We start from the raw sequence: 139,940 nt of genomic DNA, 5'->3' as shown, positions 1-139,940 counted from the left end.
TTTTGGAATCTATACTAGAGGCATAATACTAAATACTTAAAAGAGCTTAGTCCATAAATACATTCACCATAAAATGATTGATAATAGTAAAAATGAAAGTCGATCTAAATATCTAACACTAGTACAACGGTCAGGAAAATGAAATCCCCATATGGTAGAAATTATGAGCCTCACATACACATACACACATATATGAAGAGTTTGTTATTGTTAAACAACTTGTGTTGTTTATATTGTTATACATGTGTAAAAGACAACATGCAAACTACATGAAGAATTCCGATCAGAGCCAGGGTGACCCTCCTGCTAACAAATACAGAGAGATACTGCATAACAGATAATAATATTAGAAATATGTAGTTGAGGAAGGAAATTAATAAAAAGCAATTTTATGATAAAATAATAGGAATTAATAAATAATAGGAAATTTTCAAGTCCCAGAAACAAATAGGGAAACCAAAGCCATCAGGTAAAGAAGGTGAAACTAGGGCCATCAGTGGAGTGTTGGACCTGGAGATAGACCTTTAGGGTCCAGGGTTGGGGCTTTAATATCCACATGGGGATGGAAATGAGGCTTCAGGTCCATGAAAATCAAGGACCTTATTTTGACCTAATTCCCTCTAAAACAGAGGCTAAAGCAAGGAGGAAAGAGTTCAAGCATTATTTGGTGTATTAGTCAAGGTTCTCCAGAGAAACAGAACTGATAGGATGCGGATTTACATAAAAAGTGATTTATTTTAAGGAATTGGCGATTGCAATGATGGGCTGACAAGTCCAAAATCTGCAGGGTGGGCCAGCAGGCTGGAAGCCCAGGGTAGGGTTGATGCTGCATTTCGCTCCAAAGGCTGTCTGCTGCAGAAACCTCTCCTGCTCAGGAGAGGTCAGCCTTTTGCTCTATACAGACCTTCAGTTGATTGGATGAGGCCCACCCACGTTATGGGGCAGAGTCTGCTTTCCTCAAATTCCACTGATTTACATGTTTATTTCATTCCCAAAATATCCTCACAAATATATAAATTTATCTCCTCACAGAATAATGTTTAATCACACGACTGGGCACCATGGCCCAGGCAGGTTGAAGCATAAAATTAACCATTACATTGGGGAAGTGCAAACAGAGGGCAGCAAGGCTGAGAAAAGGAGAAGTGAAGCAAGGAAATGTGAGGAGGTGTGAAATGGTGCGCTGTCCTTCTGGCTGACACTTTATGCTAAGCCTCAAAGATCACAGAAGGTTACTCAGCAAGCCTGTCTGGCTGGCATATGGTTCTTCTCCCAACAGGCTGCAAAGAGACATGATAGCCATGGGAGGGAGGAGGAAGGGGAATTTATCTGCCAATCTCCCTCTCATCTCTTGCTTTCCATTAGTGAAATTTCAGTCCACAGGAAGTTAACTCCCCAACGCCCCCTGGGGTTGTCAGGTGGCTCTTTCTGCAGTGAGAGTCAGTGTGACGTTCCATCTAAGTCTGGATGTGGTGGGAGGAGCCAGAAACTCTGGGTTCATGGATGTTCAACCTGGCTGTCTGGTGGCAGTCAAGGTGAAGGACTTACTGTTCCCAGAGAAAGTGATGGTCAGCCCCTGGTAGTGTCAGCAGAGGCCAGGAGGCTGTCGGTACCGAGGAAATCTGAGGGTGAACATAGATTTGAATAAAATATAACCCAGCCCTTTATTGTATTGACTCCCATAGTACATTGTAGGGACTCCATTTCTTGTGAGTACAAGATGCTCTCACTCCTTCCCCAAGCAGGAGGCATGGGGTCCAATCAGTAGTCACAGAGTCCCTTAAGGTGGTGGCCAGTTGCAATCCCCTAGAAGAATTCAGATACAAGAGTCAGAAACGAGAGTTTTTACTGTTGCAACTGTTCCCAGGTCATAAGTGATAATTATCATCTCTCTCCTCCACCACCCATTCTAAATATCCCTTATCTCCTGACTTCATTTAGGCTGGTCCAGATTGATTGCCAGGTAGTGTAACCCAGACCTTCAGGCTCCTTTTCTTCCTGCCCTTGGTGGGTTGTAGTTGCTGTGACGCCCATGATTATTCCCATGGTTATGTAGTTGCTGTAATTCCTGTGTTATTATAGGAGATAGGAGTACTAAGAGACACCCAAATCAACACCCTGAGTTCTGGAAATTCTCTTTGCTGCTCCCTTGCATAGAAGTAACCCTAGTTCCTCATGCCAATCAGGATTGATCGCCCAACCAGCACAATAAGTCCTTCCTTTGCTTCCTGGTCCACTGTGGCCAGGTAGAAAAGCGGCCAGATGATATCTACCACTCCTGATTTGGGGGGCCCATTCTCAGAAAGGTCACATTCCTGTTAGGTGACACTTTCTTTCCATACAGCTACCTCCTCTGGGTTCCAGTAGCTGCTCCCTGCCCTTGCCCCTTTATAATAGGCAGAATAATAGCACCCAAGGATGTCCATCTCCTAATTCCCAGAACCTGTGAGAATATTAGTTTATATGGCAAGGGGAGGATTAAGGTTGCAGATGGAACTAAGGTTGCTGATCATTTGGCTTTAAAATAAGGAGGTTATCCTGGATTATCCAGGTTGGCCCAGTGTCATCACAAGGATCCTTTAAAAGTGGAGGAGAGGGCTTCCCTGGTGGCGCAGCGGTTGAGACTCCGCCTGCCGATGCAGGGGACGCGGGTTCGTGCCCCGGTCCAGGAAGATCCCACATGCCGCGGAGTGGCTGGGCCCGTGAGCCATGGCCGCTGAGCCTGCGCGTCCGGAGCCTGTGCTCCGCAACGGAAAACATGAAAAAAAAAAAAAAGTGGAGGAGAGAAGCAGAGAGTCAGAAGTGGGGAAATGACATCGTTGGAAAGCCAGCCATTGCTGGCTTTGAAGATGGAAGGGGGCCGGGAGCCAAAGAACGTGCAAAAATCAAGGAAATCATTCTTCCTTAGAACTTCCCAGCCCTGTTAACACCTTGATTTTAGCCCAGTGAGATCCACTTCACAATTCTGACCCCTTAAAAATGTGAGATAATACATTCGTGTTGTTTTAAGGCACTAGACTTGTGTTAACATTTTATAACACCAACAAATATACCCCTTAGCATCACTGCAGGCCCAAGGGCACTGCACCATCCTAGTTGGTTTCCTAAACCCCTTAAACCTTTGAGGGGTGTTTAATAAAAAAAACTGTTTACAATTACCCAGTTTGAGTTATTACCCATTTCCTGCTGAGACTCTAAACTGATACTGAGCCCAAAGCATCATTGCCAGGATTCGAGTATCCTCAGCCACAGGAAGGGAGAACAAACTTGTCCAAAGAATTAAAGGGGCAGCTAATTAAAGTTCTTGCTGAGGTGTCCTAAAGGCACCCGTGAAAAGCCTAGCCCTCAGGTAGCCAGTGAACCTAATTTCACTCACCCCTCTCCTCCAAGTCTCCCACCTCTCTTCTTGCAATCTCGAGGAAAGAACCCTGGACTAGGAATCGGGAGTTCTGCTTTATAATCTGGCCTTTCCCATTGAGTGTCTTTGGGAAGAGCAGCTAATTTCTCTGCGCCATGACTATTTCATCTGTTAAAAGGTGAGCTTGGAGTCATAGTCCCTCAGCAAGCCATTCCAGCTCTGACACTATTAATCTGTATAATTTCATATTACCCTGAACATTCCACCCTCTCCCCTGTGGCCCACGGGACTTCAGGTTTCATTGCCGAGGTCCTCCTGGCAGCATTAGCCGTGCTGTGCCGCGATAACCAGCCTTCCGTGGTTTGGAGGACAGGGTGTTGATTTCTTTCACATGTGTCACTCCAGGGCGGCTCCAGGTCAGAAAGGCTGGGCTGAGAATGCGGGTGGGAGTTCTGTTCCATAAAGTCACTCGGGTACCCAGACTAATGGCAACTCTGCCATCTTCAACACGGAGGTTTCACCATTGTTGTGGTTGTTTCCATCTCAGTCAATCAGACAGGGGAAAGGGAGCAAGGAGGAGAACTTGTTGGAGTGTTTTACGGGCCAGGACTGGAAGTAGCAGACGTCACTTCTGCTCCCATTCCTTCATTTAGAACTCAGTCACATGGCCACACCCAACTGCGCGGCAGATATATTGCTGGGAGCCTAAGAAAGAAAGAATCAGTGGATTTGGTGAACAGCTGGGTGTCTCTGCCACAAAAGCTCACACGGAACTCTTTCATTTGTCAACTCAGGCCCCTCTGAAGAGCCCAGGAACCCTTACCCAGCTGGCTCCTACCTCCCTCTCTGATCTAATCTAATCTAATCTAATCTCCAGCCACCCACCCACACTCACTCCGCTCCTACCTCCCTCTCTGATCTAATCTAATCTAATCTAATCTCCAGCCACCCACCCACACTCACTCCGTCCTTGTCTCATGGGCCTTCCTTGGATTCCTGAATCCCACCTAGCGCTTGCATTATCCCTTCATTCCACCTGGAACACTACTCTCACCAGGAGGGCTCTTCCTAGCCATTTACAACTTGGCTCCCACATCCCCTCCACAGAGACCCTTCCGTGACCATGCAATGTTATCCCCATCTCCATAGACTTCTATGACATTGTCCTGTTGAGAAATATGGCTGAGACTCTCCAGAATTGAAGGACTACACCAAATATCAAGCAACATAATTAAAGATGAAGGCTCACCTCTGCTGGAGACATCAGAGTGCAATCACAGGGCATCAGAGAGAAAGAACAACTTGAAAGAACTTCAAAAGTATCACCTCAGCAAAAAGAAAATGAACCAGAAAGGAAGAATAGAACGCAAGAGGCAGTAGTGGGCCAAAAGCACAATAAAACACATTGGCAAATCTAATCTTTGACTGATGGTAAATCCTAACTATTGAGAGGTTAAAAGCATACAAGAATTTAAATACTAGACAACTATAAGGTAGAATTTAAGAGGAAAGATTGCAGAGGGAAATTAAGTCATGTTACATCTTTAGTGGAGGAGAAGGATCATCATTTTTATTAACTTTTGACTTTTATAGAAAAATATAGTTAGGTATGCACAGTTTTTAAAGTTTTACCTAGCTGCAAAAATGGATGTATAAATAGAAGTCACTACTTCTGATCAGTGAAAGAGACAAGAAAACTTCACTAATCCAACAAAAGGCAAGAATGGAGAAAAGAAAAAGAGAAACAGGGGAGAAAAGGCTGGTAAAGAAAAAACGTCTAAATACATCAGGTATGGCAAAAAAAAATGCAATCAAACTAAACTCACCTATTTAAAAATGGGGTGTCTCAGATCAGCTTTTTTTTTTTTTTTTTTTTTAAATCCAGCTCAATGCTGTTTAAAGAGACAAGCCTTAAATGAAGTGCCTCAGAAAGGTCGAAAACAGGAAGCTCATCTATCCTTTTGGCTTCAACCATGACCTCCATGGGAATGACCCGCGTGGAAACCACACCATCACCAGAACCTGCCGCAACAGGTTAACAGGGATAAGCCCACTGTTAGTGGAGGGTAGAGCAGGAAAGACCAATGACCCGAAAAGTGGGTGAGTCAGTTCAGACTGTGCTTTCTTTTCTGACCAGAGGGTGTAGCAACATGAAAAGCTTTGCTGAGGATGGACAATTGATAACGGTCTGTAAAGAAAATGACAAGCACTAGTAAAAATCCACCTCCAGCAGCATGGGAGACAATTTATCACAGCAGTTAGGATGTGAGCTTTGTCTCGTCTGGGTGTAACCCTCCTCCCGAGTTTTAGGAATAACTTAGCAAGTTGTTTATCCTCTCCAAGCCTGTTTCTTCACCCATGGAATAAAGACAGTGATGCCACCTCTCTGAGTTTGGGGGAAGGCTGAATTAGGTGACAGTGCCTGGACATGGTAAGCCTTCGGCAAAGAGCCTCTATTACCGCTATTGCCGATTACCAAGACAAAGACCGAATATAGGGCTTCCCTGGTGGCGCAGTGGTTGAGAGCCCGCCTGCCGATGCAGGGGACACGGGTTTGTGCCCTGGTCCGGGAGGATCCCACGTGCCGCGGAGCAGCTTGGGCCCGTGAGCCATGGCCGCTGAGCCTGCGCGTCCAGAGGCCACAGCAGTGAGAGGCACGCGTACCGCAAAAAAAAAAAACCGGATATAACATAGTAGTGCCACTCCCAGGGTTAAATATCTCAGGGGTCACCTCAGCCAGGACTTAGTTCTCAGCCCTGATGGTCCAGAATCTCATTTTTTTTCACCTCCAGCAAACCTAATTTACACAAGTGAAAATTACAAGAAACTATGTGCAAACCCAAACATTGTTTTAAGTAAGTATAAGTGCCAAGTAGACAGTGTCTCCCCAGATTCAAGAAGAAATTTCCCTTTCTCTCTCCCTTTCCTTCTCCTAGGGAATCAGGTCCATGGTGTGGCAGGACCACTAAATTCACAGATTGCTTAAAGGTCCTCTGTGGGGGGAAAGGTGTATCCTCTGTACCTTTGCTTTTGGTGTCTTTTCTTCCCCTCCATGGAAGCCGCCCTGTGTCAGGATTCACTCCCCCTGTGACAGGGAGATGGATGCCCTAAGCACCGACCTGAGCACAACTCCACTGCTACCTTGTCCCCGTTTATCACCTTGAACCCTGTAGATAGAGCTTCTTATTTGTGTGCTCGGGGTTGGTGGGGAACGGTTAGAAGTATCTGCCTGATCCTGATCCCTGCTAGGATTCAGTCATGTCTGGACATGCCAGGCCACCCAGGACCTTCTGTTTATAAGAGATTCGATGGTAAGGGCACGAAAGAGCACTGGACACTATGGGGGGAAATTAGGAACACAGAGCAGGGTCTGTCTGGAAGATTTATCCTCTGGCCCAGACTCACTGCAGAGAATGTCTGTGCTATTATCGCTGTGACCTCTGGGAGACACAAACTCCACTCAGTACTGGTACCCAGTGACCAAGTGACACACTCAAAACCTTAGAGGGATTCTCCTCCATAGAATACAACTCTGCACGCCGTGAGTCCACAAGACACAACTTACACTGACAGCTAAGACACATGCAGGATGACATCAATAGGTGTGGTGGGCAACCTCCAAGAGGGTCCCAATGACCTTGCCTCTTGGTATCACACCCTTGTCCCCTTCCACATGTGCCATGGTTGAACTCTGTGACCAATACCATATTGATAGGGACAGAGCAAAGGGACAAATAGTAGGTGATTAAATAGTTAATCCCACTAAGGGATTATAAGTAGAGGAAAAAGGCTGGGAGACCCCGGTAAGTTAACGATCACTCAAGAAAGCAGGTTTGCTTAACCATAAAACCAAGCAGGCTTGCTTATCAGCAAAACCATGCAACAGAAGCATGAAGACATGCCCCAAAACAATGAACGAATTGCGACTGAGAACCACATCCTGCCCAGTGAGGTCAGTAAGTTAGTGATTCCTAGGACATGCTCCTCTGCGCACAGTAAAACAAAAATATAACGAAAAGGTGACATTATACTGAAACCTGAGATGATTTACCATATTTTAATATATGTTACCACTTTTTTGCTCATTTCCATTGCACCATGACAGTCCCAGTTTGACCATGTAGGAGCAAGAAAACTCCCCCACCCGACGTGGAGGAGGAGCTGATGATAAAAGTGTGACGTCTACTCAAGAATGAGGAAGAAGGGGACTTCCCTGGTGGCACAGTGAGTAAGAATCTGCCTGCCAATGGAGGGGACACAGGTTCAATACCTAGTCTGGGAAAATCCCACATGCCACAGAGAAACAAAGCCCGTGTGCCACAACTACTGAGCCCATGCTCTAGAGACCATGCTCCACAACAAGAGAAGCCACTGCAATGAGAAGCCCGTGCACCACAGTGAAGAGTAGCTCCCACTCTCCACAGCTAGAGAAAGCCCATGCGCAGCAACGAAGACCCAATGCAGGCAAAAATATAAATAAATAAATAAATAAATAAAGCAATTGTACTCCAATAAAGATATTTTTTTAAAAATTTTTTAAAAGACTGAGGAAGAAGGTGGTCTTTTCCCCCTCCCCACTTTTCCTTTGATTATAAAAATGTAACCCACTAAATACTCAGAGCAGCACAATGCTCACCTGTCTGCTTGTAAGCCTCACAAGCGTCCTATTCCAATAAAGCACTTCTTATCTATCACTTTGCCTCTCTCTGAATTCTTTCTGTGCTGAGACATAAAGAACTGGAGCTCCTTGGAGCCCCCCGAGACACATTTCTGCAGTTTCAATATGGCAGGAGCCACGGCATGCCACTTCCAAGGCTTGGCTATAAAAGACCAAGATCATGGCTTCTCCCTTGCTCCCTCAGATCACTCACTCAAGGGAAAGGCAGTTGTCTGTCTTGAGTAGCCCTATGGAGAAGGCTGCTTGGCGGGAAACTGAGGCTCAGCCACGTAAGTGAGCCCTCTGGAGGTAGACGCACCAGTCCCAGTTGAGCCTTCAGATGGCTGCAGACCTGGCCAACGTCTCTACTGCAACCTCATGGGAGATCCTGAGCCACCAACTAAGCCAGCCTTAGATTCCTGACCCTCAGAAACTGTATGAGATAATAAATGTTGGCTGGTTTAAGCCACTATAACAATAGATAATAAAATAACATTCTTCTAACACAGTTATAAACAAATGGAATTTAATGTAGTAAATCCTACTATGTAAATATGGACAAAACTTCAAAAGTATGTAATGGAAAGAAAATGTTTAATAATGCTAAGATATATTCAACATCATGGTGGGGGGAAAGTGTATTGTCTAAGAGATATATTGGGAGGATTTAAGAGATTTCTTTGGAGAATGCTGATACTTTCTCATTCCCCAATCTCCAGGGAAAGGATAGAAAACTACCTCCCAACGTAAACCTATTGAGAGATGGCTTCCAGGGCCCACTGGAGAGCCTGGTGTGTGTTATCTGCAGTTGGGGGGGATCCGAGACTCCTGCCTAACTCAGGCCTAAGAAAGCTGAAGCTGCCTGTGGCCACAGGACAGGGGACCTGCATTGCCAGGGTTTGTTAGAGGGTTGAGGGTTTTCCATACAATAAATGTTTGCCACTCAGGAGAGGGGAAGCCAGGCTGGAGCCATTTTAAGATCTTCCCAAGAACACCACGTGGAGAGTGAAGAGGTTCCAATTGTTGGTGTATTGGTGACCACCGGATCCAGATGGGGTGGGGTGGGGGCAGCAGCCAGAGGAACAGAAGCCAGAGGAGGTGGGAGAGTAGGAGGAGGGGAAGATGGGAAGGGGGAGGAGAAGTCTTACCTAAGAATGCAGTGTGAAGTGTCGATTATTATCTTGGTTGGACATTTAAGTTTTTTTATTATGAGGGTGTTTCAGCATGTAAGAAGATCCATCACCTAGATTTAATGATTGTTAATGTTTGTATATTTGCTTCATCTTTTTTTCTAAGGTGTTTTGGGGTAGCTTGCAGACATCAGGGATTCCATATTTCTAGATACTTGAGACTGCTTCTGCAGAGAACAGGGGCGCTTTCTTGCAGCCGCAGCAATGCTGTCACACCTAGTGGGGTTAATGGTGATTCTCTGGAGCCTCCTGGTGTCTGACACATATATAGTTTCCTTAACTGTCTCCTCAGTGTCTTACATATATATATGTGTCTTACATATACATATATATGCACAGAAGGATAAACAGGAAACTTTTAACTTCTAAATTGAAGCTGTTATTTGTGACTTAAAGTGACACAAGACTTCCCAAAGAAGGAGCAGAATTCCATTCAGGAGTGGAAGAATTTTATCCCTGCTGAATAAATCTGAAAGATATGACAGAAAACAAAGGGGAAATGTGTATTTTCATAATTTCCTATATAAGAGAGAAGTTTGCATTTTGTGAAGGTACAGACACTGCCAGAAAGATGCTGTAATAACTTTATTCACATCTCTGTAACCCAGATGTTCAGACACTGCACAGGAGTCACATACATTGCTGATATGTGTGTAAATTGGTACAAAGGCTAGGCAGGGTGATGTGGCAGTATCTATCAAAAGCATACGCTCTTTGATCCAACAATCTCTTCTCTAGGATTTATTCTGTACATATCCATGCCGTGTGAAATGACCAAGTAAAAGGGTATGCCTTGCAGCATTGTTGGCAGAAGATTGGAAACAATTTTCAAGTCCATCAGTGAGGGATTATATATATATATATATATATATATATATACACACACACATATATGTATAATTTACATATACCTATATTTACATCTATATATATTTTGGCTTCACCATGCAGCTTGCGGGATCCTAGTTCCCCAACCAGGGATTGAACCTAGGCCCCAGCAGTGAAAACGCCAAGTCCTAACCACTGGACCACCAAGTACTTCCCATATACCATATATACTTATATTTACATGGTATATATTATTATATATTATATATGGTATATATAATTGCATATAGTATACATATATGGTATAGTGTTCCAGAGCAGGAATACTGTAGAATGCTCTAGGCAACCAGAAAGAATGAAGCTAGATGTACAGATAGACTCTTAAGTGCAGGTGGAGGGGCTGAGTGCACGTGCTGTTGTCATGCCACAGCTTGTCCTCCTTACCCATCCTCCCCTCCTGGCCTCACTCTTTTCCTGAGAGTACAGACTCTCTTGTTCTCCGGCTCAGGCTGGGTTCAGCCTTTGGGACGCAGGGAGGGAAGAGAGCATGGAATGGGTATTTAGCCCCTGCCTCTTCCCTGGGATACTCCAGCTGGCTGTGTTGCTCATACTGGGTCACTGCGCCATCTCACTCAACTGTTGCTGGCCCTGGCTGGTTACTGCATTCTCCCTGGGCTTCTCCTATGTCCTGCCCACACTTTCGTAAGCAGTCCATTCATTAAAGTCAACTCAAATGACTCGTTATTTGTGCCACCTGTTTTCTGTCAGGGCTCTGACTGATACAGTTTTTAGCACTTATGTAAAAAAAAAAAAATGCATGTTGGTGGGGGGCACGGGGGGACATGTGCTTATATATGCTTAGAACATCTCCAGAAACCTGCACAGAAACTGCTAACAGTGGTGCCTCTAGGAAGTGGTGGCTTGGGGAGCAGAAGAAAGGGATATTCACTTTTACTGTATACTTTTTGTTCCTTTTGAATTTTGTACTATATGCATGTATTACTTACAAAATAAGTTTTGTGAATATTTTAATTGAATGAATGTGACGTGTAACGTTGTTTGTTTTTTGTTTTGTTTTGTTTTTTGCGGTATGCGGGCCTCTCACTGTTGTGACCTCTCCCGTCGCGGAGCACAGGCTCCGGACGCGCAGGCTCAGCGGCCACGACTCACGGGCCCAGCCGCTCCGCGGCACGTGGGATCTTCCCGGACCGGGGCACGAACCCGCGTCCCCTGTATCGGCAGGCGGGCTCTCAACCACTGCGCCACCAGGGAAGCCCATGACATGTAACATTGTAAGTATAAGGTGTACGGTGCGTTACTTTCATACATTTATATATGGTAACATGATTGCCGATGCAGCACTATTTATCACATTATACATTATAGTACGATATTATTGTCTGTGTTCATCATGCTGCACATTAGCTCTCTACAGCTTATTTTCTACTTGTTTCAAGTTTGTACCCTTAAACGCCATCACTCTTGCCAGCACCCCCATCCCCTGGTCGCCATCACTTTACTCTCTGTTTTTTACAGGTTTCACTTTTCTAGATTTCACATATAAGTGATGCTACCAGTACTTGTCTCTGCCTGACTTATCTCACTTAGCATAATGTATTCAAGGCCCATCCATGCTGTCACATACGGGAGGATATCTTTCTTGTGGCTGAATATCAAAAATAAATTTTGGGGCTTCCCTGGTGGCGCAGTGGTTGAGAGTCCGCCTGCCGAGGCAGGGGACACGGGTTCGTGCCCCGGTCCGGAAGGATCCCACATGCCGCGGAGCGGCTGGGCCCGTGAGCCATGGCCGCTGAGCCTGCGCGTCCGGAGCCTGTGCTCCGCAACGGGAGAGGCCACAACAGTGAGAGGCCCGCGTACCGCAAAATAAATAAATTTTAATTTTTCTTTTACAAAATAATTAAAAAAATAAAGACTGCAGAGGGACCAGGTGACAGAAGGCATCACATGCAGCTGTCCCTGCAGTGCGCAGAGCCCTCCTTCTGTAGGAGCAGCTGCCTCTCTTGGCAGATACTCCAAGCTGCCAACTAAAGAAGGAAGGAAGGAAAGGGGGAAGGGAGGGAGGAGGGAGGGAGGAAGGGAGGGAGGAGGGAAGGAGGGAGGGGAGAAGGAGGGAAGAAGGGAGGGGGAAGGAGGGAGGGAGGGAGGGAGGGGGATGGAAGGAGGGAGGGGATGGAAGGAGGGAGGGAGGAAGGGAGGGAGGGAGAGGGGAAGGATGGAGGGAGGGAGAGGGGAAGGATGGAGGGAGGGAGGGGGGAAGGATGGAGGGAGGGAGGGAGGAGGGAAGGCAAGCATAATTAGCAGGCTTCTTACACTATACACTACAGACAAGGGGTACAATGTTTTGAAAAAATCTGGTACATTTACTCAGAGCATTTCCTGATTGATGCTCATTGGCAGGCGAGGGGTTCAAGCTAAGGGCAGGAATCTCACAGCCCCCATCAGCGTGCATGTTGGCCACACCTTGTCCATCCCCTGTGGAGCTCAGAGTCACAGTGACCAGGATAGAGTCTGCTCGGGATGCTCACTCAGGCCCACTCTTTAATCCCTCTATGACATCATTACCACCCCACCTACAGAGCCCTAACCAGCCTTGGCCCGTTAGAGTCATAGCGACAGAGCAGGGAGTCTGGCTGGGGGGCCCGGTCCACCTGCTCCAGGCTTGTCTCCTCCTCCCGCTTCTCCACCGCTGCGGCCCTTTACTCAGCAAGTCTCTATTTTTATCGCGCTCATTATACTGCAGGGCTCTTCATTTTCATCTCATTATTGTTGGCAGGGTCATCCAGAGGCTTCGTTACCCGGGAGACAGGGAGGGAGGCTGCACACGCAGCTCTTCCCCAGGCGTGGCTAAACCATCATCTGACAATCAGAGTGGACTCTCTCTTTTCGGAGTTTAGGGTGACCGCCAGAGCCCATCAGCTGTTGCAGCTCTTCCTCTTTCCAGAGCATCTGGTTCAATCACAGTTCCCTGCATTGATCCTTCCCTGCTTATCCAGAAAGGGAGAAACGTGTCTATATTTTATAGGCAGATATATAATTGATAGAGCAAACAGAACATCCATACAAGTCCTCGGTGTGAATATTTCAGAGAAGGAAAATGTCTAGAGGTAACAGACTGCAGTATTAGGAGCATGTGTAATAGAAACACGCCTGCCCTAAAGAGCACGTGTTGCTGCTACTTCCAAAGGCTGTGGCTAGACGAGAAGTCTCCAAAGCACATTTGCAGAAAGGCCCCCGGTGCTCTTGCCCCAGACTCCACTGCAGCAACTGGAAACAGACGATGATCTCTAGGAGGTGGCCACGAGGAAAAGGAGGGGCCAAGGCACTGCCGTTGAGAGGAACTGGTGCTTCACCTCTGTCCCCTGCACTGTTTCCATCTGAGGGTCCTGCCCCCACCCTCTCCCTCACACTCTGCTCTCCTATGGCAGGGACAGAGGGCCCCAAGCCCTCACACCTGTGCCTCTCCTCGTGTGCTGTCTCTGCTGGAGCTGCTCCTTCCCATCCTATAAAACTCCCATGGCAAATGTCGCTTCTTTAGTGAACCCTTCCTGGACCCCTATCGTATACCCCTCGGGCAGAGTCAAACATGCTTTCCTCTGAGATCCTTTGTTCCAGGATTGTTATGGTTGGTTGTCTGCTGCCTGATTGTCCCACTGCGGTACGTGGGCCTCTCACTGTTGCGGCCTCTCCCGTTGCGGAGCACAGGCTCCGGACGCGCAGGCTCAGCGGCCATGGCTCACGGGCCCAGCCGCTCCGCGGCACGTGGGATCTTCCCGGACCGGGGCACAAACCCATATCCCCTGCATCGGCAGGCGGACCCTCAACCACTGCGCCACCAGGGAAGCCCTGTCCCGCTGCTTTTATATCACCAGACTTTGCTGGGTGCTTGACGCACAGAGCACAGCTTAGTTGAGTAGTACTGCACCCAGAGTGGTAATTAGAGACAATTATGTAAAGCGCCTAACAACTAATGGTCTGCTTTGTGCCAGGCACTGTGCTGAGAACTTCGTAGGCTCTCTCCCCCTTAATGCTCACCACAATCCGAGAGGTGGGTGCTCTTACTCCCCATTCTACAGAGAAAGAGAGTAGATGAAGGTAAGTACCACACTCAAGGCCACGCAGGTAGAAATGGGTAGAAATTCAACTTCAGTCCAAGTCTGTCTGATTCCATAACATTTGCTCATCTCTTAAATTTTTAAATAAAGAAATAATACCCACATGTGGTGAGGAATAAGAAGAATCCAAACTCCATTAAAGGATAAAAAGTAAGCCATCCTCCTACCTAGATCAACAATCCCACTCCCAGAACCAACCACTCTTGTCAACTTCCTTTTTCCTTCTAAAAATAATCTCTGCATACACCCTTCTATAGATCTCCTCTCATTGCACACGCAGTAGCAGACTCTATACACTGTGCCACACCTTGCGTTTTTCCCTTTTAACTTTTATCTTGGAGTTTTTGTCTTGGAGTAGTTACAAACCTATGCCCATTTTTTTTTTTTTTTAATTTTAAAGATACGCTTCCCTGGAGGTCCAGTGGTTAAGACTTCACCTTCCGATGCAAGAGGTGCAGGTTTGATCCCTGGTCGGGGGAGCTAAGATCCCACATGCCTCACGGCCAAAACACCAAAACATAAAACGGAAGCAATATTGTAACAAATTCAATAAAGACGTAAAAAAAACAAGATACAGAGTAGTCCATAAATGGATGTATTATAACTTATTTAATCATCCCCTGTTAAACATGGCCTATTGTTGGGCATTTAGGTGGTTTCCTGCCTTTTACTATTATACATGGGGCTATAAGATGTGTTCTTGTCCATAAGCCGCAACACAAGTTATATTACTTTACATGTAAATCCTCGGTCCTTCTGGAAAATTTGGCATAACAAATGGGGTAGGGATCCAGTACAGATGTTGGCCACTATACTCTACTACGGCCAATGATCTTACCTGGGACATAGCAGGTGCTTGTAAATGGTTATCAGTGACAACGATGACGAAGATAATTACAGCAGCATCCACTGGAGCATATCATCAGGCTATGTTTATTGAACATATGAGCATGCAGTTAATCCACATTAAGCATTAAGGATGGCTACCCGGAAGCCGTCTAAACGTTGGAGTGACTGAGTTCTAAAAGTCACTTACCCATCAGAATGAATGAGTTTGCAAACTTCCTAAGAGCAGGTTTTGACATGGGGAGAGGAGAGTGACATGACATGGGGAGAGGAGAGTGACATCACATGGATGCAGTGATAGGGTGCACCAACGTGTGATGACCCAGGATGGAGGAGCTTCTGAAGACAAACTCTGTGATTTGTGTAAGACATTCCTTGCGGACTGGTTCAGAAGAACCACTGCTAGGGGTTAAAGGCTAATTGGACAGCTGAGGGCTGGAGGAAATGGAGGCATGTACTTGCACTAGGTGAGGTGTTGGGCAAAGAGGTAAGGCCACCAGCTGTCGCATCAGAGCACTGAACACAGAACTGATCCCTAGGTTACATGAGAACATAAAGGGCTTATGATGGGCAGTTGGAGGCTTGTGATCTGTGCTTGTTGGATAGAAGATGGAGGATGCGGGACTTCCCTGGTGGTGCAGTGGTTAAGAATCTGCCTGCCAGTGCAGGGGACACGGGTTTGAGCCCTGGTCCGGGAAGATCCCACATGCTGCACAGCAACTAAGCCCATGCGCCAGAACTACTGAGCCTGCACTCTAGAGCCCGTGTGCCACAACTACTGAAGCCCGCGTGCCTAGAGCCTGTGCTCCACAACAAGAGAAGCCACCGCAGTGAGAAGCCCACGCACCGCAAAGAAGAGTAGCCCCCGCTTGCCGCAACTAGAGAAAGCCTGCACGCAGCAACAAAGACCCAACGCAGCCAAATAAATAAAATAAAATATGTATTTTAAAAAAAAGGGCTTCCCTGGTGGCGCAGTGGTTGAGAGTCCGCCTGCCGATGCAGGGGATACGGGTTCGTGCCCTGGTCCGGGAAGATCCCACATGCCACGGAGCAGCTGGGCCCGTGAGCCATGGTCGCTGAGCCTGCGTGTCCAGAGCCTGTGCTCCTCAACGGAAGAGGCCACAACAGTGAGAGGCCCGCGTACCACAAAAAAAAAAAAAAAAGAAAAAAGATGGAGGATGCCACAAGAAAGAATTGTAATCCCTGCCACCTGTAAGGATTGTCTTCGTGAGATGCTCTCTTATCTAGGTGGGTTGAAGTGCAAACCACACCAGCAGGGGATCCCTGGGAGATGAAGATGAATAGCTCTGGGCTGGGATTACCAATCTCCACATAATCGGTGTACACGGTGGAAGAGCAGGGCAGAGGCTGCTCCCCAGGCCTGGAGTTGATGGAAATAAGCAAACCCCCTGCTGGGCAGGCATAGGAGCATCTGCAGAGAATAACTGAACAGTAAGTCGTGTTCCCAAGCTCTGTATGAGGACTTGGTAATAAAACATCATAATAACAGCTAAAACCTACCATAAACCAGGCCCAGCTGTTAATTCATTTAATTCTATTCTACACATGAGAAAACTGAGTCACACAGAGTTTGACCCTCCAGAACTGGAGTCATGTCTTGCATCTATTATAAAAATTTGGTTATGAGTTTAGTCCTGAGGGTTGCTCTTACAGACCACCTTCTGTCTCCTAAGATGTGGCCTTCACCAGGATAGCCACCAGCAGGATGAGCAGACCTTAGGTCGTGTCTGTGACTTTCCTAAGACACTCCAGGAACAGAGAGATCTCAGTACCACTCTGCTCCTCTCTAGCCCTTCAGGGTGAGGCCTGCAGTAGAGACACAGGCTGATTCTTTGAATAACCCAACCACGGAATAGTGAGGTAAGAGCACTGGCCTGGGAGTGAGGAAGCCCAGAGCCAGGGGATGGATAGACTAGAGACAGCGCCTGGGAGGAAGGAAGGAGGTGGGCAAGGCTCCTGACCCAGCTCTGCAAAGTAACCAGCTATGGGCTGAACACAGAGGTCACGGGACCCACCTGTGTCTGGCAGACTCCAGCAGGAGTTGGGCAAATGCTGGGGACAAGCAGAGAGCGTGCACAGGCTTCTGGCCTCATACCGCCAACACCTTGCCATCGGCAAAGCCAGGATACCCCAACATGGGAATTAGGAAGCTTCACTTCAAGTTGGCAGCAAGTTGTTTGTCTCCACACTCCTGGGAGGGGTGGGGTGATTTCTACAGAAGAGCACTTATTTAGTTGTGGGTCATTTCCTAGGAATGTGCTGCTTCCTCCTCTCCGCCCCCTCACCCCACCCGGGGCTGGACAGATCTGCCCTGCTCTGGCTTTGTCACGGCTCCAGGCACATATCAGCTGGCCTGGCCGGGGGTAAGCAAAATACAGAGTCAGAAAAAAGAATGAAGCTGAAAAGAATGGGGCTTCGGCAGCCCCAAACCTCAACGCCGCCAGCCCTAGACCCACCCGTCACACCCGTCCCTCGCTCACTGCTCACAGAGAGAAGGCAGCGAACAGTCAAGCTGTCCCCTTTCATCAGCCACACTCGTGATAATCATACTGTCCCCAGGCCTCCGTCCTTGCTGTGGTCTGTGAGGTGCTTTGGAGCTGTCCTTCCAACCCCCACAGGTTGTCATGGTGCCTGCTGTTCAGACTCTTCATTGGACAGAGCTGCAGACTGTCTCCATGGCAATAAAAAGAATCTGTGGAGAAAGGATGCTGGCCTTGGAAATTTACTCACAGGAACACTCCTGGGAAATAAGCTCCTCTAAGGGGGTCAGGAGACATTCCCCTCCTGAAGACGCAGTTCCTCAGCCATTCCACTGGCCTGGGGAGCCCGGCTCTCTAATGGCGGTACCATCATCCTTGTCTACTCGCCAGCCACAGAGGATTCCAACTCCAGATTCCCGGCTGCACCAGCAAAAACTGCAAGTCAGGAGAGCGTGGTTGAGAGACAGAACACCTGCCCTTCTCGTGCTCCACAGCTAGCGTCCCTGCCCACCCCACTCCTCCTGGGACCTCTCCCTGCCACCCTCTCTCCCCCTCTGACAGGACCCTCGGCCTCCCTACTAAGGTGTGAGCTGATACAGCTGAAAACAATGTCTCCCCTCCTCCCATATACCTGTGTGTTATTACAGAACCTTTGATAACGAAAGAGATCTCTACTGGTCCACTCCAGTCTTTGGGAAACATTTCAGTTCTTAACCCCCAACAAGTGAAGGCAAGAGGGGCACTGAGTCTCCCTGAAATGTTTGCCATGGAGTTAGCTGGTGCACTTTAGGAGTACGGGGAAGAAAGGAGTGAGAGGAGGATTCTGAGACGACTCAATCTGATATGGGCTGTTGGGGTCTGTTGTGAAGTTGGGTGATAGGGATGATGGTTTCTTTGGCTTGGCATCTCATACTCCTTCCTGGTGCCCGTTAAAAGGAACTCTCCCAATGTGAGCCAACTATGCTCTCAATAAGCTGTTTGGCCAAGGGGACCATTTGCTTTAGATGATAAGATCTAACCCAGGACACTCAAGACCCAAAATGCCCAGTGCTCTGGTTAAGATTACTGTTGAGATATCCAGTGGTTAAACCCCAAGGCTCCACAACTCAGTCCCACACCTGAGGTGTATCAGGTCACCAAGGCCCCAGTCTCACCGCCAGTGTCTTTTGTCAATTGTCCCCAGAAGCTGGGTCAAAATGGGACAAAAGGGTGCCCTGTTTTCCTCCCCTCCCAGGTCCTCACATTCTAAACTGTCCTGATTTTTACTCAGGGAAAAGCAAAGGGAGTTGTTAATATGTAAATTTCACCATATTAAGTGTTGCATTTAAATGATTCTTTTTTTTTATTTCTTTTTGCGGTACGCGGGCCTCTCACTGTTGTGGCCTCTCCCTGTTGTGGCCTCTCCCGTTGCGGAGCACAGGCTCCAGACGCGCAGGCTCAGCAGCCATGGCTCACGGGCCCAGCCGCTCCACGGCATGTGGGATCTTCCCGGAGCGGGGCACGAACCCGTGTCCCCTGCATCGGCAGGGGGACTCTCAACCACTGCGCCACCAGGGAAGCCCTAAATGATTCTATTTTTTGACAAGTAGAACATTCGCTTGTTGAAAGACCCCAGCCCAGCTCTATTAGTGTGTAATGAGTTTATTCTGAGTTTCCTCTCAGATCTTCCTTTCCTGCCTTCTCCTCATTTCAATCCTCTGCTTTCTTCTGGGAACCCCACGGGACAGCCACGTGGACTGCTCAAACTATTAACCATAGATCCGAGATCTGGCGGCTTGAAAGCCTCCAGTGAAAATTTCTGAAGGCTATCACTTGGGGGAAGTGGACTAATTGTTATTTGCGGAAGAGGAGAGATTGTGTTTCTTCCTGGGGCCTCACTGGAGCAATGGTTGAGTGTTTTGTCCTTGAAACATATCTGAGACCCTGGATGGTTACTTCCTGGAAACATGTGGTGGACACTTTAGGTGCCCTGACTCACCCCTCTCGCCTTCAGCCTGATTTCTGACGTGGACGGGTGGATTGTACCTGTGAGCCTTGCTACACTGCAGAAAGCATCTTTCTCTTTGACTGGAAGTATGAGGGTGTGATAAACCCAGGGGCCGCTCTCGATGGATGGGAGATGAAGCACTCTATTAAACGCTCTGCTACCAGCCTTAGGGTGGACACTTCCCATCTGAGAGGCATTCCATATTCTCCTTGGGCTGTTGGAAGTTGGGGAACAGAGTCTGTGGCAAGAAGTGCCCCCCTCCCTGCACACCCCTGTACAGACTTTTTTTTTTTTTTTTTTTGGTTGTGCCAGGTCTTAGCTGCAGCAGGTGGGCTCCTTAGTTGCAGCATGCATGGGGGATCTAGTTCCCTGACCAGGGATCGAACCCGGGCCCCCTGCATTGGGAGCATGGAGTCTTATCCACTGCGCCACCAGGGAAGTCTTTGTATGGGCTTTCCTTGCTTCCCTGATCACTCATCACTCCCTCCCTCACTCCTGCTTCCTCCCATCTCCTGTCCAAAAGCCCTTGTCTCTGCTTTCGAGAGAAACCAAACTAAGACAGACCTGCAGAGAGAACTGGGCTGACAGAGCCTGGCCATCACTTTGTCATGGAGGGTGATTGAGAGACAGATGGGGATTCAAATCTCAGCCTTGCCTTTTACAAGCTGCACGTATGTAGACAAAACCTCTCTGGAGCAGGTTGCAATCGGAAAACATCAAAGATTTATGATAAAATGATCAGCAAAGGGAGACATTTTACCCACTGGGATTCACAGGGACCCATCCTGCAGAGGGGACAGCATCTTTTGGCCTTCAATGGCTAAGGCAACGGAAACTCTAAACTTGAGTCCAGGCACCAAGGGCACACACAACAGCCCAGCCCAGCATGGCTCCTTCAGTCCCTCTACTGCCTCCGCATGGTGTCCCATCCCCACATGTCAGGAAGCCCCAGGGCACGCTGTGGCCTGTAGCCTCAGCTCTGAACCTTTCCCCTGATCACTTCTGTCCTCCATTCCCATCCTATTCTCAATCTTTCATTTATTCTGTTAATCAACTAATGTTTGCCCCACTGCTTACTTGGCCAAAAGGACCATTCGCTTTAGATGAAAGGATTATTCAACTTCTTGGTAAAACCTGGCCGAGGATCTTCACTGGTGAATTCAGCATTGGCCAAGCATAGCCTCAGGCATTCGTCTATTTTTGCCCTCACCTCACCCCACAGAACCCAGCCTCCATGGAAACTCATGTGTTTGACTCTTCAGCCCAGGGACACCGCCTCAGGCCAGCCAGGGACCGCCCCTTCTGCTCCAGTGCAGCACCAGGAGCCTCTGCCCGGACACTGCCCCTCCAGCTGCCCTCCTGCCCGTGAGCCCAGCCCCACAAGTGGGACCCGGGCAGAGGCAGCCAGGGATGTCAGCACAGGGGTGAGGGCTGCATTGTGGTGGGACAAGGGACCCACCACCACAGTGGTCTGGGATAAAAACAAGAGAAAAACAACCAGGGTCTTGCTCTTGTGTCACTTTTTATTCCCAGGCGGCCCAACATCCAAACAAGACTGGGTACCCTCAAGGGTCACAAGACAGAGGACCCTCAGGCTGGAATGCTGTCACCCCCGTTTATCATAATCCTCACCTGTGGCCATCCCAGGATGCCCTAGAATTCCCCCTTGCCCTAATAGCTCTTTCCAGAGCTTTCTTAAGAGATCAGAGATGAAGAGGTTAACTTGAAATGTATAAATACAGACAAAATGTTCCCAGGTAGAGTTGGATACGCCAAGCGCCCAGAGCCAGAGCCTGACCCATCCTGAGGAACCCCCTCCCATTCCTGTGGGAGCTACAAGTGAATTAGCCCCTGTGCCCCGCACCCCGGGGCCTTCCAGCACACAAATACCCGCAAAACAGCAGGAACTCTCTCATGTGCCAAACTCGGTGTTTTGTTTTTCACTTATTAGCCCAGGTGAAAGCATCCCAGTACCTCCCCAAGGTCTGTCAGGAACCAAAGAAATACTGAGGTTATTTATTCCAAGGAAGCACTTGTGTCTGATTATCCACAATCCACAGCCTCTGGCTGGAAACTTGGCCTGAGGAGGACTGTGGGGGAAAGGGATGGGGAGACCCAAAAAGTCCAGTCCATGTCCTCACCCAACCCGGGCAGCTGCCTTCCTTGGAGCCCCTGTCCTCTTGTGAGGCTGCAAGGTGAGGGCAGTGTGAGTGGTGGACACGAGGGCCTGCCCTTCTCTTTGCCCCACTCCTCATTCTCCCTATGCCCTCCTCCTCCCCTTTCCTCTCCCCCTCAGCCTCCCCGCTCCCCCCCAACCGCATTCAGGACACGCCCTCACCTGACAGGGCTCTGGACAACTTGAGCCCAGGGCGGGCTTTTCCAGACGCTTCTCAACAGAAGAAGGGGCAAGGGCCATAAATCGAGTGCAACCCCCCCCCCTCTGCACCCTTACCCTTTCTCCTGTACTCTCCCCCAGCCCTTCCCATCCCTGAGGTCTCCCCACCATAGACACACACACACAGGCACCGCACACACACAAATCCCCTCTCTGAGCGTTGCCTTATTGGAAGCAAAGTTCTCTTCTCTCCAGGCCTCAAATCCCTGCCTCCTGCTCAGGGTACAGAAATAGGGCTTTTTTTTTCTTGGTGACACCCCTCCCCGCTCCTACCCAGGAAGTCAGCACCTTCTGTCGCTCATTGCAGGAGGGTGAGGGGTCAGCAGCCCTGACCCTGCTATCAGCCTGCTGTTCCACGCCCCCTCTCTGCGGCCTCTCTCTCCTTGGGGTCCCTCTGCACCACCCTCAGTGTCTCCCTGCAGGCCTCTGGGGCACTGGCCTGGCCTGCCTTGCAACTTCCCTCACTGTCTTTGCACTCAGCCCCTGTGGAGTGTGGGAGAAGGTCTTGGGGCTGGAGCTGGAGATCCAATGGCAAGGTTCTGCCCATGGCCTTGGCTATTAAAAGGCTGTGGGACACCCCAGCAAGTCACCTCTCTGGGCCTGGCTTTCCCACTGAAGCAGTCTGTCCTGCCCTGCCTGTCTGCATCTCCTCGGCACACCTCACTGCCCACCCCCCATGGCCCCAACTCTTCCAGGCCCGTAAAACCTGCTCTGCACTGACTGAAACTTTCGGCCCCAGAGTCTTATGCTCTTGGTTCACTGGTAAATTCTGATTCCCCACTTCAGAGCCCTCAGTCAGGCTGCTTCAGGTGGCACCCTGCCCTGAACGTGTGGCCTGGACCAGTCCCAACCCCAGGGAAACCTCATTGAATTTCCTAGGTGATAGAAGTGGTAAACGTGTCTTGATATTCATAACAAATCCCTTTCAACTACACCTGAGTTTGTTAATAGTTAACTTTTGGAAAATACCTAAGGATGGGGGCTGGTTGCTAGGGGAACCAACTATGTGATTAGAGGGTTGGAAGTTTCAGCCCCATCCCACTGACCTCTGGGGAGGGGAGAGGGATTGAAAGTTGAATAAATAGACAATGGTAACTAACACAACATTGTAAAGCAACTATACACCAATAAAAATTAATTTTTAAAAATTACCAGTGGTCAGGGCTTTCCTGGTGGCGCAGTGGTTGAGAGTCAGCCTGCCGATGCAGGGGACACGGGTTCGTGCCCCGGTCCGGGAGGATCCCACATGCCGCGGAGCGGCTGGGCCCATGAGCCATGGCCGCTGAGCCTGCGCGTCTGGAGCCTGTGCTCCGCAACGGGAGAGGCCACAACAGTGAGAGGCCCGCGTACCGCAAAAAAAAAAAAAAAAAAAATTACCAGTGGTCAATGATTTAATCAATCATGCCTCTGTACTGAAGCCTTCATCAAAACCCAAAGGGCAGGGTTCAGAGAGCTTCTGGGCTGGTGAACACATGGAGATTGGGGGAGAGCAGTGCCTGGAGAAGGCATGGAAGCTCTGCGTCCTTTCTGCACACCTTGCCCTGTGCATCTCTGCGGAGCTCTGTGAGTCTGAGGAGGGTGCAGAGAGTCTGGAGAGTCCTTGGGGACGGGATGGAGGAGAGGTGGATGGGGTGATAGATTCAAAATTTCCCAGCCAGCTGGAGAGAATGGGGTCTGCCTGAAGGAAGTGCTCAAAATGGCCCATGGATAAGATGAGCGAGGAGAAATTCTCCTCATCGGGCACCGGCTGAAAATCGCATTTGGGTGAAAACAGAGAAACTCATTTTGTGAGCATTTCCCCTCTGAGGTGGTGGCAAATGTGATGGGGGGAAGATTTCTGTCCAGCTGTGCAGAAGCGCTTGTAGAATAGCAACAATTCTTCCTTGGAGAATAGGCAAGCAGCAGAGAAGGTAAGACGGGCTGTCATCTAGTGCGCCCAGCTTCAGGAGGGAAGATTTCAAACAGTTCCAAGAAGAGTCATGATCCCATGAACTGAGACGCTAAAAGGGAAAATGACTCAGGAGAGTTAGGAGACTGTCAGCAATGAAATCCCAGCTACAGATTCACAAATGAGGCTTAGGAGACATTAAGGAAGCTGAAGAGCCTGGGGAGGCCACAGGGAGCTAGGATTTCAGGCCATTTCTGAGGGTGGAGGGAAGGGCATCCGGCCAAGGGCAGATACACGGGAGGGACCAGTCCAAGAAGGATGTCAGCAGAACCCAGAGAGCTGGGGAGGCAGAAGGACAGCTTTGGGCTGTGCTTGGGGCAGCGGGGGATGCTAACAATGACAGGAAGAACACGACCCCATCACAGTCCATGTGGTCTGTCAGAGGGGCTAGGGGAGAAAACACAGGAGTGAACAGAACCGAAGTCGTAGGAGAATAACAAAACCAGAGATGAACCTCAAGGCATTTTACGAGGTCTGTCCCAGATCCTGGTGGACCAGGTGGCAGGATGGCTAAGTGGACTGCAGTGGGTTGGAACATCCAAGCCCATGGAAAGCTGGTGGGAGGGTCCAGGTTTGACAGGTGCAGCAGATTCATCTGAGGGACAGTGAGAAGCCCTCGTCTAGGAAAGGTGGAGAATCTCAGTGGCAGGTACGGTCACCAAAGAGGAGCATGACCACCAATGTACGTCCCCACCAAAGGATGTGAAAAACATAAACTGTTGGCAGAGAGCAGACACCTTACTATGCTTGACTCTTACCACAAGCAGAGACTTAATCACACAGCTCTACCCCCAGAGCTTGGAACAGGGCCTGGCACATAGCAGGTCCTCGATAAATATTTGCCGAATGAATACATGCGAAAGGGACGGGAAGAGAAAAGAGAGCAGAAAGAGTGTAGGAACCGGCTTTAGAAGCACACAGGCCAGAAAGGAGCATCACAGCACATTCCAGGGGGCACGTGGTCAGCGCCTGCTTTTACAGTAACGTCAGGAGGGGAGAGGAGGGTCTTGGTGAGGGAGCACTTCAGACCCCTCAGCCAACTCCCAGGGGCAGCCTCTCACCTTGTCCCCCACCTGCTCACTGGCGCCCAGGGTGCTCCCCACTGCGGGGGCTGAGCTGCACACCAGGGAGTCGACGTCCCCACAGTGCTCCAGGGCCTGGGGGGATGGGGGGACATGAAGGGCTGGGTGAGCCTGGAGATGGCCTGAGGAGGCCTCGTCCTCCCTGAGCAACCCTGTGCATGGGACATTGAGGCAAAGCTTGCTAATTAGGGGCTTCCCTGGTGGCTCAGTGGTTAAGAATCCATCTACCAATTCAGGGGACACAGGTTTGAGCCCTGGTGCAGGAAGATCCCACATGCCACAGAGCAACTAAGCCCATGCACCACAACTACTGAGCCTGCATCCTACTAGAGCCCACATGCCACAACTACTGAGCCCGTGCGCCACAACTACTGAAGCCCGCATGCCTAGAGCCCATGCTCTGCAACGAGAAGCCTGCACGGTGCAACAAAGAGTGGCCCCGCTCGCTGCAGCTAGAGCAAGCCCGCATGCAGCAATGAAGACCCAACACAACCAAAAACAAATAAATAAATAAATTTATTTAAAAAGCTTGCTAATTAGATACCGTCTCCAGCAGGAATGGTCACAAGCCTCCTGTGAGAACCAAACTCTCAGTGAAGGTTAGTGCCCTGGACAGGCCCAGGGGTAGGCTCTCCGGGGCTGAGTGCCTCAGGGGAGGAAACCCCTCTGGGGACTGGGGATGGAGAAATCCCTTTAGATCCCTCCTCAACCACAGATCTCCCAGGATGGGTAGGAGTGAGGTCCTCCCATGAATAGACCCCTTTCCAGAGAGCCGGCGTGAGCAGTGAGGTCCGCCCGGTTAGACTGCGAGCAGCTGTGGTCTCAGACCGCCTTCCAGGGCCTCCAAGCCCCCCTCCTGGCCCCTACCTCTCCCAGGGCACACTCTCCTCCCTGTGTCCTTCCACCCCCGGGGCCCCTTACTGTGTCCACCAGCTGCTCCTGGTCTCTGCCTTCCCCTGTGGCACATGGCGCCCACAGTGCTCAGCCCCTCCTCCTGCAGCGCTGCCACCGCCAGGCCCACGTTCTGCTGGGCCAGACGCTGAGCCATGGCGAAGCCAATCCTGCGGTGGAGATGAATGGAACAAATCCTCAGCTCCTCGCTACTATTCTCCTTCCCCCCCAGCCCTGGAAATCAACAAAGCTGTGTCCTGCTCTATAGCCCTGAGGTCCTTTTGAGCAAGTAAGTGTCCCTGTGAGGGGTCAAGACCCACAGGGCAATAGGATACTCACCCATCAGTGGACCCTGTGACCCCGGCTACCTGATTGGCCAGAATGCCATTTTGTTCTATCCCACTGCTGCTCAGCTGCACAGAGAGCCCGGCACAGGGACGGAAGAGGCCCCGGGGGACCCAGGCCCTGCATGGTGGCCGGTGACTGGTCTACTTCCCGCTGAACTCGGCCCTGGGGGAAAGAATCAACTTCATTTATCACTGATGCCATCAGCAAGAATAATGATGATCTACCCCCAGCTCCTCCGGACAGACAAGACCAGTGGCAGAGAGTGGGAAAGAGTCGGGCCAGTCAGGGTGAATTTCAAACAGGTGAGCCTCAGGTCAGGGAAACTTTCCTGAAAATTCTCTATTTATAAAAGGGGCAAATTAGAATGTGAGATCCAGAATTAAGTAGACATGATTATTTTCCCATTCATTCCATAAGCAAGCACCGAGCCCTGGGCAGTAGATGCCAGGACCCCTGGTGAACCGTGGCCCCCAACCTCCACCTATGGAGCTTCCCAGTAGAGTGAGAATGCCAGATACCAAACTAATAATTACACCAATTATCAATTTTAATGAGCTGCTTATAGTTGAAAAAGTAGAAATCAACGAAAGTCTCAGTCAAACCTGGAGGGAGTATAAGCACAACCACTTTGGAAAATGGTTTGGCACTGCCCGGGGAAGTTGAACAAACAGCCCTCTGACTCTGCACTTTCACAACCCAGGAGTGCTGTCACATGTGCACCATGAGCCTGCACACGAGCGTTCACAGCAACATGCTTTGAAATAGCCTCAAACTGGAACCAAGCCCAAATGTCCATTAATGGTAGAATAGATAGACAAATTGGGTTGCACTTATATAATGGAATACTATGCAGCAATGAAAATTAGTGAACTGAAGCTACACTGAACAACATAAATGAATCTAAAAAATGATATCATTGAGGGAAAAGAGCCAGGCACAAAATAATCCTTTATTATGTGATTCCACATACACAAGTTTCAAAAGCAGGCAAAACCCCTCTATGTTGTTTAAGAATGCAAACAGGTGTTAAAACTGCAGAGAAAAGCAAGGCAGTAATTATCACAAAAGTCAGGAGAGTGGATATTCCTAGGGTAAAAGAGGGGGGACGACTGGGGAGTGGCAAACCGAGGGGTTTCTGGGATGCTGTCTGTGTTCCATTGTATGACTACATGGTGTCCACTAAGATATGTGTGTCTTGGGGCAGGGATAAATTAGGAATTGGGGATTAACAGACATACACTACTATATATAACATAGATCAGCAACAAGGACCTACTGTATAGCATAGGGAGCTATATTCAATATATTGTAATAACCTATAATGGGGACTCCCCTGGTGGTCCAGTGGTTAAGACTCTGCACTTCCATTGCAGGGGGCGTGGGTTCGATCCCTGGTCGGGGAATCCCTCATGTGGATCCCGCATTGTTCCGCATGCCTCACAGCGTAGCCCAAAAAAAGAAAAACCTGTAATGGAAAAGAATCTGAAAAAGAATACATATACATCTATATGTGCATACACATATAGATATATATATAACTGAATCACTTTGCTGTACACCTGAAACATTGCAAATCTGCTACACTTCAATAAAAAAGGTTTTAATTGCAGGCTTCCCTGGTGGCACAGTGGTTGAGAGTCCGCCTGCCGATGCAGGGGACACGGATTCGTGCCCCGGTCCGGGAAGATCCCACATGCCACGGAGCGGCTAGGCCCGTGAGCCATGGCCGCTGAGCCTGCGCATCCGGAGCCTGTGCTCCACAACGGGAGAGGCCACAACAGTGAGAGGCCCACGAACTGCAAAAAAAAAAAAAAAAAAAAAGGTTTTAATTAAAAAATAAATTAAAATTTTCAAAAAGAATATACCTCCACAAGAAAAAAAAACATATGTGTGTCTTGCGTATGTATATGTATATACATACATATATACTTTTTATGTATTTGTTATATTTCACAATCAAAATGTTTAAAAAGTAAAGATTATCTGCTCATGGTAAATTTTTAAATTCAAGTGGTTCAAAACTAGTTCAAAACCTAAGTCTCCCAGTTCTCTTCTTGGAGGCAAATTTCCCAGTGTCTCAAACACTTTCTCAGAGATGTTCTGTGCAAAGGGCTCTGTTTGAAACAACAAGCTTTTGTGTATAAACGCTCAATCCACAAAGGTTTCCCTGGGAGCATGCTGCCAGATGGTGGAGGAAGCAGAGGCTCAGTGGACTCCTTGAGGGCAGTGCCACTTGCTCCCTCTCTGGGGCCCCAGAGCCTTGCCGGCCCTGAGTCCAGGGGTGCTCGTCAGTCCAATACATTACAGGGGTGCACAGCTCATTCTGCTCAGGCTGGGAGAATCATCACTAGGGAGGCTGCAGATAAACAGGACCTGGAAGGTGAAGGGAGGTCTGACGGGGGAAGCAGCAGGATAGGTGGTCTGTGCTCTGGGCCAGGGCACAGACCGAGAGGAGAAGCAGAGGGGTGTGAGTGTCCACTGTGTTTGGGAGAGAGCAGGGTCACCTCTGTGCCTGGGGAACAGAGAATGGAGGACTCCTGGTTGCAAAAGCTGACTGGTTCCAAATGCCTGCATGATGACGCCTCCAGGCTGTGCTGAAGTGAAGCTCTCTGAAGGGCAGCTGTGAGGAACCCAGGCAGCCAAAGCAGCCCCAAGCCAGGCTGCTGTGTGGAGACCCACGCACCCAGCTCACCCTTGGGAAGGGAAGAGGTGTGCCACCCTAGCTATGCGCAGGATGAAGACTGGTATGGGAGACTCGGAGAGGAAGACATTTCCCTGTGAACTGCAAATACATCAGGGATGCATGCCTAGGGGACCCTCTTTCCACCCAACCCCAAATTTCCCAGCTCCGGGTCAGTGTGAGCCCAGAGGCTCCTGCCTCCCCTGTGGTGAGATTCCCGTTTGCTTTCTGGAGAGCCCTGCCCCTTCTTGAATCTAGCAACCTGATTAGCTTCCTGCCAAGGGAAGTGGGGAAGGCATGGTTGGAGCAAAGGACTGTTGAGGATACTCAAGGACTTGGGGTGTACTTTTTGGGCAAGGCAGTGCCAGGGAGCTGAAGAGAGGCAGGCTCTGGCCACTCTGGGCCCAGGGGCCAACGGACATGCCCTTTCAGGAGGCTCTGGTGTGAGCTGACTCTGTCCACAGATCTTCATCAGTTCCAGACCTGCTCTGGCCGCTCCATCATAAAGGGACTCTGGTTACTAAGCAACCCCTGCCGTACCTACTGCATCTCCCCTCGTTCCTTAGCAACCTTTGCATAACTCAGTTCCCTGGAGTTAGGTGTTTGTATCTATACGTGATAAGAGAATGGGTGCTGCTCAGGAATTGTGGAGAAATTTCAGATGAAATATCAATCTGTATCAGTGTCATAGTGTCATAATGAAGGTGACCAAATGCTCTGCTTTGGGAGGGACAGCCTTTGTTTTCAGTTTATGTCTCTTCTGGTACCCTATTTCCAAAAACACCCTTTGCAGGTCCTACATCTCCTTGCTTTTTTATCCCAGCTGCTTTCACTCTGTTTGCTCTCTCTCTCCCATGCTCTCTCTCTTCTCTGCAAGGTCATATTTACAAGCTTTTATTCAGAGGGATGAGGGATTTCAACTCCTGATGGTTTTACCTTTCTTAAACAGGACACCAGATTCTAAACACTATTCTGACCCCCAGGGGACTCCTCTCCCCCTAGCTGTGAGCACAGATTAACCCCATCAAGTGTCGGGGGAATCAGTCTCCTTGGCTGGGAGGGCAGCAGGAAAAAGAGGACTTGCATTTTGTCGGGACAGGACATCCCCTGCTGGAAGGCTGGAGTTATAGCACCTCTGAGAAGCTGTTCCCATCTCTCAGCAAGCCGGCGTCCTACAACACTTCTTGCTGTAAGGTGGTTTGCTGGAAAGCTGCCCTACTTGTAAGGAAAAGCAGATCCAGGCTATTGCAGGTGAAGTGCGGAGAGACTGGTCAGGCGTCATCTATCTCTTTTTTTTTTTTTTTTGCGGTACGCGGGCCTCTCACTGTTGTGGCCTCTCCCGTTGCGGAGCACAGGCTCCAGACGCGCAGGCTCAGCGGCCATTGTTCACGGGCCCAGCCGCTTCGCGGCATGTGGGATCTTCCCGGACCGGGGCACAAACCCGTGTCCCCTGCATCGGCAGGCGGACTCTCAACCACTGCGCCACCCGGGAAGCCCTCATCTGTCTCTTTTGGTTCCCCTTCCTGTTCAAGTCCCCCTAGACCAGGGCCTGAGTGAGTGGCTTCCAAAGGCCCAGGCTCTGGCACCCTCTCCCCTCATTCATCTCTACTTTGAAGCAGTCAGCTGGGCCAGAGTTGAATGCAGGTCCTGGGAGCTTGGAGTGGCCTCTGAACCTGGCATTGCCCACTCTGATTCCCCTTTCCATGCTGGTCAGTTCAGATGCCCAAATGTGGAAGATGGGAAGTCAAATGGACACACCTCAACCTAGTCCCAATGTTGAGGTAGGTGGCCTTCTCTTATCTCTTGTGTCCAAAGAGATAAGAGAATGGTAAAGGAAAGAAAACAAAGACTAGGGAGAGACGTACAGTCATTAGAAACATCGAAAATCAGGAAAGAGAGGGAATTCCCTGGCGGTCCAGTGGTTAGGACTCCGTGCTTTCACTGCTGAGGATCTGGATTCAATCCCTGGTCAAGGAACTAAGATCCTGCAAGCCACATGGGAGATGTCAACAGAAGCTGCATGGTCTTGGGTGTCTGTTCCCCTCTCTGGCTCCATTGGCACCTTGGTAAGAAAAGTTGAGCTAGGTGATCCTAAGGGCTCTGATAGTCCCACGAGCTTTTTTATGACAATCAGAGAAGAAATCAAGACTGAGCTGCAGGGACTTCCCTGGTGGTCCAGTGGTTAAGACTCCAAGCTCCCAATGCAGGGGGCCAGTTTCGATCCCTGGTTGGGGAACTAGATCCCGCATGCATGCCGCAACTAAGAATCCATATGCTGCAACTAAGAAGCCCACATGTTGCAACTAAAGATCCTGCATGCTGCAACGAAGATCCCATGGGCCACAACTAAGACCCAGTGCAGCCTAAAAAAAAAAAGACTGAGCTGCAGACAGAGCCCAGGAGAAAGAAGCACCAGCACGAAAAGTAAACAGGAGTGAAGGTGGGCAGTTCCGGCATCACGAACACCAACCTGGGCACAGCATCCCTGCCCTTAGGCGGCGTCAGCTCAGCCTCACCTGGCTGTGCTCATGGCTGTCCTGAGCACTGGTCAGGGGCCCCTCCGCCGTGGAGCCTGCAGCTGAGTGCGAGAATGTGAGTAGGCAGCAGGCTGGGTTTCAGGCACTGCTGTTTCTATCTGAAAAACTCAAGGATTCATGGACTTTACAGTCCTAGAATTAAGAAAGTTGGAGGTGAGAAAAGGCCTCCCCCACACAGCTGGTGAGGAATCCTCAGGAGGGGGAAAGTGTAGGAAGTACTTGTCTGAGTGAAATTCTGCAGAATACTGCACAGAGCACTTACCAATGACCCAGTCCTGCCAGTCCAGCTGTTCCCAGACTCTCACACACAACAGAAGCGGACAGACCCGTGGGTCCAAGCAGGCTCCAGACCCCACACTGGGCGGGGGGTGGAGGGGAGTGAATGAAAGGACAGGCAGCCTATAGGCTCAGCTGGCTGGGGACGCAGAGCTGAGTACAAAGTCAGCACCAAAAAGAGACCATAGACCTCAGTCCTAAAGCCAGTGATCCCACCCTTCCCTGTTATATCGGGCCCCTGGCACCATACAGGACTAATTGCTGCAGAGCTGCAGGTGCCCACTACCCAAGCTGTCACCTGGGTCCAAATATTTGATGAGCACCTGCTTCACATTGGAACCTAATCCCCAATGTGATGGTATTTGGAGGTGGAACGTTTGGAGATGCTTAGGTCATGAGGGTGACCTTCACTGTGTTAAGTACCAAGAGTATCAAAACACTGAAGGCCTAATCCCTGCCCTCAATAAACTTACAGTCTATTAGAGGAATCAAATTAATGCAGTGCAGGGCACTACTTGTCAAATGGAAGGAGGTTTGAGACTCAACCTCAAACCCAAGGAGAGCAGAGGATAAGCCACGTAGAGATGCCTGTGGGATTTTTCAGAGGTACCCAGGCAATTGGATAAATCGTTCTGGCACTCCGGAGAGCAAGTTAGTAATCAGAAGAATGATTTGCAAACTATTGATCATAGGCAGAAGCAGCCTCATAAAACGGATGAGATATTCCAAGAAAGTGAATAATGTGGAAAGAGAGGACAGCCAAAACTGGAAATGTGGTTGCCAGCCTCTGAGATGGTCTCTGGGACCCCTGTGGGCTGGCGTTCACTACCTTGTATAGTTCCCTCCCACATCATGCCCCGCTTGGCAGAAGTCGTGGTACGTCACTTCTGAGATTAGGATATATAAAACTGAGCATTCCGTCTTGGGCCCTCGCTGTTTCTTTCTTTCCCTCTTGGATTAGTCCTGGCTGCCATGTTGTGAGCAGCCCTATATGGCAAGACCCACGTGGCAAGGAACTGAGGGCTGCCAAAAACCACATGGTTTGGAAGCAAACGTCTCAGCCCGAGTTTTGAGATGACCGCAGCCCCAGCTGGGAGCTTAACTACAGCCTCACCAGACACCTTGAGCCAGAACCCCCAGCTACACTTCTCTCATTCCTGACTCTCAGAACCTGTGAGATAAATTTTCGAGCTGCTAAATGTTAGGGTAATTTGTTATGCAGTAACAGATAACCAGTACAGGAACCTTGGAAAAATTTACCTCATTGAAGAGATAGAGCAGAAAATCCTAAAATATAATATTTTTAAAAATAATATAGTCACAGTTAAAACAGTGTTGTATTGATACTTGAACAAACAAATCAAAGGAACAGAAGGGAAGGTTCAGAAAGAGATACAAACACACTTGAGAATTTAACATGTGATAAAGGTGGCATTTTGAATCAGTGAGAAAAAAGATACATGTAGCAATAAATGATGTTGAGACAACTGGGTAGCTCTCTGGGGAAAAAAACTTAAATTAGACCTGTGCCTTTCACACCACACACCAAAATACATTTCAGATGTATCAAAGATTTAAATATAAAAAATGAGACCATAAATACAAAAAATTACAGGAATCTTTTTTGCTTCTGTATGGAAAAGAAAACTACCTAAGCCAAGCCAAAAGAAAAGTACAACTTAGGGCTTCCTTGGTGGCGCAGTGGTTAAGAATCCACCTGCCAATGCAGGGACACGGGTTCAAGCCCTGGTCCGGAAGATTTCACGTGCGGCAGAGCAACTAAGCCCGTGCGCCACAACTACTGAGCCCGCGTGCCTAGAGCCTGAGCTCTGCAACAAGAGTAGCCCCCGCTCACCGCAACTAGAGAAAGTCCGCGCACAGCAACGAAGACCCAACGCAGCCAAAGATTTTTTAAAAATTAAATAAATTAAAAAGAAAAGTACAATTTATATAAAGTTCTAGAATAGACAAAACTAATATATGGTGGTAGAGATCAGATCAATGGTTGTCTGAGTGTTGGGGCACAAGGGAACTTTCTAGGGTGATGGAAATGTTCTGTATCTCAATTGGGATGGTGGATACACAGATATAGACATTGGACAAAATCCTAGGGACTGTACACTTAAATTGTGTGCATTTTATTTTATCAGCAGTATACTTCAATAGAGTCGATTTAAAAGAAAGAAAGAGGGAATTCCCTGGTGGTCCAGTGTCTAAGACTCCTCGTTTCACTGCCAAAAGCATGGGTTCAATCCCTGGTCGGGGCAATAAGATCCCACAAGCCGTGCCACATGGCAGAAAGAAACCAGGGCGTGGGGGGCGGGTGGCAGGGAAGAAAGAGAGAAAGAAAGAAGAAAAGAAAAGAAAAGAAAAAGAAAGAACGAACTGAGGGCAAACACCAGTAGGTCTGAGTTTTTTAAAAAACAAGATTTCTCCATGAGACTTGTTAGTCCTGGATCCTGACCTACACTCAATCCCTTTCCTCTCTAGTGGTGACCCTTCCCCAGCTTCTCCTGGGCATAGATGATTCAAAGCTGATTTCCTACAGAATGGGAGATTCTCTTCACAGAGTCGAGGTTTATATGAAGCACAGCATCACTTTGCTTTGGTCTCTATACCAGGTTGAAGCATCCTCCAACCTTTGTTTCTGGGATGGTGCTGTCGACTGAATGTCTGTGTGTCCCGCCCCCCCCCAAATTCATATGTTGAAACCTAATCCCCAATGTGATGGTATTTGGAGGTGGAACGTTTGGGAGATGCTTAGGTCATGAGGGTGGAGCCCTCATAAATGGGATTAGCACCCTTATAAGAGAGACTCTAGAGAGGTCCCTCACCCCTTCCTCCATGAGGACACAGTGGGAAGACAACAATCTATGGACAGGGAAGAAGGCCTTCACCAGACACTGTATCTGCTGTCACTGTGATCTTGGACTTCCCAGCTTCCAGAACTATGAGAAATAAATGTTTGTTGTTTAAGTCATCTAGACTATGGTATTTTTGCTATAGCAGCCCAAGCAGACTAAGACAAGTTGGTCAGCTGGTTTAGTAGTTAGTTGATTTGTTGTTTGGAAGGTTGGTTGGTTCACAAATTGCAGAGATGATAAAAGCAAGAGAGCTTTTTCTATGGGCAAAATCTGAAAAAGAAGGAAAAGAAGGGGGGAAAAAACCTTAAAAAGAAGAAAAGAGGGACTTCCCTGGTGGTGCAGTGGTTGAGAATCCACCTGCCAATGCAGGAGACACGGGTTCGAGCCCTGGGTCGGGAAGATCCCCCATGCCTCGGAAAAACTAAGCCCATGGGCCACGACTACTGAAGCCCACACACCCTAGAGCCCGAGCACTGCAACTACTGAAGCACGCACGCTCTAAGGCCCGCATGTCGCAACTGCTGAGCCCTAGTACTGCAACTACTGAAGCCCGTGCACCTATAGCCCGTGCTCTGCAACAAGAGAAGCCACCTCAATGAGAAGTCTGTGCACCGCAACAAAGAGTAGCCCCTGCTTGCCACAGCTAGAGAAAGCCCACGCACAGCAATGAAGATCCAACGCAGCCCAAAATAATTTTTTTAAAAAAAAGAAGAAGAAGAGAAAACCCAAAGAAAGAAAAAACCTAAAGGTCTGTACATTTGAGGAGGATATTGACCATGGTGAAATTTCTTAAGACAAAAGTGAGAAAAAGAAGAATTGGGGAAAGTGGCATATATACATTCCCCTGATGGGGAAGAAAAGAGATTATGGAGAAGAAAGTTCTGGAGTGACCTTTTACCGCCTCAAGAAAACCCCCTCAGTAGCCAAGGCCTTTGGTAGCCATGGGGTAATGTAGAAACAGGGACCTGCTGGAGCCCAGAAGCACAGGACATAGTACCAGTCTCATGGTGACTACAGAAGAGTTATGCAACCTAATGCCAAAGGCTACATCTTGTGAAAGCTTATATGTATTTAAAAGCAAAAATTCCCATTGCAACATTTTATAACCTCCCTCCAATTCATTCCCTGCTCATCCCTTTCACCACAACATCTCACAACCTTGACAAGCTGCAAGGCATTTATCAGGAGAAGAGTGAGTTTGCCAACATTTCTTTGCCCCAATATCCTCCTCTCAGAGCTTCTTATCTTATCTTCCAGTGAGCTCTGGCTCACAAAGATGTCCATAGAGCACCAGCAAGCTGACAATGGATCTGGGTTCTACTCCACAACTTGGCACCTAAGGGTCATCCCCCATATCCCCTTTATGAGATTGACAAACAGCAAATTTTAAAAAACAGATGCCCAGTTAAATTTGAATTTCAGGTAAACAACAAACAATTTTTTAGCATAAGTATGTCCCAAATATTGCATGGGACATAATTATACTAAAAACGTATTCCTGGTTTATTTGAAATTCAAACTTACCTGGGTGTCTTGTATTTTATCTAGCAACCATACCCTTTCACCCTAGTGATAATGATTCTCCAGAGAACAATGACAGCTGTCAACTTATTAACTGATCTGAAAAAAACACCTAAATTTTACATATCACCCAGGAGAAAGATGAAGACAAATTATTATATAAAATTAACTATTACATAATATATATATAATGGGTTTTTTTGGCTTGGCTGCACTGCACAGCTTATGGGATCTTAGTTCCCTGACCAGGGATTGAACCCGGGTCCCGGCAGTGAAAGCGCCAAGTCCTAACCACTGGACCGCCAGGGAATTCCCTATGAAATATATTTAAAGGACACCAGCAATACATGGCTACAGTCTCCTTGTAACCATTTAAAAAAAGCCAAATAAAGCAAAAGTTCTCCATAAGTAAGCCACCAAATTTCTGTATGCTTCCCAAAAGTAACCACAGTTAACAGCGTGTTCTTCTAGAACTTTTCTATGCATTTGCATACATATGTGTAAGTACAGAATATGTAGAGTTGTTTTGTGTGTTTGTATGTATCATATTGTAAATGCTATTCCGTTGTTCTTGTTACATGACAGTACATATAGATCTACCTCATAGCCTTTAAAAGCTGCATAGTATTCCACAGAACAAACATTACCCTAGTTTAGCAGATCTCAGAGTGTGGTCTGGGAACCACTTGGGAGATCCTTTCAGGGGGCCTATAAGGTCAAAATTATTTTCATAATAGTAAGACATCATTTGCCTTTTGCACCCTCACTCTCTCACAAATGTACAGTGGAGTTTTCCAGAGGCTCCATGACATGTGATGATGTCATTGCTCTGACAGCTAGTGAAATATGTACGTGTAACTCTAATATTTTCCAAAATGTTCTAAAGAAGTAGAATTAGAGTATAAATGTGTGCATTTTCAAGAGGTGAACTCAGTTTGTTCTTGAACTTTTACTGTGCTATTCCTCACTAACTTCAATTGTACCTGCTATAATTTCTGTACTATTATCCAATATTGTTATTTTGAAATTCTGAATTTTTCCTTGGACCCCTGGGGAAACACGAGAAATAAGTAGGCTTCATCTTGTTTTGCAATAATATTTTTTAATGTTTCTCAAAAAAACTTCCTAAAATTTGTAATTTTATGGGCTTCCCTGGCAACCCAGTGGTTAAGACTCCGAGCTTCCACTGCAGGGAGCATGGGTTTAATCCCTGGTCGGGGAACAAAGATCCCGCATGCTGTACGGTGCAGCCACAGAACTTTTTTTTAATTTTTAAAAAAATAATAAAATACATGTAAAAGAATGAAACTAGAACACTCCCTAACACCATACACAAAAATAAACTCAAAATGGATTAAAGACCTAAATGTAAGACCGGACACTATAAAATTCTTAGGGGAAAACATAGGAAGAACACTGTTTGGCATAAATCACAGCAAGATCTTTTTTGACCCACCTCCTAGAGTAATGGAAATAAAAACAAAATAAACAAATGGGACCTAATGAAACTTAAAAGCTTTTGCACAGCAAAGGAAACTATAAACAAGATGAAAAGACAACCCTCAGAATGGGAGAAAATATTTGCAAATGAATCAATGGACAAAGGATTAATCTCCAAAATATATAAACAGCTCATGCAGCTCAATATTAATAAAACAAACAACGCAATCCAAAGATGGGCAGAAGACCTGAATAAACATTTCTCCAAAGAAGACATACAGATGGCCAAGAGGCACATGAAAATCTACTCAATATCACTAATTATTAGAGAAATACAAATCAAAACTACAATAAGGTATCACCTCACACCAGTTAGAATGGGCATCATCAGAAAATCTACAAACAAGAAATGCTGGAGAGGGTGTGGAGAAAAGGGAACCCTCTTGCACTGTTGGTAGGAATGAAAATTGATACAGCCACTATGGAGAAGAGTTTGGAGGTTCCTTAAAATACTAAAAATAGAATTTACCATATGACCCAGCAATCCCGCTACTGGGCATATACCCAGAGAAAGCCATAATTCAAAAAGACACATGCACCCCAATGTTCACTGCAGCTCTATTTACAACAGCCAGGTCATGGAAGCAACCTAAATGCCCATCGACAGATGAATGGATAAAGAAGATGTGGTACATATATACAATGGAATAGTACTCAGCCATAAAAAGGGATGAAATTGAGTCATTTGTAGAGGTGTGGTTGGACCTAGAGACTGTCATACAGAGTGAAGCAAGTCAGACAGAGAAAAAAATATATCATATATTAACGCATATATGTGAAATCTAGAAAAATGGTACAGATGAACCGGTTTGCAGGGCAGAAGTAGAGACACAGATGTAGAGAACAAACATATGGACACAAAGGGAGGAAAGCGGGAGTGAAGTGGTGGTGGTGGGATGAATTGGGAGATTGGGATTGATACATATACACTAATAGTATAAAATAGATAACTAATAAAATCCTGCTATATAAAAAAATAAATTAAAAGTTTTTAAAAACTTTATCTAAAATAATAAAATAAAAATTTTATCTAAAATTGCTACTTTGAAATGTAATAATGTTTTATTCTAACACACATCATCATTTCTTTATTTTTTTAATATTTATTTATTTGGTTGCCCCAGGTCTTAGGTGCAGCAGGCGGGCTCCTTAGTTGTGACATGCAAAAACTTAGTTGCGGCCTGCATGCGGGATCTAGTTCACTGACCAAGGATCAAACCTGGGCCAAGGATCAAACCTGGGCCCCCTGCGTTGGGAGCGCAGAATCTTAACCACTGAGCCACTAGGGAAATCCCCATCATTTCTTTACAATATATTTCTTCTTATGTTCAAGAATTTATCATTGGCTTAAGAAAGACAGATTAGAAGACTTTCTTCTTCAACCCACCTCTACACCATCTATGCCTAAAAATACTGAAAAAGAGGAAATTGACATGTCAGAGTTCTCTGACTAGTGGAAAGGAGGGATAGACTCCAAAGCAACTGTGCAAAACTAAGTAAGAAACAAAAATATGATGAAATCTGTATTCCTCTCAACTATATAGATATTAGTTGTTTATCTTATCATGTCTTACGCAACAGAACATTTTGAATAGTATTATAGCACTAGGTAAGTTGCAGCATCATTGTGAGACCAATCATTCAGAGTTTAGAGAAAAAGGAATTGCTTAGTTTAAATGTAGATATGCTGAGCTCTTTAAAAGCTAAAAATTGTTTCTTTCAGCTTTTCAAAGTAGAAGTGAAAAAGTTACTGAAGCGTCGTACAGGATAACTTATCACACTGCATTTGCTGAAGAATTGAACTCAATAGCTGAGAGGTAATAAAGCCTCGTACCTTGACATAGCTGAACACCTGCTAGATGAAAAGCCGTGAAAGCAATCTGAGCTTCCACTTAACAACAACACAGTCACTCGTCAAATTAAAGATTTAGCAGCAAATATGAAGACTGAGTTAATCTCTTGCCTGAAGAATTGTACTTGTGCCTCATAAATGAATGAATCAACATACACAGGAGAAACGTGCTCTTTTCTTGTATTCATCTCAGGTCAGCACCAGCTAATCGTTAAATATCTTCTTCTATGTGGATACTTGGCAATGAACAAATGTGGTGGTGAAATTCTCAATGCTGACTAACTTTTTTGAATGTCATGGTTTCTCCTGAGACAACGGTTTTGATATTTCCACCAATGGCACAAAAGCAATAGTGGGTTATTTGGTGCCACAGGTAAAGCAGTGGCACCAAACTGTCCAAGTAGTCATTAGATTCTTCATAGCACACACTCGCAGTTTAGGAAAAAATGTCAGTTTCACTTAAGATCATTTTATTAAATCTTGATCCTTTAAAGAAGATATGGTATATATATATATATATATATATATATATATATATATATACACACACACACACACACAATGGAATGTTACTTGGCCATTAAAAAGAATGAAATAATGCCATTTGCAGCAACATGGATGGACCTAAAGATTATCATACTAAGTGAAGTAAGTCAGACAGAGAAAGGCAATATCATATGATGTCACTTATATGTGGAATAGCCTGTCCTCCAAGGCTGCATATCAAGGACATTCCAGAGCCTTTTACCCCCATCCTCCTCTTTCCTGAGAATATATTCTCCCTGTCAATCCTAAATATTGATTCAACAAACTGTCGCCGAGTCATATATTATTTTTCTAAGAATCAGTAAGGTGTTCACTTCACAAGGTAATATAAAGAATGTCCCCAGGACTCTGCTCACCCCCTGTGCTCCCTCCTGCCCTCCCACGCTCAGCTGCTCCCTCCCAGGTTCCCAGCTCCGGGTGTGTCCATTAAGTCAGCCTGCCCCTAAACCTCACACAGTACACAAAAATTAATTCAAAATGGCACACAGATTTAAAGGTAAAACATGGGGACTTCCCTGGTTGTCCAGTGGTTAAGACTTTGCCTGCCAGTGCAGGGGGTGTGGGTTCGATCCCTGGTGGGAGAGCTAGGATCCCACACGTCTCTCGGCCAGAAAACCAAAACATAAAACAGAAACAATATTGTAAAAAATTCAATAAAGACTTTTTAAAAAGTGGTCCACGTCAAAAAAGAAAATCTTTAAAAAAATAAATAAAGGTAAAACATAAAACTATAAAACTTTTAAAACATAGAACAATCTTCCTTAGTCTGTTAATATGGTAAATTACATGGATTGATATTTGAATATTGAATGAGCCTTGTATCCTTGGCTGACTATGATGTATAATGGTTTTTATGCATTGCTGAATTCTATTTGCTAATTTTTCATTAAGGCTTTTTGTACCTATTTTTATATCTATATTCATGAAGGTTATTGAGCTATAGTTTTCTTTTTCTTTTCTTTTTTCTTCCTACGGTCTTTGTCTGATTTTAGTATCAAGGTAATAGTATCTTTACAAAATGAATTGGGAAGTTTTCCTTCCTCTTCCATATTCTGGGAGAGATTATGTAGAATTGGTCAAATCTATCTAGTATACTCCAAAAGGAACAGGGTTCTCTTTCTTTCTTTCTTTCTTTTTCTGTCACAATGGTTAATGATTATCTGGGGGAGGTGAACCACTCACCTAATATGAGGTTCAACTATGTCCTATTTGTTTTTATATTTCTGTAATGCTAGTATAGCTAGTATAGCTTTTACTATGTGCCAGAAACTATTCCAAGCATTTTGTAAATATTAATTCTTTTACTCCTCATACAACCATTTAAGGTAGGTATTATAATCATTCCTATTTCACAAGTGAGAAAACTGAGACACAGATAAATACTTGCACAAGGTCACACAGCCAATATAGGCATACCTCAGAGATACTGCAGGTTTGGTTCCAGACCACCACAATTAAGTGAATATCACAATAAAGTGAGTTACGTGAATTTTTTGGTGCATACAAAAGATACATTTACACTATACTGTTAAGTGTGCAATAGCGTTATGTCTTTAAAACAAGTACAAGGGGGCTTCCCTGGTGGCGCAGTGGTTGAGAATCCGCCTGCCGATGCAGGGGACGTGGATTCGTGCCCCGGTCCGGGAGGATCCCGCATGCCACGGAGCGGCTGGGCCCGTGCGCCATGGCCACTGAGCCTGCGCGTCTGGAGCCTGTGCTCCGCAACAGGAGAGACCACAGCAGTGAGAGGCCCGCGTACCGCAAAAAATAATAAATAAATAAATAAATAAATAAATAAATAAATAAAACAAGTACAGCGGTGGAGGAAAAAGGAACTGGGTGAAGGCAGTCAAAATGCACAAACTTCCAGACATAAGATAAATAAGTACTAGGGATGTAATGTAGAACATGATAAATATAATTAACACTGCTGTATGTTATATTTGAAAGTTGTTAGAGAGTAACTCCTAAGAGTTCTCATCACAAGGAAATTTATTTTCTATTTCTTTAATTTTGTAACTATATGAGATGATGGATGTTCACTAAAGTTACTGTGATAATTATTTCATGATGTATGAAGTCAAATCATTATGCTGTACCCCTTAAACTTATACAGTGCTGTATGTCAAGTACATCTCAATAACACTGGAAGAAAAAAATAAAAATAAAAACTTTTTAAAAAGTATATACCTTAAAAAAAAAAAGTATATACCTTTATTTAAAAATACTTTATTGCTGGAACTTCCCTGGCGGTCCAGTGGTTAAGAATCCACCCTTCCAATGCAAGGGGCATGGGTTCAATCCCTGGTCAGGGAACTAAGATCCCACATGCCCTGCAGCAGCACAACCTATATATATATATATATATATATATATATATATATATATATATATATATATATATAGTTGCTAAAAATTGCTAACCATCATCTGAGCCTTCAACGAGTCATAACTTTTTGCTGGTGGAGGGTCTTGCCTCAGTGTTGATGGCTGCTGTCTGATCAGGGTGGTGGTGGCCGCTAAAGGCTGGGGTGACTGTGACAATTTCTTAAAATAAGATAACAATGAAGTTTGCCACATCCATTGACTCTTTTACAGACCATTTCTCTGTAGCATGCAATGCTGTTTGATACCCACAGCAGAACTTCTCTCAGAATTGGAGTCAATCCTCTCAGACCCTGCTGCTGCTTTATCAACTAAGTTTGTGTTGTATTCTAAGTCTTTTGTTGTCATTTCACCAATCGATTAAGTTCACTGTCTTAACTGGGCTCAGTTCATGTTGCCCCAGAACAATTACAATAGTAACATCGAAGATCGCTGATCAGAGGTCACTACAACAAAATAATGATTAAAAAGTTCAAAATATTGCAAGAATTACCAAAATGTGACACAGAGACACAAAGTGAGCCAATGTTGTTGGAAACATGGTACCAATAGAACTGCTTAATGCCGAGTTGCCACAAATCCTCAGTTTGTAAAGAATGCAATACCTGTGAAGCACGATAAACGCGAAGTGCACTAAAACGAGGTAGGCCTGTAAATGGAAAAGTTGGGATTTAAACCCATTCTCTCCATCACAGGAATCTTCTGCCCCTGGAGACATTAGTATTATTTTCATACTCTAGATAACGAAACTGAAGATCACAGAGCTTAAGTGATTTGTCCAATTGGACATGACAAAAGTAGAATTCTTGATTCCCACCCACACCAAAACCTGGCTTTCCATATCTCCCCATCTCAGAAAGGAGTTCCAGCCAAATTCATGAGAGCTGCCTTTGAGTTTTCTCTGCACCTGTACTCCCACAGCCAATCCATCAGCCATGGGCTTCCCTGCTGGCGCAGTGGTTGAGAGTCCGCCTGCCGATGCAGGGGACACGGGTTCCTGCCCTGGTCCGGGAAGATCCCACATGCCGCGGAGCGGCTGGGCCCGTGAGCCATGGCCGCTGAGCCTGCGCGTCCAGAGCCTGTGCTCCGCAACGGGAGAGGCCACACACACACACAAAAAAATCCATCAGCCAGTCCTGTTGATTTCACGTCCAAAACACACTTCAAATCCTCTCTTCCTCTACTGTCATCTCTGGTCTATACTATGAATGCAGTGCTCCTAACTGACCTCCTTCATTCTCTCCTAAACCCTCATAAGCCGTTCTCCCTCCACCCTGCAACTAGAGTTTTTTTATTTTTTAATTTTAAAAAATGTTTATTTATTTACTTATTTATCTATTTGTTTATTTATGACCACACATGGCGTGGCTTGTGGGATCTTAGTTCCCCAACCAGGGATTGAACCTGGGCCCTTGGCAGTGAAAGCACAGAGTCCTAACCACTGGACCACCAGGGAATTCCCTAGAGTTATCTTCTTTTTTTTTTTATTTTATTTATTTATTTTTGGCTGCATTGGGTCTCTGCTGCTGCGCATGGGCCCTCTCCAGCCGCGGCGAGCGGGGGCCACTCCTCGCTGCGGTGCACGGGCTTCTCATCGTGGTGGCCTCCCTGTTGCGGAGCACGGGCTCTAGGCACGCAGGCTTCAGTAGTTGTGGCTCGCGGGCCCTAGAGCACAGACTCAGCAGTTGTGGCGCACGGGCTCAATTGCTCCATGGCATGTGGGATCTTCCTGGACCAGGGCTCGAACCCATGTCCCCTGCATCGGCAGGCAGATTCCCAACCACTGCGCCACCAGGGAAGCCCTAGAGTTATCTTCTTAAACATAAATCTCCACTGTTTAAAACTCTTCAGTGGCTTCCCATTGCACCTAGAATCCACTTAGAATCAAAACTTAAATCCTTTCCCTGACTCACAAAGCCGTGTAGCCCCCGGCTCCTGCGTATCTCTCAGAGCACCTCATCCGCATTTCTGCCCCAGACCTGCCCTCACAGTCTCTGCATCTGTTATTCCTTGAAAGCTCTTCCCACAAACATTTTATGGTCGATAAACGTCACCTCCTCATAGAGACTTTCCCTAACCACCTGGTACAAGGGGACCCTCAGCAGCAGTCTCTCCCACCATTGTCTTTTATTTTCTTCATAACACGTGTCACTGCCTAACATTTTTTTCTTGTTTATTACCTCCGCTACTAGAGTGTAAGCTCCCTAAGCAAATAATAATAACACTTATGTAGCTCTTATTTTATACCAGGTACCGTTCAAAGCACTTTTACACAGGTAAACTCATTTAATCCTCACCACAATCCTAACAAGTTGCACTATAAACATCTCCTTGTTTCAAAGGACTCAAGAACAGAGAGGCAGAGCAACTTGCCCACAGTCACACAGCTTGTAAAGGGTGAAGCTGGGAGGCAAGCCCAGGCAGTCTGGCTGTGGAATGTGTGCTCCTAACACTCCTACTTTATGGCCCTCGTAAGAGTCCCATGTTCTGCTTGGAGAGCCGTCCAGAAACTTGTAAGAGTGTGACAGACAGGGCTGTTCAAGGGTAAAGCTCATAGAGACAAAGGCCCAGAAATCAAATCTGAACCAAGGCAAAGACAGAGGGCCTGGTGTGTCATCAGCCAAAATGAAAACTGTCAGACTCTCTCCCGAGTTGTTCAGGGCTCTCCCGGGAAGGGTTTGGGGACACAAATCCTTTAACCATCCTTCCCGTCCACAGCCTGAGGTCACCACTGTCACTAGTGTCTGAAGGCCAGAAATAGAAAAGAGACACTTGGCCTTCTAATGTGCTTAATCTAATGCTTGATTTATTAAAGATGAGAGAGTGGCCTTTTGCAGTGGGAGCCTTGCTAGGCACTGGAGCTGCCGGATGTGGCATCTGGGTCCCAATATTCACGTTGTCCTTGCGTGATGCTTTCTGCTATACTACAAGGTCACGCTACTCCCTCACTCCCACCCCAGGACTTTGCTCTGATGGGGGAGGGGTACCAGGATCACCACTAAATACTAGCAATAAAAGCCAACTTAGTCTGCTTTTCCTGTAGCTTATCAGCACAGGGACACAGTGGTGGGTAAGGTGAAGGGTAGCGCAGCTCCAAGGATGGGATTATGACCTTAGACATTTCCCCAGTGATGAATGTCTAGTCACTCTGAACATATTCAGGTCAGCTCCGGCCCTACCTTACACACAGCGCTCACTCAAGCAGGAGGGGACCTGCCAAGATTCCAGTGAGCAGGAGGTCAGCACAAGAGAGGTCTGGCCACCAGGGACGCTGGGGAAGGGTCCTCAGTCACTAGGCGGTCTGGAGCATGAAGTCACAAGGACAGACCTGGAAGCACAAAGGAACAACAGGATCACAGCAACACTAGCCACTGCGTGGCCTTGAAGCCAAGTTAGCAAATGAGCACCATCGCTCCTCCCATCTGCAGGGTAGGACCAGGATGGTTCCCAGAACTGAGAGCAGAGGAGAGGGTGGAGTCGTGCTGTTAGGCAGATATTCCCAACAGGGTGACGGAGCCACAAGGAAAAAGAGCTGGGAGGCTGGGACAGGTCTTTCCAGGTGGGGAGAAAGCTATGGGTGTGATGAGGGAGATTAGAGAGAGCCTGACTGCCCTCCTCACCCAGTGCATGCCCCACCAAGGGCAGGGTTTCGGGGGAATCTTCATGGAAAAGTCTGCCATGAGGCAGTGTGTGCAGTGGCTAAAAAACTCAGGCTTTAGGGAATTCCCTGGCGGTCCAGTGGTTAGGACCTGGTGCTTTCACTGCCGGGGTCCAGATTCGATCCCTGGTCAGGGAACTAGGATCCCGCAAGCTGTGCAGTGCGACCTAAAAAAAACAAACAAAAAACCCCCCACAATCTTTAGAAACCAAAGAAACTGCTCTAAAGCCATGACTCTACACTCAGGAGCTGTAAGGCCTAGGGCAGTGGTTCTCAAAGTGTGCTCCTTGGTCCAGTAGCATTAGCCTTACCGGGGAACTCAGGAGAAATGCAAATTCTTGGGTCCCACCGCAGCCTTCTGGATCACAGTCCGGGTGTGAGGTCCCACACGCTATGTTTGATCAAGCACTCTGGCTGATTCTGCTGCGTACCAGAGTTTGAGAACCACTAACCTAGGACAGAACTATCTGTTAGTTCTGTTAGTTAGTACTGGTTAGTACTAACCGGTTAGTACTATCATCTCCCACCTAGTCTGAGAAACAAAAAGAATCCGGATCCTAATGTTGCCCTCTTCCTGGGTCACCTAGTCAGTGTCACTTTCAAGCAGCCAGTGCTAACAGGAAGATACCTAATGCACCTCTCTCTCAGGGGGGTGCTCACCGCGTATCGAGGGAGGGGAAGGGGCTGGGAGGTGCCCTGGTTCAGGACCCAGCTCGAGAGCTACCAGCTGTGTGAAGCTGTCAGGTGTGAAGCTTCCCTTTGTACCTCCCACACCGCGGAACCAGGGACACGCTGGCTGCTCAGTCCTCACTGAAGGGTGAAATCGACCTCAACTTCTCCATGTCTCACATCATGATTAGCCTGCACCACCACCTCTTCCGGAGTTGCTGGAAGGCCATGACTCAAATGACAGATTGAATAGGTAAAGGTGCCTGTGCAGAGACACTGTTAGGCAAAGCGGAGGGGGGGAGGCTAAACTAATGGTGTGAATGCCCTTGCTCTCCCACCTAAGGCTACTACAAGGGCACATTCTACTCTCTATGGTTCCCAAGAACAGCCTGGTCCAGGAGGACCAGAGCGTAAACAGCAGGAACTGAGCCTGTGGTTGTCACGTCTGGAAGGAGGCATCGCACAAGGGCAAAGGGAGGAAAGGGTGGGGTACCTTTCTGCCAGCTCCAAGGGGCAGAAGGAGAAACCTCTTTACCTGAAAATGAATTTCACAGAGAGGCATATCTCCCTGCATTTATTCCTAGCACACGGTGTTTTGAATTGTCGTTCCCATTTTATTTCGAAGATGTCACTTTTAAAATATATTTTCCATTTTTCTATTTTCATCAGAGAGAAAGAGTCAACTAGATGTTAATCTGTCTTTCACACATGCTAATTTCCCATTTAATGAGGAAATCCTGTGGGAAATAGCAGTTGCAGCTGTAAGAGGTGAAATTCCACCCCGGAGGATAAGATGAGGGGGCAACTGAGTGCGGAGTGAACATCAGATACTGAGGAGCCCAAAGCAGAAGGCCGTGTATTCACACCCGTGTGATAATTGTGGTTTAGCCACGAGGTCTCTACTGGCTGCCTCCTCCTCTGCTGCCAGAAAGGGATGTGGGTAATGATCATGATTTGCTGTATCCTCAGGTTACCTTTATGTACAAATATAAACCATTATTATGAGATAAACCAGGGTATTCGTGTGGGATTTAGGAATGCTCAGGGTTTTCTTCATATCTGATGTGCTGGATGACTCTAGCCTTGACTCTCAGCCTCTCCAAGCCCCCAGCTCCTCCCTCTGTGGTAGAGCCAGCCTGCACTGCTCTGGGGATCTTGGGGGTCCTAACCCCATCTCCCATCCACACATGTACAGGGGCTAGGACTTCGAGCAAATTGTGATGAAATAAGACACAGAGCAGTGCCCTGGTGGAATGTCACCTGGCTGGTTTCTCTACCTCTTGGGCATCTTACCCTTGCCGCCACCCATGGCTCAGAGGTACAGGCTCCAAGACCAATGGCCTGGGTGATCCCAGGCCTTGCTTCCCCTGATCCTTTGTTCCCCGCACAGATCATTTAAAGCATAGAAACATGTGTCCCTCAGTGTGAGGCATGGTACCTAATGGGCACCCAAATCCAATTCAGTCCCAGTGACTGCCCGCCTCCCTTTGTCCTCCCCATCCCACCCCAGGGAAAATTCAGACTCTTTCTCTCAGCTCCATTGGATGATGTAGAAGGCCCAACGCCGTAGCATAACCCCCAGGACTACTTCTCTTTCCAATACCAAGCTGCTCCCTTCACAGCCACCATAGGAAACAAATGGGCTTAGGACGGATGAGGGGGGTACCAGAAGATGCTGGACTTTGCTGGGCATGGATGCCCCTTTCAGAATCTCATGAAAGCTATTGTCTTCTCCCCAGAGGGGAAAAAATGGATATCCATGCTCCATTTGCCCATTTTCAGAGGGTTCACAGTCCCTAAGGCCCATCCTTGGGTCCCTCAGTTCATAGACCTTGGGTTAAAAACCCCTGCTCCGTAGAGAACCCAGTCCCACAGAGAGTATGGAGAAAGAAGCAGAAACGAGTTCTCAAACACCCTTTCCCTTCTCAGCAAGCCAAAACCGGGAGCGGTGAGAGGCAGGGGTGGTCACGCAGGGAAGAACATTCTGGAACCATGATCTGATAGGCAGAGGGGAGCTGTGTGTCCTGCCAGCAGTGGCCAAATAGAGGAAATGCAGTGTCTGGCCACGCAGGCCACTCTTACCCTCTCTCCCACCATGGGGATCTCTGGCCCCATCCTGACCCCTGGTGGCTGCCGGTGGGACGAGGTGGGAGAGCTTCCCAAGCTCCTCCCTGCCCTGCGGGGGAGAGGGGGCAGCTCAATTGGAAGATGAACCCCCAAGCCTACAGGCCCTGGCTGGGGTCCCCAGGAGGTATCAGCATGTTTCTAAGGGTCCTTCAGGGGGTTCACTCCACTGCAGTGCCTTCTCAGTCTAAGCCTGGCAATCAAACATATGTGCATGAAAAAAAGCACTTTTCACCTGTCAAGTTGGCAGAAGGGGTGTGTGTGTGTGTGTGTGTGTGTGTGTGTGTGTGTGTCAAATACAGGTCAGGGTGCAATATGCAATAATACCAGCACTCTCACTGGGGAGAGTACAAATTTGTACAACCTTTCTGGAAGCGATTCTAGCAAAATAAATCCAAAATCTTACAAAGTGTTTCTATCATCTCACCCAGCAATTCTGGGTCTGTTAATACTGTTAGAATCCAACTTCAAGAAACCATAGACTGAAATAACATGATATCTAAGTTTTGAAATAAATGGCAGAAGAGAAAATAAGATTAGCCAAAAGTGATAATTGCTGAAGTTGAAGGATGGGCACATGGGAGTTTTTATTCTACTTTTGTCTATCTTGGTATATCTTTGAAATTTTCCATGATAAAGCATTTTTATTTTTATTTTGGCTGGGCCGCACAGCTTGTGGGATCTTAGTTCTCCCACCAGGGATTGAACTTGGGCCACCACAGTGAAAGTGCCAAGTCTTAACCACTGGACCCCCAGGGAACTGCCAGAAATTAACATCTTTTATACAAATCTTTGTATCTCCGATGCTTTCTTTTAAAAATGCTTTGGGAATCTCCTGGCAGTCCAGTGACTGGGAACCTGCACTTCCACTGCCGAGGGCATGGGTTCAATCCCTGTTTAGGATCCCGCAAGCCCTGCTGCGCAGCCAGAAAACAAAGATGTTAATCTTTAATAGCAAAAACTGTGCAAATGGCATAAAAGTGCTATGCTAGAATGGTTAAACAAATTATGCTGCATCCAAACAGTGGAATATTATGCGGCCATTAAAAATTCAAGGATGTTTTAATGACATGAAAAAATGTTTACAGTGTAATGCAAAGCAAATAAGTAGGATGCAAAATTGTCTATGAATCATTTAGCTGATTATGTTAAATAAAAAATGCGTAGAAGAGAAGACGATATGAAAATACGCTCAAGTGTTTGTCAGGCGGTGAGACTATGCGTGATTTTTACTCTTGACATTGTGCTTTATTTTCCTATTTCTACAATCAGCATGTTTTACTTTTAGAAATAGGCCCCCAAATTGCATTTGTTAAAATAATACTCACTTGGGAGTCTGATAGATATTCAACTCCAAACGCTGCCATATATTAGCTGTGCAACATTGAGCAAATTAACCTCTGGGTCCCAGATTCCTCACCTATAAGACTGGCATAATGCCACCTATTTTTCAAGCCCCATTTACTGGGCATTTACTATGTACAAGGCACTAGACCAGGTGCTTTTCCCTCTATATATAATCACACGTGCTATTCATACATGGTCATTTCAATCCTCACCATAAGCTGGGGGATAGGCTAGGGTGTTCCCATTTTAGAGATACACAAACTGCAGCTCGGAAAAGTTAGGGAATGTGCTCAGGTTTACCCAGCTAGCAGGCAGTAGAGTCAGGATTCAGACTGAGGTCTGTCCATCTTTGCAAGCCCAGCTCTTGGCCTCCAGCCTGGGCTGCTCACAGCTAGGTTTTGTTGTGAGGATTGAATGAAGGAATGCAGGTGGAGGACAACCCACAGTGCAGCTCCAAGACCAGAGCTGCTTCACTTCATGTTGCTTTCCTTTTCTATGACCCCCAGGCATTGGTAAATTGTGGCAGAACAAACCAGTGCATCCTCCGAAAGGAAAAAAAAAAAAAGCACCTTTACCCTAAAAGAAGGGATTATAGGACCTGTAGGGACAGACCAGAGAGTGGTTGGAAAACTGCCTCTCTCAGGGCAATATGGGGGGGCTAAGACTTGTGAGCCCCACAAGTGCCAGGGTAGTTTTGCCAGTGACTTCAGGGTGTCATCAGACCTATACCTTGATTTGCAGCTTGGAATTCAGTACCGACTCACCCTACCAGCAAGCATCGCTCCCCACCTTCCACTTACCCTGCCGTCCTTCTTCCCTAAAGAACAGGGCACACATCTCCTCAGGTCCATAGCTTTGTTTTTCTTTTCTCGTTTCCTCACAGCCCCCCCTCCCCCACCCCCATTTTGTCTTTTTGGAGAAAAGGGGAATCTTAGGGTCTGAATAGTACAAGGCACTGTGTGGAGAGGAAAGGCTTGAATATCTAGGGGTGAGTGATGCGATGCAGCTGGGCCTGCCCCAGTACTCCTTCTGGATTCCTCTTCAATGCCTCTTTCCCTAGGGAGCCAGCCGAAGTTAGGTTCCATCCCTATTCTCTATTTCTACCCCTGTCATAACACAAACTACTCTAGAGTTGCTTGTTAGTTGTCTGTCTTCTCTACTAGACAGTGAACTCCATGAGAACACTGCAGTGTTCACCACTAGATCTGTAGCCCAGGGCAATGTGCCTGGTGCACGGTAAACTATATAAATGTTTGATGAATGGAGAAAGGAAGGAAGGAAGGGAAGGAGGAAGGAAGGACCTCTCCACCACCACCCTTGTCCCAAGTAGACCCACAGTTGCCCTGTTCCATGCTAGGACATGTTCCATGTGCTGGGACCACATCCTTAGATGTGGTCCCAGCCCTAAAGGCTTAAAATTTATATGTTTCTCCAACCTCATATCCACCTTTAGAAAAACAAAGTGCAAGGGAAACTCCTGTTTATTCCAAACCTCATGCTCTTTATTTTACCACCATAATCAAAAATAGATCTCCTGAGTTTAAGAGAGGTTCCCAAGTACAAGGAATTCTGGGAAGAATTACGGGGTTCAAAAGGTCTGAAGTCTGTTCTAATCCTAGCTCTGCCACCTCTACTGTGTGACCTCGGGTGAGTGATCTCCCCTCCTGGGCCTCAGTTCTCTTCCAGTAAAATGATGGGGTGGACCAGACCTTGTATGAAAATAAACACACTTCAGAGAATTCCTTGGCAGTCCAGTGGTTAGGACTCGGCACTCTCACTGCTGGGGCCCTGGGTTCAATCCCTGGTCTGGGAACTGAGATCCTGCAAGCAGCCAAAAAAGAAAGAAATAGAGAGAGAAAAAGAAACAAAGAAATGAAGAGGGGGAGAGAGAGAGAGAGAGAGAGAGAGAGAGAGAGAAAGAAAAGAAGGAAAGGAAGGAAGGAAGGAAGAAAGAAAGAAAAGGACCTGAGTGCATTTGACTACCTACCCTGTTGTAACTGGATGGTGTCCTCCTTCCTAAATGCTTAGGGGCAGGGTAGATGCAGCATCTAAGTAAGCTGAGGGGAGGGAAGACAGTATGTGCCTACTTCTGTCTGTAAACAGGAAGGCCCAGGATGTGCTGCCCCTCGGGTGAATGGTCAAGGAGCGGTGGAAGGCTGAAGAGGGCCTTGCCACGATAAGGCCCTCCCCAAATGTGTCTTTGCCTCTAGGTTTGCAAAAGAGACAACTCCAAAGCCCCAGCATCTTGATGGCACTGCCAAACATGACCCCCTGTTCCCCATTCAAAACCAATACACCCCCTCATGTCTGCCCACCTCCTTCAGAGGGAGAACCCAGGGAGAAAGAGCTGGTGGGGGGCGGAAGGTGGTGCAGCCTGGAAAAGCACTGTGGGTCCGGGCTTCCTGGAAGGGCCCCATTTCAAGCTTGCTCAGAAAGCACAAGTGGGGAGCCTCCTGGTTCCCTGCAGCAGTTTCTTAGGGAGGACAGTGGACTTGGTGGACACAGGCGTCCAGGCCCAAAGGCTTCCTGGCTTCAGTCCAAGCAGCTGGCAGGTTCATCCTTCTCCCCAGGGCCCCGGAAACACCACTTCCGGCCCTCTAGCCCCTGCTTGGGCTCTTCCTGGCTAGATGTCTCTGCCCAAGCCCGCCTTCCCTGTGCAGAGCTTTCTCCCTCCCTCACAACCCTTATTTTGCTCTCTCAGTCTCCATATCTATTTCTTCTCCCTCCTTCTCCTCCTCCCCTGCCTCTCTTCTCCTTGCCATCCCTCACCAGCCCCAGAATGGGTCTCCCTCCCTTTCTCCCTCTCCGACAGTATCTCACCCTGCCTTAGCTCTCACCCCTGCACCTCTTTCTTTGTATTCCTCTCGCCCTCTCCCGGCCTCGCCAGCATCTCTCCTCCCCCCGCTGGCTTCGACCTCCCCCAGCCTCCCATCTTCAGCTCAGTCTCCTCCCCCTGGCTCCTCTCCCCTCCCCTCAGCCTCACCCCACTCCCTGCCAGCATCCCCCGGTTTCTTTCCGCCCTGGGGGTCTCTGTGCCTCTCATCCTCCTCTCTACTTGCCTCCTCCCTCATCGCAGGTTGAGCAGGCACCCATCCTTTTCTGCCCAGGCATCCCCGCCCCCCAACGCTATCACCGCCACTGTCTCTTCTTCCTCGTCTTCTCCTCTCCCCACCCTCTCCTCTCCTCTCTTCTCCCTGCCCCTTTAAATCTGCCTGGCCCAGCCTCCCCCGTGATGCTGGGATGGAGCAAACATTGATTTGCGCTGGGATGGAATCAGAATTTTGATTTTTTTTTCCTCTCCCAACCATAAGAAGAAGAAAATAATAAAAACACCCCCTCTTGATAGCCCCCTCTCTCTTCCCATCCAGCTCCCAGCTCCTCTTCCTGACCTCCAGACAAGGCAGATTTTTTTTCCCTACACTATTCTCATCTCCCCCTACCCCTGCCACTACCTCGCGCGCCCCCCACTGCCTGCTCCTCCGGCTGAGGAGAGAGGGGACTCTCCTGCGGCTCCCCCACCTGGGCTCTCCGGGTTGGAGCAGTCTCTCCGGAAGGGGAGGGGGCTTGTCTTGCCTGGGCGAGGTGGGAGTGGAGGTATCCTGCCATGGATGCTGTGCCTGGGAGGCAGCCTGAGCCCCAGTCCACATGGTGAGTAACCTGCCCCCTCCCTTCTTCCCGTCTGCCCATCCGCACCCTCGCCTTTCCCCTGCAGAGCCTCCCCCATCCTTTCCCCCACCAAACCCTCTGCCCACCTTGCTCCGATCTCCCCGCTAGGTTTTCAACCCACCCACACCCCCGACCTTTGCCAGGGAAGCCAAAGAACCGGGGTAGAGGGGTCCTGACAGCAGCCAGGGAAGCGGGTGGCTTACGATTCTGCCCAGCCCCCCCTCAGGACCCCCCCTCTCAGGACCCCCCCCGCAACTGTCATCCTCACTCGGCGCTTTGGGGTTCCAGGTTGGAGCAGTGGCGCTGCTGCCTGGGGTTAGGACCCCAAGCCCTGGGAGGGGCCCTCTACAAGAACGGAGTATGGGGGAGCCCCGTGCCTCCAAAGCTTGGGAGATGCTGGAAGATGCTGCTGAAGGGTGGGGGGTTGGGGGGCGGTGCTGAGGCTCCGGAGCCACTGGGCCAGGGAGCGACGGGCAAAGAGGAGGGGCCTCGCTCGCCACTTCCCCCCTCTTTCTCCGCAGCCACTCAGGATGAGGGTCCGGCCCTGCCTGCCCGCGCTGGGCGCCCCCTGCCTGGCCCCGGTCTAACTGCCCCCGCCCCCAGGCCTCGCCCGGCTCCCAGGCCCCCAGCCGGCTTCTCCAGCCCCAGGATGCGCTGAGCCACCGGGGGGCTGAGGCCGCGCCAACTACATGCATGTCCCCCGGGGGCAAGTTCGACTTTGACGACGGGGGCTGCTACGTGGGGGGCTGGGAGGCGGGGCGGGCACATGGCTACGGCGTGTGCACGGGGCCCGGCGCCCAGGGCGAGTACAGCGGCTGCTGGGCGCAGGGCTTCGAGTCACTGGGCGTCTTCACGGGGCCCGGCGGACACAGCTACCAGGGCCACTGGCAGCAGGGCAAGCGCGAAGGGCTGGGCGTGGAGCGCAAGAGCCGCTGGACGTACCGCGGCGAGTGGCTGGGCGGGCTGAAGGGGCGCAGCGGTGTGTGGGAGAGCGTGTCCGGCCTGCGCTACGCCGGGCTCTGGAAGGACGGCTTCCAGGACGGCTACGGCACCGAGACCTACTCCGACGGAGGTGCGGGGCCCTGTCCACTACTGTCTGTCTGCTCGTCCGCGTGCGCCTCCCCGCTGGCCTGCCCCGCGTATGCCTTCCCCAGCCATACAATCCCCGGTGCCCCGCTGTTATCCTACACGCCTTCCCTATCAATATGCGCCCCTGCGCCCATCTTTCTGCCCTCTCCTCCCATCATCACACACGCCTTCCTTATTTGTCTGTCCCCTGCCTGATTTTCCCTCTCCCCAATCTGCCTGCCCTCACCCCTTCCCTGTCTGCCTGAGCCTCACACCCCGCATCTACCTAACCCTCACACACACCCTGTCTGCCTGTCCCACACACCTCCCCTCTCCACCTGCCTGTCCCTAACACCTCTGCTCTGCCTGTCCCCTCACATTTCCTCAGTCAGCCCCTGACAGTTCTCTTTGCTTGTCATATGCCATCTACACACCCCCGTCAACCTGTCCTCACACCCTCTGGACTGTCTGTCCTTCACACACCCCAGCCTGTCTGTCCCTCCCCCTTTCCCCTGTCTACCTGCACGGCCCTAATCCACGGATCTCCCACTCCCTGCCTGTCTTCCCTCTGCTCTTCCACACCTTCCGACCCCACCTGGCCTGTCCCCGGCTCCTAGTGCCCTTCCCCGACCTCCACGCCAGTTGCCCCCACCTCTCCCACGCGACTCTTAGGCTTCCAGGGGCGCATGGGGCTGGGGGTGGCAAGGAGCGGCGGGTCCTGACTCTTTCTCTCCCTCCTACCCCGCCCCGCGCAGGCACCTACCAGGGCCAGTGGCAGGCTGGGAAGCGCCACGGCTACGGGGTGCGCCAGAGTGTGCCCTACCATCAGGCGGCGCTGCTGCGCTCGCCCCGCCGCACCTCCCTGGACTCGGGCCACAGCGATCCCCCGACGCCGCCCCCGCCCCTGCCCCTGACCGGCGACGAAGGAGGCAGCCCGGCCTCCGGCTCCCGGGGAGGCTTCGTGCTGGCCGGGCCTGGGGATGCTGACAGCGCGGCCTGCCGAAAGCGCACCCCCGCGGCCGGCGGGTTCTTCCGCCGCTCGCTGCTGCTCAGCGGGCTTCGGGCGGGCGGGCGCCGAAGCTCCTTGGGCAGCAAGAGGGGCTCCCTGCGCAGCGAGGTGAGCAGCGAGGTGGGCAGCACGGGACCCCCAGGCTCCGAGGCCAGTGGGCCCCCGGCCCCGGCGCCGCCCGCCCTCATCGAGGGCTCGGCCACTGAGGTGTATGCGGGCGAATGGCGCGCCGACCGGCGCAGCGGCTACGGCGTGAGCCAGCGCTCCAACGGGCTGCGCTACGAGGGCGAGTGGCTGGGCAACCGGCGGCACGGCTACGGGCGCACCACCCGCCCCGACGGCTCCCGCGAGGAGGGCAAGTACAAGCGCAACCGGCTGGTGCACGGGGGGCGCGTGCGCAGCCTTCTTCCTCTGGCCCTTCGGCGGGGCAAAGTCAAGGAGAAGGTGGACAGGGCCGTCGAGGGCGCCCGTCGAGCCGTGAGCGCTGCCCGCCAGCGCCAGGAGATCGCCGCTGCCAGGTGGGCACCCGGTGCAGAGGCCGTAGCGGGGTTAAGGGGAGAAGGTACCCTGGGGATAAGGAAGGGGGCGGTGCCTAAAGGAGGACCAAGACACAAGGCCTAGGGCCCGGTGGGTAAGAGCAGGCCTAGGGCCAGGCATTTGTAGCCCTGGGTATTTGAGGTGTTTATATCTGAGGCTACAGGTGGACGTGGGTGTAACTGTGGGTGGCTGGGTATTTGAGGAAAGCCCTGTTAGACTGTAAGCGTGTCTCAGTGTCTTTTGTGGGGATGTGTGTCGTTGTGTGTGGGAGTAGCAATGAGCGCTGCCTTGTGCCGGCCCAGGAAACCTCTTGGAACTCAGACATGTCACTAGTCTTCCTCTTCTTGTAGCTGATCCGGCCTCCAGGACTCTGCTGCTGGGAGCAGCAGCCCCCAGCAGAGAGACAGGGAGCGTACATTCGTAACCACATCCAAGCCAGCCCACAGTCTGCTATCATTTCAGCCTTAGGCCTTGGGAAGGTCTAGTTTGTACAGCTGATCTATCCACCTGAAAAGATAGTGCCTCTCAGCTTTATCTCTTCTGCCTCCCTTAACCCAACGGATAAAGGTTGAAGGGGAGGAGACTTGCCTATAAATGAAATTTTCTTTCTGCAAATCAGATTACATTTCATGCATCAGGAACCTCATTATCTAAAGCAGTGCAGTCCAGTAGGAATATAATGTAAGCCTAGTACATAATTTTGAATCTTCTAGTGGCTGTATGAAAAAATTACGAAGAAACAAATGAAATTAATTTAAATAATATATTTTTATTTAACCCAATATATCCAAAATATTATCATTTCAACCTAAAATCAATATGAAATAATTAAGGAGAGATTTTACATACCCCCCCATTTTTCTTAAGTCTTTGAAATCTAATATGTATTTTGCACTTAGAGTACATCATTCAATTTAGACTCGCCACATTTTAAGTGCTTAATAGCTGCATATGGCTTGTGACTAAAGAAAACCAAAAATCTATTTGTAAGGAGTTCATAAGCCCCTGATTTATACAATTTACACATAGGAATTTTTAGATATTGGTTTTTCTTTAAAAGGGAGGGCACAGTTGAAGGATCTTGTTTGAATTTGAGAGTGTTTCAGAGGATGAAAAGTCAAGATATGTCCAAATGTGCTTCAGTGAGTTTGTAAAATGGATGACAAGGGGTGTGTGTGTGTGTGTGTGTGTGTGTGTGTGTGAGTAAACAGGTCATATCCAGAGTAGATGCCTGAACCAGAGAATGCCTATCTGTAGATATATCCGAGTGTCTGGATGGTTAGAGTCCAGGGCCTTAAGCCAGGGAAGGGGGAGGGCAGAGCACCAGGGAGCAGTTCAGGCTGGATGGGGAGTGGGCATGTGCAGGAAAAACTGATCTCAGTAGCCAGAAAGATCAGGCAGTGGGAGGAGGCTGGTTGGTCTCCCCAGCAACAGGCCTGGCAAACCTGATTGGCTGCTGGTTGCCATGGAAACAGCAGGGCCCCAGCAGTAGGTGCCTCTGCCAGGTAGCCTGAGCCTGGCCTGATGCCTGAGCACTGACTGGGTCTACTGGCTAGGATTTGATCAACCATACCCTCCAAAGTCAAAAATACAGGACCTTGTCAATGTTGCAGTTTCTTGGCTGCCAACAGAACTCAATGCAACCCAAAACTGGGATCCTCATCCCCTGCCTTAAACTCTGAGACCAGCTCAGTTTCAGGACAGGGCTAGGCATATAGATCCTGAAAGCCCTAAGACAGAAGAGCAGGGTTATCTGAGATCCCTCCAAGCAGGTTCTAAAGGTCTTGACCCACCAGGTTTGAGGGGAGGAGGCTGACCATATCTCCCAAGGTATATAGAGAGGAAGTAGACCTAAGGTGACAGGGGACACCATGACCCTTCTCCCTACCCCCATACCCAGATTGCTTTCTTAGACCAGATACAACAGGCCCAGGGCCAGAGGGAGTCATGGGTCTTGATGCATTCAAGCCCCTGGCAAGTATATCTGATTACCTCTACCTCTGATCCTTTACGCCCCACCTTCAGTCAAGATTACAGAACTAATTTAGTAACTACAAGGCATCGGGGTGGGATAGGGAGGGTTGGAGGGAGCAAGAGGGAGGAGATATGGGGATATGTATATGTATAGCTGATTCACTTTGTGATACAGCAGAAACTAACGCACCATTGTAAAGCAATTATACTCCAATAAAGATGTTAAATAATAATAGTAATTACAAGGCATCTATGATTAAAGCGGAAGGTAAAAGGGAAGGGAAAATTGAGGAAACATCTGACATCAGATGGAGAATTGAGAAAAAACAGAGGGGAAAGGATTGATAATGCTTCAAGGTTACCTGTAACTAAGGAGCAGAGCAGGGTTGAAGGGGGGTTGTGGAAGGGAGATTAAGAGCTCGCCTCTTAGAAGGTGTAATCACAATGGTGAGAAAGCATGCATGTTAGCAGGGAGAGGGAATAGATAGTAGCAGAAAGGGGAGACCCACCCTTACTCCAGTTCCAGAGCTCAGAAATGAGGAAATGGGGCGGGGGGCAGTGGCAGTGATCGGGGGCAGGGAGAACGATGTGATAACAGAAGTGGCTGAAGAAAACAAGATGTAAAATTCTCATAACAAGAGGTAGCAACACAGCAAAGAGGCATAGCTTGTGAGCACCAAGCAGGTGCAGCCGCAGAGAGATGTGCTAAGAGAGTGAGGCCTCATTTGTCACTGGGAGGGAGCAGGACAGGGATGGAATAACAGAGTTGAGGGCGGTGGGGAGGGCCTGGCCCTGCAGCTGGAGGAAGGGAAGTGTTACTACTGGATGGAATGGTGGAGGGAGTGAGAGAGGAGCAGGAAGGTGTGATGACAGCAAGCTCGGCCCAGATCTAGGGGAGGAAACCGAAGGCCGGCTGCCCTGCCCGGGAAGTGGAGCAGCTCGCAGAGTGTGAGCAAGGGTGAGGAGTCCAGAGGTGAGCTCAGATCTGGGGGGTGTGATGAAGTGGGGACCTGGGCCAAGGGACTGGAGTAGGTCTGTTAAGACAGTGTCCCTGGAACCCAACAGGGCAGCAGACGCCCTTCTAAAGGCAGTGGCAGCCAGCAGCGTCGCCGAGAAGGCTGTGGAGGCAGCTCGAATGGCCAAACTGATAGCCCAGGACCTGCAGCCCATGTTGGAGGCCCCAGGTGAGGCGTGGGCAGCCTGGGGCGGGCCCGGGGGAGGGGGTGGCTTCCTGGGGAGCTGGGGGGCCTGGGCATGGAGAAAGGGGAAGGGAATCCCTGCAGGGGACTGGGGCGGGAAAGGCCAGGGTATGAGGATCTAAGGGGACAGGGGGTGGGGACCAGACCCAGTTGTTTGAGGAGCAAAGTAGGAATTTATGAAATAGGGTCATAGGACTAGGGGGTTGGGGTCTGGCAATGAGAGGCTGTAAACCTGGGGGTACCAGAGTCCTGGGAGGCGCCCAGGCAGGGGGATAAAGCTGTAGCTTCTGCAGCCCAAGACCAGTTCGTCCCCTCTGATTCTTAGCTATCCCTGCCCCAGGCCGCAGACCCAGGCAGGACTCAGAAGGTTCTGACACAGAGCCCTTGGATGAGGACAGCCCTGGGGTGTACGAAAATGGACTGACCCCCTCAGAGGGCTCCCCTGAACTGCCCAGCAGCCCTGCCTCCTCCCGCCAACCCTGGCGACCCCCTGCCTGCCGGAGCCCACTGCCTTCTGGAGGGGACCGAGGTCCCTTCTCCAGCCCCAAAGCTTGGCCTGAGGAGTGGGGGGGCCCCGGTGAGCAGGCAGAAGAACTAGCTGGCTATGAGGCAGAAGATGAGGCTGGGCTGCAGGGACCAGAGCCCAGAGATGGCTCCCCACTCCTCGGAGGCTGCAGCGACAGTTCCGGAAGTCTTCGGGAGGAGGAAGGGGAGGATGAAGAGCCCTTGCTCCAGATGAGGACCCCAGGGCGCTCGGAGCCGGAGCCCGCGGCCTTGCCAGTCCTGAGGGGCCTGTCCTCGAGGGGTCCTGACGCCGGGTGCCTGATGGAAGACGCTGAGGAGGCTGCTGCGTCCGAGAGGCCCGCCCGGCCGGTGAGAGGCCCTCCCCTCCCCGACTCTGCCCTGTGCCCTCGGAGTCTCCCACCCTTCCTGGTCCCTCTTATCAAGGCCTGGCCTCTCATCCTTTCCAGACTTCTCTCTGATCCCCTGAGGGGCTTTGATTTGCACTTAGCTTCCTTTTTGCCTGCCCAGTCTTGGACTATATCCCACCTCGAAAAAATAGAGAATTTGCAAGCTGGAAGGAACCTTAGAGACCTTCACGTCCAACTCCCTCATTTGACACACGGGAGGACTGAGGCACTTACAGTAACTCACCAAGGTTACGAATAATTAACAGTACAGCCAGAACATCTTTGCCTGCTCTCCTTTCATATCATTTCCGGCTCCTGGTTTCCTACTCCACCTCCACCCCCACCTCCACACTTTCTCTCTTTGGTGCCCAGAAATAAAAAAGGAAAAGCTTGTTCCCTCCCTACCCTGACTCTCCCTCCCTCTCCTGGGAAGAAGAGAAATAGGGAAGAAGGCAGAAAACTGGGAGGGGTGGAGTTTCCCCAGTACCCTCCACTCTGATTGGACTCCAGGCCTTCTCCTGTTTCCTAGCAACCACATCCTCACCCCTTCATCCCCTCTCTGCTTCACTGCAGTAAAGGCTGCTGCTGCCAACATCTGATACTAAGGCCAGGCACCTTCTGCCTGGGCCACGTGCTGCAGGGAGGGGAGTGGAAGGAGAAGGGAGGATGGGCTGACTTGAGGGAGCCAGAGGGAAGGTGGGGCCCTGCCTGGGAGCAGAGGAATGTTTTCCAATCCAAAGCAAAGGTTGGAGATTTCCCTGGTCTGGCCTCTGAGGAGAGGTGCCTGGGACCCTTCTGCTTTGCCACCTCAGCCAGGGCAGGAAGGTGGGACCCGTCGCTGGACCCGGTCCTCAGGCACTGAGACTGCATTTTCCCCCATCTCTCTAGGGAGCTGCCAACCCGTTGGTGGTGGGAGCCGTGGCCCTCCTGGACCTCAGCCTGGCATTCCTGTTCTCCCAGCTCCTCACCTGAGGCTCCTGCCTGGCCTAGTTCTGGCTTTGGTTTGCTGCCTCTTCACTCCTCTGACCTGCCTTTTTCTCTTTTCTTCCTCCTGGTTGTTTTTTCTCTTTTCTTTCTCTTCTCCCTTCCCTTTCTTTTCTGTCCCCCTCTGGTTTTCTCTCTTGTTTTTCTTTCCCTCTCTCCTTTCAGATTCTCTCATTCCTTCTGGCTCTGTCTCCGTCTTCCTCACTCCCTTCCCCACCCACCCCTTCTCTCTCCCTTCTCTCCTCTCTCTAGATTGTTTACATATGAAGGGCTTTTCTCGCTCAGAGTCGCTCTCTTCTCTGAGACACACAATTCTAAGTCAGACCATTGCCCCACACCCTCCCTGCCTTTTCTTTAGATCTGAACTTGGATGAGGGTTGGGGTTTGGTGTCCTGAGGAGTCTCCCAGAAGCTGAGCAGAAAGGAAGGAGAAAATGGTGAAGGGGTATACTCTATACGGGAGAAGACTGTATCCTGGGCGAGGCACGGGCCGTGCTGCTGTGACTCCCTGACCCAAGGGGCCTGGCGTCCCTCTGAGGCCTAGTGCTAAAGCTGGAGGGGGTGCAGCCTCCATCTCTGACGTTGGAGGATCCTACCTCACCTCCAAGCACTGAGCTAGGTTCTTGCCGAGCTCCATCCTTCCCTGAAGGAGATGAGGGGAATGAAAAGTAGAATGGCTCCCCAGCATCTTCTCCCTCTTTCTTTCCTCAACAGCCAGCCCCTCATCCAACCCCCTAGGGTGGCATGCCATGTCAAGAGCAACGTGTAAAGGAAAGAAAATGTCCAATGCGGCCAAGCCCACCCTCTCCCACCTTTCTCTCTCCCCCTAAAAGTTTGTTTGGTTGGTCTGGACTCACGTGTGGCCTTTGATTAAATTTCTAAGGGACCTGAAGGAGGCATTTCTACTGCAGAGGGTTAGAGGCACCTGAGCAAGGACCCCACTCCCCAACTCTGGCAGTAGTGGCTGGGAAGGCATTTCTGGAGAACAAACCAGACAAGCCAATAAGAATTCACAGGGCAGCTGAAGCTGTTTAGTAGTCCCTAAGTGGGTTATATCCCTTCCCCCATCATATCAGAATCTTGTGAAATGGGAAACCAACAGAAGGAGGGGATCAAAGGAAGCCAGTCTCTCACACACTTTCCAGGCACAGCAGAGGTGAGAGTCAAACCCGGGCGAGAGGTGGATGGAGAGCCCTGTTTGAGGTTGTGGCTGATCCCTGGTACTAGCTTTTCCCCTGGGGGCAGGAAGCCCTAGGAAGAGGGTACTGTAGGGTCCCCAGAGGATCTTTCCTCCCTCCCCTGCATGAGGCAGAGGCAAGCTGCCTGCCAACCCCCTCCCTCAAGGAATGGCCTTGCCTGGGAATGCCCACCACACACAAACTCTTCTTTTTTTCTAGTCAAACTCTGTTTACTCCTTGGCCTGCCTCCCTCTTCCTCCCCTCTCAACCTTTACTTCTAATTTGTATTTCATGGAATTTGGGATTGAAGTTAAACTACAACAGTGCCACCAACACCAAGTCTTGCAGGAAAAAAAATATACAAAGAAATTTAACAAAAAAAAAATATATTAATAAAAAATTTCAAAAAAAGGGGGGGGAAATTGTCCTCTCCTTTGGGTGTGATGGCTTCAAACCAAGCTCTCAGAGGCTCTCCGGGTAAAGGAGCCCTCTTGGGGACCCCCAGGCCTGTTATTACACTCTCGCCGGCCCTAAATAGTTAAGTGTTCTTTCCCCTCAACTCCAAACCAGGAAGGCCTGAGCTAGAGGATTCAAGACTGCTCTGCTGGTCGGCTCAGGAGGGGCGGGGTCCCGTGATGGGGGCGGGGAGAGGGAAGGACCAGACCAAGTCCCAACGCTCGACGGGGCTAGTACCAGGAAGCGCTGTGGGGAGAGGAGCGGAGTTGAGACTGAAGCCAGGTGAGGCTGGCGTTAGGGCTGGCGTCCTGGTGTGGGGAAGCTGAGGCCGCCTGAGAAGTGAACGGCGGTTCCGGAGGAAGAAACAGCGCTGGGCTCTAGAAGGAAGGGAATGGCTAACCTAGAGATGGGAAACCAGGTGTACACTGAGGGAAAAGAGGTGGGGCGGGGGGGGGGGTGGGGAATAGGTGGGGTTCCGGCGCATGCTCGGTAGCAACGGGCGTGGAGTGGGGCGGGGACGCATGCGTAGTGGAGGTCTCCTCCCGCGGTGAGGAGGGGGCGTAATTTGGGGACCCGCGTGGGGAAAGGGCTCAGTTTTAGGGTAGCGGTGGGACCCAAGCCCTCAGGAACTTGGTACAGGGCAAGCCTGTGCAGAAAGGCCAGACGCTTCCAGCCAGAGGGTTAAAGCCCTCTCCGGTCCCGGGCTTTGCCCCGCAGGATGGTGGCGTCCTCGTCCTCGCTGAAGCTTCAGGATCTAATCCAGGAGATTCGTGAGGCCAAGACCCAGGCCCAGGAGCGGGAGGTGATCCAAAAGGAGTGCGCCCACATCCGGGCCTCCTTCCGCGATGGGGACCCTCTGCACAGGCACCGCCAGCTGACCAAACTGCTCTACGTCCACCTGTTAGGCTACCCCGCCCACTTTGGACAGGTACCGGGCAGGGACGCCTCCCTTCTAAGTTTGATGAGAGGAGCTAGTGGAGCACCGTCTCGGACCCCCTCACCTATTTGTGCCCCGATTTCTTTATTCTACAAAGCTTCTGAGCCCTCAGAGTATGCACCGCAGGCCTCCTTCCGCAGTATAACCCAAACTGGTCATCAGCTGGGCTGAACCCTTCATTCTCTGGCCAGCGCCATTCAGGGCACTTCCTCCTCTCTTCCCATCCTCCTGTTAACTTGAAACTACCCACTAACTGAATCTCCTAGACCTCTCTTCTTGTTGACGGGAGGGTCATGGGATATGCTGCCCTCACAGATTAATCTGGTGTAAAGGAGGAAGATGGAAAAGGGACGTTAGTGCCTCTGGTTTCACCCCTGCCCCTTCCTGGTCTGACCCCTTCCCTGTAGATGGAGTGCCTGAAACTGATCGCCTCCCCCAGGTTCACAGACAAGAGGGTGGGCTACCTGGGGGCCATGCTTCTACTGGATGAGAGGCAGGATGCCCACCTGCTCATTACCAACAGCATCAAGAAGTGAGAGAGTTCTGGGAAGCGCTTGGAATCAGGGAGATGGGAGAGTGGGGAACTTGGAAATCCCAGGGGGTTGCCTGCTGTAGGTACTGGGAAGGGCTGGGTTTTTCAGAGGCTTGACTGACCGTCCTCCCAAAACTGTGCAGTGACCTGAGCCAAGGGATTCAGGCTGTACAAGGCCTGGCCCTGTGCACTCTGAGTGCCACGGGCTCTGCTGAGATGTGCCGGGACTTGGCCACTGAGGTGGAGAAACTGCTCCTGCAGCCTAGCGCCTATGTGCGCAAGAAGGTGAGATGGTAGGTTCTAGGCACTTGCGCCTCCAGAAACTGTCCCCTGTCTGCCACGTGGCAGAGGTGTGGAGGGCAGTCCATCCCGGCAGACCCCTGCCCCTTCTGAGACCCCTGACCTCTGCAGGCTGTTCTGACTGCAGTGCACATGATCCGGAAGGCCCCTGAGCTCTCCGACATCTTCCTCCCACCCTGTGCCCAACTGCTTCATGAACACCACCACGGTAAGGCCATGGGGCTCCTCGTCCCCTGCCTCAGCTCTGGCTGTGGACAGAAGGGAGACGCGGGATGGGAACAGCAGCTCCTAGGAGAAGGGTAGCACGTACACACAAAAACACGCACGCAGTAGACTCCCCTGTGCTCCGGCCCACAACTCACTTCCCCCACCCTGACCCAGGCATCCTGCTGGGCACCATCACGCTGATCACGGAACTCTGCGAACGAAGCCCTGCGGCCCTCAAGCACTTTCGAAAGGTGGGCTGGCGAAGGGGCGGGCCCCGGGCCAGGAAGAAAAGGGCAGTAGGGTTGGAATGGGGCTGAAGATTGAGAGGATTAGGAAGAATGCTCAGACCAGGCGCTGCCCTCTCTCCAGATGGTGCCCCAGCTGGTACACATCCTCCGGACTGTGGTGACGACGGGATACTCCAAAGAACACAGCATATCTGGAGTCAGCGACCCCTTCCTGCAGGTGGGCTGACCCTTCCCTGCTATATCCCTAGAACAAAAAGCTTAGTAAGCCCATGGCTAGTGGTCACTTCCCAGAGAACACTTGGGCTCAGTCAGTGTCTTGGGCGGGAGGGTGGCAGGCACCAGGTTCTCCCAGGACCATTGTGGGGAGGGGGATGCCTGAAGGCCAGAAAATCCAGTTTGGTAACAATACGTTTAAAAAGCCTGTCCTCAAATCCCCTGGCCTCACACACCTCTGAACCCCTCCCAGGGCCCAAGGGACCAGTGGAGGTGGGGGGAGGGCCAGGGAGGTTCTCGGGAACCAGCCAAACCCCTCACAACGCTCTCCTCAGTGCTGGACTTTTCTCCTCAGCCCCACGACTCCTTCCCCTAAGAACCACCCCCCCAACCTTTAACCCAATTTCAGGTCCAGATACTTCGTCTGCTTCGGATTCTGGGCCGGAACCACGAGGAGAGCAGTGAGACCATGAATGACTTGCTGGCCCAGGTGGGGGTGGGGTTGCCAGTTAAGTGTGTTGCTCTGTGATCCCACTGGCCCTGCGCATCCCTCACATGACCACTCACCATGCGGTGGCCATATGATAACATCTCCATTTCCCTCTGGACCGGGATCTCCCTGAGGACAGGGACACAGTCTGTCTCAGTGCAGTAGCCCCTGGCACATAGCGGGAGTTCAGGGAACCTTGTTAGCTGTTTGAGGGATGGTATGATGGAGACCTTTCAGAGACCTGAGGAGAGGACGGAGCCCCTTAGAATTCATCTTCTCTCGCATCCACACAGGTAGCCACGAACACAGACACCAGCCGAAATGCGGGCAACGCGGTCCTGTTTGAGACGGTGCTCACCATCATGGACATTCGCTCTGCAGCAGGCCTGCGGGTACCCTCCCGTATGCCCCTCTCCCCTGGGGCCCCTCCCACCTGCCCCAGCCAGGCAGAAAGGTCCTGTTCACTGGTTTCTCCTCCCCACCCTGGTCATCCTGTGCCACGCAGTCCCCACTCCTGAATGAGCAGGTTGCTCCTTCCCTGACTGTCCCCAACCTCTGCCTCTGTAGGTTCTAGCTGTCAACATTCTTGGCCGCTTCCTGCTCAACACTGACAGGAACATTAGGTAATAGGCCCAGGTGTCTGGCTGGGCTGTGTCACTGAGCCCTGGGTCCTCTGCCCTCCTTCTTCCAGAGTCTCCGGATTCACCAGCCTCTTATTCCTATACCCAGGGCAGGACGGGGTGGGGGAGGGCTGATGGCCATGGCATGACAGGGCCTCTCCTGCTCTGGCCAGGTACGTAGCCCTGACGTCCTTGCTGAGGCTGGTGCAGTCTGATCACAGTGCTGTGCAGCGGCACCGCCCCACCGTGGTGGAATGTCTACGGGAACCTGATGGCTCCCTCAGCCGGTGAGCGGGACAGAGGAACGAGAGGGCAGGGCAGAGGGCCCAGCACCTGGTGGCCAAGACCCAGGCCAGCTCAGAGCAGCTGGAGAAAGGGGACTAAGGAGGCAGGTGCCTGGGGAAGGGGGGACCTGAGGCATGTCATAGGGTGACCTGGGTTACCTTGTATAAACACACATCTCTCCTGCCAGGCGGGCCTTGGAACTGAGCCTGGCTCTGGTGAATAGCTCCAACGTGCAAGCCATGATACAGGAGCTGCAGGGTTTTCTGGAGTCCTGCCCCCCTGATCTACAGGCCGACTGTGCCTCAGGCATCCTGCTGGCAGCAGAGAGGTGAGGGGATGGGTGCCCAGGAGGCAGAGAGGGTGGAATCCAGGGACCGTCAGCACCAGGACTGAAGAGCCATATGTCCCCTAGGTTTGCCCCAACCAAGCGGTGGCACATAGACACCACCCTACGTGTGCTGACGACGGTGAGGCAGGGGCTGGACTGAGAGCTGGGCGGGAGCATGCAGGGTTCACCACACTGACTCAGCCACATTCACCCCTCCAGGCAGGCACCCATGTGCGCGATGACGCAGTGGCCAGCCTGACCCAACTGATTGGGGGCGCCCAGGAGCTCCATGCCTACTCTGTGCGCCGTCTCTACAGCGCCCTGGCTGAAGACATCTCCCAGGTACTGCTCCCACCACCAGGCCTGGGGCTGCCCAGCGCTTCCTGGGCCACCTGCTCCACATATCTGATTCCCAACTGTTTTTCCCTCAGGGTCACAGCTCTCTACTTAGCAGGGGAGACACTCAAAGCCAGAGCCCCGTTGGTAGTTAGGACACCTGGACTTCTGTCCTGGCTTTGACACCTACTGTCTGTGCAACCACAGATGACTCATTTACCTTCCTGCTAGGTCTCCTCCGCATTCTACCCTGCCTATCTCCCGGAGCTGCCTTGATCAAATGAGATAGATAAAAGCTCTTTCTGCATGTATTAGGTTTTGCTTTTTTTTTTTTTTTTTTAATGTGGGATCTTAGTTCCCAACCAGGGATCGAACCCGTGCCCCCTGCATTGGAAGCATGGCATCTTAACCACTGGACTGCCAGGGAAGTCCCCCATAAGTGTTTTTTTTTTTTTGGCTGCATTGGGTCTTTGTTGCTGCACATGGGCTTTCTCTCTAGTTGCAGCGAGCAGGGGCTACTCTTCGTTGCGGGGTGTGGCTTCTCATTGCGGTGGCTTCTCTTGTTGTGGAGCAGGGCTCTAGGGCGCACAGGCTTCCATAGTTGTGGCACGCGGGCTCAGTAGTTGTGGCTCATGGGCTGTAGAGCGCAGGCTCAGTAGTTGTGGCGCACGGGCTCAGTTGCTCTGGGGCATGTGGGATCTTCCCGGGCCAGGGCTCGAACCCATGTCCCCTGCATTGGCATGCAGATTCTTAACCGGTGCGCCACCAGGGAAGTCCCCGGTTTTATTACTACCTTGAATGCTGAGTGAAATCACAGATGCCAACCAGCATAGCCCCCTTTCCATATTACTTTAGTAGGCTAGGCAGAAACCACCCACCCCTTCCTCAAGGGAGGACCCCCCCGTCACTTCTCCCCATCCTTGCTGCACCCCTTGTGGTTAGGCCATGTAGGTTTGTTTTTGTTTTGGCATTACTTTCTGAATTTTATTCTAGGATATTTTTTTAAATTGAAATATAGTTGATTTACAATATTGTGTTAGTTTTAGGTACACAACAAAGTGATTGAGTTATACATACATATTTTAAGATTACTTTCCATTATAGGTTATTACAAGATATTGAATATAGTTCCCTGTGCTATACAGTAAATCCTTGCTTATTTATTTTACATATAGTAGTTTGTATCTGTTAATCCCATACTCCTTATTTATCCTTCCCAGTCCCCCTTCCCCTTTGGTAACCATAAGTTTGTTTTCTATGTCTGTGAGTCTGTTTCTGTTTTGTATATAGATTCATTTTTATTACTTTTTAGATTCCACATACAAGTGATATCATACAATGTTTGTCTTTCTATGTCTGGCTTAATTTAGTACGATAATCTGTAGGTCCATCCTAGGCCATGTAGTTCTGAAACTTGGCCACCAGAGGGCAGAGGAAGCCTAGGAGCCAGGACAGAGCTGGGAGCAAATTAACAAAACTGCTCATAACTGCTCCCAGTGCTGAGGCCCCTCCCTTTCCCCACCCCTCCAAACTCCACCATCTCTGCACTGCCTAAAGGATGTCACGGGGTCTGGAAGTGACCCAGGCCCATCATGTTTCTCATCCCATGCAGCAACCGCTGGTGCAGGCGGCAACCTGGTGCATCGGGGAATACGGGGACCTCCTGCTGGAAGGGAGCTGTGAGGAAACTGAGCCCCTGCAGGTAGGTCCTGCGTTGGGGATACACTGAGGAGGGACATATCAGGGGAGGCAGGGCTGGCCCCAGGGTCACTCCCTGTGTCCCCCTGGAAGGTGGAGGAAGAGGAGGTGTTGGCACTGCTGGAAAGGGTGCTGCAGTCCCATATGTCCCTGCCGGCCACCCGAGGATATGCCCTCACAGCCCTCGTGAAGCTCAGCACCCGGCTCCGTGGGGACAAGTAAGAGTGGGTCCCAACCCCTCCCACAGAGCCTCTTCTTGGTGCCTCCATTGAGAGATGTCCCTTCACTGTGCCCCCCAGTTTCTGAGTTTCTGTCCAGGCCCACACCCCGATCCCCACTCCTCCGTCCTTAGCTTCTTCCTTTTATTTTTTCTTTTTGCGATATGCGGGCCTTTCACTGTTGTGGCCTTTCCCGCTGCGGAGCACAGGCTCTGGACACGCAGGCCCAGCGGCCATGGCCCACGGGCCCAGCTGCTCCGCGGCATGCGGGATCTTCCCGGACCGGGGCACGAACCCGCGTCCCCTGCATTGGCAGGCGGACTCTCAACCACTGCGCCACCAGGGAAGCCCAGCTTCTTCCTTTTGAGCCAAGAATCATGGGTATCTCCGTGGTCTGTGGGGCCTCTTCCTTTCTTGCCGCATCCTAAAGGTGAAGGGCATGGTAGACGACCCTTCCCACTCACGCACCACCCTGCGGCCCAGCCGCATCCGCCAGGTTGTGTCCATCTACAGGAGCTGCCTGGACGTGGAGTTGCAGCAGCGGGCGGTGGAGTATAACACCCTCTTCCAGAAGTATGACCACATGAGGTGTGCGCGCCACTCTGCCGCAGTGTGGGACCCAACCCCTGGCCCGCTCCCCACTGTCCCTTTCTGGGTGCAGGGGTCTCATCCTCACCTGTGTCCTTCCTCATCCAGTCAGAGCCTCCTACTCACAGTTCACTGAAGCTAAGTGGGCTTCCCACCATCCTTGTGCATCTGAAGGCCAGCAAGACTGTGCCGCCTGAGGAAATCAGAGGGGCCCTTCTGACCCACCATGTGCCCAGGACTCCCCATGTTCTTACCCCTCCTCCCACGTGCCTCTCATGCAAAGCCCAGGGTCTACCCAGAGGGATACACCTGCATTCCATTCTCCCAGGGCTGCCATCCTGGAAAAGATACCTCTTGTGGAGCGAGGTGGCTCTCAGGTTGATGAGGAAGCAAAGGAAAGCAAAGAAACAGCCCAGCTTTCAGAAGCAGCCCCTGTCCCCACAGAACCCCAGGTGAGGAGGCCGGGAGTCCCAGGGGGAAGAGCATGGTCCAGCTTCCATACCCAGCCCTGACACTTCTGCCCTCTCCCCCAGGCCTCAAAGCTCTTGGATCTGTTAGATCTCCTGGATGGCCCTTCTGGGGACGCCCAGCACCCTCGCCCTCTGGATCCCACCCCAGGAAGCGCTTTGATACACCTACTCAACCTTCCCTGTGCTCCCCCACCCCCTGGTAAGCCTCAGCAAAGGGGAGATGTCTTAAAGAAGGGGCGGTGGAAATAGGCTGCTTCCCCTTCTAAGCCAAGGACTGAGGTTGGTACCCTCTTCCCTGCTGTGTACCCCCATCACATCCCCATCTTAGTAAAAGGCTTCACTACATCATGCCAGTCTCCTCCTGGACACCCTCCAGTATCTTCCCTTTGTTCCAGATTTCTTACCCTGGCCTGAGGGCCCTGCTTCCTCCCTGCCCACCTCACATGCTTTCCCACTACCCGCTCCACTGGCCCCCTCTCAGCTCCTCAGGCCCTCTCACCTCAAGCCCTTGGCGTTCCTATTCTTTTCACATGGAATGTCCTTTCCCCAGCACATCAAAATGACTGGCTCATTCTCAATCTTCAGGCCTCAGCTAAACTGTCAGATGCCTTCCCCTACCTCTCCTATTTCAGTTAGTTCCCCCCAGTTATCCTGGCATAGTTTGTTTCCTTCAGAGCACCAATTACAGTCTGTGATTATCTTTCTTGTTTATTGTTTCTCTCCCCCTGACTAGGCTGTAAGCTCCATCAGCGGCCGCGCCTTATCCACTCTGTCACTAGCATCTCGAGCAGGGCCCTGCACCCAATGGGTGCTCGTTTAATTTTTATTGAATGAGTGAACCGTTATCTTCAGCCCATACGCTGAGCCACTTCTTTCTCCCTGCTGTAGCTCCCATCCCAAATCTCAAAGTGTTTGAGCGTGAAGGACTACAGCTGGATCTTTCTTTCGTTCGACCCCCTGGAACCCCTACTTTGCTGTTAATCACTGTCACTGCCACCAACACCTCGGGGGGTGATGTCACCCACTTCATCTGCCAGGCCGCTGTGCCAAAGGTTTGTAGAAGACTGGGATTCAGAGGTAGCCTCGGTACTCTAGGAGAAAATGCCACTAAGTAGAGGAGGTGGGTGGGGGAGAGGATGAGATGAGAAGGGAGTGACTTGCAGAGACAGGCACTTGGGGAGTTATGGGAAGAGGGTTTAAAACTATTGGGTGTGGAGGGGTTACCTGAGCCCAGCCAGCTCCCTGCGGTGTGCTCCATCCAACCTCCTGTGTTCAGAGTTTCCAGCTGCAGCTACAGGCTCCCAGTGGGGACACAGTTCCAGCTCAGGGTGGCCTTCCGATGACCCAGCTCCTCAGAATCCTCAATCCTAAGAAGGTGAGCTCCAGGAGCCGCTCGAAGCTAAGACCCAGTGAACGGGGGAGTCATTGGCGCTTACCCTGGTCTGTGCTCTCCTATTCCTAGGCCCCCTTGCGGCTGAAACTGCGCCTCACCTACAACCACTTTGGCCAGTCGGTGCAGGAAATCTTTGAGGTGAACAACTTGCCTGTGGAGGCATGGCAGTAACTCGGCCTCCACTCACAGCCTGAAACCCTCCCGTGTCCCCAAGCCCAGGGGAGCCGCTATCTGAGGACAGCCAGCAGGTGGCACTCTGGTCCTGTACTTGCCACTGGGGTGGGGGGGGCTGCCCCCAACCCTACAAATAGTGAAAGCCCAATAAAGCCTGAGGGGGGAAGCCATATTTGAGGTAGAAAACGTATGTGAATCACAGCCAGGGAAGAGCCTTCTTACACAGGAAGTAGGTATCTTGCCCTAAGCCTTTGGAACTGGTTTAAACAAAGTAAGGTTTTCTTTCTACCCCTTTCCAGGTTGGGGGGCAAATGTGCCCCTAAACTTCCACAGGAGGCACTCTACCCTCTGGGCCAGAGCAAGGCACAGGGGCAACATCAAACCAGAATTTCTAGATTTCTAACAGGGACTCCCACCCATTTCCCCAGCCTTCTGCTATTCCCCATACCCCAGGGCAGGGAAATCCCTGCTGCCTCCCCTCATCTCTAACTCAGCTGTAAGGCGGTTTAGGAGCCGCTGGCAGAATCAATGGCATCGACCAAGGGAGGGAGGGTGGCAAGGGATTTTCCTGTGCTTAACTACTGATCACGGCTAAGTGGAAATCCTATAAACACGAGCGGAAATCAATGGAGGCTGCTTAGCGGCCAGGGGAGAGGGGCGGCCCACAGATTGCATCTGACGGATGAGGGAGAGGGGGCAGCCAGGGAGGGCTCCAGGAAGGATAGCTGAGGGTAGGGGGAAGGAACAGGCGGAGCTGGAGAGAGAGGATTCACTGTGGGAAGGGAAGCCAGAGAGGAAGAGGCACAGTGAGCCCAGGAATGAACCTCATTCGACCCGGAGCTTTCTTCCCCATCGGGCAAGTGACACCCTAGCCCAGTGTCACGTCTGGTCCTTCCAGTCCCCTAAGGCTTCTCTTTGGAGCTGTACACTTCTAGCAGGCGCTGATAGTCCTGAGGCCGGAAGCGCTGTAGGTACACAATCAGCTTGGCAGGTGCCGTCTCCTGCGCCAGCACACCTACAGGCAAAAGGAGAATGAGCAGAGAACCAGACAGAGCCGAAAATGCTTTGACTCTCCCTGCCCACGCAGCTGGACCCCAAAGTTGTTTCCAAGGCAGCACTGGGATTCCGAACGCCGTCCAACCAGCTTCTCTAACTCCAACCAGCTTCTCTAACTCGCCAGCCCACTCCCTGATTAGCTTAGGGAAGCGGGGCCTAAGAGGGCCACTTGAGGCAGGAGTGGGCCTGGGAAGCCAAGCATGAGCCTCTCCTCCAGCAAGAAGTGGTGAAAGGCACTCAGGCACCATGAAGACAGAGGGTGCCTCAACAGCGACTCACTTCAATTACTGCGTCTGCCCCCCAATCAAGATTAAAGCCTGTCCAGCCAGGCCAAAGCTCATTAGCTTGGTAATGAAGCACATGCAGAGATGCACACAGAGAGAGAAACCAAGGGATGTAGGAAGAAGAGACACAGCTACAGCCATGGGGTGGGATTCACGGGGAATTCTAGCCTGTGTGCTGTGGAGTCACAATAAGCCAGTGTCTGAATGTTAGTGCCTGGCAGCATGCCGGGCAGATAGCAGGGAACTCGCTGTGGGTTTGCTGGGGAGGCAAGAGCAGCATTCCAGGGCTGTAAGGCCCGATGGCATGCACGACACTATACTCCTGTGGATGAACTGTGTACAAGGGAGCTAAGCCTGGGAATGGAAAAACGAATCTGCTAACGTTTGCCCCGCTGTCACATAGACACAACGTTCTCGCCTTTTACTCAAGCCAATAGGACAAATTAAATGAGGATTTAGTTGTAAAAGTGAGAGGACAGGAGTTGGGGGAAGGAAGGATGGATGGAAAGATGGAAGAGGAGAACTGACAAAGAGAACTGAAGGACACTTGCAGTGACTAGAAGTATGAGAACTACATGAGACAACGACTGGGATGGATTAGAGACACATGGAATGATTCAATCCAGGTTAGACAACTATTGCAAAAGAGGAAACCGGATTTGATAGAGCCCTAAGCAAACCGGGTCCTCTATAAAATTGCTAAAGTAATTCCCCAGAAATAGCCTCGAGACCCTCCCCACTAACTGGCCCAGCGGGTACACCCAGAAGAGGAGCAAGGGAAGCACAGAAGGGCCTGTCTCCCTCACCAAGCATGCTGCTGAGGCTGTGGATCTTCTCTAGGGCAGCTGGGACTTCGGCCTCCTCTTGCACCAGGGCCTCTACCTCACCCACAGCGTAGCCAAAGTCAGCTGTATCCAGGTCCACCCTGAGCGGCCGCTCCTCTTCATCAGCTCCGCGCGGCACCAGTTTCCAGGCACTACGCTTAGTAACGAAACTAGCTACTTCCTGCAGCCCCAGCGGGCCCAGCACAGCAGCCACGCCTCCAGCCCCCGGGACTTCAGCCCTCAGCACCTCACAGAGCTGGGCCACAACTGCAGGCTCAGCTGTGAGTTCCATGTACTTAGTGTGGGGTCCTGAGACACTTGCTGCTCCGGGACATTTGAGCTCCCATCCACTGCCCTCTCGCTGTCGGAGCCAGTAGTCAGCCCGCATGAGGCTCAGCTCAGGGGTGTCATAGTAGCTGTCTCGGAAAGTGACTCGGCGCTCCAGGGTACCCCCCAACTCCTGCAGCCGCTCCTCTGTGCCAGGGCCGGGAACGAACTTTCGCTCCACTTCAATCAGGCCCTGGGCCATGCTACCTGCAATCAGTCAATCAACAAACATTGGCTGAGCTCCCAAAGACCCCTACCCCCGGAAGAAGTTAGGAAGCGCACACACTGCCGCAGGGCTCTCTGTTGGGGGCCCTTCCTCCCTGCCTCTGTGATGGATGGCCCCTTCTTGTCTCTGATGTTCTAAGGTTCAGCAATAGGGATAAGTCTCCAGTTAGACCCCTTCCACTGCTGAAAATGCCCTCAATCCAAAGGGCTCTCTAGAAAGCAGGTGTAGCGGGTAGCGGGTGTCCTTTCAACGCGCCCGCTAGACACCATGCTACCCCGGGAGGACGGCGGCTCACTGCCGGTGGCGACCCCGCCCGATCCCCCCACAGCAACGGCCAGCGGAGCCTCGGGTCTCACCTCAAAGCCCCAGGATCTCCCTCTCGCGGGACCTGGAGAAGGGGGAAGGGAGCCCACGCCACGCCCGCGAGGAATGCCGGGAGCAGTTCCTGGCCCCGGACCTCGGCCCGGTTCTTTGCACACCCGGGAGATCCCGGCACGAGCGGCCATATTAGGCCCGCTGTGGCGAAGCCGACGGCAGGCCGGGGCCCGAGAAGCCTGTTAGCTTATGGGAGGCCGCAACCTCCGCGGTGGGCCGAGAGAGAGGCCATCTCCCTGCGCTCTGCTTCTCTTCCCAGACCCCTGCCTCTCTCGGGGGTGGGGTCGGCCCGGCTCTCAGGCCGCCGGCTGAGTCGGCACCCTGGGGCCCGGGTGCATGATGGGAGATGTAGTTCCAAAGGGAGACTTTGCTTTCTTGCCCCACCCGTCGCTATGGTGACAGGAAAGCTGCGATTAACGCCCGCGGGTCTCGACCTAAAGTTGAGAGAGTCGGATGGAAAAGGAGCTGAGGCCCCAGTCCTGTCTCCAATCCCCCTCACCCCGTTGGCAGATGGGCCTGGAATACAAGCCACTCACTCAGACGCTGTCCAGCAAATATTATTAACTATTATGGTGTCCCACTGAATAAAGGCCAGTGGGAATGAGCTAGGGAAAAAAAAAAAAAAAAAAAGGGGGTAACTAAGACCAGTACAGCTACTCTAGACTCTGGAGTTTTAAAGGGGAGTTAATACATCCCCATGAATGTTCAGGAGAAGGGTGGATGGGAGACTTTCTGTAAGAGGAGGAAGTGATATTTTGGATGAAAACTAAAGACATGATGGGATTTCAACGGTTGGAGACCAAGATGGTGACAGGAACAGCATGAGCAAAGGCTCAGAAGCTGGAGAGCACCTGGCCCATGTGTAAGAGGAAAGAAATGAATCTAGAAATACACTTGAGGGCAGGTTGGAAAAGGTTTTGAGTGTCAGACTGAGGAGTTTGTCCAGTGGCCCCCTGAGCAGGCTTTGTCAGGAATAGGAGAAATACTGATGTTCATTTAAAATATAGGAAGACATGAGAATGGCCCTTTGCTTTGGGAGACAAAATAGAGAAGGCTTCTTCTCCTTACTCCCTCCCAGGGCTATGATTAGCTGGAGGCATCAACTGCATTTCTGATTCTTTGAGTAAGGTAGCTTGCTGAAGAACAGTGGCTCTTGTCAACTCCTGGGCCTGCTCCTATGATGGGTGCGAAGTGCTAGGTTCTCAATACCTGTCCTCTCCCCAGTATGTTTCTGGAAACACGTGACCCATGGGAGGTACTGTGGAGAGGACACTGGTTTACAGACATGGCATCCTGAACTTGGGATCTCTTTAAGGCATACCCCACCACATCCTATGACAGGTACCAATGTGCAGAGAGGGGAGGGACCCCAGCCCCTAATTCCTTTCACTGGCCTGCTTTTCATCTGTCCTTTGCTTATCAGTTTTGTTGCCCAGAGGAAGAAGACTTAATCTCTTCTGTGAGTTATAAAGTCCAGTCCAGTAGGGCCAAGGCAGCAGTTTAAGGAAAAGGAAAGACCAGACTCCAAAGCTAGACAGACCTGGAGTTGAGTCCCATCTTCACTTTACTGGTGTTTGGCACTGGGCTAGCAACTCCACCTCCCTAAACCTCTGTTTTCTCTTTGGTAAAATGTGGACTGCCTCACAGTTAAGTGTGAGGAATTCAGTGACAAACTGTCACGTCATAGAGATTCAGAATGTTAGTTTCTTTCTCCTTCCTTTTCTCCTGTGAACTCCAGGGTTTTTTTCTTTTAAGAGAAGTAGGCTACAGCAGCTAGTGTGAGGTCTGGAGTCAGACTATCAGGATTTGAATCATGGAGGGGTCACTTATCGGCCGTGTGACCTTGGGCCAGTCGATTAACTTGTTTGTGCCCTGGTTTCCTCAACTGGAAAATGAGACTAGTTGTGAGGATTAAATAAGTTAATATATGTAAAAGTGCTTGGAACTGTCCCTATGCACTCAATTAATTTTAGCAGCTATTGTTATTAGAATATAGGAGAGCTTATGGGAGCTGATAAACTGAAGATGAGGATGGGGAGCCAGAACCTCCCCTCCCCCCACCCAACTCTGGGGACTCTGTGACCACGTGGAGGAGACAGAAGCTCCCAGGGACCAAGACTAATTGCTGTGGAAGATAAGGTTCTAGTGCCCAATTGGAAGGGACAGGAACTAATAAAGCAAGAAGAAGGGAGTGAGGAAAGAGAGATAGGCCTCGAGTGGCTCCGGGAAGCTGGCAGAAGCCAGGACTTGCTCTAGAGCTGATTTAAAAGAAAATTACAAAACACGTGTGCGATTTCTGCAGGCAGAAGGAAGAGGAGGAGAAGACAGGAAAGTGTTTAAAGGAGCCTGCCCTCTTTGCAGGCACCGGCTTGGACCTGGCGCCACAGTCAAGCAGGTGGCCGGGACCGCTGTCCGCCTGTCCTCGGGCCTCGGGTCCCGCCCACAGTCCAGCCAAGCAGGCGGCCACAAGCGCTAGAAACGGGGGGCCGGGGCGGGGGCGGGCGGACTACAACTCCCGGCATACTCCGCGGCGGGCGGGCCGCTGCACCTGCTCAGTGGGGCCGCCCCGGGCGCCTGGGTATTGATTATTCCATTGTGTGGGACGCCTCGGCTCCAGCCAGTGAATGAGGCGGAGGAGTGAGGGCGAGGAGGAGGAGGAGGAGGAGGAGGAGGGCGAGGAGGAGGAGGAGGAGGGCGAGGAGGAGGAGGAGGAGGAGGCAGGGAGCGAGCGAGTGCCCAGGGTGAATCAATGGAAACCCCCTCACGAAGCCGGGAAAACACTTCAGCCGCAGCCAAATAGCATTGATTATTTTCCTTCACTTCCCTCACCGCCGTGAATTTATTTATTTATTTTTTCCATCTCCGTCCCCGACGCCCCGGAGTGAGCGCTGGAGGGAGGGAGGAGGAGGGGAAAAAAAGGAATCAACACATCGGAGAAGTCCCTTCCAAGAGCCACCCCCTCCCCTCCCCGCCTCGCGCTGCTGGGCGGCCGCGGTTCGACTCCCGTCCCTGCTTCCAGCTGAGGTGTAAGTGCATCGATTTCCGATGCTGCTGGGTTGGTTTTTTTTCTCCTCTCCCTCTCTCTTCTTCCCTTCCTTGCTCTTTGGAAGCTTGAGACGGAGGGGAGAGGAGGCGCTCGGAGACTGCCGCTGGAGGGCACGGAGAGGGACGGGAAGGGACTGGGGGAGGGGACCCGGACGGACAGACGGACACACCGAGAGCCTGAGGAGAAGGAGGGACAGGGGTATGGGAGGGAAGGAGAGGGCCTGCGAGCGGGAATGGGGCGAAGAGAGAGATGCCGGGGTGGAGGTAGAGACGGGGAAGGGAAAGGTTTCGAGGCTGGACCAGGAGCCAGCCGGACAGATGGAGGGTAACGAGAGCCTAGACGGGCCGCGCCGAGCTGTGCAGGGAGCGGGGGTCCCGGAGGGAAGGGGAGGCCGGGGGAGTGCGGGGGCTCGGAGCTGTCAGTCTGGAGGCGCCTGGGTCTCGGTGGCCCCCCGCCGGCCGCAGGATGGGGGAGGAACGGCGGCTAGCAGACAGGCAGATGGATGGGCAAGCGCGCTGGGGGGGTGGGAGGGTGGGAGAGGACGTGGATACCCTTAATCTTCGATCTTAGGTTTTGCCAGAAGTTGAGTTGTTTGTTGGTTTGGGGGGTTGGGTTTTGTTTTGTTTTGTTTTGGAAAGGTGTGAGTAGTAGGTGAGGGGAGGCCTCTACTCCTATTCAAGGTGAAGTGTGTCTCTCCTGGCCCCCAGCTCTCCATCTGCTCTTGTCTGTCCCTCTCTCTGAATAGCCCTATCAACGAGAACTCGACCACGCGTTTTGCTGCTCCTGTTGACCCGCTGGTCTCTGTCCATGTGTCCCTACCTCTGGATTTTGCCATTCTACACCTCATTCATTCTCCCCACCCATCCATCTCCGAGTCTGTCTGTGTGTCACTATCTCCGGATGTGACCTCCTACCCGGGTGATCCTTTCCCTGTGTGTCCCTGTCACTGTGTGTTACACCTTGGCTGCCTGACTGTTCTACCCGTCTAGGACTCCATGCCCTTTCCTTCAGGGTCTGAACGGATATCTCTGGCCTTTTCAGGCCACTTTGGAGTTTGCTTATTAGTCATGACTGATGTTTGTGGTAGTCACTGGTCAGAGGCCTGGAAGAGTGGAGGGATGGAGCAGATGTGTCTCCCCCAAGGATTCGAGTGCCCTTTCAGCATGGCCAGGATGGCCTCCTCTTCCATCTTCACCCAGGGAGCTTTGGAACTTCCTAGCATTGTTGACTGTCCCCTCTGCCATGTGCCTGTGTCCCCCATCAGGACCTCACCTCTGGTCTCCTGTGTGTCATCTGCCTCTCCAGGAGCTTCCCACCACAAACCTCTTCCTCTCTGACTTGGTTTTCCTCCCTTCCCTCACTTTACCATTATATATCATTTCATTTCCCCATTTTGTTTTACCCCCTTTTTTCCCCATCCCTGTCTCCCATGATCTCCTTTGCCTCTTCTTCACCCTTGTTCCCGCAATCTGCACTCCTCCTACCTTTTCTCCTTGGTCACCCTAAGTTTCTTGTATTCCTTACCTTCTCACCCAGCATTTTAACTGCAGCAGCAAATGTACCAGAGAGCAAAGGGGCTGGGAGAGTTGGGAAGTGTGGTTTGTGAAAGCACGTAAACAGGCCAAGAAATCAACTTACTGGACTTCCAGGGACATATAACCCCTTCATCAGTCAGGGCCATTATGTTCATTCACTGTCAACTTTGATTTTGTAAAGGGACATTCTCTGGGATTCTAAGCTCCACCCTGCCTGGTTGCCCCTTATCTTTCAGTTCATTCTAGACATCTGTGGCTTTTTCTCTACTTTCTAATTCATCTTTTTCCTGGGTCCTCACTCTTATCATATTTGGATTCAGCATGATTCTTTACGAGGCAATTTTCATTAGTGTGACAGACGCTATTGATATCTTATGCAAGGGGCCAGGTTCATTCAGCCTGAAGAATGGGAAAGGTGGATAAAGAGTCTGGAGAGTTTACCTTGTTTTATGCCCATTATTGTTTTTCCAGACTTCAGGAGCTTGAAGGGTAAAAGGAGGAGGTAGACATGGGCAGAAAATGGAAAATTTCAGAGGTGAATAGAATGACAGAAAGGAAGGGGAGGCCGGGTGCAATAAATGCATGGGGTAGAGAAATGCATGACGTGAGGAACGCGCAAAGGAAGGGATGAAAATACATGTGGAATGGGGGGGCAGGGGAGGAACCAAGGGGTGATTAATGAAAAATTGGGAGAATGAAATAAAACATGAATTAATAGTGATACAGAAGGAGAGAGGGAGAGAAAGGATAGATTATTTCTCAAGAGGAAGGTCATCAGAAAAAGCAATATGAACTGAATAAATACAGTGGTAAAATGGGGGAAAGGAGGAATGGAGGAATAAGATGAGGTGGGAAAAGAGTATGGTACAAAGAAGGGAAATGGAAGGCAAAGGGAGGAGTGCTGAAGCAGATCAGAGCTGCACAGAGCTTGGTAGGGGGAGAGAGGAGAGATGAGATATCAAAGGAAACAAATGCCTCTGGTGTGAGGACACAGCATGACGGATGCAAAGAGAGCACAGCAGGAGGGGCGATTTGGAAAAAAGGCAGAGCAGAAATACCACTGGGCGAAGCCCCAAAAGACGGAGATGCCAAAGGAGAGGAGAGAGAGCGCAGAGATATCTGGTGAAGAGAAGGAGAGATTTGGCTCATTCCATTGGCCAAATCCCTCACTACCCCCCCCCCGAGGCCTTTGCTTTTCAACCCCAAGCCAGGGCAACGTGAGCAAAGACATGAAAAAGTAGAATTCCCATTTACTTTAGCTGATAGGAACTGGAATCTTTCTAGCCCCCTGAGCACCAAAGACCTCCAGCCTCTGATGTCATAAACTGCTGGTGTTGCCTTGGCAACCTGACAGGGGTCCTCCCTCCATGATGTCAGAGCAGCCGGTGTTACCTTAAGACCCATAGAGGAGCAACTTGCTGCTTTGCTGGGGAGCTGCACACATATGGGGCCGGGGCCAGAGTCAAATCTGTAGGATTCCTGCATCTGGTAGCTTGACCTTGCCGCCCTGGAGCTGTTCTTAGCTCCAAATGAAGTCTTGTTTGTGAGCACCTGAGGTTCACTAGAGCCTGCAGGAGCAAGAGAAAGGGACCTCAGGAGACAGGGGCATTGAGGACAGGATGGTGGGACTGAAAAGCAGGAAAGAAGGAAGAGAGCTGGAAATGGCATTTACAGAATGTGAAAGGAGAAGGGCTCTGTGAGCAGGGAGGGAAGTCCCTGAAAATGTAAGATGAACCTTGCTTTGGGTTTAGGAATGGAGCCGGAAGCTGGAAATGCAGATTAGAGGGCATAGGAGCTGTGTGAGAGCTGTGTGAAGCAGGGATACAGAATAGGGAAGGATTCTGAAATGCCAGAGGGCATGGTGGAACTTGGCTGTGGAGGGAGGGGAAAAAAAAGGGGGACTCTGAGAGAAGCTGTCGGGTGAGAGATCCAGGGTGAGTCCTGATGGCCATATGAGCAGGGGCTGCATCTGTCTAGTTTCCCATCGTTTTCCAGGACCTAGCACAATGTCTGTCACACAGAGGATGCTTAATATCTATTGATCGAGAGGTCAAATTAATAGGGAGAGGCTAAGGAAAAGACTTGCCCGCCTTCCTTTCACCCCGCCCCTCAGGCCTAAGTCTGCATAAATGGGCAAGCTGGGAAAGCAGACACTGAAGGAAAAGGCTGGAGGGGAGCAACTGTGAGATCTGAGGCAGAGAGAGGAGAGACTGGGTTAGGGGCCCACTTGGAAGCATCCAGGGCTGACTCTAGGGGCTGATCTGGGGAGTCTTTGCAGAGATAATGGGAGGAAAACATGAATGAACAGTCTTAGGAGCCCAGAAGGAAGATATGGAGGAGGCTAGAGAAAGGAGGTGGTTTCCAGAAAAGGTTGAGAGTTGTTTCTAAAGATAGAGTCGGAGATTTTGAATTGGAAGTAGCATCCTTACCCCACCCCATTCCCAATCGTGAAACCACAATTGAATCTGCCATATATAAATACATTAAGTACACACACACACACATACACACACGTGCGCACGCATGTGCTGATCACAAAGAGTTCATAAATCAATTCCAGGCCCATCCTAAACACCCTGTCCAAATCCAGACAATTACAAGGAAGTCAGCATTGGCCAAGTGGGCCAAAAGGCAGAAAGAGGCACAGACTTGGATGTAAGAAACCCTGTGAGGGATGGCCTTGACATCTGACTACGCAATGCGTTGTTGGAGTCGAGAGACATAAAGTAAAAGAGGGAGAGGCAGGAGATGCGGAGCTCATCACAGCTCTGAGGTCTGAAGGGCGGGGAGTCTAAACATGGAAGCCATAGAGGAGAAAGATGCACCCAGTCAGGAATTATAACTTAACCTGTTCCTGTGGCAAATGGATCAAAGGAAGCTAGGAAAGAAGGCTGGGATGAGAGGAAGCGAGCTGGGAGCCCTGGGGGAGAGTCTAGCTATAATAAGAAAGGCCAGGGCAGCTGGAGAAGGGGCCAGTGGGCGGGGGCCTGCAGGGAGGACAGCGGCGGCTGGATGCACGGTCAGCCACCGCCATGGACCTGGGCAGCACATATTTTGCAGCAGGCGACAGGCTGTCGACACGGCGGTCCTTTACCTCACTGTTAGAAACTCATTTCATTGATTTTTCCATCTTTCTTCTCTGGCTTCTCAGTCATCCCACCCCTCACTTTTCTAGAGCCCCTTGCCTCACTGTGGAAAGCCCCAGGGGACTGCCTGCCCACCCATCCTCCCCCCGGCCAGGCTGGTGAGACAGGGTGAAGGATTTAGAGGTGCCTTTCAGCACCCTGAGGTAATCCCATTGGCTCTCAGTATCCCCCTCTTATAAGCACTTATGCAGACCAGGACCTCTGTGTCCAGTTGTCTAGGGTGCCCAGTTAAGGGGTAACAGGGCTGAGATCCACCTGCTCTCCTGTCACCAAGCTGTACCACTGCTGTGCACCTGGAAGAAGACACCTTTTCCTAATCCCTCCCAAGACAGCTCGGCACCCCTCAAAATCTCTTTTTCAAAGTCAAATGAGAGAACAGGAGCTGCCTCTGTATTGGGGCAGGAATATGGTATTACACTGAAGCCAGGGTTCCAGCCTTGGAATCACAGCAGGGCCACCCAGTGGTACAGTGTTGGCACAGGGGCCTGTGAAATTAGAGGGCCATAAGTAGCAAGCACTCTCTGTGGAGAGAAGAGGGCATTCATATGCTGTGTCTGGTCCTCTGTGGCATTTTGATGTGCAGAGTAGGTGGGACAGGGGTGGGTGAAGAAACGTTTACTTCATGTGTGGACCTTTCCCTGGTGCCTCCTCCAGTTACAGCCAACTACCCTCAGCCTCTCCCTTTGGGGCTGGCATTGGGCCAAAGGTCAAGAGTCAGTTGCCAATCATTTGGCTTCTCAGTGAAGGAGGGCAGAGGGTGGGACAGGAGTGTTAGGTTGTGTTTCCCTGAGGAACTGATGGGGTAAATGCCATTTCCATCCTCAGATTTTTCACTCCTTGTTTTGTTGGTGATGCACCCCTACCCCACCTCAGCCCCCAGTCTCAAGCCCAAGGCCCTCTGGTCCACCCTCCTTTTTCTCTGGTCTCGGCAAGGTTGTTTCTCTGGGGCCCAGTGTGTCTTGAGTCCCAGGTGTCTTGAGTCTAGATTTCTGCTGCTTGCTTTGACTCGTGTGTCTGTCACGCCCCCCCCCATCACAGTTGTCTTCCTTTCTATCCAGCCATTTCCACGTTCTGTACCACTTTTCCTGCTTGGACCACAAACTGCTCCTTCCTCCCATCCCCAGCTTCATCAGGCTATGTGGTTTTCAAAACCTAGGGATAAATCCCGGTGCTTTAGGGAAAGGAGTGTGCTTGAGGTTAGGAAGAGGCAAGACCAAGGTACTGGTTCAGGATGGACGGGGCAGGGAGGAGTGGGAAAAGCGGAAGCAGGCTGAATAGGACGAGAAAGAGGGAGTCAAAGGTAAAAACCATGTGACTTGGAGCCGGGAGAGAGGTGGAGAGAAGGCCACGGTTTAAATGAAAAAGGAAGGAAGGCGGTAGGCTGAGGCTGCGAGGACTAAGAAACGGAAGAGAAAAAACCCGGAGCCTGACCCCCTGCAGAGAAATGACGGCCGCGAGGAGGAGGGAGGCCGAGCGATTGTGGAAGAGGCTTAAGGCGGAAAAGGCAGGCGGCCGGCTCAGCCTCCGCGTCAGTCCTGAGTTCAAGCCGTGCCGGCTTTGACCCTTGTGGGAGGAACTGAAGTGGCAAATTAACGACGATAATGAAGTCACTGCACCTTGTTTGTCTTTGCTGGTTTCCCCTTGAGATTTGTCCTTTGGCCAGACGGGGCACCGTGGGGGAGGGGAGGGCCAGCAGCAGGGAAGGGCGGGGGAGGGGCGCGGAGAAGAGGGCGCGGAGGACAGACGGACCCGGGGAAAAAAGAGGGAGGGGGATGAGGAAAGGAGAGAGGAAGCCAGGAATGGAGGAGAGGAGGGACGGGGGACGAGGGAAGAGGAGGGCAGGGGAGAGAGGCGCGGAAAGACGGGAAGGGAAGAGAACAATGGGGAACGGGAGAGGGAAGCCTGGAAGGAGGAGCAGAGGACCGGGAGGGAGAGGAGCGGTGGCACGGGGAAATGGCGAGCCGGAGGGAAAGGACGTGGCCGGGGTGCGGGAGCTGCAGCTGGCGGGGCCGGGGGCGGGGCCTCATCTCCATCTCTAACGGCTGTGAAATGAGGTTAGCTCCATTAGAGGCGGTGAGAGTGTAACGAGATCACACTCATTAGGGCTGGGCCATCCCAGTAATTACCACCACCCCAAACACGCCCGCGCAAGCCGGGCCACCGAGCACAAACAGGCACGCCAGGCACGTGGCAGCACACCCGCACAGGAACCACTTCCCGCTGAACGGGAAGCCCCAGGGCCCACGCGGGTGTAACCGAGAGCCTCGGGGAGACCCTTCACTAACCCCGAAGAGGTGCCGGGACAGGGCTACACCCAGGCCCTCAGCCACACACACAATAAAAAGCAATAAACATACACGTACACCCGAACTCAGGGAATAAGACACGTGGATGCGCAATTATCGTTTCCATTTATTGATCACATGCAAAGTGCCAGTCTCAGTAATGATCGTCTCAACGGGCACAACTCCAGGAGGAACTATTCCCCATTCTATTTATGAAGCGACAAGCTTTAAGCAACCCACCCGAGGACATTTACATCATAGAGAATAGAACTAGAATTTGATTCCAGGTGTCTGACCTTAAAGGCTATGTTTTAAAATAATACCGTACCGTTTTTTCTGAAGTTCATATGCTATTAAGAATACACATGTGTAGACTTCCAACTTTCAGAGAGGTTATCAGAAATCTGATACCCACCACAACCCCGCCCCCAGCAGAGAGAGAGAGAGAGAGAGAGAGACACACACACACACACACACACACACACACGCGCGCGCGCACACACACACACAGAATGGCCAGGGCCCGTGCATAGACTGCAATGCGAATAGCGCCCCCTGGAGTCGCACAAAGCAGTGGCCTGTTCTGGCCCATCTTAACACTAACAACAGGGGGAAGGCCATCTAACACTTTCAAGCTCAAAGGAGAGCATGACAGCACATATGCTCAAAGCAACACACGTAAGAGCAGAGTAACACACTCAGACTCAAGGATCTCATTCAGAATGCTTACCAGCCAGAGCTCAGAAGCTTACAAATTAACTTGAGAGCAGAGCACTGGGGTCAGACTACCTGAGGCCAATCTCAACTCTATTTTCCAAGTGTTAGACCTTAAAAATTACATAACCCATCTAACTCTGTTTCTATGTTTGTAAAATGGGAATGAGTAGCTGTATGTATTTTATCAGATTGTAGTGGAGGATTAGGTGATGTGATGCTTCCAGAGGGCTCAGCACTGTGCCTGACACAAGGTAAACATTTAAAGATACTATTATTAGTTGTTGTTGTTGTTGTTGTTTTAATAGCATTTAAACAGAGTCATTACTATCACAAGGGTTCATGCAGAATCAGAGAACCAGAAAGATTTATTTATATACACAGCCACTTACAATGGTATCCTTCCAAGTAATTCTAGAAGAATTGCACGTAATTCTTTTCAAGCTCAGGGAGATCAAAGGTCTTCTGCAGAGGTCCCCCATGCCAGGATCAGATAGGATCCTGAATCTAAATTCAAGGGCACAGCTCCCTGTCCCCTCGCTCTGGAGTGCTCATACAGAAGAAGGGTTCAGAGCTGGCTTTGCGTGGTTATCTAAGCCTGGGTCTCTCCAGTGCACCTACAAGATCACACAGCTCCACACTGCTGTCCTAACACTTGTGGCATCATTGAGGGAGATGCAGTGGCAAGAGGCTCCACTCCTCTCCACAACATCCTCTCCTCCAGCAGCAGACATGCTGCAGCACATCTCAACAAAGCCACGCAAATGTGGATGGATGTTCCTCTCTGGTTGTGGTTTTAATCCACAGCTTCCCTTTTAGCCCTGTCTACTCCCTCCCACCCCCATCTTCTTCCTCTCAGCCTCTCCTTTCTCCTCACACCCCACCCAGTTCCCCCCAGCCCACCTTAAGCATCTTGCTTGCTCCATCCCTCTCACTGGGGACAGGCCACCTGCCCTATCTGCTGCCAAAACTGGGGGCCCTCAACGAGATTCAAGATTCTCCAAGATTCAAGATTCGGTATTTACATGTACAGATCGAGATCCAGCTCCCCGCTCCTTCCCTCCCTCTCCTCCCTTCTTCCTCCATCCTCTTCTCTGCCTTGGCTGTCCTTCTTTACCCTCTATGATACTTCTTTTCCTGCCTGTCTCATTTCCTGCCATTCTTATTTTCTCTCTTTAGGACAAAAATTCTCTTGCACAAAGTAAACACTCCCTAAGTACTGGGGTGCCAGGGAGATGTCTAGGAGAGATAGGTAGAATTAAAATGGAGGAATAGGAGTACCTTTTTTTTGTTTTCTTTTTAAATATAGAAGGTAAGCTTTAGAGACGGAGAAAGTGATAGTTTTAATGCAAGGAGAGGCCATAATAGTTCTGATGCAAGTGTGAGCCTGGGCAAAGCTTCCAGTCTCTGGTTTGGGATAATGGGATGTCTCTAGACGCAGCAATCAAGAGGGCCTGGTTAGAAATGAAGTCTGCTGCTGGGCAGACTAGATTTAAATCCTGCCCACCAAAGAATCTGCCCTCAGTCGAAAAGGGCAGAGATGAGAGGATGAGTCCAGGTCAAGAAGGGGCAAGACAGAAGGAAAGCATCAGCCTAGCTGCACACACCTTGCCCCCCTCTTGGGGTGGCGAGGGTGGAGAGCCAGAGAGAAGGAAAGAAACTGACCTGATAGACACCAGTATGGGCACTTTTCACATGTTACCTGTACTAGTCTTCACGACAGCTGGGTAAGGACAGAGGTGGCAGCTGTGTGATCTTGTAGGTGTACTGGAGAGACCCAGGCTCAGATAACAGCACAAAGCCAGCTGTAAACCCTTCTCCTGTAAGAGCACTTGGGAGTGAGGGCCAGAGAGTTTCCAGGTGAGAAAACAGAGTGGATAAGTAACTTACCAAGGCTGCAGAGCTGGTGAGTGGCGGGGAGCCAGGACTGAACCTGGGTCTAAGTGAATCCATAGCCCATGTTCTTCCACTGCCTTAGAAAAGAAATCTCACCTGGTTAGAGTTTATTTGCTGTTGGTACCGACTGATCCCCCTAATGTGGGCACACACACTCCATCTTTCCTGCTTCTCTTCCCCTCCCCTCTGTGGCTGCCTCTTAAAAGCAACAGGTTGAAACCAAAAGGGGAGAAGGGCAGGGCAAAGTTAGTGTGGAAGAGGGCAGGCTGGAGGCAGGGATTTCAGAGAGAAGAAAGAAAAGGTCCCTAAAATGGGCTCCAAGGAAAGAGGATAGATGGAACAATTGGAAAAGTGAAAGGCAAAAATGTCTGGAGGGCTGGGACTTGGAAATCACTGTATGAAAATTGTAAGCAAATGTGCCAGTGCCCTCTGGCCGACTTTGCTGGGGAAGATTTTGCCCTGTGGTTGGGTTTGAAGAAAAGAAAGGAGAGGGGATCTTGTTTTTTGTTTTAAGTTGGGGAGATGGGAGGAGAAAGCCAGTCTGTCCCTGCGGGCCTGTCCTCTCTTCGGTGATGTTCCCTCCATAACCACTAGGGGGCAGTCGTGTCACTTTTCCACTCCAGCTCTGCCAGAGGTGGGAGGGGGCTCCAGCCCGGGGGAGTCCTGGTCTTGCTGGGGCTCTAGCTCCAGAGGAAGTGCCCCTGGCCAGCTTTACCTCCAGTTCTACAGGCCCCACGGCCTGGCGCCTCCTCGGTGAGGGGCACATTCTTCCTTTCCTCAGGCCTCACTTCTTTGGTCCTTCCTTTGCCCTTGCTCCTTTGGCTCCTGTAATTCTCGGGTTCTGAAGTCTCAGAGTGTTGTCTTTTGTGGTCTCAGAGCCCGCCTTTGCAGCTTTCCACTTCACATCCAAGCCTTTCTGTCCCTCTCATAACGTCTTTCTTTGTAGCTCTCTGGGTCCTACTGTCTGTCCTGAAGCCTCCTGGTTCCCTGGCGTCTTCCTGTTCTAAGTACGGTACATTTCAAGAAGTAGGAATTCTTGTCCAGCTACTTACAGGGTGCTTTTCTGCCCACCTCCCATGGAAGAATATCTCAGTTCAGGGATTATGTTGATGGGGCAACAAGTCCCTAGCTGAGCTTTGAAAGAAGTAGCACTGCCATCCTTTCCTTCTCTCCTTGAGGAATAGCGAGGGACCTGGGTCTGGACAGAGGAAGAGGGCAATACCCCCAAAAAACCTCTTCTGTTTCCCCATAGCTTTCTCTCCATTTTCCCTTTCTCCTCACGTTGTGAGGGAAGGAAGCATTAGGGAGGGTGATGGAATGAAGGGGCAGCAAGGGAGCTCTGGAGGCTGAGGGCCATTTTGGAGCTAGATGATTCATCTTAGGGGATGACTACACCCTCAGAACTCTCCACCCTCCCCTGGCTCCAGGCCTGCCTCCTCCCATCCCCCTCGGTGGCAGCAGCCTTGTAATTTAAAGCTCTTTCTGTCGCCTCTAATGTGATCCTCTCGTTTTATTGACTCTCTCTGCCGTCTGTGGCGCCCCTTCACATCAATCTCCGCTCTAATCACACCACCACCACTGCCTGCTCTGTCTCCCCTAACCCCTCTCCTCGCGGGCCCCCGGCCCTCGCCTCTACCCAGGTCCTTCCTTTTGACTATCCCCCCACCTCCACCCTACACCCGATCCGCCCTCTTCCTCCTTCCCTCCTCCACACGCAGGAATGCCAGGGCCTTTAAGGGCTCGCCTTCTCCCTTTCCCCACGTATAAGGTGTACCCTGAGGGAGAGGAGATGCCCTTAAGGAAAGCCTGGAACCACAGGAAGAATGACAGTGGTCTGAGGGAGAATAAGACTCTGGGCCTGGTCGTGGTGCGTGGGAACCTGTCTCCAGAAAGAGATGAAAACTGAGGTCAAGGTAGGAAGGGCAGAGAAAGGGACACAGATTCAGAGAGGGACAGAAGAAAAGACTGAGGCGGAGGAAAATGGAAGGAGGGGGGGAAAGTGAAAAAATAATTGCTGCAGTTCAAGGTTTGTAATAAATGGTGATGGGAGAAGCACAGAGAAGAAGGGGGAGGGGAGTTGGTGGCAGTGGGGGGAGCTGGAAGAGAGGCACTGAGGCAGAGATAAATTTGCAATTGAAATCCTTTCCTGTAGAGGGGGAGGGGAGGGGGAGGGGGGAAGAGATTTGCAATTTTAAACAGCTTCAGACCTACCCTCCCTCCGCTGATCCAGGTCTCACCCACTAGCTAGCCCAAAGCTAAGCTCCTTTGGTTTCTAGCTAGGAATCAGCTGTCTTTTTTCCAGTCCTGGGAAGTAAAAGCTTTGGAGAGAGGATTTGGGGCTTAGGTCTTCCTAGCCCTCCTCTGCAGTTTGATCTACAGCTGTGATTCGGGAGCCAGAGAGAAGTTGCTGACGGATGTGAGGTGGGCCAGCACGGGGAGAGCACCCACCAGGTTCAGCCCTCAGTGTCAGGGCCCAGGAGGGGCCGCTCTTGCCCGGTCTCAGTTCTTCCTACCAGGTGAGCCCCCATTATGGGGGTGACAGTGGAATGTCAGGCCCTCACACTCCAGCACATGTATCTCCCCACTTCCCCCGGCACCCCAAGGATTCCATAGGAAGAATATCTTTATCCCACAACTTCAGGGCTTCTGCTTTCTGGTTATGTAAGATAACTGCCCCCCCCCCCCGCCCCCGTCCAATTCCTTTACTTCCCTGTTAGCTCTCCACCCCCCTCGGCCCAGGTGCTGATTTGCATTTTCATTAGCATGCAGAGCCAGCCCCTCGCGGAGCGCCTTAATGGCTCCTCCTTCGACTTCATGCCTGGCTGGCCCCCCAGGAGGAGGAGGGAAGTGGGAATGGGGGCCTCCAGGCGGAGTGCGGCCAGACCAAGGACCCATTCCAAATCAGGGAATCTGAAGGTGAGGGTTAGAGGCTGTCCAAGGCGGGAGAGGCCACACCACTTCCTGGCAGCGCTCTGGCCTGAGCGCTAAAGGCTTAATCGTTCGATATCTGCTGCTAATTGAGAACTGAAGAGGAGTCAGGCCACCTGGGACACTGGGAGAAGCATGGGATGGTGAGGCATGGGGGAATTGGTGAGTTTGAGGGGGGGACCAAGGTAAAAAAGCGGGTGGGGCTCGGTAATCCTAGTCAGCTGGAGGCAGCTCAGGAATCCTGACTTCTAGACTTTGGGAGGCTCATTTCGCCAGTCCTGTGTCTGCGGGGCAGTCCGCATAGATGGAGGAGCCCAGGCCACAGCTTTGGGGTCTAGCTCTGTGCCCGCCAGTCCTTTTCTAGTCTCGCCGCCTGGGAGCTGTGTGACAATCTGCTCATTCAGCCTCTCTTTCTCGGGTGCCTCACCCATAAAATAAGGTTGTCGTGAGATTAAATGAGATCACTGATTAACGCAGCTAACACGGTGCCAGGATCGTGCTGTATGTACCTTAATATTATTACTGTTACTTTTTTTAATCCCTGGGGAGGAGGAGGGCTGCGGCTCATCTCACACAAGCCATTGTCTTTCAATTGGCCAGAAGCTCTTCCACCTGTGATGAGAGATGGCTGTGGAACGCATCTGAGAGCAGCATGGTGTCTGCAGGCCAGAGGAAAGTCACTGTGGCCTCTCTGGCAAGAGGACCTTGACTTTGGGAAACTGACTCTTCAGGGTATGGAAAATCTGCAGGTCTTTCCCAGAGCTGATTTAGTCAACAGACATGTATGGGTATGTGGCAGGCGTCTTTCTTGGTACCAATGATAGGGCAACCAATAAAGCAGAGTTCCTGCGCTCATGGAACTTAGTTTCTAGAAGGGAGAAATAAGGAAACCAGGAAATATCAGGTAGTGCTGAATCTCTGAAGAAAATACCCCCCCACCCCCCGCCGCCGGTTGTGTTAGCTTCTGTAGAGAGGCGAGGCCTTTTGGAAGAGGTGCTGTTCAAGCAGACACCGAATGACAAGGAGCCACTGGGCAGAAGTCTGGGGGAAGAGCACGGCAGGCAGAGTAAACAGCTCGGGCAAGCTGCTAAGGTGGGAATGAACTTGGTGTGTTTGAGGAACCAAGAAGGCCAGTGGGCTGGAGTTAGCCAGCCAGGTGGGGTGGAGGGTATTAAAGATGTGTCAGAAGTAGGCAGGTGCCAGATCCAATAGGCCTTTTTTGTAGATCAGGGAGCAGAGTTTGGATTTTATTTACAGTGCAGTGAGCTCACTGATGGGTTCTCAGCAGAATATAGTATGGTTTACATTTTGAAAGGTGATTATGATGCCTGAAATTTGCTTTAAAACAATACAGGAAAAGGGGAAGTGGGTGAGGATATAGATGAAACAAGATTGGCCATGAGTTAACAGCAAGGTCCTACTGTATAGTACAGGGAACTATACTCAATATCCCGTGATACACCATAATGGAAAAGAATATAAAGAAGAATGTCTCTGTGTGTGTAACTGAGTCACTTTGCTGTAAGCAGAGATTGCCACAAACTGCACTTCAATTAAAGAAAAAAAAAGATTGGCCCTGAGTTTGGAGACTGTTGAAGCTGGGTGATGAGTACAAATGGGTTCCTCATATTGCTTGGTCTATCTTTATGTATGTTTGGCATTTCTCATAATTGAGAATTAAATAAAAGATCATTCTGAGTGGAAGGAGGGGCAGTAGTGGAAGTGGAGGCCAACATGGAGTCTGTTGCACTCGTTCAGGAAAGCGACAGTAATGGCTTGGGCCAGGGTGGTGCTGACGGAGACGTGGATGAATGGAAGGCTGAGACGCTCGCTTGAGAGACTGCTGTCGAATTGCCTGCCTGTGGGTGAGGGCGAGAGGACACTTTGGGTTTCTAGCCTAAGCAACCAGGTAAATGGTGGTACCAAGTTTTGAGATCGGGAAGATGGGAAGAAACAAGTTCAGGGCAGAAATAAAGAGTTCTGATTCTGGACATGTTCACTTTGAAGTCTGTTAGACGCTAAGGTAATGAAGCTTCAAGCTGGCAAATGGGTGCTTGAATCCGGCGCTCAGGGAGGAGGGTGGGGCCGGAGGATCCGGAGAATCTACTGCCTGACTGGGTGTCTCCGCTGCCACCTCACAGCTCCGCTCTCTCCGTGTCTCCCCCACAGGGTCCTGGCTGTCACGCTGAAATGAACCCCCAGCTCTCCTCCGTCTGCCATGGCCACCCTTAACTCGTCCTCTACCGCTGGCACCACCCCTTCCCCTGGGCACAATGCCCCGTCCCCGCCTCCGGACACCTCCTCCCCCCGCACCCCCTCTGATCCTGTCACCAAAGATCCCCCTGCGGCCCCCTCCGCCTCTGAGAGCATGAGGTCCTCAGAGCCCGGGGGGCAGCCCCTGGAGCCAGGCTGTGGCCTCGTCCCACCAAAGGAGATAGGGGAGCCCCAAGAGGAGCCTGGCCGTGGTGGCTCCCCGCCAAAGGGCCTGGGGGCGGAAGAGGACAAGAAGCAGGGGGAGGGAGGAGGAGGGCTCCCTCCTGTGGACCTGAGCGACCACTTAGTCTTCACGGCTGGCGGTGAGGCCTGCCTAGTGGCCAAGCTGTCCCTGACAGGTGGCAGCGAACTCCCGTTACCAAAGGGCTTCCCCTGGGGTGAGGCAGGCATCAAGGAAGAGCCCAGCCTGCCCCTCCTTGCCCACCCGCCCCCTGTACACCTCACTGCCCTTCACATCCAACATGGCTTTGACCCAATCCAAGGCTTTAGCTCTTCTGACCAAATTCTGTCCCACGATACCTCAGCGCCATCTCCGGCCACCTGTGAGGGAAGGGATGGAGCCTTCTGGAGCTACCAGCTGGCTCCAAACCCACCTGGAGATCCCAAAGATGGCCCCACGGGGAGCAGGGGAGGAGACCCCAAGGCACTCTTCTGGCTCTGCCTCCCGTGCCGCCTGGGTTTCGGCAGGCCCCAGGCCTTTGTGGGTCACACACAGTCTCACGGGGTGAAGCTAACCGCTGCTCAACACCAGGGCCTGCCAGGCAACCCAGCCGTGCTCTGGGAGGGGGACGAGGGCTGCGTGGCCCTCCTGAGCTTCCTGGAACCACAGCTGCCTGCTCACGCCCCTTTAGAAATACCCCTTGACAACAGCAGCACCGTGAACATGGAGGCCCACGTGGCTCAGACCGAGGATGGCCCCGCTGCGGCCGAAGCCCAGGCCCCTGTCCTGCCCGTGGAAGAAGGCATGGCCCTCAGCCCGCCCTCCCCGCTGACAACCCCGGCCGCCTGGAACCCCAGCCCAAGCCAAGCCAAAGAATCGCCGACACTGGCAGGCGAGGCAGGGCCAGGTTGGTTCCCCGAGGAGCAAGAGGAGGATGGAGGGCTCTGCCCCTCGCTCAACCAAAGCTCACCCACCTCCAAGGACGGGGGCGTTCTCCCTGCCCCAGTGGGCTCCCCCGAAGACCCCGGTGACCCGCCCCAGCCCTATCGCCCAGCCGACGACTACACCCCGGCCCCTGCGGCCTTCCAGGGCCTCAGCCTGTCCAGCCACATGGCTCTGCTACACTCGCGCAACTCCTGCAAGACGCTCAAGTGTCCCAAGTGCAATTGGCACTACAAGTACCAGCAGACCCTGGATGTGCACATGCGGGAGAAGCACCCTGAGAGCAACAGTCACTGCAGCTACTGCAGCGCTGGGGGCGCCCACCCCCGCCTCGCCCGGGGGGAGAGCTACAACTGTGGCTACAAGCCCTACCGCTGCGACGTCTGCAACTACTCCACCACCACCAAGGGCAACCTCAGCATCCACATGCAGTCCGACAAGCACCTGGCCAACCTGCAGGGCTTCCAGGCGGGGCCGGTGGGGCAGGGGAGCCCCCAAGAGGCAGCGCTCCCGCCCCCCGCGGGGGACAAGGAGCCCAAGACCAAAGCGTCCTGGCAGTGCAAGGTGTGCAGCTACGAGACCAACATCTCCCGCAATCTGCGCATCCACATGACCTCCGAGAAGCACATGCAGAACGTCCTCATGCTGCACCAGGGGCTGCCGCTGGGGCTGCCGCCGGGGATGGTGGGGCCAGGCCCCCCTCCCCCAGCAGGGGCTGCCCCTGCCACCTCCCCTGACCTCTTCCAGTACTTCGGACCGCAGGCCGTAGGGCAGCCTCAGGCTCCCTTGCCTGGCCCCGGGCTGAGGCCAGACAAGCCCCTGGAAGCCCAGCTGCTTCTCAATGGCTTCCACCACCTCGGAGCACCTGCCCGCAAGTTCCCCACAGCTGGTAAGCTCCCTGGGTGTTCTCTTTTCCCTTCCTCGGGGCCAAACTCGGTTCCCTGCTTTCTCCCCAGGGCCAGCCCCGCCGCTTAAATAACCCCAGCTCCCTCAGCATCCACCCCTCCCATTCCCACACAGCAAGCTGACCCTTCCCTGTTCCTTCCTGGGGCCACTAACCTGTCTCTGTCCCCTAGCCCCCGGCAGCCCCTCCCCGGATGCCCACCTGCCTCAAAGTCAGCTTCTGGGCCCCTTGTCCGACGGGCTGCCTGCCTCGCCGCCCCCAGATGACAGCCCATCCCTGAAGGTGTTCCGATGCCTCGTGTGCCAGGCCTTCAGCACAGACAGCCTGGAGCTGCTGCTCTACCACTGCAGCGTGGGCCGGAGCCTCCCGGAGGCCGAGTGGAAGGAGGTAGCTGGTGACACCCACCGCTGCAAGCTCTGCTGCTATGGCACCCAGCTCAAGGCCAACTTCCAACTCCACCTCAAGACCGACAAACATGCTCAGAAGTACCAGCTGGCGGCCCACCTGAGGGAGGGGGGCGGGGCCATGGGCACCCCCTCCCCAGTGCCCCTGGGAGATGGGGCTCCTTATGGGTCTGTCCCCACCCTGCACCTGCGCTGCAACATCTGTGACTTTGAGTCCAACAGCAAGGAGAAGATGCAGCTGCACGCCCGGGGTGCGGCCCACGAAGAGAACATCCAGATCTATAAGGTGAGAGCGGGGCAGGAAGGGTCTGGGATTTGAAGGGCACAGCACAGAGCCTGAGGGGGAGAGGAGAAGGGGACGGGGCTGGAGCAAGGAGACGCAGAGTGGGAAGGTGATGCGAAAACCCAGGGGGGCGGGATTGGAGAAAAAAGGCCAGGGCACCAGGGGAAAAACTATTTGGAGACAGACGTGGAGAAAGACCAAAGGATGGTGGACTCTGACCAAGTGACTCCGGTACTTTATTCAACTTTTCTGGCGTTTGGGACTAGCAGGAGGGTTCTGTGTCTGCTCAGTCCATCTTGTCCCCAGAAGTTCAAGAGGATGGAACCAGATTCCATTCATATACTAGGAGGGAGTCCAGGATTGGTAGTAGGAAGAGGAGGAGACGGTGGAGAAAAGGCAGTCACACTCAGGTGGCCAAAGGAAGGAAGAGGAGAGCCCAAGAGGGAGGAAGGGGTGTCGGGGTGCTGCTGGTCAGGCCCCCCGGGGAGGCAAAGGGGCCCCCGGGACCTGGGGTTGTCCATCTGCCCTTCTGCGCCTGAGCAGCCTCCCTCCCGTTTCCAGTTTCTGCTGGAGATGGAGGGGGCAGCGGCGGGGACGGAGCTGGGGCTGTTCCGCTGCCTGCTGTGCGCCTGGGAGACGCCCTCCCGCCTGGCTGTGCTGCAGCACCTGCGCGCCCCTGCCCACCGCGATGCCCAGGCCCAGCGGCGCCTGCAGCTGCTACAGAGCGGCCCCGCAGCCGACGAGGGGCTCTCAGCTCTTCAGAGCATCCTGAGCTTCAGCCATGGGCAGCTCCGGACTCCCGGTGAGGAAGAGGGGACTGGAGAAGAAGAGGTGGGCGGGGAGGGCAGCCAGGGCGGGAGTTGGGGGCCCAGGAGGAAGTGGCACGGGGACGAGAAATGGGTCCGTGCACAGTCCAGAGCAAGCGGAAAGTGCGCTGGGAAGGCTGCTGAAACTGGCTTTTAGGAACACTGGGGCAGCCGAGGGAAGTGGGGAACAAGAGGCTGTTGGAGGAGGAGGCAGAGAAGAGCAGGGATTTTGCTGGGTGGAGAGGTAGAGCAGGAAGGGAGGTGAGAAGGAACCACCCAGTGATTCCGAGTGGTGACTGTGTGCTGGCAAAGCTTGGGGTGGGCGGGGGGCGGGGCGTGTGTGGGGTGTGGCAGCAGCTGGTCAGGAAGGAGAGGAAGGGAGAAAAACAAAGAATAGAATCAGCTTTGGGCTGGGCCAGGACTTGTCAGAAGGAGGTGGGAGCTGGGGGCATGGCCCGAAGGCAGCAGGATGGGAAGCCCTTGATGAGCTCCCCAGCCTCCTCCTGTCTCCTAGGAGGTCTTCAGTCCGAAGGCTGGGCTTAGGGTCCCCCTTAGGCAGCTGAGGTTGTACGAGAGAGACTGGGCAGAGCCCGCCAGGCACCATTGACCCAGAGGGTGCAGAAGAGCCTGGAAGGGGCTGTGAGAGCTGGGCACAGGTGTCCGGGCTTTGCAGAGGCCAGCGGTGGGCAAGGGTGAGGGCAGGGGCAGCAGGAACCAGGAACAGGCAGCATTGACTGGTGCTAATTGAATTGCCAATACACTGGCTGGAGTTAAGTGCCGGAGGGGCCCAGATCAATAGCTAACGATCCTGGAGCAGGACTGAATGGAGTTAAGGAACTTTAACACTTTAATTAGGCCGCCACCGAAAATAAATTCCTACACATCTGTCAATTCTTGCTTGAGTGGTAATCTCCTCTCCCAGCTAGACCTGCCGCCTGCTGCTCACTGCAGCTGCTTCCTTTCAACCTCACCTTCCCTCTTCGGCGCCCCTCACTCTACATTTCTGGGCTCCCTTCTTCCAGGATCAGTCAAGACAGGGAGCTGAGTTTGGTCCTGTTTCTATCGCCTGCTGCTGGACCTGTTCCCTCATCTTTAATGACGGGGCTAGACTCGCAGAGATGATTTCTTAGGCTCTACCAGTTCCAACACTGTAATTTCCCCCCTCATCCTCTGTATTTCTTTTTGGCGGCTTTTTGTCCTCTCCTGCCTATTGACTCATCTATCCATCTTCTCCCTTTACTGCCTGGCTGCTTGTCCTGCTTCTTCTGCCCTATGTCCTCCCTCCTCTGCCCTATGTCCTCCCTCCTCTGATGCTTCATCCTTTTAAATTGACTCTCTCTTCATCCTGCACAGGGAAGGCTCCTGTCACCCCCTTAGCTGAGCCACCCACCCCCGAGAAAGATGCCCAGAATAAGACAGAACAATTGGGTGAGTTGCTCATCTGATCCATTTCTTTCTCCATCCCTTGCCCTCCTCACCCCCCAGTCCTAATATTATACATTCTGAGGTGCTCATGGGACCTTGCGGTAATCCAGACACCCAGCAAGGCCTCCTGTGCAGAAGGAGCTAAAGTGATCAAAAGAAAGGGCTCATCAGAGGGAAGGGAGGCGGAGCCACAGAAAGCTGGGTGCTTTTGCCCTCCGGCCATCCCGCTAACCCGGGCTCAGCCCTGCCAAGCTCCACTCCCTGTACTGAGCGCAGTTCTGTGCTTCCCTGCCCTTTCTCCCTTTCCCCAGAGCCCACCCCTACCTTGGAAGCCCTCTGCTACAAATCAGGTCATCTTAAGGGCCGGGGGTCTGTGAAAGGAAGAGGGAGGGGCTGTCAGAGTCTCTTAATCTCTCCTTTCATCTTCAGCTTCTGAAGAGGCAGAGAACAAGACTGGCCCTCCTGGAGACAGTGCCGACCAGACCACGGTCAGAACCGGGGTAACTAGGAAGATCTTGGGGGGGGGGGCATCTAATTTTACTGAGATCTGCTCATATCCTAAAGGCTGAACTTCTAATTAGTAGGTCTTTACAGACAAGAGATTTCAGACCAAAGGCAGATCTAATTTTATCATGCTTGTGACTTACGTCACTCCAAATACAACATTTCAGAAATTGCACCTAGGTCCGGTTACCGGATGTGAGCACCGGCTGAGCCGGCCCTGAGGAGTGGAGCACAGAGGGGGACAGAATGAAAAGAGAAAGGCAAAAATGAAACACTAGCTGCTGCCCAGCTCTTTATTCCTGTTGGGAGCAGAAAGATGCGAAGTTCATCTCCTACAGAGAACCCCGGGCCTGGGCGGAACTGCCCTGGCACCTCCTTCCTCAGGCTGGAGGGACTGACCCAGATGATCCACGCAGACAGGAAGCTCTGCAAGTCTCCGAGTGGCTGACCTAGGCAGGGCCCAAGAGTAGCTTAGCTCTGTGGCCTGAAAGGGTTCATTCTGAGGGGATTCCCAGCCTTTGGTCTCGAGGTGCCACCCTGTGCCTCCCAGCTCTCCAAACCGGACTGCAATATGCCGTGTGTATTACGACTGCAAACTGCCGCAGTGACGGCTTATGTCCTCAGCTCCCCTGCCTCCTAACTCCTGTTCCAGCTATCTGCTCCCAGGGCTATAGGTGCGTTAAGATGAGTGTCTGAATACCTTTCCTTTATGGCCATCCCCTCCCTGACATGCGGGCCTGGACCAGTGGCACAGGCGACAGGAGAGGAAGTGCAGGCTGACAGAAATGCAGGCTGCAGGTCTGGCAGTCAGGTGACTGAGGCGGAAGTAGGGGGGCCTTCACGCCCCACCCCAGGCTCCCCAGCCCCACCCTCTGGAGGTACGGGCGGGAATGCGCCAACAGCGCCAGGCCAGAATTTTCCAGGGCCACTGGGGGAGCTGTGGTGTTTGTTTACATTAAAAAGGGAAGGGGAGAAAAAGGCAGGCAAAGAAAGTGGGAAGGAGGGAGAAAGAGCCGGCTTCTGAGCAGACAGGTAGGGAGCCTGCTTAGTCCAGGGACCTTGGAGAGGCAGAGTGGCAGGGATTCAGGAGCCTCTGGGTCCAGGAAGTGCCAGAAGCAAGGGGAGCTATTTCACGGAGGAGCACAGGCAGGGTGGGGGCAGGTAAGAAAAGAAAACTAAATCAGAGGAGGTAGGTACAGGGCCGCCCTGTCGGCTGGAGAACGGAGTAGGGCAGCAGAGACAGGGGAAGAGAGAGGCTAGGATGGAGGGAGAGGGCAGGACAGAGAAGGCGGGCCAGCCGGGGCAGCCCAGCCTAGGCCTTTGTCCCCGTCCAAGTGAAGCGAGGGAGGAGCCAGCTTTCAGGACTGGGACTCCTCCTCCAGCAGGGGTAGGACCAGGCTGTGTCCGGGTGAGTGATGGTGAGTCCCACCCCTCCCTGACACCTCCCCCCACCGCCTGTGTGCCCCAGGTGTTCTGCTGTCCATACTGCAGTTTCCTGAGCCCAGAGTCCGAGCAGGTGAGGGCGCACGCGCTCTCCCAGCACGCAGTGCAGCCCAAGTACCGGTGCCCTCTGTGCCAGGAGCAGCTGGTGGGCCGGCCTGCCCTGCACTTCCACCTCAGCCACCTGCACAACGTGGTGCCCGAGTGCGTTGAGAGGCTGCTGCTCGCGGTGAGTACGGGCTGGGGGGCAAGGCAGGAAGGCAGGCAGAGGCCGCGGTGTCCGGCCAGCTGTGTGTGCCGAGGGGAGCGGCTCTGCGTGGATTTGAAGGTGGAGTTTAGAGCTGGAGGGAACCTCAGAGCCGAAACCTGTCCAGAGCCTCTACTCGCTGGGGAGGAAGCGCCCTTGGGTCCTGAGAGGAGCTGTTCCACAGCAGGCACAGCTGCCGGACAGGACAGGCAGCAGCCCAGGCCCTCCCCTCCGTGGGGAAGGCAGAAGTTAGGTGGGAGGTTTGTCCACAGAGGAGGCTGGAGCTGGGCTGCGCACAGACACAGGTGCAGAGCTGGGGGGTCTGGGGTAGCGGGACGGTGGTGGGAAGTCACTGGGATCTCTTCCATCGCAGGCCACAACTGTAGAGATGACCTTGACGACCAAAGTGCTGCCTGGGCCCACTCTAAGCCCTCTGGGGGACGGCCCAGAGCCCCCCGCTCCCGGGCCAGAGTCTGTGCCCAGCAGAGACCAAGCAGCAGGTAAGGAAGGGAGGGCAGACATCCCAAGGTGGCAGGAAAGGGGACCTGGACTCCTCGGACCAAGAAGGTCTAAAGACAACTGAGGCAAGGATGAGTTGCCCTAGATATTGAGTGGGTGGGGTCTGACTTAGACAAGGTTCCCTTCTCACTGCGCCCCCTTCTCTCTCCCCTAGAAGGCCCTCACCTGACTCCGGAAGCCAGTCCCGATCCTCTTCCTGAGCCTCCCCTGCCCTCAGCCGAGGCCCCAGACAAGCCCATGGGAAGCCCTGACCAGCCCCCTTCTCCAGCCCCGTCTCCAGCCCCTCGGCCCGATGCCCAAGCTGACGAGGTAGCTCCTCCACCCACCACGGCTGAGGAGGAAGAGGGGGCTGGCGGGGAGCCCTGCCTGGCAGAGCCAGCTCCGGCTGACTCTCGCCACCCTCTGACCTATCGGAAGACCACCAACTTTGCCCTGGACAAGTTTCTCGACCCTGCCCGGCCCTACAAGTGCACTGTGTGTAAGGAGTCCTTCACGCAGAAGAACATCCTCCTGGTCCATTATAACTCGGTCTCCCACCTGCACAAGATGAAGAAGGCTGCCATTGACCCCTCCGGGCCTGCCCGCGGGGAAGCCGGGGCCGCGCCCGCCCCCGCCGCTGCCACAGACAAGCCCTTTAAGTGCACGGTCTGCCGCGTCTCGTACAACCAGAGCTCCACCCTGGAGATCCACATGCGCTCCGTCCTGCACCAGACTCGCTCGAGGGGAGCCAAGACGGATGCCAAGGCCGAGGGGCCAGAGCGCGGCCCAGAAGAGCCCAAGGAAAGCGAGACTGAGGGGGAGGTGGGCACTGAGAAGAAGGGCCCTGACCCTGGTGGCTTCGTGTCTGGTGGACTGCCCTTCCTGTCCCCTCCCCCACCTCCCCTGGACCTGCACCGATTCCCAGCCCCACTCTTCGCCCCACCAGTCCTGCCCTCCTTCCCTCTGGTGCCCGAGTCCCTGCTTAAGCTCCAGCAGCAGCAGCTGCTCCTGCCCTTCTACCTCCATGACCTCAAGGTAGGGCCCAAACTGGCACTGGCTGGGCCCGCGCCCCTGCTGTCCCTGCCGGCCGCCACCCCTCCTCCCCCGCTCCCTAAGGCCGAGCTGGCTGAGCGAGAGTGGGAGCGGCCACCCGCGGCAGAAGAGGGGAACGAGACGGTGCCCAGCTCACCCCCCCAGCCAACGGCCAACGAGGCAGCCCGCACTGCAGCCAAAGCCCTTCTAGAAAACTTTGGCTTTGAGCTGGTGATCCAGTACAATGAGGGGAAGCAGGCTGTGCCCCCTCCCCCAACCCCACCCCCACCCGAGGCCCTGGGGGGTGGGGACAAGCTGGCCTGCGGGGCCTGTGGGAAACTCTTCTCCAACATGCTCATCCTCAAGACACACGAGGAGCACGTGCACCGCCGCTTTCTGCCCTTTGAGGCCCTGAGCCGATATGCCGCTCAGTTTCGAAAGAGCTATGATAGCCTCTACCCACCCCCGGCAGGGTCCCCCAAACCTCCCGATGGGCCTCTGGATTCACCTGCTCCCCACCTGGGCCCACCTTTCCTGGTCCCAGAGCCTGAGGCAGGGGGGGCACGCCCCCCTGAGGAGCGAGGCCGGGCAGCAGGACGCTGGCCCCCAGAGGAGGAAGAAAGCTCCAGAGGGAATCTTCCTCCCCTAGTGCCTGCAGGCCGCCGCTTCTCCAGAACCAAGTTCACAGAGTTCCAGACCCAAGCCCTGCAGTCTTTCTTTGAGACCAGCGCCTACCCCAAGGACGGAGAGGTGGAGCGGCTCGCAAGTCTCTTGGGCCTGGCTAGCCGTGTGGTGGTGGTGTGGTTCCAGAACGCCCGCCAGAAGGCTCGCAAAAGCGCCGGCGACGGCGGGCCTGTGCCCAGCGGAGGAGGCACTGGGGGAGCCTCTGGCTGCCGGCGCTGCCGCGCCACCTTCTCCTGTGTGTTTGACTTGGTGCGGCACCTCAAGAAATGCTATGACGACCAGCATCCGGAAGAGGAGGAAGAGGCAGAGAGAGGGGAAGAGGAGGAAGACGCCGAGGAGGAAGACGCAGAGGAGGAACAGGGCCCAGAACCCCCAGCGGGGCCTGAGGGCCCATCACCAGAACCTCCAGACAGGGAAGAGCTGGGCCAAGCAGAGGCCACAAAGCCAGGAGACAAAGAGCCTGAAGGGAGGGCCCCTCCCTCGCCCTCCCCCGTCCACGCCTGTGACCAGTGCGCCATGTCTTTCCCCAGCCAGGACCTCCTGACCAGTCACCGCCGGCTCCACTTCCTGCCACCTGTGCAGCCCAGCACTGCCCCCCGCCTCCTAGAGCTGCCCTTGCTGGTGTTCGGGGAGCGAAACCCTCCGGTGCCAGGCACTCCACCAGTGCCAGGGCCACCCCTCAAACGGAAGCACGAGGACGGTAGCCTGTCACCCACGGGCAGCGAAGCAGGGGTGGGTGGGGAGGGTGAGCCCCCCAGGGATAAGCGCCTGCGCACCACCATCCTGCCCGAGCAGCTGGAGATCCTGTACCGCTGGTACATGCAGGACTCCAACCCGACACGCAAGATGCTCGACTGCATCTCCGAGGAGGTGGGGCTCAAGAAGCGAGTGGTACAGGTCTGGTTCCAGAACACCAGGGCCCGGGAGAGGAAGGGCCAGTTCCGAAGCACCCCCGGGGCAGTGCCCAGTCCGGCAGTCAAGGTCCCCATCACACCCAGCCCCGCACCCTTCCCCAAGTTCAACCACTTGCTGGGCAAGGTGGATGATGGGGCTGGGAGGGAGGCCCCAAAGAGGGAAACACCCGCTTTTCCCTACCCCACGGTCACCCCTGCTGCTGGTCCTCTGCCTTTCCTGCCACCTGGGAAAGAGGGCCCCACTCTGACACCAGAGCCACCTCTACCTCTCCCACCGCCCCCTCCACCCAGTGAGGATGAGGGCCCAGAGGAGCCGTCTAAAGCTTCTCCAGACAGTGAGGCTTGCAGTCCATCTGCAGGGGATTTAAGTGATTCGTCAGCTTCCAGCCTGGCTGAACCAGAGTCCCCTGGGGCTGGAGGGACCAGTGGGGGCCCAGGAGGTGGGGCTGGGGTCCCAGACGGTATGGGACAGCGGCGCTACAGGACCCAGATGAGCAGTCTGCAGCTAAAGATCATGAAAGCCTGCTATGAAGCCTACCGTACCCCTACCATGCAGGAGTGCGAGGTGCTGGGGGAGGAGATTGGGCTGCCCAAGAGAGTCATCCAGGTCTGGTTCCAGAATGCTCGTGCCAAGGAGAAGAAGGCCAAGCTGCAGGGGGCAGCAGTCGGTGGGGCTGGGGGCAGCAGTGAGGGCCCCTTGGGAGCCCAGCGCACCGACTGCCCCTACTGTGATGTCAAGTATGACTTCTATGTCTCCTGCCGAGGCCACCTCTTTTCCCGCCAGCACCTGGCCAAGCTCAAGGAGGCAGTCCGAGCCCAGCTGAAGAGTGAAAGCAAGTGCTACGACTTGGCCCCAGCACCCGAGGCACCCCCCGCTCCCAAGGCTCCACCTGCCACCACACCTGCCTCTGTGCCCCTCGGGGCTGCCCCGGCTCTGCCTCGCCTGGCCCCGGTCCTCTTGTCCGGCCCAGCTCTGGCCCAGCCCCCGCTGGGCAGCTTAGCTCCTTTCAGCACAGGTGAGTGAGAGGTTGGGAGAAGCTGGACTTCAGAGGGCATCTCCCTCTAATGAGGTGCCCTTCCTTTTCCTTCTTGACTCCTCCCATCTCCAGTCTCCTCCCTGGCCTCCCTGTGTTTCCAGCTGGTGGGGTAGAGAAGGGAGGAGAGGGAGCATGGAGGCCAGGCGGTGGGGACGCATGAGTACGTGGCTGGAGGTGGCCTCCAGCAGGAAGGATGGCAGCGCCAGGAGGTGGCTAATCGGCACTCTTCATCTTCCTAGGCCCTGCAGCCTCCTCAGGCCTCCTTGGCCTCGCCACTTCGGTCCTGCCTGCTACCACAGTGGTCCAGACTGCTGGCCCAGGCTGCCCCTTACCTCAGAGACCTATGCCCGACCACACCAACACCTCCACAGTAGGCACCACTGACCCTGCCCCAGGCCCGCCTACTGAACCCTCTGGGGACAAGGTCTCCGGTGAGCGAAAGCCAGCTGCAGCCCCCGCCAACTCCTCTACCGATGCCCTCAAGAACCTCAAAGCATTGAAGGCCACTGTCCCAGCCCTGTTGGGGGGCCAGTTCCTGCCCTTCCCGTTGCCCTCTGCAGGGGGGGCCACGCCGCCAGCTGTCTTTGGCCCCCAGTTACAGGGGGCCTACTTCCAACAGCTCTATGGCATGAAGAAGGGACTGTTTCCCATGAACCCCGTGATACCTCAGACCCTCATCGGACTGCTCCCCAACGCCCTCCTCCAGCCACCGCCCCAGGCCCCCGAGCCCGTAGCCACAGCGCCTCCGAAGCCGCCTGAACTGCCCGCTCCGGGGGAGGGGGAGGCCGGGGAGGCCGATGAGCTGCTGACAGGCAGCACGGGCATCTCCACCGTGGACGTGACCCACCGCTACCTTTGCCGCCAGTGCAAGATGGCATTTGACGGGGAGGCCCTGGCCACTGCTCACCAGAGATCCTTCTGCTTCTTTGGGCGGGGCTCTGGGGGTTCCATGCCCCCCCCACTGCGGGTGCCCATCTGCACCTACCACTGCCTGGCATGTGAGGTGCTGCTGAGTGGGCGAGAAGCCCTGGCCTCGCACCTGCGCTCCTCGGCCCACAGGCGCAAGGCGGCCCCACCCCCAGGGGGCCCACCTGGCGCCGCCACCAACGCCGCCACTGCCGCCACGGCTGCTGTGGCTTTTGCCAAAGAGGAAGCAAGATTACCTCACACGGACTCCAACCCAAAAACTACTACTACCTCTACACTTCTAGCTTTATAAACAGATAAACCAAGACACGGGGGCAGGGAGGGCCTCGGGGCTCCTCTTACCCCAAGGGGTGTCTGGTGGGAGCTCAAATCCCTAACCCTACCCTTGGCCCTGCCCACCCCCCTGGGAATCTCTCAGTTCCCACCCTCAGTGGGCTTCACACACCCCACCTCCAGCAGAGTCCTGCCTCCTCCTCCACCCCCAGACACACCGATCCTTCACAAATCCTTGCCCCTTGGTCTTCACGGCCAGCACATCCATCTTGCCATCTCGATTATTCATTCACATCCACCCTGCCCACCAGACACAAAATCTATCCCTGGTTTCATCTTCCTACAGCCTCTTTCCTACTGAATTCCCAGTCACCCTTCCAACTCCTATAAACACACAAATATGTTATCCCATGCTGTTCCACTGACTGAGAAAACACCAAAAAAAAAAAAAAAAAAAGAAGAAGAAGAAGAAAAGAAAACCCAAGACAAGGAAGGGGGAAGGAAAATAAACTTTGCCACTCCCCCTTCTCCTTCCTACCCACCTCGTCTAGAGCGCCATACCGCTCACAAACTCCTTCCAAATACTCAGTTGGCTCCCAAGGTTGGAGCCTGGGATGGGCAGGGAGCCCACGAAACTCTAACCAAACTGGAGGTCAGCGGGGAGAAGTGCTCCCAGCTCACTCTCCTCACACCCCTCCCTCCTCACCTGACAGGGGAGCCCCTGTGGCCTGAACTCTAGGGGAAGCCGCGGCCAGGAACCCCTCTGCCAGCCCCGACCCTGCACCCTGGAAACTGCAGTAACTTATTCTCAAAGGCTTTAAACACAGAGATCCTCTCAGCAGCTGTCGGCCTGCCCCTTGTCCCAGCCCTGCCACGTGGCGGTCCAGCCTCCAGGACCGGCGCTGCCCACCAACGGCAAATCCAAAGTTCTTTAAAGAAAAACTGAAACACACAACCAAAAAAAAAAAAAGAAAAAGCCACGAGTGCGAGCGAGAGCGCGCACACACGTGCGGGAGAGAGAGATGGAGAGACCAGAGGAATGAACTAATGAAAAACAAACTTGGAAAAAAAAAAAAAGAAAAAAGCCTGAAAACTCTCTCATCGAACAAGTGGTTTTTTTCCTGTTTGTGTCACTCCCCGCCCCACCCCATTTTAAGGGTTCAAGCGTCTTTGAACCACCTTGTCTCTGGAAGATCAAATGGCTTTAAGTCCTTGCTTGGGTTCAGTGGTCCACAAGACTAACGGGAGTGCAGCCCTGCCCTGGCTGTGCCCGGCCTCAGAAGCAGGAGCTGGTAATGGGGAGAAGAGCCTGGAGGCTGGGGAGAGAACCCCATCCTTGCCCCCTGAATTGAGTATTTATCAGGACAGGTTAACAAACATCCCCTCATTCTCAGCTGTGAGTTACAAAAGTCAGCGTCACTGAAAGTAGCTTGGCCGTCTCAGGAGGAAAGGGGTGGACTAGGCCGGGCAGTCTGGTTTCTGAATCTTGGGTATGCTTCCCTTTATGTAGCTGTCACCGTCTCCTCCCATTCACTTCTTTCACAAACCTCTCCTCCCATTCCCTTCCTGGTGCCCCCTTCAGATTTCTGGCACTTCTTGAACCTTTTTGCCTTTGTGGGGACCCTTATTCCCTGTCTGTGTTCTTCGCACACCACCCCACCCTCTCCCCCTGCTTCCTCCGGCCTGGCCCATCTCCTCCGGGAAGGAGCAGCTGCTGCCGGAGGTACCCCCGCAACACACACACACAAAGGAGTCAGGGCCTCCCTATGAAGCTCATGGGGTCTCGAGCTGATGACCGAAGCACAAGGTGAACCTTTGATGGAGTGAGATCACCAAGGGAACCAACAGATGAGGAATGCGCTAGAAGAGGGTTCCCCGCCTCTAACCTCATTGTCTCTGTAAGCATCAAGTAACTGTGGCAACTCCAAAGCCCAGCCACAGTGGCACTGGGTGGAGATGCAGGTGTTTTAGCAAAGAAAAGCCTGCAAACATTTCCCAGTCCTCCAGGTAGTCTCTCCTACGACCCTTGCCCCTAAGACCTCCCCTTTCTAGGTAATCTCCTTCCAAACTCTCCCTGCAGGCTGCTTCTACTACCAGTATCCATTTCATACACGCACACACACAAATTCAGCCAGCCCTGGGATTTAGGTTTCCTGGCCTGTCACTCTGTTCCTTGAACATGTTAATACTGAAGCAGTGGCTTATGTGCAGAAAAGATAGGAGGAGAGAAAAGGGGAGGGAAAACTTAGCTCAGCTCCTAGTCTCCATATGCTCTGTGAATCTCACTTCTGGTCCCATTCATTTCTAAAATGAAAAGCTCCTAACCTAGCACATCAGGGGTGGGGTGGATTAGTTATTCTGATGATGCCAAAAATACCAGTTACAAATGCAAGCAAGAAGAGTGAAACTGCCCAACCGTGGGCTTGCTGTTGCTGCTCCCACCCTTCCCCCACCTCAGCATCTCTCGTGCACCCCTCCCTCCCTCCCTCTCTATCCTTTTCTCTCTCCTGTTGAAATTCTGTGTATAAAACTATTTTCTTAGCAGCATGTGTATGAGGAAAGAAGCTTTTTCACTCTGTGCTTTCTGGGAATGTGATATGTGTATAAAAGTTGAAAACAAACAAAGAAAAATTAGAAAAAAAAAAAACAGGAGAAAAAGAGGGAACGTTTTAAAGAAAACCTTGGCAAACACCTTGCGTGGGATGATTAGAGGTGTGGTTTCATGCATTTTAGGGATTTACAGCCAGGGTAGGTTGGCTTTAGTTTGAACTATGAATATCTTCACCAGGAGTTAATAATCTCTTACACCCAGATTCCCTGGCGTGGAGAATCCCATGTACATTCACAGTCGTGGACTAGAGCTGACTGAGTAGCTGTCCTTACCAGGAACCCTATAACCCGGGGGACAGAAAAGCCTGGCCAACTGCTGACCTAGGTCAGTCAACGTGCTTCTGGAGGGTGCGCCATTCCATGTTCCCAGTGGCCGGAGCATTCCTCCCTGACCCCTTCCTGAGACCACAATCAGCAGCAGCACTTCTGCACTGGAGATTCAGTGAGTGGGTGGCTCCTGTGGACAGAGGCTGAGTCGGCACAGCCCCACGCAGAATGCTAGAGGTGAATGCCAAGTCGCCCAGGTTAAAATGTGTTGCTTCTGTGGAGCAGTAAACCAACTCGAGCGCGTGGCACATCCATACCTATCTTGTGGTACCCTCCCCTCCCCACCAGCTCTAAAGTGAGCCTGAATCAAGGGCTCATAAGACTGGTCTTCCATGGCTCGGGGCAAAGGCTTAGGGTTTCTGACATACCCAGGTCCTAAAGCATCCAAATTCTGGTCCACCCTACTCACTGTCAGGGTCAGTACCAGGAGGAGGAGGTGGAAATGATCTTGGCTATCTTTGCTCTAAACCAGAGCCTGTATGGGGATGGCTTAAGGTACCCAGTTCTCAACTAGGAACAAAAATCAAAGTCTGTGGAAGAAAATTAGAAAATCTGAAGCCGTAGTGGCCAAATGGGGCAGAGTCTGCAATAGGACCACAAAAAGAGACCTGTTCTTCCCCCCGACCCTCTAGCCCCTGGAGTAGACACATTCGCTCCTCTAATCATTCATCCCCGTATAGATACTCACATCTGAAATACAGAGCTCTGTGTATACGCCTGCACCAACGAAGCAAGCAAGCACACCGTCAGAAACAGCAGCAGAACCATGTATAGACAGAGCTATGCGGATACACACAAATGCCAGAAAGAACGGGCCCCACGGGCATATAGGCACAAGGGCCGTGCCCCAGCGTCATCAACTACACTCCCGTTAAGTAAAAACACCCTCCAGTACGTAGTAATCTTCTTCACACAACAGGAAGTAGGAAAAGCTTATAAACAGAGAAATGTAACCAGTGTCAAGAAGGGTGACCAAATGTTGACCATTAATCCATGGGAAAGGACCTTAAATTCCTCTGGTGTGGAGACACCATGTACATTCACAGTCGTGGACTGGAGCTGACTGAGTAGCTGTCCTTACCAGGAACCCTGTAATCTGGGGGACAGAAGAGCCTGGCTAGGGAGGGGAGGGAGGTAGAAGAGAAACCAGGAAGAAACTCTGAGGAAAACTTATATGAAACACAGGGATAAACTGCTGGGACCCTGTGTTACATGAAGGGCCAGGTATTGGGGAGCAACTAATGAGAAACCTGTAAGCCCTGAGGATGTCATTCTCAGTGAATTGAGTAAGGAAGAAATGTCCCAATTCCAACGAAGTTCTGGCTACAATAAGAAAGGCTATAGGCCCATCCTCAGGGGTTTACAGCATTACAGCGTGGATACAATTGTGAAAAGATGAGATGAAAGAAAAGCCAGAGAGGATGTTCGTAGAAGACCTAGGCCAGGACTCGTTAAATCTGGGGAAAGACGGGAAGTGATCGATCCCCAGGGAAAGCCTCCCGGGGAAAGACAAACTCCCAGAAGAACATAAAATTGAGTGAGGACCCACCCCAACATTCTCCTTCATACAGAGAATCCCCACAGCCTTCAGACAAAGGAGAGACAAGGGGTCAATGGCATTATTCCCTGCCAGTAGTCTGAGCCTCATGTTTCTTGCAGCTCCCAGTCATGGAGAGGAGAGGTGTCTGGCTAGAGGCTAGTGGGGAAGCAGGTTGATTACAGGTGGACCAGAAAGACAGTGAGGGGGGAAAGGTGACCAGGATGGACTCATACTCCTCCCCAGCCATACACACACTCTTAAACAAACAGTGGCTAAAAGACTGGAACAAGTCATCAGCAGGAGCTCAGCACTGCCCCACATCCACAGTCCCTCCCTGATATCCCAACCTGCAGCATGTCTTCTCAACTGGCCTGGCCTCCGCTGTGCTCGCTCCTGGAGAGCCCCGCCCAGTGCTCAAACAGCAGCACCGGCAGCAACTCGCAGGCCAGGCCCTGGACTCTGCCGACCCCTGCTTCCACTCCCCGGGACCCTGACCTGCCTCCAGAGAGAAGTGTAACTAGGACCCATCCCGTACCGAGCCACAGAATCCACACCCATCTGACCGGACCGCAGAGAGCAATCTCCCGACAATGCTCCTAACCTAGGGGTTCTCAGTGGTCTGGTTTCAGAAACAGGGCAGCCATCCATTAGAACCTGGAGGCCGAAAGTGTCCCGTAAGGGATTCTTCTGTGATAACTCCTGCCAGTGAGAAGCATAGTTCTAACAAGTTAAATCTGCCTGCTTTGACCTCACAATCTCTCCTTTTCCTCCTGCTGCCCCCACCTAAAAACACACATCCCCACACCCCCCAACACATATATCCCATGCATGACCGCATAAAGACATGAATATGGTTGGGGGGGATGAAGAAAGATGTAAAAGGCGTGGGAAATCCAGACCTGATTAACTGTCCTACAAGGTGACTGCCATCTCTTAGAACAGTGTTTCTCGATGTTTTGCCCACCTGCATCAATGGTCACCTGAGAACTTGTTCAAAATGCACATTCCTGGACCACACCTCAGACCGACTGAATCAGAAACTCTTGAAGTGATTCAGTGCTTTCTGGAGTCTGAGAAGCACTTATTTAGACTGCTCAGCCCTGTCTACACCTGCGACCTGCCCCCAACTCTCCAGCACCCAAGGCCTAACCCTGCTACGGCTGGGGCTGCCACAGGGGACTAGCTTCACCCCCAGATTATCCTCCTCATTACCCTGACATTTGGAAATCTGACTATGTCTTCTGCTTATGGTGCCTATTCTTCAACAGGAGAAGAGTTACAAGCATCACCCTTGACTGAGTGCCTCCCTGTTTTCTCCTCTGCTGTGGAAACCACCCTGCTTCTTCTGAAGCTGCATCCACTTCCAGAGGTGCTGAACGAAGAGAGACCCCAGGCCGGGCAGTGGCATTACTCCCCTCTGAGCAGGTCCTACCCCCATCTGAGCTGCCCAGCCTCCCCTGACATCACCCAGAGCCACCAATTCTTCTACCCGAATATCTTCCTAGTCACTGACTCACAGCCTCTGGCCACCCAGAAAGCAAGGAAAGCCCAACCTGCTAGGAGTTCTTCCACATGGAGGCCCAAGGTCCAGTTTAGCAGGACTGCTGATGGCACTGCGTCTGGAGGTGTAGGGCTGGTCTGTGTCACCACAGATGCTGGGGTTCCGCTCCTAGGGGCCTTCCTCTCTACCAGGGAGGGCTCATTGCTGATCCGTGGTCTCTCTTCCAGAGGTGGATTTCAAAGACAGGGAAATCTGTCCACCTTGAATTGGGAAGCCATAGAGAAATTCCTGAACACAAAACCTCCTTGAGTGGTCTTTCTGGAAGGACAAGTCCAAGTTGCCTTTGTCTTCCTAACACCTGCCCACCTCTCTAGGCCTAGAGCACATCTCCACCTTTCTAGGACTGTTATTGAATATGGGCCTTTTCACAAGGGAGAAAGAACCAGTTCAACGCAACCACAGCTCAGCCAATCACAAGGCACAGGGAAGAACGAAATACACACAGGCACCAACTACCCCACTACCCAGCAGCAAGGCCTGAGGGGCTCTCCTTCTTCCTACTCTTTCCCTTCCAATCTCTTCTGGCACCGTCTTTGTGGCAGCATAGCTGGCTGGCCTCTCTGTAGGATCTCATTTTGCCCTCCTAGGATTTTTTTTTTTCTGTCCTTGCTCCCCAGAGAGGAATAGAGTCCACCAGCCTGGAGCCTTGGGCGTGACTCTTAAGCGTGCCCTTGTCCCTCTGTGCTCCAGCTTCCCTTGGAATTCTGCTCAAACACAGAGTGGCACCATCTAAATCCCTTTCTTGGGCGTGGCGGGGGGTAGGAGGAGGGAGGTGGTGTCTGGTTGGAAGGAAGGCGGACTTGGGGTTGGCTGGAGAGCAAGGCAGCCCCTCTATTGAGGGTGTCCTCGGCTCCTCCCCAGCAGGGCTCCACCCGGCGCGTGGCATGCCTGTGTGCGCCACTCTCACTGCCACCAAGTGGCGGTCATGAGCATGTTTGGTGGCTTTGGGTTTGCCGCAGTGCCAGGATCTGAGACGGCGTTCACGTGCCAGTGCAGTGCTGCCAAGCGGGGCGGCATCTAGTTGGTTGGGTGCCAAGCGGCATGAGCCAGGTGGTGATAGAGATGAAAGAGGGCTGGGATAGAGGGAGGGGGAGGGGAGAAGGGCACCAGGGAGAAAACCAGACACTTCACTTGTTAGAGTGGAGAGTCCAAATGGGATCCGCAGAAAGGTGCCCTTCCCATTCTAGATCCCAGCTCACAAGCAAGCCCTTCCCTCCCCCACAGACGCCCACAGAGTAACATATACAGACCAGGCAAGGGGATCTGGCCATCTTTAGCAGGAAACTGGCTGGGGGCCAGGCAGGACTGCCAGCCTCTCCATCCTCCTTCCTTGGGGTCTTGGCAATGGCGTGTTTCCTCCTTTGTGTCCTCACGCCTCTCTCCGTCTGTCGCTCCACTCCCCACACCTAAGAGGGAATGGGAAGGAGGTCCCGGCAGAAAAAAGTCTGTTCTCCCAAACAACTCTCTCACTCTCTCTCTCTCTCTCTCTCACACACACACACACACACACACACACACACACACACACACCATCTCTCCTCCTCCCTTCTCACTCCTGGCACAACAAGCCTCTCAAGCAGATTGGCAAGAGACACCGCCACCCTCCCCACTTCACACAACACCAGAGCCTGTGCCAGGCTGCCTGGGCAGTGCCAGCACCCGCCCACCTCCTGCCGGGTCCCCTTGCTTCTTCAGTGCTCTGACAAAGCGCCGGTCTGCCAGGTCTGCCAGCCCAACGAGCTCTCCCTGGGGAGCGGTGGGCACACCTCTCCTCTTGGCACTTCCCTGGCTACTCTCTCCACCACTTCACTTTCCCAGACTGGAAGAGGACCAATCACCTCAGAGCCCGACCATTTCCCAGAGCTGAGCTCTAGAAGGACAGCGACACCAGGAACTCATCCCTGCCCCTCCTCTCTGCCCGCCTGGGGCCCGTTCCCACGGACCCCGCTTGGGGCGCCAGCCTGATGGATGTGATGCCAATGGCTCCCGGGTCCCGAGCCTTCCTCCCAGAGCACCAGGACTCCTGCCGCTGCCCCCTCCCCATTCGCCTCCTTCCATCTCCGCGGGCACGAGGGTGGCAGCCGCAGTGCCCATGCCTGCAAGCAGGCAGCATGAAGCAACTCAGGCACCCTCCTTCTGTCCTCCCAGGCCCCAAACCTCTCCCCTCCTTCTTCCACTCCATCCCTCTGTCATTCTGGTTGGACACTAGGTTGGCAACCGCAGTGCCAACCCCCACCCATGCCCAGGAGGCTCACATACAGCACGCACTTAGGCGTACATGTACACGCGCACACACACACACATACACACACACGGCCCCTTGAGTGCCAGGCAGCGGTGGCAGACACACAGCAATGCATAGTGACTGGTATACCCGAGAGGCAGCCAGATTCGGCACCTGATCCAGCACCCATTTGGGATTGGGTGGGGAGGCGGGCGGGCAGGCGGGCGGGCGGAAGGAAGGGTGATGGAGGCAGGCGATGGCCCTAGGTTGGCAGCCGATGGAGCTGGGAGAATGGAGGGAACAGATGCTCTTTGCCCAGCCTCCCTCCCTCTCTCTCTGAGATCAGTGCCAAGCTGGGGGGATGGGGAGAGGGAGGATGGGGGAAGGGTGGCATTTGGAAGCTGGCAGGCGGGGGGAGCTGGGTCCGCCCAGGATGGGCAGTGCCGGCACTGGCTGCCGCCTCTCCACTCTGCCATCTGTCTCGCTTCTCTCCCCACCCCCTTTCTCTCTCTTTCTCTCCTCTCTCCTTCATCCGCAGCAAAAGGAAAAGAGGAAAACAGGGTCCTCATCCGCCCACGCCCAACCTCTGCCGGACCCCTCTGCTGCCCCCACAACTCACCACACCACACCACCACCAAGCCATCTGTGCTCTCTCCTCCTGGCTCAGTCACCTTCTTTCCTCCGCCTCGCCCTCACACCAAAACGGGTGCGATGTTTTTAAAAAATAGATACATATGTATTTTACAAAGCAACTTAAAAGGAAAACCATTTTCTTTGGGAATGTCGTGTCCTTCTGAGTCTGGGTCCTCGGTGCCAATGTTTATGGCAGGCAGAGGGAGGGGACCCTGTCCTCAGCTGGTGCCCATGAATCCCATGCCAGGGAGGAGGGGTGGCTGGGGTGGGGTGGGGCGGGGTGGGGTATCGGGAGAGCTCTCTTCTCGCTGCGCCTGTGGTGCTTTCTTTTTTTTTTTTTTTTCCCTCTTCCACTTCCGGAGCAGCTTCAAATAGATCTAGAGCCTTCCCCACCCCCAGTTCCCAGGGCCCCTGTGCCCTTCTCTCCCTGCTTTTGATTTTGTTTCTCGATCACCCTTTCCTTTTGTGTGTGTGTGCGTGTGTGTGTGTGTACGTGGGCGTGCGTGTTGCATCCACGGCAGTGGGCACCGTGCCAGCCACCGCACAGCCATCTGCGATGCCTTCTGCAGCATCCGCTGTTTCTCCCTGCCACCTCCAGCCCCCAACTCCCCTGCACCCCAGCTCCCCACCCCCAGTCCCCAATCATTAATTAGCTACTGAATTAATTAAATCGGGAATGCTAATTAACATTCCTAAAGGGCAGGCTGCCAGGCTGGGGGGCAGAGGGAGCGTGAAGAGGAGACTGGTATGGGGGAGGAGGAAGGAGAGTTTGTCTGCATAGCAGAGCAGCGGGGAGACAGAAAGAATCCAAAAGAAGGATGAAGGAGAAGGAGGGCAGTGACAAGACAGAGGCGTGGAAAAGGGCGTGTAAAAACTGAGTCCAAGTGAGAGTGACCCAGCCTTTCCTGCCCAAATGACACACAGCCGACTCCTCGTCCCCGCCCAGCCTGGACAAGTATATATTCCTAGGGGGCGGACTCCGGCAGCTTTCTTCCCTGTCTCTTACAGAAAACCAACCCCAAACCAGAGTCAACAGCTACTACCTGGTCCATCCAGCCCCAGTGACCCTCAGACTAGGTCACCAAGACCAGACTCTGGGCTCAGAGGAGCCCTCTTGACTTGGCCTTCGCTACCCCTTGTCACGGTTGGGGGCACCCTGTGAGTGTCTGCTGCTGGGAGAATAGGGCAGCGTATGGGGAACCGTGAGGGGTGTCGATTCAACAGCAGTTCACTGAGGATCACCGGCACTGCCTGCAAGGCTGCCCTAGGAAGACCGTGACACAAGACAGTCTGTCTTTAGGATTCCAGAGTAGGAAAAGTGGACACCCCTACCACCTTGAAGATCAAGGATCTGGGAAAAAGCGAGTAACGGCATCTAACTTGGAGTAGTTGTTTTTAAAGAAAAAGAGATGTCAGTATAGTGAAACTTCATTCTCGGGGTGCTCTATGACACGTGAATCTGATGAGACGCTCCTTAGAAAAATGGATCTCGGGACTTCCCTGGTGGTGCAGTGGTTAAGAATCCTCCTGCCAGTACAGGGGACATGGGTTCGATCCCTGGTCCGGGAAGATCCCACATGCCGTGGAGCAACTAAGCCCACGCACCACAACTACTGAGCCTGCGATCTAAAGTCCACAAGCCACAACTATCGAGCCTGCGGGCCCCAACTACTGAAGCCTGCACATCCCAGAGCCCGCGCACTGCAACTACCGAGCCCACACGCCGCAACTGCTGAAGCCTGTGCACCTGGAGTCCATACCCTGCAACAAGAGAAGCCACCGCAGTGAGAAGCCCGCGCGCCGCAACGAAGAGTAACCCCTGCTCGACACAACTAGAGAAAGCCCGCACGCAGCAACGAAGACCCAGTGCAGCCATAAATAAATAATAAATAAATAAAAGAAAAATGGATCTCACAATCAAATTATTTGGTATATACTACATATTCTCCCTCTTAAGAGATTCAAGGTGCATACTGGTGTGTTAAAGGCTCTGAGAAATCTTGTAAAAAAAAAAAATAGAAACTGTTGAATGCATTTAACCCTGATTGTCAAACTCACTGGACCCTGGAAACCTCATTTTAAAATTAGAAACTGTTGAATGCATTTAACCCTGATTGTCAAACTCACTGGACCCTGGAACCCTCATTTTAAAATTTTCTAATTTAATGAATTTTATTCCCACAGAAGCAGTGTCCCACTTATAGGGAAAGCTCTGTCAAGTAATCAGGGGTGGTCCTGGCCTAGAAGCTGGCAGATGGATGAGCTGGCCCCAGGTATCACATTCCATAAACAAAGCGCAGCACCCAAGCTCTCGCCTTCCAAATGTAATACAACAAGGTACCAAACCACCTTGTGGCAGAGAAACTAAATCACTCTTAGAATCACAGACCTGTATTTTCAGAGCTGGAAAGACACCTTAGCAACCATTAAGCCTAATCCCTTAATTTTAGAGTAAAAGGAACTGAGACTCAGACAGGTGAAGTGATTTGTCCAAGGTCACAAAGCCACTAAACAGTAGCGTTGATGTTAGGACAGAGATTTCTTGACCTTTAGCCTAGCTCTGTTCCTCTATTTTCTATTGTTACAACTTCAGGACACGGATTTCCCCGGTGGCGCAGGTTAGGAATCTGCCTGCCAATGCAGGGGACATGGGTTCAATCCCTGGGCCGGAAAGATCCCAAATGCCACGGAGCAACTAAGCCCGCGAGCCACAACTACTGAGCCTGCGCTCTAGAGCCCGGGAGCCACAACTACTAAAGCCCACACGCCTAGAGCCCGTGCTCCACGACAAGAGAAGCCACCGTAATGAGAAGCCCGTGCACCGCAACGAAGAGTAGCCCCCGCTCGCCGCAACTAGAGAAAGCCCGCACACAGCAACGAAGACCCAACACAGCCAAAAATAAATAAATTTTTTTTAAAAAGTCAAGATAATATTAAAAAAAAAACAAAAAATCTTCAGGACAAGGCCAGCACGAGGTTTGTCACAAACATATACTATTTAAAAGCTTCACCCAGACTCCCTTTTTCCTCTGGGACTAAGGCCTGGGCCTGTCTTTTCCACCCTGCCTTGGCCCTCACACCCCCTCCCTTTGGAACCCTGCAGCATCTACCTGCCTATGGAGAGTCTATTTCCAAAGGAGTGGGGATGGGGGCAGGAGTTCGTGCTTTACAGACTCTCCCTAAGTGTTCCTGATATCCTGGGTTCAGAACATCAGCACTAAGCCATCTCTGTCCTCCCTTCCAGGATACCCCCGACCCCACTATGTATCACTGGTATCGACACAAGGCTTCTACTCCCATCCCAGCCTCAATCCCAATCTGGTCAGGAAACCAAATGTCTCCTGGGACACCTCCTGCTGTATTCCTAGCAACTTTCCCTTTTCCTGTCCTTCTCACTTTGGCATCTGGAGTCCCTGAGGTTGCTTAACCTGGCCATCAGAGTCCTCAAGAGGAGAGGCTGTCTTCGACCTGCAGGGACACATATCTCATGAGAGTGAGAAGACCCTCGGAGACCTCAGGAACCATGGCTCCCCCGAGCTTCTGAACATCCACCGTCCCGCCACAGCCTGGGCCCATCTTTTCCAGCACAGCCCTTTGGGGAGCTGATGGACAATGGAGATGGATGGAGTCTAGCTCATTTCAAAGGTTGAGAACGCTATTAAATTGGGTTTTTTTGGCCATGCCATGCAGCTTGTGGGATCCTAGTTCCCAGACCAGGGATCGAACCCGGGCCCTCCGCAGTGGAAGTGTGGAGTCCTGACCACTGGACTGCCAGGGAAGTCCCCCTGTTAAATTGGTTTTGCTCTCTGGGTCCTCCTGTGTGAACGCTGCCCAGTTCACGGCCACCCTCCCGGTACAGAAACACACCCACAACACAAGAGTGATGACTCTCTTCACAAGATAGCTCGCCACACCATCGGAAAGACAGAAGAGCTCTGAAATACATTCTGATTTGCGGAAGAGGTCTACGTCCAAATTTGCAGGAATCACAAGGTCCCTTGGAGCTCCAACCTAAGAGTCTGTAAGAGAACTGGCTGACCCCTCTCCTCCTTCCCTCCCGTGTACCTGACAGGATGGCCTTTTGTCACTGGGCTCACAGAGCCGCTTCAGAGTGTGCTCCCACTGTCCACCTGCTGACTACTCCCGCGGCTGAAGAATGATCTGATAAAGGGGGGGACAAAGTGGAGTCATCTACCCAACCAGGGAGGGCAAGAAGTATGACCTAGATGTGCTCACAGGTCACATTTTTTAAAGAAAGCATTTTAGGGCTGCTTTTATCCCTGGGGAACATCTTTGCTAAATTGTCCCCTCTCAGAGGTCAGTGAGAGAGGCCAAAGTCCAGCCTTCCAGGGTCATGGATTCCAAGCCAGTTCACTTTCCCTTCTAGAGTCTGTTTTATCTCCCCAACACCCAGGCACTGAGCCGTTATCAGTAGCAGAGGCACTCCGAGCTGCAATATAAATGATGATTATTCTATTATCAAATAATGTTGCCAAGCCTGGCCGCTCCCTCCAACGGTGGCGGCAGAGGCGAGCTACAAAATTCAACATTGATAAACCGTATATGGTCTTCTAGAACCATCCCTCTGCCTGAGAGCCACTCTCTAAGGCTCCCACCATTAGCAGCAAAGAAGGGGGAGAGGCTGGTTAGCGATGGCCTCTGGGGGGTGGGACCCTCGGGGAAGATGAAAAGTCCTCCAAGCCCACCACTTCCACAGCCCAACGTGAACCCCCCTACCCTTCAGGAGGGTTAATCTCAAACAAAACTCCCCAGAAAAATCTAACACTAGTGAGCATGAAGGGGAACCACAATGTGATCCCATCTCTGCCACTCCTTCAGTGTGGCACTGGACTTCCTGTATTCCTTCCGGCACTGACCTTTTCCAATTCTGCAGCTCAGCTCATGTCTTCTAAGGCTACTGTCAGATTTCTTTTTGGTCCTGAGCGCTAAAAAAATTAGGGTCATGGTAGTAACTTTTCTAGGGAAATGGCTTAAGACCTTGAGCCCCAGACTGAAGGGCACACCAGATCTGCTCCCCACTGCAGGACCTTTGCACTGTCTGTTCTCTAAGGCGGGTGCATTTCCCTAGACAACTGCACACCCAGCCACCCCGCCCTCCCTCCTGCCCTTTGCTCAGGAGGTCTACTTGACCTCACATTTAATAATGACTCCTGACCCCACCCAGCCCCTTTACCCTGCTCTGCTCTTCCTTTTTTCCATTGCATTTACTACCTTCTATCTGACTTGTTTTATTGTTTATTTTCTACTTCTCGCCTCTGGCAGGTAGGGATCTTGGCTTTGTTCAAGAATGTATCCCACCTATAATAGTGCCTGACACATAGGAGGAGCTCAATAAGTATTGGAATGAATGAAGCTAAGGTTAAAAGGGTACATGTTTCGGTCGGCCCCATCTCACTAATTCCATCACCTGGGGCTGGGTTTCTACCTTCTGGCAAGAGGGCTGGTGAATACCCCACATCCTCCTCTGTCTCCATCACTGCCTGCAGAACATGCCACTCAGGAAAACCTGGATGTTTAAGTAGGATGTTTCCTGCTGAACCTTGAGCACTTTCCTGACCAGTGCTCAATGAGGCTGCTGAGCCCTCCTCCACAGACTTTAGTCCCCTACTCCAGGCCACCCCATACTAAAACACCAACCTCTACAGCCCTGATTCTCCAACTGGAGTAAGCACAAGAGTCACCTGATACGCTTCTTTACAATGCTTATTCCCAGGTCACCTTTCCAGAGACTCTGATTCAATAGGACAGGGGAAGGACCCAGAAATATGCATTTAACAACTCTCCCCATTCCCCAAGGTGATTGTAATAACAGGTATTGTTTGGGCCACACCTTGAGGAACTCTGGTGAAGACCAGTGCGAGGTGACTTACTAAGTCATCATTTTTCTGTCTCTTCTCTAAATCTACCTAACTCTAGTATGTGGCTCTGCCTAGGATTAGGACCAGAAGAAATGGACCTGTGAGGTGGGCGTGCCACTTTCTTTCCCACCAGAAATGCAACAAATTAAAACTGCACTTGGAGAAACAAGGAGAGAAACTGAGGAAGTGGAGGAAGGCAGCAGTGTGGAGCTAAGGTGAAGCACGCCCACAGGTAAGGGCACACACCAGAGTGTCTTGACTCTGTACCTTACTTTTTTTTATATATAAATTTATTTATTTTTGGTTACATTGGGTCTTCATTGCTGCATGCAGGCTTTCTCTAGTTGCGGCGAGCAGGGGCTACTCCTCATTGCAGTGGGTGGGCTTCTCGTTGTGGTGGCTCTTCTTGTTGCGGAGCACGGGCTCTAGGCGCGTGGGCTTCGGTAGTTGTGGCATGTGGGCTCAGTAGTTGTGGCGCACGGGCTCAGTAGTTGTGGCGCACGGGCTCAGTACTTGTGGCGCACGGGCTTCAGTAGCTGTGGCTCACGGGCTGAGTAGTTGTGGCTCGCAGGCTCTAGAGTGCAGGCTCAGGAGTTGTGGCGCACGGGCTTAGTTGCTCCGCGGCATGTGGGATCTTCCTGGACCAGGGCTCGAACCTGTGTCCCCTGCATTGGCAGGCGGATTCTTAACCACGGCGCCACTAGGGAAGCCCTGTACTTTACATTTTGACAGCCTCTTTAGCAGTTAGGTGTGAAGTTTAAATATCTCATCTTGGAAAGTAAGCAGATAAAAATGAGCATGTCTTCTAGAGCCCATGCTCCGCAACAAGAGAAACCATCGCAATGAGAAGCCCGCACACCGCAACGAAGAGTAGCCCCCGCTCACTGCAACTAGAGAAAGCCCACGCGCAGCAACGAAGATCCAACTCAGCCAAAAATAAATAAATTAATAAATTATGTTTTTTCAAATGGTCTTTTGGGAAGGGGTGGTATGAAAAAATAAAATATGATCCAGAAAGGCAGATAAAGGTCTAGAGCACAGGGTGCCTCAGTGAAGAGGGATCTGGCAGCCATGCTAGTCAGCACAAGATACAACAGTTCCCGACAGAAGGTCGGGAAGGAGAGGGGGTGAGCGTGGCCAATTTCCTCCATTCAGGGCAATCTCTGCACAGAATTTAGCCATAAGGGAGCCAAGGATTCCCAGGCATTTGCATCTCTTTGCTGAGGCCAGAGCCTCAGCCTTGTACCTTCCAGTTTTACCCCCTCCTCCCTTTTTCCCTCTGCAGATTGCAGAAAAATCCCAGAGGCCAACCAGACGTTTTCCTCCCAGCAGCTCCTGGTTAGGAGGAAACAGAGTTGGCCAATAGGATGCTGGCTCAAATCAGCCTCATCCATTTGGGAGTCCTGGCCAGCCAGAGCCGGCAAGCACAGTTGGAAATAAGGGAGGAACTCAAAGTACATTCCTCCCTGCTCACAGCCAGAGCTAGATCCAGGATCACCAGTTTGCTGCCAGTTTTGATAAGCTGTTCAATTAAGCCTCTCCAACTGAATACTGCCTCCTATCCTGTACCTCTGTAGGGTTTCTGTCCCAATTATCACTCTATACACAAAGAAGAACAAAGAAGAATGTGTATGGAGGGGAGGGAAGTAGGGGGCGGTGGCATGTTTTTTCTTTGCCTTTTTAAGATAAAGAATGAATGAAAAAAAGCCTGCATTGTGGGGTAGTAGAAAGGAAACTGGGCTAAAAGTCAAGAAATCTAAATCGGGGTCTGGCTCTGCTACTCACAACTCATGAACTTGTGCTGTCCATGTCACTCCCTGAACCAGTCTCTTCATGCAAATGAGGGTGCTGGCCCATCTGATAACCACATGTACAAAGTACCTTCTATATGCCAGGTACTATGAGAAATGCTTTATACTTATTTCCATTCCTCGTAAAATCCTATGAAGTAGTTATTATCTTCATTTTGCAAACGAAGCAACTGAGGCTCAGAGAAGATAGGTGACTTGCTAAAAGCTATGCAGCTAGGGAGTTGAGTTTCAAGGTCAGGTTTTTTCAGATCCCAAAACCCATTAAGCCATATGCTATTGTTAAACGACCTCCAAACTTCCTTCCAGATCTAATGCTCTGGAATTTCTTGAATGATCCCTCACTGTCACTTTTTTCTTCATTCATCAGTTCATGCCATCAAGATCTGGAAGCTAGGGACTTCCCTGGTGGCGCAATGGTTAAGAATCCACCTGCCAATGCAGGGGACACGGATTCGAGCCCTGGTCCGGGAAGATCCCACATGCCATGGAGCAACTAAGCCCGTGCGCCACAACTACTGAGCCTGTACTCTAGAGCCCATGAGCCACAACTACTGAGCCCGCATGCCACAATTACTGAAGCCCAGAGCCCATGTTCCACAACAAGAGAAGCGACTGCATTGAGAAGTCTGCACACTAAAATGAAGAGTAGCCCCTGCTCACCGCAACTAGAGAAAGCCTGCACGCAGCAACAAAGACCCAACGCAGCCAAAAATAAATAAATAAATTTATTTAAAAAAAAAAAGAAGATCTGGAAACTAAATTACCCAATTGTACTTTCTATGGCCACAGAGGCAAACACTCCAAAGTATTCAAGGACACCGAGATCCCCAGGGTTTCAAGAGGCCCTTACCCCTCCACATATTTATTCTTCCATTACTCACACAGGAGAAAAATCAAGCCTTAAGAAACAGAAGGCTTCCTGAATTCATCTGTCTTCTTTCTTTTTCCTCTGATAATTATTAAGGCAAATGAACTTTTTTTAATTTTTATTTTTGGCTGCGTTGGGTCTTTGTTGCTGCACACGGGCTTTCTCTAGTTGCACTGAGCTGGGTCTACTCTTCGTTGCGGTGCGCGGGCTTCTCATTGCGGTGGCTTCTCTTGTTGCGGAGCACAGGCTCTAGGCGCACGGGCTTCAGCAGTTGTGGCTCGCAGGCTTAGTTGCTCCGCGGCATGTGGGATCTTCCCGGACCAGGGCTCAAACCCGTGTCCCCTGCATTGGCAGGCGGATTCTTAACCACTGCACCACCAGGGAAGCCCAAGGCAACTGAACTTTTTAATGTATCAAACAATGTTTATTTCTTCTCATTTAATTTTAGAATTGTCTGTTTCTCATTGTTGTTTACTTATTCCTGTGTATGTGATCCAAAAGACGGCAGGGCAGGCCCATTTTCAGTCTGGGTGCCAGCCAAAGCTGCCCTATAATCAAGAGGCCTCTCGATGAACTGACGATGATCCCGCCCTTTAGTGGCTTCCACTCAAGGTAGACTGACCCACACATTCTAAACAGATCACAAAAATGTGGAATAATAACAGCTAGTAAACAAAGAAAGTGTTAAAGCAGAAAATAAGCAGTTCGTTGAAACAAAGTGTTATGTAATTCTTCAACTTGCCTCTCCCTGTGCCAATAGGTAATTGAGATAAGTCGTTCTGGCTGTAAGCAGGGTTATGCCTGAACCACTGCAGACCTATCACTGATTGCAGGAGGGAGATGCAGACAGGCATGAGGATGTTCCAGAAGAGACACAAGATTTAGCCTCTTAAAAAAAAAAAAAAAAAAGTCTATGTATGTCAGAGAACAGGCCCAGGACAGAGGTCAAAAATAATAGGAGAAAAGTTACCCTAGAGTTTAATCAAAAGAGATCTGTCAATATTTGGCTTGTTCTGCAAGAGACTATCCAGAAGAAGCAATTAACATAAAGCAAATTCAGGGGAAGAGCTGCAGCGTGTCCTGTGCTGGCAAGGGAAATGGCACTCTCACAGGCTGCCGGTGGAAGTATAAACTGGCTTATTAGCCTTTTCGGAGGGCAACTTCAGTCTCTATTAACATTTCAAACTTCTATCCAGCAATTCTACTTCTAGACATTTATGAGAAAAATAATTTAATACTCTTTACAACAACAGTGTTTAGAATAATTCCCATCATTAGGGAAATAGTTACATAAACTATAGACATTATGTAGCAGTGAAAAAATTGAGAAAGACCTTTAGGCAGAGATATGGAAAGATTTAAAATACATTATTAAGATAAAAAAGCAAGTTATAAAACCCTATGTATAGCGTGCTCCCATTTATGTAAAAATAACTATAAAACACTCACAAAACCATGTATTTCTGTACATACATAAATACATGGAAAAGAATCCATAAGATATACATGAATTTGATAATAGTGGTTGTAAGAACTGCAGTGAAAATCAAAGGGGTTTCTCTTATCTGTATTGTTTGAAACCTGCTTTAGAAATGTATTCACGTGTAGTAAATAATGACCAACAAAAACGCCCTCTAAAAATGAACTAAATTATGTATATATAGATATACACACCTTTATATATGAAATGAAAGATGTTCAAGGTATGTTTTTAGTGTAAAAAGCAAGTTACCAAACACCAGGCATAGTATAATCTAATGATGAGGGTGGAAGGTAGAGGGTAATGAACATCAGCCTGGAGTAAGAGGCCTGAGTTCAAATCTTCACTCTGCCACTTAATGGTCCCTTGATCGTGGGTAAGCTGCTTAATCTTTCCAAAGCCTTGGTTTAAGAATTACCTAGTACATGGAGTGCTATGGGGTTTAAGTGAGAATGTATAAAAAGTACTTTCCACAGAGCCTGGCACAGGTAAGCACTCAATAAATGGTGACCATTATTTGTATTAATAATAACAAATTCAGTATCAAAAATTGGATCTCTGAGATCATTCCAAAGAGAATCTATGATACTTGATGATTTAGTTGTAACATTAATCATTATCTTTTGTAATTACTAATTCTGTGAGTTTTAGTCATTAAATTTTAGACCTGAAAAGAATCCCAAGAATTCATCTAACCTGATGGTCCCAAATCTAGCTGCATAGTAGAGTTAGCTAGAACGCATTAGGGGAGGAAAAGAGACATTCCAAGGTTCCACTTCAGACTAGATTAGAATTTCCGGGAGGTGGGATCAAATGATCTCTTTATTTACAAACGTTCTTTATCTATACATGTGCTTATACATGCATAGAACACCTCTGGGGAGGGAAATGAGGGACAAAGGTACAAAGGAAATTTCATTGTATTCCCTTTTGTAGTGTTTACATTTTTTACCTACTCAAAAAATATACTCTTTTAAGAAATATAGGGGCTTCCCTGGTGGCACAGTGGTTAAGAATCCGCCTGCCAATGCAGGGGACATGGGTTCGAGCCTTGGTCTGGAAAGATCCCACATGCCACGGAGCAACTAAGCCCGTGCGCTACTACTGAGCCTGCGCTCTAGAGCCTGTGTGCCACAACTACTGAGCCCGCGAGCCACAACTATGGAAGCCTGTGCGCCCTAGAGCCCTGCTCCGCAACAAGAGAAGTCACCGCAATGAGAAGCCATGCACCGCAACGCGGCTACAAGAGTAGCTACAAGAGTGGCCCCCACTCGCCGCACCTAGAGAAAGCCCACGGGCAGCAACAAAGACCCAACACAGCCAAAAATAAGTAATTTTTTTAAAAACTTAAAAAAGAAAAAATAAAAATAATCATAACCTCCTTCAGGTGAATCTAATGCAGTCACTCCACAGACCAGAATGGTGGTCTTTATCCTTTGGCCCAGAAATTCCACTTCAGAAAATTGCAAAGACTTCTGTATGAAGATGTGGGTAGCTGTCACAGAAGGAAAATACAACGACAAACCTGCAAACATCATAAATGTCTAACAAAAAGAAATGATCTTATAAATTATGGTATATCCATGATGAGATATTATGTGTTGATTAAGTATTTTTTAATCTGATTTTTTAATAGCATAAGAAAATACACCACTACGCTAAGTGAACAAAACAGGGTACAAATGTGTACAAATGGCCTAACCATAATTTTGGAGTGGGAAGATGGTGAGAAATGTCTATAAAAAAGTAAAAGGAAATACAGTACATATAAAAATAAGCCTATGTCCTTTCCTCTGCACTCCACTGCCACTCCTCAGCCCCGGCCCCTCTTTAGGAACTGGCTTAGAATCCTACTGAGGAGCCTAAGCACTATTATACTGTGTAGTGACCTCCCTTGGTCATCACATAATTATCTTACTCATCATCATACTTACTGTAACTTTTTGTGTCCTCCCTCCAGAGGACAAATATTTACAACTAGGAATGTCACAGACTCTAAAGCAACTATTATACCTTGACATATGGCTCTATGCCAATTCAACACATTTGCCGAACAGCTGGGAATGTGTAAGGCTTTAGGCTAGTGCTACGTGTACCTCACTTTAAAGACCTGGATTTCTGCCCTCAAGGATCTAGCATCCCATCTCTGTGGACAGCTAAGACACATATATAAGAAAGAGTAAGTAACAATATAAGAGGACACAAAAGCAGCACAGGGAATAGGTGCTACAAGGAGTTCACACCCATTTGCACATAGACACACAAAGTGAGTTACTGCCCTTTATTGTATATTCTTTATTTCCCCTTTGAACCAAAATATAAACCCCTTAGATGTAGCAGTTCTATCTCATCCCTTATTTTTATATCTAAACCTAATACCTAGTGTGTCTGGTAGATAGTAGGTGCTTAATAAATGTTTCTTAATGACACTCTTTACTCTGCACAGTTTAACATGCAAACTTTTGAGTGAATTAATTACTGCGGTATGAATAACAGTGGGGAATGCCGTCTAAGTGAACGGTGGTTAGGAGAGTAGACATGATAGAACTTGCTCCTGGTGTACTTCAGACGGGAAACACTGGGATAGCTGCCGTCAGGAGGCTCTGCTAACCCAAGGGACTCCTCCCAGACTTCAGTTCTTTGGTGAAGGGCTAGACAGGGAGGAGTCTCAATCTGCATTGAATATAGTCTCCTTTACTTTTCAGAGGAGAAAAACGATGACAAGCAAGTTGTTCCTCTTTTTTTCAGGTCGGATCACAGTAGTGACCTTAACAGAATCTTCACTGCCAACCACACCCTTGTCAATGCACACCCCAGCCTCCCTTCTTCTGCTCCATATACACCTGCAGCTCTTCTCTTGTCTCTCCTGCCCTCGGTCAAGGACAGAAGCCATGCTAGCCAACAGACAGTCAGCTCTTTGAAATCCTAGCTAGGAATCAGTGCACTAAACACCCCAGGGAAGTAATTATCTGATTTGAAGAGAAGGTTCATCCCTAAAATGTTGACTGGACCACAGAGATCAAACTCAAAGTTCACCCTGAATGCAAGGAGGAAAGGGAACTGAGAATGAATCCTGAATTTTCCTATCCTGGATGTTCTTGGTTCTCCAGGACACAGTACACATTTAAGGATTAATATGTCTATCTAGAAAAAACCTTCAAAGTTCATCCGGCTTTGGGCAAACTTTAACCATTCTAGACAGATAAGAATTTATCTCCCAAAGAGTTCCTTCACTAGAGCATGTCACTGACTTGCAAGGAGGAAGTTCTCCTTCATTTCTAACCTAAAGCACTCTTATTAAAATTGAGATTTATTTCTTTAGAAGACGTTCAAGGCAGCAAATTAGCATCCTGTATATCGTTATTTCTCAGGTTATTCATGCATGCTAATATTTGAGACCCACAGCTCTACCTCTAACCTTTAGAAGCTTCAAGACACTCTCATTTCTCCAATGTTCCTAATTCTAATTATTCTCCTCTTCAATAGGCTCCACTCTCCATGATTTCCCTTCTGTCTCTTCACACCTCCATCAGATTTCTTTCCACTCTTAGATTGTTCTTTCCTCTTCAACCCTTCAGCCCCCTTTCCATCCCTAAGTCTCCTATCCTAAATGGACAGAAGCTTTACCACCTCCTACTTTTCTGACCTAGCATTCTTCCCTGTAGGAATGTTAATTAGCGTGTGGGATTTAATTAATTCAGCAGCTAATTAAAAATGGGAGAGGAAGAGTGGGAGAGGAGGCGGGCGGGAGAGACAGAGCCCGCCTCAGTGCAGAAGGCACCGCAGATGGTTCTGGGTTGGTTGGCACCATGCCACCGCCCTCCAACCCTCCCCCCCAACAGCACGCACAGCGACGGGGGAGGGGCAAAAGTGAGGGGCACAGCCTGGCAGAGCCTCTAGACAGACACATTCAGTCCTGCCGCCGCTTTGTGCTGGGGAGAGACAGAAAGAGGGAGAAGACGAGAGACGAGAGAAAGGGTGGGAGAAACAAGGACAGACCACACTCGGGAAGAGCCAAACAAGGGGGCGCTGGAGCCGAACGACCGGGAGAAGCGACGGGGAGAGCTGTTTATCCCCAAAGACAGCCAGCGTCTTGGGGTTCCCTGGCTCCTGAGGACAAGATGGGGAAAGACAGCCACTGATCCTCTGGAGAAAAAGGGACCGCCTACTCTGACAACCAGGGACCCACTCTGCAGCCATTCTTCCCATAGCATGCTGCTTCTTCAGCATGGGCAGGCGATGAGGAAGACGGCTACTGAAAATGAAAGATGGGGTGGGGGTGTGTGTGCATATGTGGAGAGAGAGCGGGCGCAGATGGGCGACGGTGAGCAAGTGGACGAGAAGGAGATTTAAAGGAAGAGGAATGAAGGGTATTCATGAAGGGAAGGGAGAAGTGGGACAAGGTGAAGGAGAAGAAATAATGGAGAAGAAAGAGGAGGAAGTCAGGGGCAGAGCCATGCTTTGTTTGCCAAGAAGGATAAAGAGGGCTGGAGTGTCTGTGCAGAGGACTTCCACATTTGATCCCGCCCAGCCTAGGCCAGGCAGGGGGGTACGGAGGCACTGCAGGGAGGGGGCACGAGCAGATCCCTCTGAGGGTCAACAAAGGTGCCGGAGACAGGGGACTCATCCCATAGGATCTTCCTAAATTCTGGATACTTCTGCCACACCAGGAATTTATCAAAAGCAATGGAGAAAAGCTTCTAAATGAACACAAAAGGAGGCTAGGATGACAGGAGGCTGCAGAATCTGATTCCAGGAGCTCCAGCGGGGAGATGGGTGAGGAATGGGATTTTTAGCAGCACCCAGCAGGCTCTTTAAGGGTGTCATCTGACACTCTGAGGGAAATACAGCCATTAGGGGATCAATTTGAGGACTTGAGGGATGAGAAAGAGAGGAAAGGCTGGGTTTCAGAAAGCACCCTTTTGGTGGGAGGCATCTAGGAAGCTTTGGAGCTTAAAGCCTTGGGAGGGAATAAAAGGGCAAGAGAAGCCTGCCATCAGCAATAGATTACTTAAGACTTGACTGAAAGAAACTGAGAAGGAGGGTATGAAGCCAGATGAATCTTCTCTGGTGTTAACTGCCACAGAACTGAACGCAATGGCAGACAAGGGTCATTGTAGCTAAGAGACAGGGTTTTCCTGGCTAGGAATTCTGATTTGATCTCTTTACCACCTAGGGCTTTCTGCAAGAGCTAGCAGTGAGTGAATCGAAATTGGGGAAGAGGAAGTAGACACTCAAGGGCTTTTTATTCTCCAGATCTCACCCGTGGGGCTAAACCCAAGGCTGGCAGATGAGACAAAGCAGTTCTCAGAGTAAGCTGCTACAGGCTCAGTCCTAGTGGAAATACACGAATGCTTTCTGAGCTTATTTTCTAGTCTAGGCTTTAATTAACAACAAAAATTGTAAGAACATTTATTAAGTCACAATGATGCCTTTACAGTAGAGATAAATTCTTTAAGATTTAGGATTATTAAAAAAAAAAAAAGAAATTTAGGATTATTAGCACTAATAGGAGGAGGTGGGTGGTCCACAGAGCCTTTTGTTATTTTGTTAGTCCCCGGACCCAACAGTTAGTTGCAAATGAGCTGCAAGGCAAAAAACGGAGACTCCAGAGTTTCTGGCATCCACCACCAACCATGCGCTATCCAGCCCTGAAATATTTTTAAGGGGGGGGAAAGGCTTAGGGCAAGGGGTATATTAGTTACCAGTAAAGTCAAATTAAACCTGGAATGGGCAATAGCAGCCAAGACTTCAGAAATTCTCTACCTTGCTACTGTCAAGGCCCCCTCCAAGAGGCTGGACTGTGTAACACCTGAGGGGAGTGCTAGCCCTTCCCAGGGAGTCGGTACCTTCTCTGCCTGCACACCCCAGCTCTTGCACTGCTGATTCTCGCCCTCAGCAGGCCAGCCGAGGGTGGCTTAGCTACAAAACCCGACTGTGCTGCTGGCTTCAAAGCTGTCAGTGACTGTGGGGATGAAATGGGAACACTGGCTTCCATCGGGGTAGTCAACAAAAAGTCAGACCTAGGTGTCCGAGAGAATGTGGGTTCTAACACCAGCTCTGCTAATGACTTATCTGTACAGTTTTGGGCAAACCACTTTCCCCTATAGCACCTAGTGGAAGAAAACAAAAATTTTAACCAATACAATTTTAGCTACAGTACCGTAAGCATCTAGAGAAGAAATAGTTAAAATTTTATAACTCTTGTAGAAAGTACTAAAGCTGAAAAGTCCCTACCATTCAGGCAACAAATATTTACTGAGCCTTGCTTGGGAATTCCCTGACAGTCCAGTGGTTAGGACTCAGCGCTTTCACTGCTGGAAGCCCGGGTTCAATCCCTGGTCAGGGAACAAAGATCCCATCCCACAAGCTGTGCAGCGTGGACAAAAAAAAAAAAGAGAGACCGTAACAGGTTTCTAAGTTACATGAGTCCACGACCCTAACTAGAGTCCCCCGAATAGGATGAGAGGTCTCTGAAAAGGACAGCAGGAAAATAAGCTGAGGAAACGAAGCAGCCACTGGCCCATTTGTCTCCACCAATATACACACCTTAAGACGGCAGGAGAGGCAGGCAAAAGAGAGGTTCCCATAGGTACCTCCAAGGCTCAGGTAATAAAGTGGAGGATGTGGTGTTTTGCACTGTGGCTCTTTCCAGGGCTCTGCCTCTCTCCATAGTCTAGGAGTCAGCCTTGACTCACACAAGCAAGGAAAATGGAAGCCAGTCATTCTGAGGCTGCCATTTATGCTAAGGAAGATCTCCTCCCACCAGGGAATGAAAGAAAGAGGCCACACCATCCATCTTGTGGGCAATTCCTAGGCCATACACAAGGCGAAGACTCAGCACTATTATCCAGGGAGTTACCAGGATGCTATTAATCCACAAAAGTAATTCAATAAGAGGAAAATTAGCCATCCTAGAAACTGGGTAACTTTACAACCAACAACACTGCTGAGTTAGCTGAGGGGTTGTAGTAGTCAACACAATGAATGAGCAGTTTCCAGATAAAGTTAAGAAGCAAGGTGGGGCAAGAGCAAGGGTACTCTCTGGTGAACTGGGGTTATATTCTGGAAGGACTAAACAAATAAAGGGAGCTATGGCTGAGTGGGGAACCCCATGAACTTGGCTGAGACAAAGGAGAGACACGGAATGATAGGAGGAGGAAGTAGTCCCAAGAGAAAAAGGAGGTTCTACAGCCAGAATTGTGCTCAGTAGTGACCAGGGGGCCAGGGTACCCACCAAGTAGGCGTCACAGCTGCCCTGGCAAGGACCATTTGAGGACTCAAAAGATCAAAAACAGGACATTTCCTAAGGGACCACAGGACAGGTTTTAGGGCATGGTTTTCCTCCAGATTCTACAAAATACAGGATAACAAAAGCACAGCTATCCTTAGCAATCTAAACCAAAAGTTTTTGGATGAAGCCCTTATTATCTGAATTCTTGTGACTCTCCATCTTCCATTTTCCCAGCAAGTGGAACCAAATTCTACAGATTCAGGTAAAACCAGGTCCCTTGTCAGCTGAACTCTATCTAAAATCCAGACACTGAATAGACTTGGACAGCAAAGGATATGTGTACTTTCCCTTCTCCACTCATTCTCCCCAGAGTCTCGGCCTTCTCTTCACCTAGCCCTTAACACTGACCCCTGAGTTCCCCAACCCTGTCCTCTTCTAACTCTCTCTCAACCCATGGCCCCTTTTAACTACGAGTCATCAGAAAGATGCCAACGGCAGAAGAGATAAAGAAAAAAAAGGGGAGTAAGGAAGACTGTAGATTTTAGATAGGGGAGTGAGATGGAAATCCTACAGACAGAGAGAGAGAGAAATAGAGACAGAGAAAGCAAGGGAGCTGGAGCAAGGGGGAGGGGAAGAAGATGGCACTGCGGAAAAAAGAGCGCCACAAAATTAATTTGAGAAAGGGAACAGTAGAGGAGACGTTGGTGGAATAACAATCAGGCAGTAGAGGGCTGGAGAAAGGGGGAGGGCGCCAGGGGAGGGGAGGACCGGTGCTGGGGAGGACTCTACATGCAGAGCAACAGCAGCACCGCCTATGGGCATGATGGAGGGTTACAGACAGCAACAAAAGAGGCCCCCGCCTGGGCACGGGAGCCTGGGGTGCAGGGGGGGAGGGAGAAGTCATGGCTTCTGCCCTTCAAGCCTCTCAGTAACACAACATGCAAGCTAGAAGACTAAATTCTATATGGCTCTCCTGGGAAGACAGTGATTTAACAAGGTAAGGGAGGGGGACAGAGAACTCCTGGCTTTTTCCATTCCAAGGGGGTTTCCCTCTCAGAATTCAGGTAGTAGAAAAGAGAAGGGTAAGGAAGGGGACGAATCCCAGGTACTGAAAGGCATGTGTGTGCCTGCTTGTGCTTTCATTAGCTGGAGGAAGGATTTTCTCTTTATTTCCAAGTGATTTCCTTTCCTCACGGGATGCTGGAGTATAGCTCCCTCCCTGGGGCAATGGATGCCCCTCACTCAGCTGCTTCCTCCCAGCATTGCCTTGAAATTCCCAACCATCATTAGAAACCCCCAGGGAGCCACCAAGCTCTGAGAAGGAAAGGGAACGGTCCCCCCCAACAAACAGACCTGGGGGGTGGGCGTGGGGGGTAGGGTGGGAAGGAGAGAGAGAAAATGCAAAAGCTCTGCAGATGGAGGGGAGAGAGAAATGTGATCAGTGGTATTTGTTGTGCTTCCTGGGAGGAAGGATCCTTCACATTTTTAATAATAATAAATACATGAAGACAGATTTGCCAGCATTGCTCTGGCTCCTTGGGAAGTGTGGGGGAGGGGAGCCAATGCAGCTCAGCACAGACCAATATCTCCCTGGCCCCTTCCCCCATTAGATAGGCTCAGTATTGCAGCAGCCTACACCTCCCCCTCTAACTGCAGTCCTCCCCATCAGAGCCTACCCTTTCCGTGGTCCCTTCATACAGCCCTGCCCCTCCCTCCTCCACCTCTCTCCCTCTCTCTACTCCCCCAACCCTAGACTCTACCCTTTCAGCACAAGTCCTCATTTAACACAGTCTCACTCCAGCTCTCAGAAGCCCTAGTACTCACCTAGGTCTCGCCCAATCTGAGGCCCCGCTCTTTCCTGCCAGTGCCCTTCCCAGCTGACATACAACACCTCCACAGAAGTAACCCAGCACAGCTCAGCATTTCCCGGATCCCACCAAAAGGGACTGCTTTTCCCCCATTTTTATTTCAATGTGACCTCCTTTCTCACAACCTTAAATATAACGGCCATTAAATGTGCTTGTACTCAGGGGGTGTCAGGGCCTCGGGACTAGGTGACTACTGCCACCTATTGACCCAAATTTGTTTGAGACAGACCTTTAATACACTTCTTACACAGCGACGCTCTGTTATTTCAAAAGCATCAATAGCTTAAACATGCAAAGGCATGGCTCTTGGGGCTTCTCTGAGACCCTCTGAACAATGAGATCAAAGAAATACAAAAGCAAGACTGGGCAGAGAGCCAGATCAATGATGCCTTTCTCCATGCAGAGGCAGAAAAAGAGGCCAAGCCCAAGGAATGAAAAAGCAACTTTCAGTCTCCTCAAGGGTCTGAAGGCAAAGAAGAGTGGGGGACGGACAGAGTTTTTCTCATGGGCTGTTAAAAGCCTCGTGCATCACAATATGAATGATGTTACCAATAGAGCAGAAGGCAGTATTTCATTCATATGACTCTGTCAAATTAGCCAAATCCTTGGATAAGTCTCAACATGAATCTGAGGTTTACACACCTAATAGATCCCAGGGAGGATGGGGATACTCAGGACTGCTGCTGACTCACACTCAATCCGTACCAATCAGAAGTGGAGATGGAACAGATAAACTGCGCTATGCGTAAGGGCAGGTCTACACCAGGCAGCTCTATGGATTGGTTTAGCTCTGTACCTTCCAACCAACCCAAGGCAAGGAACAAGATGAGAAAGCTTGAACTCTCCATGGTGCTGAAAATGGACATAATTGAGTCATCCTTCCCTCATAAACTTGTTTTTCTAATACAGTAGCCATGAAGACTGCTGTGAAATCCTGACAGACAGTTGCCCAAGCCTTCATAAAATCGTAACAAAACAAAGCTTCAGAGACAAAAAAGGCCTTGATCAAACCCTCTTCCCACCCCCCCAGATGACAATACTAAGGCTTATCACTACTGGAGAAAAGATTTTCTCTTTATTTCCAAGTGATTTCCTTTCCCCACTGGATGCTGGAGTACAGCTCCCTCCCTGGGGCAATGGATGCCCCTTACTCAGCTGCTTCCTCGCAACTCCCAACCATCATTAGAAACCCCCAGGGAGCCACCAAGCTCTGAGAAGGAAAGGGAAGGGTTCCCCCACCAGTCAAACAGACCTGGGGGGTGGGGGGATGGGGTAGAAAGAATGACAGAATGCAAAAGCTCTGCAGATGGAGGGGAGAGAGAAATGTGATCAGTGGTATTTGTTGTACTTCCAGGGAGGAAGGATCCTTCACATTTTTAATAATGACAGATTAAATAAATTAAAACAGGGCTTCCCTGGTGGCGCAGTGGTTAAGAATCCACCTGACAATGCAGGGGACACGGGTTCGAGCCCTGGTCCGGGAAGATCCCACATGCCACAGAGCAACTAAGCCTGTGCGCCACAACTACTGAGCCTGCCCTCTAGAGCCCGTGAGCCACAACTACTGAAGCCCAGGCGCCTAGAGCCAGTGCTCCACAAGAAGAGAAGCCACCGCAATGAGAAGCCCACCCACCGCAAGCAAGAGTAGCCCCGGCTCACCACAACTAGAGGAAGCCCGCGCACAGCAATGAAGACCCAACACAGCCATAAATAAATAAATAAAATTAATTAAAACAGGTAATAATAAATCCTAAGACTCTCCTTACCATCACATGATAAAACTGAACAAGTGCCCATGAGCACTAACGATATACATTACTTAGTGAACGTTGGAAGTGATCTGCCGTTAGCACTGCACTGATGAAATCTGACATTCATGTGGTCTGAACAACCAGAGAACTAAATCTGAGTAGGAATAAGAGAAAGAATAGCAAACGACAGCCATAAAGAAACCCTGAAATCTTCTCAGTTGCCCTGCCCTACTACCGTAAAAGTGATTTTTAAGCTACATTCTATGGAGTTCTAAAGGTTTCTAGGAGCTCCTCAGAAATCCTGGGGAAAGTGGGCCATGAGAACTCGAAGCTCCAGGACCCCTCATCCTCGCTTCAACCACAGTAAACCTAGCCTTTGCCTGTTTTACAGGTTGAGAATCCACGCAAAAGTTAGTCAACAATGGACTCTAAACATTGTTTGATGACTCTGGTGCAAATATTCTCAAGATTACTCAATTTTTTATTGGAAACCTCTTTCAAATATCGCCTGTCATCTAGAAGGCCAGGGATAACAAGATTTCCTAAGATTAAAGACTGGATTCAATTAATATAAGGTCCACAAAGGCAGGGATTTTTGTCTGTTCAGTTCACTCCTATAATACAAAAAGGCCAGAATAGTGTCTGGAATTTGTGGTTTCTTTGAAGGCAAGGGCTTAAACAGAAATGGTGCAGTAAAGAGGGGAGAGCCACAGGTCATAAACTACCTACCAATACATTTTTAAAGAAAAAAAAAAAAAGGAAAAACAAAATCCTGAAGACGTTCATGAACCCCAGGACACTTGGCAGTCCTCCATCCTCTGTGTTCCCCAAGCACTGGTTCTCTAACTCATTAGTCGTGTAACCTTGGGCAAATAAATAACCTAAGTTTCTCAGTTTCCTCATTAGTAAAATAGAGATAACATATATTTTGCAAGGATTAAGTATAAAGCACTTAGCTCAGGATGTAACACAAAGTTAAGATCTTTTTTTTAAAAAAGAGCATCTCCTTTTCCTTGGCAGTTCCCACAATCCAAAAATCCTTAATAAATTAGATGCAAATGCAATAGCTAGTCCTAAAAAGAGAATGTAGTAGTCCTAACCTCTTGTCCAGTTAGTTCAGCCAGAAAGGAAAAAGAATCTCTAAATATGTTTTTGAGGCTCTTTGCTTAGATTCACTCAAGGAGATGGAAGTATGAGGGCTCTGGGCACATCAGGGTCACTCAGATCTGCCAGGGACTAAGTCAGAGGCCCCAGGAGTAAGTGCATCTTGGTTATCATCCATGAGAAACAGCTCTAGGCTCTCTGGTTTGGAGGGAATCTCAGCAATTCAGTCTAATACATTTATTTTTCAGCTGAGGAAAATTAAAGGCCAGAGATGTCACATGATTTGCCCAGAATCACAGAGTTAACAGAAGACAGTACTGGGTTGTCTCTCTTAACTACTTTCTACCAAGCTACAGCTGACTGAAAACAGACTCCCCACCCCAACTGGGCAGACCAGTATAAGTCCAAGTTCATAGGACTTATAATCAACTAGGTTTTACTGATGTAATGATCCAAATTATATCCCTCTCCATGACACATCATTAACTCCAATGAATTACTTCTAGACTCAACTCTCTTCCCGTCCCTCTTTCCACCTTCTAAATTATCCAAGGCCAGAGGGATCTCTCACTAACAGAAGTCATTCTCTGAACAGAATACAAGATCTCAGATCTGTAACTCCCACCAGTCTCCTGACTTGGGCTGATATGACTGAGGGGTTTTCATTCTCTTGGTCTTCAGGAATTTTCTGTCTGCCTGCTTGTTGGCATTCTTTCACATGCTGTTTGTAAAAGGGCTGGCGTTTGCTCACTGGTAAACTGAAGACTTTGTTGAAAGAGGGTCAAAGAGGCTGAAAAACATAAGACTATACTGATTCTTCACACTCCTCTCATTCACTCTACTGTTCTCTCCAGATAAACTCTAACTCTCAAGAACTGACCTAAGATCAGCCCTACATCCATGCTATTTTAGAAAGAAAGGAAAAACTTTCAGAGAATTGGAGACAAGAATAACTCTTGGTAATGAGAAAAGGTTCTATCTAGCTTTTGATTATAGTCAAGCACCAAAGGAGGTTTCCTAAGCCACTAATGCCACCTGGTGGCCAGCAAGATATATTAAGAAATCTTAAAATCCATATATTTCAGATGATCTGTATTATAACAAATCATACAGGAACTTGGGGCAACGTGGGGTTGAAAGAGTGGATTATAATACTCTAATCTCTCAATATTTTTTGATTAAATAACCAATTTCTAGTTTCTGGTGAAAATGTATTATCAAAGAAAACCATATAAAGCCAAACTTTCTTATTCCCCCCAAAACCTCATCCTTCCCTTTTCCATCACCCTCTCACCAAAAATACCCCATACCCAGTGATTCCAGTCATAATACATGTGCAAAAGGGGCTTCAATTCGTAAGTAAAATCAATTTTATTAATAAAGATCTTTCCACATGTCCAGAGCAAATAATTAATGAATTCCGAGGAAAAAACCTACATACAGTGAAATTAGAAGTATCCCAGGATGACAAAAAATAAATTAAATATGTACACCCATAATCACCGCCGCCTCCGAAAACCTGAAAGGAAGGGAAACCAAGAATGAGGCAAAGGACAGTTGGGAAAAGCCAAAGGGACAGAAAAAAAGGACATCTAGAGAGAAGGGCTCGATAGGAGTGGGTTCCCTCAGCAATACTCTCTATATCCTCCCAGGGCAAAAGACTAGGAGCAGGATGGAAACTGAAATGGGATAATGGTTCCTTCAAGTGACACTTTCACAGTTTACTTAAGGAAACCTGAACAGGGACTGTGGGGCCTTCAGAAATAGAATCCAGAAATCTCTTTTGTGAATGATGCTGATTTTCATCTTGGGAAAGAAAAAAATAAATGCCCACCTCTAAAGAGATTAACACCCAGTATGGAAGAGATACTATAAAGGTTGGTAAAACCTAGGATGGCAAATCCGGAGTTGGCATCCCAATTCGTAAACCCCATCCTGCACTCGATCACCCAAGTCCTAGTCATTCACTAACCTTTTTTCTTCTGACCTTTCTTAGGTATCTTCTTCCGCTTCTTAGTAGAATTCTGATCCTGGAGACACATGGAGAAGGAAAGGAATGGCGGTGAGCTTCCAAGTTTGGTGTCCCTTCCCAAGTTCCTCACAGTAATAAGCCCACATACATTTAGCTGAAAGCATGAAGGTCACCTCCCATCACTGTATCACCACCTCACCTCATCAAGATGAGGGGTTCCTCCTGTCAAAGCACTGATGTCACTGAAGTGCGTGAGGGAATGAATTTGCGAGCTCATGACATTTGCTCGTTTTCGCCGTCCTTTCTCCCGCTTACTGACACTTAAACGCACCATCATGCTCTCCTCATAGTTAATCCTGCCAGAGAAACACAGACACCACTTGCAGCAAGCTCAGACCATAGGGGCAGAAAGTTGCAGCCAAGAACCTGGGCCCAGGTGTTTACTCACCCCACGTTCAGACAGTTGTCAAGCAATTTCATAGCAAGTCACTATAGTATTTAGTGAGGTGATACTGTGTGCTCAACACTCAGTGCTCAATACTCGATGAAATGTTCTTTGCACTAGAACTTCCCTCCTCCCCAGAGATGAACTCACAGCCCATCCAGAGGAATAATTAAACTATATCAGGGAATTCTTTATATTCCAGCTCCATAAACAGGATCCTCTACATGAACCTTCTCACTCAAATCTACCAACTGCAGAGATGGACACCTGGGCAAAGTTGATGAGTCTGTGTTCAACTTATAACTGCTTTTCTACTTTTCTTCCCTGAACTTATCTAGCACTCTCCATGCCATTATAAAAACGTGACTTTCTTGCTTTCTGCAGAAAATAAACAGCAGTGATAGTGAAACACAGAACTTTAAAATTCTACTAGGTGGAACTGCATATATTCTTCTCCATGTAGCACTTGCTCAGCCTGAACAGCTGGGGGGAAAAAAGACATTTCCCCCGCTAGTTCCTATTCTGTACTTCAAACCGCTAACTCTTAGAAACCGTCACACCAAATTTTGCACTCCACTTTCTAGATAATGTGGGTTCTCTTGGAATTAGACTTAATCATCGTCAAAGGACAGGTCTCTACAGCATAGAAAACAATTTCTAACTGCAAGGACTCGGACCTGTGCTGATCCTCCTGGCTCTGCCGAGTAACATGAGGATGCCGAGCATCACGGATTTCCTCTGGAGCATCTGAGTACTGCTCCTTTAGTTCACGAATGACAGAGCTGCTCAATGCCCGTCTCTTGGCTCGTTCTAGGCGCTTCTTCTCCCGCTCAGCTTCTGTTTCATCTATGTGATAAAAATCAGCAAGGGTTATCCCAGAACAGAGAAGAGAAACACAATTCATGCTGAGGAAGCAGCCTCCACAGTTCATACCGTAATGCACTGGAACCAAGCGTGGTGGAACATATTTCTTAGCTGTCCCTTTTCCAGATTTCTTCCCTGAAGCCCCAGACTGGCCTTCCTCTGCTTCATCTTCCTCCTCATCCTCAGAGCTCAACTACAAAAGGAACATAATGTCCACAAACTTAGGAAGCGT

General features: G+C 51.0%; 5 protein-coding genes and 1 pseudogene across 12 annotated transcripts in view; 3 read left to right on the top strand and 3 right to left on the bottom strand.

Moving 5' to 3' along the window:
* Positions 1–24,804: 24,804 nt before the first annotated feature.
* LOC111164164 (dehydrogenase/reductase SDR family member 2, mitochondrial-like) lies at positions 24,805–31,374 on the bottom strand (annotated as a pseudogene).
* Positions 31,375–54,369: 22,995 nt separating this feature from the next.
* On the top strand, positions 54,370–61,699 carry JPH4 (junctophilin 4). The gene is made up of 5 exons (XM_022553479.3): positions 54,370–54,861; positions 55,613–56,384; positions 59,443–59,561; positions 59,917–60,449; positions 61,376–61,699. The coding sequence occupies exons 1-5, from the start codon at positions 54,483–54,485 to the stop codon at positions 61,457–61,459; spliced, it is 1,887 nt and encodes a 628-aa protein (XP_022409187.1). The 5' UTR covers positions 54,370–54,482; the 3' UTR covers positions 61,460–61,699.
* Positions 61,700–63,281: 1,582 nt separating this feature from the next.
* Positions 63,282–72,236, top strand: AP1G2 (adaptor related protein complex 1 subunit gamma 2). 4 transcript variants are annotated; one of them, XM_022553474.3, is made up of 22 exons: positions 63,282–63,386; positions 63,822–64,032; positions 64,449–64,573; positions 64,717–64,858; positions 64,985–65,081; positions 65,255–65,331; positions 65,450–65,545; positions 65,951–66,031; positions 66,325–66,423; positions 66,599–66,654; positions 66,825–66,938; positions 67,124–67,264; positions 67,349–67,403; positions 67,484–67,606; positions 69,213–69,302; positions 69,392–69,516; positions 70,030–70,104; positions 70,433–70,556; positions 70,638–70,773; positions 71,463–71,626; positions 71,851–71,949; positions 72,037–72,236. In XM_022553474.3, exons 2-22 carry the CDS (start codon positions 63,823–63,825, stop codon positions 72,136–72,138), a joined length of 2,331 nt encoding a protein of 776 aa, XP_022409182.1. In that variant the 5' UTR covers positions 63,282–63,386; position 63,822; the 3' UTR covers positions 72,139–72,236. The 4 variants fall into 4 exon arrangements, with proteins under 4 accessions (XP_022409182.1, XP_022409181.1, XP_089763598.1 ...); XM_022553473.3 differs by having other exon boundaries at positions 70,000–70,104; XM_089907472.1 differs by lacking the exons at positions 64,449–64,573; positions 64,717–64,858 and having other exon boundaries at positions 70,000–70,104.
* Positions 67,917–75,565, bottom strand: THTPA (thiamine triphosphatase). 2 transcript variants are annotated; one of them, XR_002641936.3, is made up of 4 exons: positions 75,215–75,565; positions 74,288–74,839; positions 72,966–73,156; positions 67,917–71,973 (listed from the first exon to the last, which is right to left on the bottom strand). XR_002641936.3 is itself a non-coding variant. In XM_022553480.3 (3 exons), exons 2-3 carry the CDS (start codon positions 74,832–74,834, stop codon positions 73,044–73,046), a joined length of 660 nt encoding a protein of 219 aa, XP_022409188.1. In that variant the 5' UTR covers positions 74,835–74,839; positions 75,215–75,565; the 3' UTR covers positions 67,917–73,043. The 2 variants fall into 2 exon arrangements, 1 of the variants encoding a protein (XP_022409188.1); XM_022553480.3 differs by having other exon boundaries at positions 67,917–73,156.
* Positions 75,566–75,961: 396 nt separating this feature from the next.
* ZFHX2 (zinc finger homeobox 2) lies at positions 75,962–106,003 on the top strand. 3 transcript variants are annotated; one of them, XM_022553472.3, is made up of 10 exons: positions 75,962–91,515; positions 92,953–95,048; positions 95,236–95,753; positions 96,312–96,552; positions 97,910–97,984; positions 98,411–98,469; positions 99,954–100,154; positions 100,546–100,672; positions 100,846–104,316; positions 104,577–106,003. In XM_022553472.3, exons 2-10 carry the CDS (start codon positions 93,002–93,004, stop codon positions 105,554–105,556), a joined length of 7,719 nt encoding a protein of 2,572 aa, XP_022409180.2. In that variant the 5' UTR covers positions 75,962–91,515; positions 92,953–93,001; the 3' UTR covers positions 105,557–106,003. The 3 variants fall into 3 exon arrangements, with proteins under 3 accessions (XP_022409180.2, XP_089763596.1, XP_030619306.2); XM_089907470.1 differs by having other exon boundaries at positions 75,962–92,692; XM_030763446.2 differs by having other exon boundaries at positions 75,962–95,048.
* Positions 106,004–137,779: 31,776 nt separating this feature from the next.
* Positions 137,780–139,940, bottom strand: part of NGDN (neuroguidin) — a 7,611-nt gene continuing 5,450 nt past the window's right edge. For both annotated transcript variants that reach the window (XM_022553625.2, XM_089907474.1), the window contains 5 exons: positions 139,778–139,901; positions 139,522–139,690; positions 138,599–138,755; positions 138,400–138,457; positions 137,780–137,946 (listed from right to left, as the gene is read on the bottom strand). In XM_022553625.2, coding sequence (XP_022409333.1) covers positions 137,927–137,946; positions 138,400–138,457; positions 138,599–138,755; positions 139,522–139,690; positions 139,778–139,901 — 528 coding nt within the window. In that variant the 3' untranslated portion in view covers positions 137,780–137,926. The remainder of the gene's footprint in view (positions 137,947–138,399; positions 138,458–138,598; positions 138,756–139,521; positions 139,691–139,777; positions 139,902–139,940) is intronic.

The sequence above is a fragment of the Delphinapterus leucas genome, chromosome 2, assembly GCF_059928025.1.
Source record: "Delphinapterus leucas isolate spDelLeu-1000000601 "Yukka" chromosome 2, BTC_Dleu_Yukka2, whole genome shotgun sequence".
NCBI lineage: Eukaryota > Metazoa > Chordata > Mammalia > Artiodactyla > Monodontidae > Delphinapterus > Delphinapterus leucas.
Note: the sequence above shows the minus strand (reverse complement) of the source record. Positions and strands in the feature narration are given on the sequence as shown.

Bases quoted from the DNA above. Each gene is read 5' to 3' on its own strand.
- JPH4 (XM_022553479.3), top strand. From the start codon at position 54,483: ATGTCCCCCGGGGGCAAGTTCGACTTTGACGACGGGGGCTGCTACGTG. The intron at 54,862-55,612 runs GTGCGGGGCCCT...CGCCCCGCGCAG, and splicing joins CGAGACCTACTCCGACGGAG to GCACCTACCAGGGCCAGTGG. The intron at 59,562-59,916 runs GTGAGGCGTGGG...TCCCTGCCCCAG, and splicing joins GCCCATGTTGGAGGCCCCAG to GCCGCAGACCCAGGCAGGAC.
- AP1G2 (XM_022553473.3), top strand. From the start codon at position 63,823: ATGGTGGCGTCCTCGTCCTCGCTGAAGCTTCAGGATCTAATCCAGGAG. The intron at 66,655-66,824 runs GTAATAGGCCCA...TGCTCTGGCCAG, and splicing joins AACACTGACAGGAACATTAG to GTACGTAGCCCTGACGTCCT. The intron at 71,950-72,036 runs GTGAGCTCCAGG...TCCTATTCCTAG, and splicing joins GAATCCTCAATCCTAAGAAG to GCCCCCTTGCGGCTGAAACT.
- THTPA (XM_022553480.3), bottom strand. From the start codon at position 74,834: ATGGCCCAGGGCCTGATTGAAGTGGAGCGAAAGTTCGTTCCCGGCCCT. The intron at 73,157-74,287 runs GTGAGGGAGACA...TTTTGCCTGTAG, and splicing joins CAGCCTCAGCAGCATGCTTG to GTGTGCTGGCGCAGGAGACG.
- ZFHX2 (XM_022553472.3), top strand. From the start codon at position 93,002: ATGGCCACCCTTAACTCGTCCTCTACCGCTGGCACCACCCCTTCCCCT. The intron at 95,049-95,235 runs GTAAGCTCCCTG...TCTGTCCCCTAG, and splicing joins CCGCAAGTTCCCCACAGCTG to CCCCCGGCAGCCCCTCCCCG. The intron at 100,155-100,545 runs GTGAGTACGGGC...CTTCCATCGCAG, and splicing joins TTGAGAGGCTGCTGCTCGCG to GCCACAACTGTAGAGATGAC.